Genomic DNA, 103,268 nt, shown 5'->3' with positions numbered 1-103,268 from the left:
ACTTCTTATATAACTAACTGAAAAGAAGTGCAGAAATTGATTTACACATCTATAAAGAGAACGGATGGTAATTCAATCCACCATGTTGTTCACTTAAAGTTTTTTGCTTTCCAATATACTATGAAAACGTTTATAGAGAAGTGTTATATTACTAAGTTAATGGAATTGTTCATTTCAAGTGAGGGAGGTGTTAACCCAATGGCTAAAACATCAGGACAAGCTAAGGGTATTGTGTTTTATGATATGCTTATGGTTTTATAATTTTTGTACGGAAAGGTGTGTCACAAATTTAGAGACCTTAATTTGTCGATTGCTAGTTAAAACTTATAGCCTCATCATTCATTGCGGTCCTAAACCTCTATCGCCCCTGGAAATATTCGTCTCATGAAGCTAAATTCTTTAGAATATTACATTGGACCGGTAATTTCATGGTTGTATAATGAGCATTTTTATGCATTTTTCCAGGAGTTTATTATATAGGGAGTTATGAAAATTTACCGATAGCCCAATTTTTTAGCACACACCTTCTTATGTCGAGGCGTGGTAATATTTGAGAGTGGAAATGTTTTGTCTTTCTGCACTACACCCCTAAATTTACGACACACCTTTCAGTTGTCGCATTTAAAATTTGTAATGCTTGCACAATTGTTTTTTTTTTAATTTCAGCGTCGAGGTTGGTAAACCTACGGTGAACAAATTTTTCCGTCGATCATTTTGTTTTAGCCACCCTTTATTGGACTTTGTTAAATTTAATGAACGACGTGAAATTGTAATATTTTACATCTCTTAATGAATTTGAGACGCGTTATTACATTCGTTTACATTCGTTTTTAAACGTATTACTAGACAATTTAATGCACTTTCTACTGATTTGTCATCTGTTCCTGATATGTTTTATATCTGTTTATTCTTTTAAAAGTGGCCTCGATAGATACATAAAAAACACAATATGAGGTCATGTTTGTATGTTTTTACGGCGCAATTTAAAAATTAAATTTGTAGAAGGAAATATCTAATGAGAAGTTAAGTGCAGTACATGAAAAACAGTGATTTCGGGAAATGTGTAGAAAATAAACGGAACGGAGAAATTTAACAAACATTTGGAACCTAAGGTGTTATAAAAGTTAAATTTTTAAAAATTTCACATTTGGTTACTCTGTTGGGTTCAAAAATAACTAAAATAGTCTGTGTAATTTTTTTTTATTTCGGTCGAGTGTAGAGCTCGGCATTATGCACGTCATTTTATCTTTATCCATACTAGAAAACTATCCATATAACTTTGATGTTAAATCGTACTTTGTTTATAAATAATCGGTTATCCACCAATTTTGGGATAATGGATAGAAAATGCCGAGCTCTAGTCGAATGGAATTTCCACCCTAAATGATTCTGTTCGATGGAACACGAGTATTTTTAACCTACGTTACGTTGCTCCATCTTTCTTTTCAATTTTTTCAGTTATAGGAATCTGGATTATTATCGTTTGTCTATTTATTTATTTACTTTCGTGCTATTGTCTCGGTAATTTTATGAGCCGTTTGTTGTGATCTTTACTGATTTCGTTGTTTCGAAATATAAGAAATTGAGATCAAAACCTTCATTAACTCAAACATCATATAGAGTCTTTTTATATTTCATTGTAATTTAACACATAAATAATCGAAAGAATAAGCCTCGACTATCTTTTTGCTCAACCTATACTGAATATTGTAAGGCCAGGGCGATTCGAGGTGACCTCCGTCTCCTATTCAAACTAATTTTCCATATTAGTTTGTCATTAACTCTGCCGTACGTGTGTTCCCGTACAAAAATTTTAAGCTGTAATTCAGCTGCATACGCCCTTTTTTATCGCTACCACGCTGTAATAGGTATACATTAAGGCTACATTTTCTGCAGCTTGAAAAACGCGAAAATTTCACAGAAATTCCAGAACTGCAAATTGTCTGCCGTTTCTACATTTTCTGTTTATTAACTGTTAATTGTCTGTACTGGCAGAAATATGCAGCGCGATTCTGCAAACGCGATGCAAAAGTAGAAATACCAGCTGCTAGTTTAAAACTGTAATTTAACCGTTTTTATAGACATGTTACAGGTCTGCAAAGATGATAGAAAAGTAGAAATCCAGCTGCTAATTTAAAACTGCAATTTGACCACATTTATAGACATATTACAGGTCTGCAAATGTGATGGAAAAGTAGAAATGCAACTGCTAATTTAGATCTGTAATTTGACCATTTTTATAGACATGTTACAGGTCTGCAAAAGGGATAGAAAAGTAGAAATCCAGCTGCTAGTTTAAAACTGTAATTTGACCACAGTTATGCACATGTTACAGATCTGCAAAAGTGATGGAAAAGTAGAAATCCAGCTGCAAATTTAAAACTGCAATTTGACTATATTTATTGAAATGTTACAGGTCTGCAAAAGTGATGAAAAAATAGAAATACCAGCTGCTAGTTTAAAACTGTAATTTGACCATACTTATGGACATGTTACAGGTCTGCAAAACTTATGGAAAAGTAGATATTCAGCTGCCATTTTAAAACTGCAATTTGACCACATTTATAGACATGTAACAGGTCTTCAAAAGTGATGGAAAAGCAGAAATCCAGCTGCCAATTTAAAACTGTAATTTAACCATTTTTATAGACATGTTACAGGTGTGCAAAAGTGATAGAAAAGTAGAAATACCACATGCTAGTTTAAAACTGTAATTTGACTACATGTATAGACATGTTATAAGTCTGAAAAGTGGTGGAAAAGTAGAAATCCAGCTGCCAATTTAAAACTGTAATTTGACCATATTTATAGACATGGTACAGGTCTGCAAAATTTATGGAAAAGTAGATATCCAGCTGCCAATTTAAAACTGTAATTTGACCATATTTATAGACATGTTACAAGTCTGAGAAAGTGATGGAATAGTAGAAATCCAGCTGCCAATTTAAAACTGTAATTTGACCATTTATATAGACATGTTACAGGTCTGCAAAAGTGATGGAACAATAAATAGACATCTGTCAATTTAAAACTGCAATTTGACCACATTTATACACAATTTACAGGTCTGCAAAAGTTATGGGAAAGTTGAAATCTAGCTTCCAATTTAAAACAGTAACTATTCCACATCTATAGACATATTGCAGGTATTCAAAAGTAGAATTTCCTACTTTTGAATACCTGCAATATCTCTCTAAATGCTGTCAAATTACTGTTTTAAATTGGCAGCTGAATTTCTACTGTTCCATCACATTTGCAGACCTGTAACATATCTATAAATGTAGTCAAATTGCTTTTAAATTAGCAGCTACATTTCTACTTTTTCATCACTTTTACAGACCTGTAACGTGTCTATAAATGTGGTCAAATTGCAGTTTTAAATTAGCAGCTGGATTTTTACTTTTCTATCACTTTTGCAAACCTGTAACATGTCTATAAATGTGGAAGAATTGCAGTTTTAAATTAGCAGCTGGATTTCTACTTTTCTATCACGTTTGCAGACCTGTAACATGTCTATTAAAATGGTCAAATTACAGTTCTAAATTAGCAGCTGGATTTCTACTTTTCCATCACTTTTGCAGACCTGTAACATTTCTATAAAACCGGTCAAATTACAGTTTTAAACTTGCTGCTGGGATTTCTACTTTTGCATAGCGTTTGCAGAATTGCGCTGCATATTTCTGCCAGGCTAGACAGATAACAGTTATAATGTAGAAACGGCAGTCAATTTGTAGTTCTAGAATTGCTGTGAAATTTTCCCGTTTTTTGAGCTGCAGAAATGTAGCCTTAATGTATAGCTAAAACAGCGTGGTAGCGATAAAAGCGCGTATGCAGATGATTTACAGCTTAAAATTTTTGTACGGGAAGTCAACTCCGAGCGCACCCTAAATTTTTATCTGCTTCTGTTAGGCATTAATATTACAGCTTTATTTATCTAAACTTTGAATAAAAAATTGGTTAGGCCTAAAAAGGCATCTTAAAAAATCTTTACTCATTCATCTCTATAAGATATTTTGATCTAATACTGTCACGGCTCGATCCTAAAAATATTTAAACCACCATAAAAGATAGAAAATTGAAACATTTTTTGGTCATAAAAGGGTCAGAATAGTATATACAGTTATCATAAGTTTATCAGATATGTTTCAATAATTATGACACTGCCTATACTTCGTAATGCTAGAGACTTACTCAGAGCTAGTTCGAGAATGACGCGAGAATTGAATACACTCGCTTTTGCAGTCCCACTACCTATTTAGCCTGTATTAAGCCTTGGCTCAACAGGCGTCGCTTTATGAGAATACACCACTTCATGGCGAGCTCTAAGTAGCCAGTGACAAACTTATGGAACACATCTTACGAACTTATGCAGTTATGTTTAAGGTGTATCCAATACTAACAACATAAGGATTCCAAGCTTTCAAAGGTGTTGGCAGTCAAGTTCTATAGATTCAAAACTAATAAAATAAGAGTTAATTCTATTTGAGGTAAAAAGTCGTAGAAAAACAATTTTTCATCCTCAAAAAGTAAATAAAATTAGTTTCAGTTTATTTTAGTGATTTTATTCCAGTTTTTGAGACCAGACTTAGCTTTCTGTGTATGCTGTGTGCATGGGTGTGTTTGTGGCCCCGGGTACACGAAAAACAAGCGTGGATAGAAACCGATTAAGACAAGATCCACTATCACCATGGAGCTCGAAATGTGGAAGAAATTGCGAAACAAAGTACTTTAGCGCTATCATATAAGTTTACAGCAGTTTTCCTGGTTGCGGATAGACGTAAAACAAGCCTTCAGTTGTAATCGGTTTATAGCTACAAGTTTTAAAGACTTTTTCGATTATGTTCTGTGAGTGTGTATGTTGTAGATGTTGTAGCAAACATTTTTATTTCATTTTATTTGGTTAAATAATAGTTCATACAAAACCAATTGTTTTTAGAACCCTTCCTTTTTAATACGAAATATAGTAGCCCCGAAGTTAATAGGTAGTATAGCTTGGGAAATACAAAAGGTCTAAGGTTATTCCACTCGTTCTCAAATCTCTTTGCTAAATAGCTTTCATAGAAAGGTCAAAGGATTAACCCCAATTCGTTATAGCCCATCGTTCACCTCTCATAGTGTAAAGGGTTGCCAGAGTTCAGCACACCCCTTGTCCATTTTACATTTTACCTTTTACTTTATTTATCAATACAAAAGGAGCCATACCTATAGCCTAGAATTCAATAGATCTCAATAGATCTCCATCTTTACTGGGGAAGTATTTGTAGGAGTGTATTTGCATGCTTTTATAAACCATCGTCGATGCCAGTGTCAGGCCGATGCCATTATTAGAATAGATATAGTAAACCGCGAAGATATAATTATATCGTCAACCGTGAAAGTGCGCGAGTGAATCAAGTTTTAACTGAGCATCATCCTCCGGTCAGTGACTGGGAAATATCGTTTGGTCCCATCACGTGACCCCAACCTAAAATCTCCGAGAGAGAAAGTTGTCCTCTATAATAGAAGAAGGACCCATAAACCAGAACAGATCGAGAAGTCTTCCAGGAGAGTTCGACAAGGTTCTCCAGTCTCACCATGAGACCCCACTCTCTAAAATAGCTAAGTCAAGTAGCGGAGAATAGATCCAGGAACTTAGAAACTTTAACATCATATCCAAAAAGTCAAGATGATGTCTAAGGAACCTCTTTAAGCCTCAGCGCTGGTCGCCGAATTACAAGTTCCCGAAGTCACCTTGAACCAACTGATGGAAGTCACTCGTCCTGCCGCCTCAACTTGAATCATCAGCGGCGTATCCCATGCCGTCTCGCTCGTCGCTCGTTAATAGTAGTAGCCACGCTATGCCCGTGTCCCCTCGACCTTCAAGTCTTCACCTATAGACTTTCGTCAATCGTCTTCGCTCCTTTCGTCTTCCATCGAGAGCCACGTGCACGTGCAGCAACGACAAAAGTGATGAGTACTCTACGCTATTGCGTTTTAATAGTAGTTTTAATAGATAACTGATATCAGTACGCGTAATATCAATAGCAAATATTACAATATAGTAGTAATAGACCTGGCATCGGTCGTAGAGATAGTTTGCATGATGCATGTATCATTTTGGGGGTATTGTTTAGCTTCATAAAAGTATAACCTGTTAGGACGGTTTTGTAGTATATTTTATGTCGCGATACCTTATTATGTATAGTAGTAGTTCAATCTTATAGATATAACCCATTAGTATTTAAATGTTATTTTTAATTTGTATATAGTTAAGTTCATTATATTAAACTAGACTTGTCGTATGGCCAAACCTTTTGTCTTTTTTAGTAAACCCTAGTTTAATCCTATTTAAAATCATAGTAGTAGTAGTAATGGCAACGTCTCGCAGCCCTAGACCTGTGTTGGTAGACATGGACGTTACATTTTGGGGGTCCGTCCGGGATCGCCTTCCTATGCTTGTTTAACTAGTACGGAGGTGATCATTGAACTCGATAGATGAGTTCCGTGGATATAGTAGCCACTTAGTAATTTAATTAGCGTTTTATGCAGTCACGGGTTGACCATTCACTTTGTAAGCCACAATTGGGCTTTTATTCTAGCTGTCCCGATTGTATGCAATCGTATAGGAGTTCCCAAGCTATAGGTAGAGAAAAAAGGGTTCAGGACAGAAATAGTAGAAATATGAATGTAAACAATTCGTCGCGAGGAGACGGCTCTAATAGTTCGTCGGTGAGTGCCATAGTAAACACTCCAAATAGAAATAGTTCTAATGGGTCACAGGGATCTGGTAATTTATTGAATGCGATAGGCAACATTCAAAATAGCCAAGTAGCTCCTCCCTCCGTTAGTAATAACCCTACCGCGTTGAGTCAATCACCTCTAATTGCCACCCAGACTAGCATAAACCCCGCTTCACCACCTTCCAGACCAATACCAGCAGGAATGAGTTTAGTACCCACCACTATTATAGCTTTAATGCAAAAACAAATATCAGATTTGCAAACGCAATTGCTCCAATTAGCTCAGGCCAACTCTAATCCTGCCCCAATCATTGGTAATCAACAACCCACGGGGATAATTAGTACCCCACCGGTGATTCCACCACCTAACCCAATAGTGTTATCCAGTAATATAGGTACTGGATCTAATTTCAATAGTAGTAGTAGTAGTTCCAGTAATTCTGGTAATTTAGGTATTGGGTCTAATGTCAATAGTAATAGTAGTTCTCTTAATCAGGGCACCGTACCTAATGTTCACTCTAATAGTAGTTCTAGTAGCATTATAAGTAACTTCAGTGCCCCTCCAGCCAATAATAGTGGCCCAACTCAAAGCTTTAGTAGCCCCACGCCACAGGCAACAGTTTCGGTCCCAGCCTATCAGGCCCATTTTATGATGCCGAAAATATCAGTGCCAACTTTTACGGGGAAACCAAGTGATTTGAATACAAAGGACTTCTTAGTTAAAGTTCGTCAAATAAGAGAGACGGTAGGAATGCCCGATGCCTTATTCATTCAAACGTGGATTCCACAAATGTTCATAGGGCCCGCTTTAGAGTGGTGGCAGTCAATAGTTAAACCTCTCACCTTTGACGAATTCCAAAATAGGGTAAAGAGGGAATTTGATTTTCAGGTCAACGATTCAGTATTGCATGAACAATTGCTTAATAGAAAGCAAAGAAATGGGGAAGGGGTGCGTGATTATATCAATAGCATGCGCGAAATTTTCCTTCAGTTAGAAATCCCATTATCGAATCATCAGCAAATAGAATACATTTCTAGGAATTTGAATAAAACGATGAAGCCCCTTTTGTCACTATTTTCGTACACCACAGTAGGGGAACTTCTAGCTCAAGCCACCCGCCTTGAAATGGCCCAAGGTACGGGAACAGGTGGGGAAAACGAGAGAATTGCCCAACCTGATTGTAGTAATTCTAGGCATAAAAGACACAATCCTGAAAGTAAATCAAAACATAGTAGTAGTCGGGAACGTGTCCTCTTGTGTTTTACATGCGGGAAAGAGGGACATAAAACACCCGCATGTCCCACTATAGTCTGTAGCATTTGTAATCAAAATGGGCACATTAAACGTTACTGTACATCAAAGTCCAATCAGGGAAACGGGAATCGGGGAGGACCGAAAGAGGGGGGTCCTGCCCCAAGGTCCAAGTAAAAACCCTACTGAATAGCCCTTTCACAACCGATTGTTTTCATGTCACAAACGATAGCTCTAAAAATAAATGTTTAATTGAGATTAGCATTGCGGGTATACCTACCCTCGCCTTAGTAGACTCAGGCAGTTCCGTTACGCTAATCAATCGACACCTTAGTAATAATTTAGAAAAACTTAGTTTTAAAATTTCTCCCATTAATATAAAATTAAATGTAGTTAATAAAAAAAGTGTTATGGCTGATCAAAGTATGACAGTTCCCCTGGAATTTCCAGGTAAAACGTTTGAACATGAAATCGTCGTGTTAGATGACTTAGCGTACCCTTACATCATAGGTTTAGATTGTTTAAAACGCTCGGGTATGACTATTAGTTATGGGAAATTAAGTTGGTCCTGGGCCACAAATCCGTCAGTTTGGTATGATTTCTTTAATAGCGGAACCAATTATAACTTAGAAGAATGTAACTTGTTTGAGGAGGAAAAGTTCGATGTAGAAGCAATAGAAAAGGCCATAAGAGAGGCTCCTATAGATGACAATAAGCGAGACCAATTACGAGAATTAGTTTTAAAATTTAAAAGTGTGTTTTCCAAGGTAGCCGGCCTAACCCAGTCGGCGGAGCATTATGTTGACACGGGCGATTCTCAGCCTATAGCGTGTCCCCCCTACCGATTCTCTCCCCATAAAAAGGAGATAATCGAGGGTATAGTAAAAGAAATGTTAGTATTAAACATAATAGAGCCATGTAATAGTCCATGGAGTGCTCCGACGTTAGTAGTGGGAAAGCCTGATGGAACGCACCGTTTGGTCATAGACTATAGAAAGCTTAATCACGTCACTAGGAAGGATTCGTATCCATTACCCCGAATAGAAGACATATTAGAGTCAGTTAAGGCCCCAGACTTCATTACAGTTCTCGACCTCAAATCAGGTTATTGGCAGGTACCTTTAAACAAAGGCAGTCGTGATACCTGCGCGTTCGTTACCCATAGCGGTATATATAGACCAAAAGTCATGATGTTCGGATTGACTAACGCCCCCGCGACCTTTCAAAGGCTCGTAAACAACTTATTTGGGCACTTAGCTAAAACAGGTGTTTTTGATTATTTCGATGACCTGTACATTGTCTCCGACACATTTGAGGAACATTTAGCGAGTTTAGAGACAGTTTTGACTATTCTCAAAAACGACGGATTAACGGTCAAATCCGCGAAAACGCAATTTTGCCGCCAGAAAGCCCACATATTAGGACATCTAGTTTCAAAACAGGGAATTGAAGTTGACCCTGAAAAAGTTAGCGCGATTAGAAATTACCCCATACCGCGCACGGTTCGACAACTGAGAAGATTTTTAGGGATGGCTAGTTTTTATAGGAGATTTATTCCTAAATTTGCCCACACAGCTACTCCCTTACATCATCTAACCCATGACAATGTTGATTGGCATTGGAGTAAAGATCAACAGGACGCGTTCGAGTCGCTCAAACACAGTTTGACCACCGCGCCCATATTAGCGTCCCCGCATTTTAAATTACCCTTTACTTTATACACTGACGCGTCTGGCTGTGGATTAGGTGCCGTACTCACTCAGACGATAGAGGGAAAGAGTAGAGTCGTGCAATACTCCAGTCGTACCCTTAATTCTTGCGAAAGGAAATTGTCAGTCACTGAAAGAGAGTGTTTGGCTATAGTTTGGGCCATCACGGAAAAATTTAGGGTATACTTAGAGGGAACCACTTTTCAGGTAATTACTGACCACAAATCCTTAGAATGGCTAAAAAACGCCAAGGATCCCACTGGGAAGCTGACTAGATGGAGTTGTAAGCTTCAACCATTTGATTTTAAGGTTGTTTACGTCCCCGGCAAAAACAACGTTGTAGCCGATGCTCTCTCGCGCATTCCCGAATCAGTTGAAACTGAGGAAACTATATTAGTAGAACCAAAATCAGTTGAAACCGAGGAACATTTAGTAGTAGAACCACAATCAGTCGAAACTGACGAAACTATATTAGTAGAACCCAAATCAGTGGAAACTAAGGAAAATTTAGTAGTTGGATTCATAGACCAGGAATCTGGTGAACCCCACGAGATTACCTTAGATAGAGAGATAATAATAGAAAAACAGGGTTTAGACTCAAAAATTAGTCGCCTTTTGTCCTTCATAGAAAAAGGCACAATTGGACACAAAGATGGTATTGGACAATGGGTAGAAAAGGTGGCGCCCTTTTGCAAACTAGTGGACGGTATTGTCTATAGAGACGTGCCCATAGACAAAGCAAAGGGTGGTAATAGTTGCCTACACGAGGACAATAGTAGCACCCCTCGTGATGATCATAGTAGTAGCACCCATTCTGGGTTAGATCACAAGTCCCTTATATTGATACCCAAAGCCCTAACCAACCCCGTAATGGCAGCGTGCCATGACATTCGATCTTCCGGCCACCAAGGAGTAGCAAAGACCTTAGAGCGTGTTCGCAAATATTACACTTGGGAGGGTATGACGAAAGACGTTAGTAGGTATGTCAAATCATGCATAGCTTGCCAGGAAAATAAGTCTCCACCAATCAAACCGGCTGGACATATGAAATCCGCTGAGCCATCTCAGCCATGGGAGGTCATAGGTGTTGATCTCAAGGGTGAATACCCCCGTAGTAAGAAGGGTAACACCCAAATCTTAGTTATAATAGACTATTCCACAAAATGGGTAGAGGCCCATGCTCTCAAAAAGGCCACGACCAAAACAATCGCTAGTGTTCTGGTTAATCAAGTATTCACGAGATTTGGTGTCCCTAAACGAATAGTTAGTGACTCAGGGCCCCAGTTCGTGTCAAATTTAATGAAAGAAGTATGTAGCTTATTTGAAATAAAACAGCGATTCACTTCTTTCTATTCCCCACAAAGCAACCAAACCGAAAGGGTTAATAGAAATCTTGGTATGATGATTAAGAGCTATATTGCGGAAAGTCATCAATATTGGGATGTTGGTCTGCAACAGTTTACTATGGCGCTTCGTTCTGCCAAAAACGAATCCACTGGATTCTCACCCTCGTTTCTGAATTTCGGCCGCGAAATTAGAGAAGCGCCAATTATGAATGTGGACACTCAAATATCCAAAGCCTGCGAGGCCATAGAACCCCTCGGCAGAGCTCAGCTTATTAGACAAGCCATTGTGAAGGCCCAAGGGAATTAGAAAAAGCCCAAACTAGAAACGCGGCTCTTTACAATGAACATAAACGGGAATTTGAATTTTCTGAGGGAGACTTGGTATTAAAAAAAGCTCACCACCAATCAAACGCCGGTAATAGATTTTCGGCTAAATTAGCAAATACGTGGGAAGGGCCATTTATAGTAGACACCAAGTTATCCCCCCACACTTATAAATTGCGATCAAGGGATAGTAATAGTAAACAGTTAAAGGGAACATTTCACCTTAGGGAACTTAAGCTCTTCCATGAGCGCGCCCACAAAGAGGGGAATGTAATAGTGGAAACAAAACCCAGACGGAAGCCTATTGTTGTCCGCCCACCAGTGGACAACAGCTTTCATATGGTCTTGCGCAAGCGCAAGCAGCCTTAGGTTGTCATATTTAAAAACTCGCGGGAAAAGAAATTAAATTTTCGTACGAAAGGATTCACGTAGGGTTAGGTACCCCCCTATTTGTTATCTAAATCGTCGCTCCGTGAAATACCAACAACCAACTTGTACATTTGTAAATTCAGTTTCTTAGTTTTTGTTTGTCCCTATATTAGGATTTTTATTTTTGTTTTTATTTTTTTTGTATATAATTTTTTTTTGTGTGCTACTGGTGTTGAACTATCATTGCCTTCGAGGTCGTGCGGCTCTAAGGCGCGGGGAGTGTAGCAAACATTTTTATTTCATTTTATTTGGTTAAATAATAGTTCATATAAAACCAATTGTTTTTAGAACCCTTCCTTTTTAATACGAAATATAGTAGCCCCGAAGTTAATAGGTAGTATAGCTTGGGAAATACAAAAGGTCTAAGGTTATTCCACTCGTTCTCAAATCTCTTTGCTAAATAGCTTTCATAGAAAGGTCAAAGGATTAACCCCAATTCGTTATAGCCCATCGTTCACCTCTCATAGTGTAAAGGGTTGCCAGAGTTCAGCACACCCCTTGTCCATTTTACATTTTACCTTTTACTTTATTTATCAATACAAAAGGAGCCATACCTATAGCCTAGAATTCAATAGATCTCAATAGATCTCCATCTTTACTGGGGAAGTATTTGTAGGAGTGTATTTGCATGCTTTTATAAACCATCGTCGATGCCAGTGTCAGGCCGATGCCATTATTAGAATAGATATAGTAAACCGCGAAGATATAATTATATCGTCAACCGTGAAAGTGCGCGAGTGAATCAAGTTTTAACCGAGCATCATCCTCCGGTCAGTGACTGGGAAATATCGTTTGGTCCCATCACGTGACCCCAACCTAAAATCTCCGAGAGAGAAAGTTGTCCTCTATAATAGAAGAAGGACCCATAAACCAGAACAGATCGAGAAGTCTTCCAGGAGAGTTCGACAAGGTTCTCCAGTCTCACCATGAGACCCCACTCTCTAAAATAGCTAAGTCAAGTAGCGGAGAATAGATCCAGGAACTTAGAAACTTTAACATCATATCCAAAAAGTCAAGATGATGTCTAAGGAACCTCTTTAAGCCTCAGCGCTGGTCGCCGAATTACAAGTTCCCGAAGTCACCTTGAACCAACTGATGGAAGTCACTCGTCCTGCCGCCTCAACTTGAATCATCAGCGGCGTATCCCATGCCGTCTCGCTCGTCGCTCGTTAATAGTAGTAGCCACGCTATGCCCGTGTCCCCTCGACCTTCAAGTCTTCACCTATAGACTTTCGTCAATCGTCTTCGCTCCTTTCGTCTTCCATCGAGAGCCACGTGCACGTGCAGCAACGACAAAAGTGATGAGTACTCTACGCTATTGCGTTTTAATAGTAGTTTTAATAGATAACTGATATCAGTACGCGTAATATCAATAGCAAATATTACAATATAGTAGTAATAGACCTGGCATCGGTCGTAGAGATAGTTTGCATGATGCATGTATCATTTTGGGGGTATTGTTTAGCTTCATAAAAGTATAACCTGTTAGGACGGTTTTGTAGTATATTTTATGTCGCGATACCTTATTATGTATAGTAGTAGTTCAATCTTATAGATATAACCCATTAGTATTTAAATGTTATTTTTAATTTGTATATAGTTAAGTTCATTATATTAAACTAGACTTGTGGTATGGCCAAACCTTTTGTCCTTTTTAGTAAACCCTAGTTTAATCCTATTTAAAATCATAGTAGTAGTAGTAATGGCAACGTCTCGCAGCCCTAGACCTGTGTTGGTAGACATGGACGTTACAATGTTAGATAGACGAAAAGACATTTTTAGCTAGATGTGGTAAGAACTTAATCTACCTAAACAGTTGGACCATCTCAGATATTACTTTAGCAAGTCAGAAAAGCGTGTATTCAGATGAATTACAGCTTAATATTTTTGTAAGGGATGAGTACAAGTTGGGAATCCAAAATAAACCTCTCCAAGTCGAGAGGCTATTTTTAAATATTTAAATAAATATAATTGGTATTTATTAATTTAATCGTCATTAATTTACCTTAATTCTAGTTAAATCGTTTTAAGAAAGTTTATTCCTAAAATCATTTTAAACATAGCTATTGTTGACGTTTGAACTCAAGCGTAAGCCTCTTTAACCATTTTTGGAAATTTAGGGTATATAAGGCGACTGATTCACAATAATTGATAAGAAAACCCGCAATGACCCTGCAAAGCATCAGAAACGCGCCTGCAATGATCCTACAAAGAATATGAAATGCACCTGCAATGATCCTACAAAGAATCTGAAACGCACCTGCGAAGTATGTGAAACGCATCTGCAATTATGCCACAAAGTATCTAAATCGCGCCTGCAGTTATCCTACAAAGTATCTGAAACGCACCTGCAATGATCCTACAAAGAATGTGAAATGCACCTGCAATGATGCTGCGAAGTATCTGAAATGCACCTGCAATGATCCTGCGAAGTATCTGAAACGCATCTGCAATTATCCTACAAAGTATCTGAAACGCACCTGCAATTATCCTACAAATTATATGAAAAGAGCCTGCAATGATCCTACAAAGTATCTAAAAGGCGGCTGCAATGACCCTGCGAAGTATCTGAAACGCACCTGCTATGATCCTGAAAAGTATCTGAAACGCGCCTGCAATGATCCAAAAAAGTATATGAAAAGCGCCTGCAATTTTTCTACAAAGTATATGAAAAGCGCCTGCAATTATCCTACAAAGTATCTGAAATGCTCCTGCAATTATCCTACAAAGAATCTGAAATGCGGCTGCAATGATCCTAAAAATTATCTGAAAAGCACTTGCAATGATCCTACAAAGCATCTGAAACGCGCCTTTAATGATTCTACAAAGTAGCTGAAAAGCGCCTGCAATTTTCCTACAAAGTATATGAAAAGCGCCTACAATTGTCCTATAAAGTATCTGAAATGCGGCTGCAATGATCCTAAAAATTTTCTGAAAAGCACCTGCAATGATCCTACAAAGCATCTGAAACGCGCCTATAATGATCCTGAAAAGTATCTGAAACACGACTGCAATTTTCCTACAAAGTATATGAAACACGCCCTCCCTATTGGCCAATCAGTCTTATACTTACTGGAAAGTTCGTCGTACAGTAAAACCATTTCCTAAGCCTTAGCAGGCGACTTTTTATAACCATTTAACTCTGAACTACCAAGTGTTGTAGGAAGAGACCCACAAATACCTTATTAATGTCGGCGAGTTTAGGTCATTGTGACTGGAATTCACATTTCCCGTATAGGTAAAAAATTATATTGTACCACTGAGAAAATTTTGCCAAAGTCCACGATAACTGAAACTAAATTATGTTGTGCTTGAATAATCATCCCGTATTGCCCAGTATATCCTATGATGCTATCTATGATATGGCAAAAGCCTCGCTTACTCTCTAGCTTCCTTGGTCGACCATCTTGTATTCTACGTTATCATTTTCCGCTTTCCTGCGAAAGTATTCTGTTATTGTTTAGAATTGTTTTCTATCTTGATTATCATAGATTTATTGGTGCATACTTGTAAATTAATTACGATTTGCCATTGTACTGGCGGTAGTATAGGTGGTTTTCACACACGGAGAATTCATACCATTTACACCAGGAGACCGGGCTACCTGGAGGACAAAAAGTAGACGGATTTCTGTCCTCCAGGTAGCCCGGCCTCCTGGTGTAAATGTTATGAATCCTCCATGTGTGAAAACTATCTATTTACACTCTAATTTTTACGAATATAAAGTATAGGGAAGTGCTGTAATTAGTTTCTTCATTGGCTCAGACTTCCTCTCCTTACTGTCTCATTTAATGATATTTAAATTTGCCTTTACCTGTTGCAAACAAAGACATTTTAGGAATTTGGAAAATGTCAAGTGGAAGATACAAGTGTTTTTTTTAATTGTTTCCCATATTCAAAATATGTCAGCTCTTGGGCACTAACTATAACTAAAACTTCTTATATAACTAACTGAAAAGAAGTGCAGAAATTGATTTACACATCTATAAAGAGAACGGATGGTAATTCAATCCACCATGTTGTTCACTTAAAGTTTTTTGCTTTCCAATATACTATGAAAACGTTTATAGAGAAGTGTTATATTACTAAGTTAATGGAATTGTTCATTTCAAGTGAGGGAGGTGTTAACCCAATGGCTAAAACATCAGGACAAGCTAAGGGTATTGTGTTTTATGATATGCTTATGGTTTTATAATTTTTGTACGGAAAGGTGTGTCACAAATTTAGAGACCTTAATTTGTCGATTGCTAGTTAAAACTTATAGCCTCATCATTCATTGCGGTCCTAAACCTCTATCGCCCCTGGAAATATTCGTCTCATGAAGCTAAATTCTTTAGAATATTACATTGGACCGGTAATTTCATGGTTGTATAATGAGCATTTTTATGCATTTTTCCAGGAGTTTATTATATAGGGAGTTATGAAAATTTACCGATAGCCCAATTTTTTAGCACACACCTTCTTATGTCGAGGCGTGGTAATATTTGAGAGTGGAAATGTTTTGTCTTTCTGCACTACACCCCTAAATTTACGACACACCTTTCAGTTGTCGCATTTAAAATTTGTAATGCTTGCACAATTGTTTTTTTTTTAATTTCAGCGTCGAGGTTGGTAAACCTACGGTGAACAAATTTTTCCGTCGATCATTTTGTTTTAGCCACCCTTTATTGGACTTTGTTAAATTTAATGAACGACGTGAAATTGTAATATTTTACATCTCTTAATGAATTTGAGACGCGTTATTACATTCGTTTACATTCGTTTTTAAACGTATTACTAGACAATTTAATGCACTTTCTACTGATTTGTCATCTGTTCCTGATATGTTTTATATCTGTTTATTCTTTTAAAAGTGGCCTCGATAGATACATAAAAAACACAATATGAGGTCATGTTTGTATGTTTTTACGGCGCAATTTAAAAATTAAATTTGTAGAAGGAAATATCTAATGAGAAGTTAAGTGCAGTACATGAAAAACAGTGATTTCGGGAAATGTGTAGAAAATAAACGGAACGGAGAAATTTAACAAACATTTGGAACCTAAGGTGTTATAAAAGTTAAATTTTTAAAAATTTCACATTTGGTTACTCTGTTGGGTTCAAAAATAACTAAAATAGTCTGTGTAATTTTTTTTTATTTCGGTCGAGTGTAGAGCTCGGCATTATGCACGTCATTTTATCTTTATCCATTTTATCTTTATCCATACTAGAAAACTATCCATATAACTTTGATGTTAAATCGTACTTTGTTTATAAATAATCGGTTATCCACCAATTTTGGGATAATGGATAGAAAATGCCGAGCTCTAGTCGAATGGAATTTCCACCCTAAATGATTCTGTTCGATGGAACACGAGTATTTTTAACCTACGTTACGTTGCTCCATCTTTCTTTTCAATTTTTTCAGTTATAGGAATCTGGATTATTATCGTTTGTCTATTTATTTATTTACTTTCGTGCTATTGTCTCGGTAATTTTATGAGCCGTTTGTTGTGATCTTTACTGATTTCGTTGTTTCGAAATATAAGAAATTGAGATCAAAACCTTCATTAACTCAAACATCATATAGAGTCTTTTTATATTTCATTGTAATTTAACACATAAATAATCGAAAGAATAAGCCTCGACTATCTTTTTGCTCAACCTATACTGAATATTGTAAGGCCAGGGCGATTCGAGGTGACCTCCGTCTCCTATTCAAACTAATTTTCCATATTAGTTTGTCATTAACTCTGCCGTACGTGTGTTCCCGTACAAAAATTTTAAGCTGTAATTCAGCTGCATACGCCCTTTTTTATCGCTACCACGCTGTAATAGGTATACATTAAGGCTACATTTTCTGCAGCTTGAAAAACGCGAAAATTTCACAGAAATTCCAGAACTGCAAATTGTCTGCCGTTTCTACATTTTCTGTTTATTAACTGTTAATTGTCTGTACTGGCAGAAATATGCAGCGCGATTCTGCAAACGCGATGCAAAAGTAGAAATACCAGCTGCTAGTTTAAAACTGTAATTTAACCGTTTTTATAGACATGTTACAGGTCTGCAAAGATGATAGAAAAGTAGAAATCCAGCTGCTAATTTAAAACTGCAATTTGACCACATTTATAGACATATTACAGGTCTGCAAATGTGATGGAAAAGTAGAAATGCAACTGCTAATTTAGATCTGTAATTTGACCATTTTTATAGACATGTTACAGGTCTGCAAAAGGGATAGAAAAGTAGAAATCCAGCTGCTAGTTTAAAACTGTAATTTGACCACAGTTATGGACATGTTACAGATCTGCAAAAGTGATGGAAAAGTAGAAATCCAGCTGCAAATTTAAAACTGCAATTTGACTATATTTATTGAAATGTTACAGGTCTGCAAAAGTGATGAAAAAATAGAAATACCAGCTGCTAGTTTAAAACTGTAATTTGACCATACTTATGGACATGTTACAGGTCTGCAAAACTTATGGAAAAGTAGATATTCAGCTGCCATTTTAAAACTGCAATTTGACCACATTTATAGACATGTAACAGGTCTTCAAAAGTGATGGAAAAGCAGAAATCCAGCTGCCAATTTAAAACTGTAATTTAACCATTTTTATAGACATGTTACAGGTGTGCAAAAGTGATAGAAAAGTAGAAATACCACATGCTAGTTTAAAACTGTAATTTGACTACATGTATAGACATGTTATAAGTCTGAAAAGTGGTGGAAAAGTAGAAATCCAGCTGCCAATTTAAAACTGTAATTTGACCATATTTATAGACATGGTACAGGTCTGCAAAATTTATGGAAAAGTAGATATCCAGCTGCCAATTTAAAACTGTAATTTGACCATATTTATAGACATGTTACAAGTCTGAGAAAGTGATGGAACAGTAGAAATCCAGCTGCCAATTTAAAACTGTAATTTGACCATTTATATAGACATGTTACAGGTCTGCAAAAGTGATGGAACAATAAATAGACATCTGTCAATTTAAAACTGCAATTTGACCACATTTATACACAATTTACAGGTCTGCAAAAGTTATGGGAAAGTTGAAATCTAGCTTCCAATTTAAAACAGTAACTATTCCACATCTATAGACATATTGCAGGTATTCAAAAGTAGAATTTCCTACTTTTGAATACCTGCAATATCTCTCTAAATGCTGTCAAATTACTGTTTTAAATTGGCAGCTGAATTTCTACTGTTCCATCACATTTGCAGACCTGTAACATATCTATAAATGTAGTCAAATTGCTTTTAAATTAGCAGCTACATTTCTACTTTTTCATCACTTTTACAGACCTGTAACGTGTCTATAAATGTGGTCAAATTGCAGTTTTAAATTAGCAGCTGGATTTTTACTTTTCTATCACTTTTGCAAACCTGTAACATGTCTATAAATGTGGAAGAATTGCAGTTTTAAATTAGCAGCTGGATTTCTACTTTTCTATCACTTTTGCAGACCTGTAACATGTCTATTAAAATGGTCAAATTACAGTTCTAAATTAGCAGCTGGATTTCTACTTTTCCATCACTTTTGCAGACCTGTAACATTTCTATAAAACCGGTCAAATTACAGTTTTAAACTTGCTGCTGGGATTTCTACTTTTGCATAGCGTTTGCAGAATTGCGCTGCATATTTCTGCCAGGCTAGACAGATAACAGTTATAATGTAGAAACGGCAGTCAATTTGTAGTTCTAGAATTGCTGTGAAATTTTCCCGTTTTTTGAGCTGCAGAAATGTAGCCTTAATGTATAGCTAAAACAGCGTGGTAGCGATAAAAGCGCGTATGCAGATGATTTACAGCTTAAAATTTTTGTACGGGAAGTCAACTCCGAGCGCACCCTAAATTTTTATCTGCTTCTGTTAGGCATTAATATTACAGCTTTATTTATCTAAACTTTGAATAAAAAATTGGTTAGGCCTAAAAAGGCATCTTAAAAAATCTTTACTCATTCATCTCTATAAGATATTTTGATCTAATACTGTCACGGCTCGATCCTAAAAATATTTAAACCACCATAAAAGATAGAAAATTGAAACATTTTTTGGTCATAAAAGGGTCAGAATAGTATATACAGTTATCATAAGTTTATCAGATATGTTTCAATAATTATGACACTGCCTATACTTCGTAATGCTAGAGACTTACTCAGAGCTAGTTCGAGAATGACGCGAGAATTGAATACACTCGCTTTTGCAGTCCCACTACCTATTTAGCCTGTATTAAGCCTTGGCTCAACAGGCGTCGCTTTATGAGAATACACCACTTCATGGCGAGCTCTAAGTAGCCAGTGACAAACTTATGGAACACATCTTACGAACTTATGCAGTTATGTTTAAGGTGTATCCAATACTAACAACATAAGGATTCCAAGCTTTCAAAGGTGTTGGCAGTCAAGTTCTATCAGGAATGTATAGAGGGGCTGGAATGGCTAAGGGGGCTCTCGTTGTACCCTTGATGGTGGAAACATAAGGCGAGTCCTTTTTTTTAAAAGTGTAGCTCCTCCCCCTACGTCTGTTTAGCTGTCTACCGAAGGCGAAAAATGTCATGACTCGTTAAAAAAGGTTTAGCAGAAGTGACCTTTTAGATTTTTTAAAGTTAAATGCGCTGATTCGCAGCCGTTCGTATTCATATTCGATTCTCTCAGCCTAGGCAGAGGACCTAGGGTAGAGGAGAGAGAATTACAGCAAACAAGTTTTTTTGGCAGCCAATGAATGAATGAAAATAATTTAAGTGGAAAATACGATTTTTACGTCAGGTAAATACGATTTTTACGTCAGGCTATGAAGTCACTAGCGTAAATTAAGCCACGCCAGTTGTTTCCAAGATCATTTCACGCCGATTAGGATTTGACCTTAGCCATTCCAACCCTTCCATACATTCCTGGTTCTATAGATTCAAAACTAATAAAATAAGAGTTAATTCTATTTGAGGTAAAAAGTCGTAGAAAAACAATTTTTCATCCTCAAAAAGTAAATAAAATTAGTTTCAGTTTATTTTAGTGATTTTATTCCAGTTTTTGAGACCAGACTTAGCTTTCTGTGTATGCTGTGTGCATGGGTGTGTTTGTGGCCCCGGGTACACGAAAAACAAGCGTGGATAGAAACCGATTAAGACAAGATCCACTATCACCATGGAGCTCGAAATGTGGAAGAAATTGCGAAACAAAGTACTTTAGCGCTATCATATAAGTTTACAGCAGTTTTCCTGGTTGCGGATAGACGTAAAACAAGCCTTCAGTTGTAATCGGTTTATAGCTACAAGTTTTAAAGACTTTTTCGATTATGTTCTGTGAGTGTGTATGTTGTAGATGTTGTAGCAAACATTTTTATTTCATTTTATTTGGTTAAATAATAGTTCATACAAAACCAATTGTTTTTAGAACCCTTCCTTTTTAATACGAAATATAGTAGCCCCGAAGTTAATAGGTAGTATAGCTTGGGAAATACAAAAGGTCTAAGGTTATTCCACTCGTTCTCAAATCTCTTTGCTAAATAGCTTTCATAGAAAGGTCAAAGGATTAACCCCAATTCGTTATAGCCCATCGTTCACCTCTCATAGTGTAAAGGGTTGCCAGAGTTCAGCACACCCCTTGTCCATTTTACATTTTACCTTTTACTTTATTTATCAATACAAAAGGAGCCATACCTATAGCCTAGAATTCAATAGATCTCAATAGATCTCCATCTTTACTGGGGAAGTATTTGTAGGAGTGTATTTGCATGCTTTTATAAACCATCGTCGATGCCAGTGTCAGGCCGATGCCATTATTAGAATAGATATAGTAAACCGCGAAGATATAATTATATCGTCAACCGTGAAAGTGCGCGAGTGAATCAAGTTTTAACCGAGCATCATCCTCCGGTCAGTGACTGGGAAATATCGTTTGGTCCCATCACGTGACCCCAACCTAAAATCTCCGAGAGAGAAAGTTGTCCTCTATAATAGAAGAAGGACCCATAAACCAGAACAGATCGAGAAGTCTTCCAGGAGAGTTCGACAAGGTTCTCCAGTCTCACCATGAGACCCCACTCTCTAAAATAGCTAAGTCAAGTAGCGGAGAATAGATCCAGGAACTTAGAAACTTTAACATCATATCCAAAAAGTCAAGATGATGTCTAAGGAACCTCTTTAAGCCTCAGCGCTGGTCGCCGAATTACAAGTTCCCGAAGTCACCTTGAACCAACTGATGGAAGTCACTCGTCCTGCCGCCTCAACTTGAATCATCAGCGGCGTATCCCATGCCGTCTCGCTCGTCGCTCGTTAATAGTAGTAGCCACGCTATGCCCGTGTCCCCTCGACCTTCAAGTCTTCACCTATAGACTTTCGTCAATCGTCTTCGCTCCTTTCGTCTTCCATCGAGAGCCACGTGCACGTGCAGCAACGACAAAAGTGATGAGTACTCTACGCTATTGCGTTTTAATAGTAGTTTTAATAGATAACTGATATCAGTACGCGTAATATCAATAGCAAATATTACAATATAGTAGTAATAGACCTGGCATCGGTCGTAGAGATAGTTTGCATGATGCATGTATCATTTTGGGGGTATTGTTTAGCTTCATAAAAGTATAACCTGTTAGGACGGTTTTGTAGTATATTTTATGTCGCGATACCTTATTATGTATAGTAGTAGTTCAATCTTATAGATATAACCCATTAGTATTTAAATGTTATTTTTAATTTGTATATAGTTAAGTTCATTATATTAAACTAGACTTGTGGTATGGCCAAACCTTTTGTCCTTTTTAGTAAACCCTAGTTTAATCCTATTTAAAATCATAGTAGTAGTAGTAATGGCAACGTCTCGCAGCCCTAGACCTGTGTTGGTAGACATGGACGTTACAATGTTAGATAGACGAAAAGACATTTTTAGCTAGATGTGGTAAGAACTTAATCTACCTAAACAGTTGGACCATCTCAGATATTACTTTAGCAAGTCAGAAAAGCGTGTATTCAGATGAATTACAGCTTAATATTTTTGTAAGGGATGAGTACAAGTTGGGAATCCAAAATAAACCTCTCCAAGTCGAGAGGCTATTTTTAAATATTTAAATAAATATAATTGGTATTTATTAATTTAATCGTCATTAATTTACCTTAATTCTAGTTAAATCGTTTTAAGAAAGTTTATTCCTAAAATCATTTTAAACATAGCTATTGTTGACGTTTGAACTCAAGCGTAAGCCTCTTTAACCATTTTTGGAAATTTAGGGTATATAAGGCGACTGATTCACAATAATTGATAAGAAAACCCGCAATGACCCTGCAAAGCATCTGAAACGCGCCTGCAATGATCCTACAAAGAATATGAAATGCACCTGCAATGATCCTACAAAGAATCTGAAACGCACCTGCGAAGTATGTGAAACGCATCTGCAATTATGCCACAAAGTATCTAAATCGCGCCTGCAGTTATCCTACAAAGTATCTGAAACGCACCTGCAATGATCCTACAAAGAATGTGAAATGCACCTGCAATGATGCTGCGAAGTATCTGAAATGCACCTGCAATGATCCTGCGAAGTATCTGAAACGCATCTGCAATTATCCTACAAAGTATCTGAAACGCACCTGCAATTATCCTACAAATTATATGAAAAGAGCCTGCAATGATCCTACAAAGTATCTAAAAGGCGGCTGCAATGACCCTGCGAAGTATCTGAAACGCACCTGCTATGATCCTGAAAAGTATCTGAAACGCGCCTGCAATGATCCAAAAAAGTATATGAAAAGCGCCTGCAATTTTTCTACAAAGTATATGAAAAGCGCCTGCAATTATCCTACAAAGTATCTGAAATGCTCCTGCAATTATCCTACAAAGAATCTGAAATGCGGCTGCAATGATCCTAAAAATTATCTGAAAAGCACTTGCAATGATCCTACAAAGCATCTGAAACGCGCCTTTAATGATTCTACAAAGTAGCTGAAAAGCGCCTGCAATTTTCCTACAAAGTATATGAAAAGCGCCTACAATTGTCCTATAAAGTATCTGAAATGCGGCTGCAATGATCCTAAAAATTTTCTGAAAAGCACCTGCAATGATCCTACAAAGCATCTGAAACGCGCCTATAATGATCCTGAAAAGTATCTGAAACACGACTGCAATTTTCCTACAAAGTATATGAAACACGCCTGCAATTTTCCTACAAAGTATCTGAAACGCGCCTGCAATTATTCTATAAATTATCTGAAAAGCACCTGCAATAATCGTACAAATTAAAGTATCTGAAACGCGCCTGTAATGGTCCTTAAAAGTATCTGAAACGCGCCTGCAATTTTCCTACAAAGTATATGAAAAGCGCCTGCATTTATCCTGCAAAGTATCTGACATGCGCCTGCAACTATCCTAAAAATGATCTGACATCCGCCTGCAACTATCCTAAAAATTATCTGAATCGCGGCTGCAATGACCCTGCAAAGTATCTGAAACGCGCCTGCAATGATCTTACAGAGTATCAGAAACGCGCCTGCAATTATCCTACAAAGTATCTGAAACGCATCTGGAATTATCCTACAAAGAATATGAAACGCACCTACAATGATCCTGCAAAGTATCTGAAACGCACCTACAATGATCCTGAAAAGTATATGAAACGCGCCTGTAATGGTCCTGAAAATTATATGAAACGCTCCTGCAATTATCCTACAAAGTATCTGATACGCGCCTGTAATGATCCTGAAAAGTATCTGAAACACGCCTACAATTATCCTAAAAAGTATCCGAATCACGCCTGCAATTATCCCACAAACTTAGCAATTTCTGACTGTAACATGCATACAAAATATCTGGAAGGTGTTAATTATTTTCTTAACTAAATTGATTTTGTTACTTAATTTCTTACTTATAAAATTTGTTACTTAATTTCTTACTTATTAAAATTGCTACTTAAATTGTTTCTAAAAAGTTGTTGTATAAAATAGAAATTGCAAAAAAACCCTAAAAAAATATCAGTACAAAAAAGAAAAAATATAAATTCTAAGAATGTTAAAACGGAAAACTTCGTAAAGAAAAGGGTAAAGCCCCAGGTGAGCAGTAGGATAACATGTTTTCAAATCAATCGATAATCCTTCTGTTCGAGCCCTGTCGTGGAAAATCCCCACCCTTTTCTAACCCCAAAATCGTCAACTGTACACACCTTGAAATTTTTGTAAAATATAAATCACTTCTTCACTTTCTTTTACTAAGGAAGGATCTCCAGTCTCTCTCCGATATACTAATGTAAGTTCATGGGCTATTTTTCAGTCGGTAGTCTATGCCTTAAATAAAGCTCTCCCAAACCAAACAAAATTTAAATTAAAATAAAATCGGCAACGAAACTTAGTAAGGATTTACTATATGGTGCGTGTCAACCCGGGATTAAACCACATCCCCTAAAATAAACGTAAATTAGTAATCGGAATAAAATAAACTCAATCAAAATGGCTGGAGATGGCGAAGAAGCGGGAGCAAGCGGTTCCTCGGCAAAGAAAAAGGAATTAGAAAACCTAAAAGCAACTAGGAAAGCTATAAGAACTTTAACTACTAAACTAATCACGGCTTTGGAAAAGCTGTTAAAAGAAGAATCACCCGATGAGGATGATTTGGAAGATGCACTGGCGTGCGTAGAACAAAAAGAACAAGATCTAATTCAACTGGAAGAAAAAATAATTAAATTAATGGATTCGACCTCGGAAGCGGAAAGTCAAGTGAAAGCTGCTCAACAATACCGCGAGGACTTGATACTTATTAAAAATCGGACTAATCGAAAATTAAAAAAAATACGTAACCAAGGAATACAAACCACTTCAAATGCACCGTCAATATCGGGATCTAATACCAACCTCAGCGTTCTTGGAAACCACGGGGGAGGATCTATTCAATCAAGAACGGCGGAAACAACTAAACTACCAATACTCATCATGGCGAAATACAACGGCGATCTCACCCAGTGGTCATCGTTTTGGAACCAATTCAAGGCAGCTGTACACAACAAAGAAGAACTTCAAAAGGTAGAAAAATTCAATTATTTGAAATCTTACTTAGAAGGAGAAGCCAAAATGGCTATAGAAGGACTTTTCGCGTCTGATGAGGCTTATGATGAAGCAGTAACAATTTTGATTAACCAATTTGGAAATCCGGATTTTGCAATTTTAAGTCATACAAATGCTTTGTTAGATTTAGGATTAAAACCACTTAATGATTCAAACAATTTAAAGGCACTAAGAAACCACTATAACACTTGTGAAATCAACATTCGCAGCTTAAAAGCATTAAACGTAGATACTTCAGCTAAGGGAAACGCCTTTTGTGCCTCTATCTTAAAAAGTCTCCCCGAGGATTTTAGGCTACAATATTCTAGGGAATTAAACGAAGAACGTAGATGGAATGTTAACTTTTTGTTAGAATTTATTAAGAAAGAATTGGAAAATAGAGAATCTGCGAGACTTCTAGGAGCTACGCCAGGAAACCCCAAACCCAAAATGGATGGGTCTCAATTTAAACCAAAAAACGAAAGCAATTCTTTTAGGCCTAGATCTTCAGCGCAGGTTTTGAATACGGGGATAAGGTTTAACAATAACCCAAGAACTTATCAAAATAACTACCCCAAAAATTATCATCAAAATAATTATCCCAAATTTAATTATCAAAGAAACCCCTCTGATAACATTTACTGCATCTTCTGCCAGGATAGTGTCCATAGATCCCCCAATTGCACAAAATTCAACTTAGAACAAAAACAAAAAATAGTAAGGGATCAAGGAAGATGTTTTACTTGCCTTAGGCAAAATCGTTCTGCAGAAATATGTCCATCACATATCAAAATTTGTAAAAAATGTGGAAAAGGACATAGTTTTGCTTTATGTGATAAAAATGAGGTTAACATAATTAAAACCCAATCGTCTCCAACGCCAGAAAGCATTGTTTCTGGGTGCCAAACCATGTCAGTAACTAGTGAGAGAACGGTGTTATTACAGACAGCTCGAGCCATAGCTTTAAATCCTAACACTAACGAAAATAAAAATATTAGAGGTCTCTTGGACCCCGGAGCTCAGGCTAGTTTTGTAACAAATAACATAGTTGAACAACTAAAATTACCTATAATTGGAGAGCAGGTAGTAGAAATTTATCATTTTGGTAGCGAAATCCCAGTCCAAGAAAAACGTAGACAAATAAAACTAGTCTTGCAAAACACACAAAATCCAAACAAAAGGGTGGAAATAACAGCGCTAGAAGTCCCATACATTTGCAAAACTATAACATCATACAACAGCGCGGAAGTAGAACATTTTATTAACTTAAAGGGATGGCAATTGGCAGATCAGATTAATGGGAATCTAGCTTGTAGCTCTAGCATAGAATTCCTGATTGGAGGAGATTTTTACTGGGAAGTTGCCACGGGAAAATCAGAAAGATTTGGACATAAATTAGTGGCTATTGAAACAATGCTAGGATGGGCTATCCAAGGGCCAAGAGAAGGAAGAAACTCAGAATTACTAGAATGTTCAATTATATCCATGGGAATAGGAGTAAGTAAATTAAAAACCATAGTAAAGGGCTTTTGGGATTTAGAAAGTCTTGGAATTTTAGACGGAAATTGTAAACAAAATCAAGATCAAAACGCAGAAAATTTAGATTTAAAAATAGAAAAAATAGAAGGGAGGTACCACGTGCAATTTCCTTGGAAAACTGAAAAAGGGGTCTTACCCAACAACAAGGAGGTAGCTACAAAAAGGGCTATAGCTTTAAATAAAAGATTCATGAATGATCCCATATTGTTTTCGGACTATAAAAAAGTTATAGACGAGCAATTGAAATTAGGTATAATAGAAAGGGTCCCATTACCAAGTATCGAAAAACCAGGCACTTTTTATTTACCCCATCAAGCCGTAATAAGACCAGAAGTCAAAACAACAAAACTAAGAGTGGTCAACGATGGCTCCTCCCACGCAAAGGGGGTTCCGTCGTTGAACGACTGCCTAGACCCAGGCAAAAACTTAACTCCAGAATTGCTTCTATTATTAATTAGGTTCAGAAAACATTTAGTAGCGTTTATCGCTGACATTGTAAAGGCATTTTTAATGATAGCCTTACACGAGGAAGAAAGGGACTCGGTTAGATTTTTGTGGGTCGTACAGGATAGCACTGGAAAAATCCAAATGAACCAATTTATAGAGTTAGGATTTGCACGATTACCCTTTGGCATAACTTCTTCCCCCCACATTTTAACAGCTACAATTAAACATCACATTAAAAACACCCCCGACGCTGATCCTAAGGTAGTAAAAATGTTAGACAATGACCTATACGTCGATGACCTGACTAGTGGGGATGATAGTGTAGAGAAGGCTTTCAAATTATCTACAGGGGCTATGGACCTCATGTCAAAGGCTAGTATGCGCCTTCGTAAATGGCAAACAAATTCTATAGAATTAAGGAAAAAATGGGCAGATAGCGATCACAGAATGCTAGAAAATAATGACAAAAACGAAATAGCCTTATTTGAAGGAGGAACGGAGCCTGAAACTCTAAAGGTTCTGGGATTAAGATGGAACACGGGTACCGATACCTTTTCCTTTGACTTAACAAAAATATTTGAGTTAATTAAAACCGGAAAAATCTGTAAACGAGAAGTTTTAAGTACCGTAGCGCAAATTTTCGACCCTGTCGGCCTACTCTCGGCTTACACAATTAGAGCAAAAATGCTTTTGCAAGAACTATGGAAATTAAAATTAGGTTGGGATGAAGCCTTACCCCCAAACTTGGCTGAAGACTTCAGCAAATGGACTCTTGAATTGCCAAAATTACGTAATATCTCAATCCCAAGACATTATTACGGAGTTAGCCAGGACGATATTGTATCTCAAGAATTACATGGATTCTGCGATGCTAGTCAAGGGGCTTATGCTACGGTTATTTATGTAAGATTTGAATTAAAATCAGGAAAAGTTGGTTCAGCATTAATCACTGCCAAGGCTAGGGTAGCCCCCCTAAAAGAATCAACACTAACACTACCTAGGCTGGAATTAATGGGATGCCTCTTAGGCGCTAGGTTAGTTAATTACGTCAAGGAGGAATTTAGCGATAAAAACACAACGATTTTCATGTGGACAGACTCCACAATAGCTTTACATTGGATAAAGTGAAAATCTGACACATGGAAACCTTTTGTGTCAAACCGTGTAAAAGAAATTCAAGAGTTATCCAACCCAAACAGTTGGTCACATTGCCCCGGAGTTCAAAACCCGGCAGACCTACCCACTAGGGGAGTGACAGTGGAAAAATTGGCTCAAAGTAAAGTCTGGTGGGAAGGGCCACAATGGTTAAAGGAACCTAAATCAAATTGGCCCCAAGATAAAAATATAGAATTCGAATTTAGCCCCGAGTCCGTAGAACCAGAAAAAAGAAAAATTATTAACTTGACTATTAGATCTCAGGAGAAAGGAAATCTAAACAACTTAATTAACATAAATAATTATGGAACCATTTGCAAGCTATTACGGGTCACTGCATACCTCTACAGGGTATTAGAGCGCGCTAAGAACAAAATAAAAATTACAGGACCTATAACGGCCCAAGAAATGGCTAGAGCGGAAATTAACTGGATAAAACATATTCAAAAAAATGAATTTGGAATAGAATGGGCTGCTATCCAAAACGGTAATCCTATCCCCGAATCATCAAAATTAGTGTCTCTCAACCCTATACTCAATGGGGACGGATTAATTTGTGTGGGAGGCAGGCTAACAGAATCAAAAGTTCTAACCTATAGGGAACAACACCCTATAATCTTAAACAAAAATAGATTTACATCACTGATTATGGATAGATGTCATAGGTTGGTAATGCATAGTGGGGTCCAAAGTACCGTAACTCAAGCAAGGGAACAATACTGGATAATAGCCGCGCGACAGGTAGCAAAAACAACCATCAAAAACTGCGTAACATGCAAAAAGGATCTAGCTAAGGCTGGGAAAGCCCCAACTGCCCCTCTTCCCTCGGATAGGATTGAACAAACTCAAAGCTTTTCAGTAATAGGCGTGGACTTTGCCGGTCCGCTTTACATAAGAAATAACACAAACAAAAACACTGAGAAAACCTACATATGCTTATTCACTTGCGCTGTAACTCGTGCTGTGCACCTTGAGCTAGTTCAAACATTAACAACTGAAGATTTCATAATGGCTTTTAAACGAATGATGGGAAGGAGGGGAATACCAGAAGTAATTTACTCTGACAACGCTCTTACCTTTAAAAAGGGTAGCCAAGACTTAAACCTTATTTAGGAAAAATTAAATGGAAAAGAGCTATTGGAATTATCTAGTGCAAAAGGAATCACATGGAAATTCATAGTGGAAAGGGCGGCCTGGCATGGAGGCTATTGGGAAAGACTAGTTCGGTCAACAAAAACAATACTAAAAAAGGTTTTGGGAAAAGCCATGCTTAAATTTTCGGAAATGGAAACTATTCTGGTAGAGGCGGAAGCCGCTATAAATTCACGACCCTTAACCTACGTTTTTAACAACATTGATGAACCCTCCCCACTCACACCGGCGCACTTTTTAACCGGCAAAAGAATTACTTGTTTACCCCCTCAAAATTTAAAACTGGTCAAGGCTCCGGAAACTCAAAGAGAAATGGTTAAAAGAATTAGATATAGGGAACAATTGATAGAGACCTTCTGGAGAAGATGGAGGCACGAATATTTAATGGAATTGCGATCAGCGCACCACAATTGCGCTAAAAATAAACAAAGCGAGGTTAAGTTAGGCGATGTAATGTTGATTCACCAAGATAAAGTGCCAAAACACGTATAGAAACTAGGTGTTGTAACGGAAATTAAATTAGGCAGAGATAATAAAATCAGATCTTGCGAACTTCGCACAAGTAATGGAAATACAATTAGACGTCCTATACAATTGTTGTATAACTTAGAGATAAATTAAAAAAAAAAGGAGAAAATAAAATGTTATTTAGTAATATTAGTCAATATTACGCGGGGAGTGTTAATTATTTTCTTAACTAAATTGATTTTGTTACTTAATTTCTTACTTATAAAATTTGTTACTTAATTTCTTACTTATTAAAATTGCTACTTAAATTGTTACTAAAAAGTTGTTGTATAAAATAGAAATTGCAAAAAAACCCTAAAAAAATATCAGTACAAAAAAGAAAAAATATAAATTCTAAGAATGTTAAAATGGAAAACTTCGTAAAGAAAAGGGTAAAGCCCCAGGTGAGCAGTAGGATAACATGTTTTCAAATCAATCGATAATCCTACTGTTCGAACCCTGTCGTGGAAAATCCCCACCCTTTTCTAACCCCAAAATCGTCAACTGTACACACCTTGAAATTTTTGTAAAAAATAAATCACTTCTTCACTTTCTTTTACTAAGGAAGGATCTCCAGTCTCTCTCCGATATACTAATGTAAGTTCATGGGCTATTTTTCAGTCGGTAGTCTATGCCTTAAATAAAGCTCTCCCAAACCAAACAAAATTTAAATTAAAATAAAATCGGCAACGAAACTTAGTAAGGATTTACTATAGAAGGTACCTGTAATAAGCCTACAAACATCTTATTTCTTACGGGAGTTACTATTTCCCCTCTGTTTTCTAGCTGTAAGGTAGCTATTTTATGACTCTAGAGTAGCTAAATTTTGTATACTGCTGTACTGAGTTTTCCAACGAAAGATATTTTTCTGCAAAACGTCTAAAATGTTCTGCATTGCTCTCTGGAATGCATCTTAATTGTGTCTGAAATTGAACATTTTGCAGGTTTATTCCAGTATTATTCCAGAATATTCCAGTTTATTTGCAATATATTGCAGATTCTAAAAAATCTAATTAACAGCAAAAATGCAGCCGTAAATTTTTGTACGGGTAGTTAAGAGAATGGGAAAATATTTTTTTGGTCATTTTGCTGAATTCTTTCCTGGTAACCAGTCATTTCATATTATAAGTTTTAATGGACTTCTGCTAGTTGAATCCGCCTTTTGGGATGGACAAAAGACCGGATGATGGTGGTGTTAGACAGACAATGGAGTTATAGCAATTGTAGGTGGAGTTAGAGTCCGACGCCGCCAAAAAGTTGTCGGCGGCGGCGTTTGCACAGTTTAGGCATATTGGCGACGGCGCGCCGCCGGCGCGCCGTTCTATAAGCCGGCGGCGGCGTTACATACAATTTTAATGGCGGCGGCGGCGTTAGAGGCGTGTATGTTCACAACGAGTGATTAATGTCGTATGTAGTTCTCAGTTGTGAAGTGGTGGTGTGCACAAGATCAGTCCATGTTCGAAAATACTGGTTGAAATCTGTTGAAATTTTAATGAGATTTGGAAAATAATGTTTGGTATTTTTGTGCGAAGTTTAAAATGTTTCTCTTTCCTAGCTTTTTGTAAGAACATTAAAACGAAAATTAACCATGGCCTTGTCTCAAACAGTTTAAATTTGTTTCCTTCAGTTTCACTGGTTCGAATCTCTTGAAATTTTAGTGAGAGGCATATTGAAAGATTTTAAATTATCGTACAAAATTTCAAAAATTTGAAACGAATAGTTCTTTTCCTAAAATTTTCCTAAGCGACTAAATAGGTTGTAGGATTATGCACAAACAAAAGTTTAATGAATTTTGTGAAGAAAATTGTTCGTTTGAAAACTTTGAAACATTGCATCATAATTTGAAACCGTGCAATATGCCTCTCACTAAAATTTCAAGAGATTTGATTTAATTAGGGCTAATTTTCGTTCTAATATTTATAAAAAAAACTATAAAAGGAAATGTTTGGAAAATTTCCAAAAACTAGCAAACGTTGTTTTACACATCTCTTTAAAATTTCAAGAGATTTGAACCAGTAGTTTCAAAATTCTGGCTAAATAACTGCGTTCCTCCCATGGCCGACTATGCTAAAAATGGCTCCTTCGATTTCGAGCGATAAAGCCCAAAATTACCAACACGCGCTTTTACACAGGAAAAACATTGGCGTGTAAAGCCTAAGAGTGATCGAGTGGGCTGTGGTTGTAGCAAGGAAGGCAAGGCTAGGAGTCTAGATCCGTGGAGTACAAATTTATAATGACTAGAATTTTTAAACTGGTCCCTCTTCAATTTTCTTAAAAGTTCTCAATTAATAAACTGATCCCAAGGACCAGTAACCCCCAGATTTAGAATAAAAAAACTGGTCCGAGCAATTAATAAACTGGTTTTGGACCTGTGCTATTTCCAAGACTGGTTGGCACGCCGGCGTACGCCGGTGATATTTCGGCGTCGCGGCGCGGCGGCGCGCTGTTTAAAAGTACATACGGCGGCGGCGGGGTTAAAAACTAGAAATGTGGCGGCGCGCCGGCGTACTATCGGCGGCGTCGGACTCTAGGTGGAGTACAATTTTCCTAATTTCCGGTCCGGACGTTGACAACACATTTGCCCCGCTTTACCAACTGCGAACGCGGTCCCCTGGGGTGTAACAATAGACAGATAGACACACACACACAGAGAGACATACTGGTACGTCGAAATTAGAACCTCTCCGTGACATACGCGAGGGGTGCGTCACTCGTTAAAAATCTGTACGAGATTTGAAATCTATGGAATTTTCTTTGATTTGTGATTTGTTACGGATGTAAAGATTTGTTAAGGATTCGAAGATTTGTTAAAGATTTCAAAATTTATTACGGATTTGTAGATTTATTAAGGACTAGCGTGTAATAAGAGCTTCCATCACCCTAGGAGCGAAGGCACTCAACGTTGCCCGTCAGCCCGTCGGGACATTTTTTATTACTTTGCATGCGGACATTATTTCATAAAGAAAGGTTTTAAAGTTTTTGGCCGCCATTTAAAAAGGTGGTGACAAATAGAATCCGAAAGACCATTCAATCCGTCTATAGGTTAAAGGAAACCAGTGTACTAAATATTTGTGAAATCGGTTGAAACGCGCAGACTTTGTTGCATAGAGAAAAGTTTTTACAATTCTAGGCGCCATTTATTAGGATCACGGAAAATTGGAAAAGTCCGAAAGATATGACAATTTATTTACCTGTGGCAGTAAATCCTCGTTTTATACATTTACATACATGTTTAATCAACCTCCAGGAATCTCATAAATTTTCTAATTCATGTTATATTGTCATTCTCAAAATTTTATATCGATATCGTAATCGGTACACTTTTAGTTGAAAACTTCACTTTAAAACGAAAATAATGACATTATTATACACCTCTACAAACATTCCATTACTTTCTTTAAATTGATATTTTAGTTTTATAAATTTCTGTTGTTGATTCAGCTAAAAATAATGTTCTAAATCATAACAATGTCTCTATTAAATATCATTACTAAGCTTCAATATTTGATTTTCATGTGATAAAAAATGTGTTGCACAATTCCAAAACTATTTATTATTTATAAATTTTATTTGTACTTCCACCGGAAATTTTATAACGAAAAGGCCAGTTCCTTGAAAAAAATTACAGTTGCTTAACGCCATTCAAAAAAATTTCATCCACACGATATTGTTAATTCAACTAGAACTAGTTTCCTTTTTTCTTCGCTTGAAGAGCTCTTATATTCCAGTTTAGCGAGATGCATACACCTACGAAGAAATTTTAAACCACTGAAATATTAGTTAATTTATCTCTTCAAAATGGATAAGTTACGCAAATCGAGCTATCTTCTTTGGATATTTTTAATATTGACGTTATTAGCGACGCACAACGAGGTTGCCGAAGGCTACGATTTGGCAGTTTCAACGGATTTGGTCTCATCACATTATGGTGAGTTAAAACTTAATGTAAGATAATCCTTTTTAACTGCCTAGCATTTTTCCTTATAGAAAACAATGCACATGTCATGGAGAAAAGAAATCTAGTTACAATAAAGGGGTCTGCCATAAGTAAATAACAAATTTTCATATATTTTGGATGACTTAAGGGTTACAGAAGTCGTTCCGCACTTCGTTGCATATCCTCCCCGCTGGCCAATCAGAGTTGAAAGGAACATAGAAATAACATAAATTGAGATACTGTTGTGGTTGAATAATCATCCCGTATTACCATAAGTTTATAATGCCTCTAAGTAGAGAAATGGCTGCTAATCCTATGGCACCTATGGCAATAGTGTTTGTCTGGCTCTCTTCAATGAAACCCTATACTCTCTCCGTATCATTTATCACCTCAACTTCAATACAAAATTGTACTGCCTAGCCTAGCGTTTCTTTTATCCCTTTTAGAATGTTCCAGTTTTGAAACCGCCTCTATCTCACGAGAGAGAGAGAGAGGGAATTGGGGTTGCTTAAGTAAAATTCGTTCCCCCCCCCCAATGCCTGCCTATACGAAACGAAAAATCTCCTTTATTCCATTGGATGATTTTTTTTCATGTGACCCATTTAGTAATCGTCTCGACCGCTTGGTGGCTGCACCGCGACAGAAATTTCAAAATTTTCTCTCTTCGGATCTTAGCGCTATACGAGTTCTGACGTCACAGTGGCCTGCGGAAGATGCCCAGTTGTAACCCGTATTTGTGTACTTAGAGGCATGATAAACTTATGGTATTACCCAGTATTCTCTCTGTGACAAAAGCCTCGCTTATTCTCCAGCATCATTAGTCGACCAACTTATCATTTTCCGCTTTCCTGGGAAAGTATTGTTTTATGTTTTAGGATATTTTTCTTTCTTGATTTTCATAGATTTATTGGTGCATAATTGTAAATTTTCTACGCGAAAGTACAGGCAGTGCTGTAATTAGTTTCTTCATTGGCTCAGACTTCCTCTCCTTGCTGTATCATTTAATGTTATTTCAATAGCCCCTAAGTTTGACTGCCTTGTGCATCTTGTTGTTTAAGTTCTTCGCGCATGCGCACTTGGAGCTAAAAAACGTCATATCTAGGTTGTGAACTAGGCTATGCGGGGAAACTACTTTCTGTTTGTAAGAAGAACTGAACTGACTCAGACTAAGAACATTTTTTTCAAAACTTTTTGGAAGGGGCTATTAGTCTTTACCACTTTCAAGCATAGACATTTTTAGAGTTTGGAAAATGTCAGGTGGAAGATTTTTTGAAGAGCTATTTATAGTTTTAAACAATAATTGAAGTTTTGTGTCCAAAACATGCACTTGAATTTTGGTAAAGCGATCTACCGGCCAATCAGCACCCGCGATTTATAAGAGGCAATCCCCAAAGGTTTTCTCAGTCGAGTCTCATTTACGTCGTCTGCATTAGGCTCAGAAATATCTATTCTACTTTTTAGAACTCAAAAGAATGGCGCGGGTTTGATCATTTAATGAGTAGCGGATAATTAACATGTTGTTGATGCTTTTACGTTTCACTTACACTCAAATTTTTGTCTTAAACTTACTATATTAAAATGCGGCGTGTAGTAATTTTGTTGTATATCTGATAATCTGAGTGTCTAGTTATTAGTCTTAGGAATGGGAAGATCAGTGTTCTTTGTGACGCTCGGGATTGGAAAAATTAAAAAAACCCATCTTTTAAGCCTCAGCAGAGTCAATCTACAACACACTTACTAGCGTCCTCAAACTTTAGCAGACGACGGGTCCTGGGGAGTCAATGGTGACGACTGACGAGGCCACTCTAAAAAATACTTATTTCCCGCCCTCGAAAACTCAGCTTTTCCTATTTGAAGCAGACAGCATACGACTAAATATTCTCTAAACTTCACGGGATTGGTTGATTTGTCTCTATCCCTAAAGAGGTTTTTATTGGCCGGTAGGTAAGTGTGCTAAAATCGAAACCCATTGCTAAGCCTAACAAACTTTAAAAAATTTTATTTTCATTGAAAAAATGTTTGAAAAATCACAAAAAATTAGAGACTTCATAGTTAATTAAAACAAACCAGGAAAAAATAAAACACGGCACTAAAATTTTCATCTGATAGTATCCCTTTAACAAAAAGCTGGTTTTTCAAATTTAAAATATCTCCGCACTGGGGCACTAACTATAACTAAAACGTGTTACATAACTAACTGAAAAGAAGTGCAGAAATTTATTTACGCATCTCTTTTGAGAACGGATGGTTATTCAATCCGCCTTAATGATCACTTGAAGTTTTTTTTCTTTCCCCTACTTTGAAAGAGCCGATAGAACAGTTTTATATTGTTAACTAAATGGAATTGTTAATTTCAAGCTAGGGAGGTGTTAAGACAATGGATAAAACAACAGGAGAAGCTAAGGGTATTATGTTTTATAATTTGTGCACGGAAAGGTGTGTCACAAACTTACAGACTAATTTGTCGATTGCTAGTGAAAACCTATAGCCTCATCATTCATCGTAATCAAGAAAGACGGTCGTAAACCTTGAAATATTTGTCTCATGAATCAAAATTATTTAGAAAGTTACATTGGACCGGTGTAAAAGCTATGATAAATCAATTTGAAATTGGTCAAAATCTCTTTTGGCATAAGTAATTTCATGGTTGTATGAGCATTATTATGCATATCCCCAGGAGTTTAAATATTATATGAGTTATTATGGCCATGAAAATTTACCGATAGCCCTATTTTTAAGCACACCCCTTCTTATGTCGAGGCGTGTAAAATTTGAAGGTGGAAATGTTTTAATTTTGTGCACTACACCCCTAAATTTACGATACACCTTTCTGTTGTAGCATTTGAAATTAGTAATTCATACACATTTTTTTCTTAATTTCAGCGTCGAGGTTGATAAACTTACGGTGAACAAAATTATCCGTCGATCATATTCTTTTTGCCAATCTTTATTGGACTTTGATATAGTTAATGAGCGGCGTGAAATTGCAACATTTTATACTTCTAAATGAATTTGTGACGCGTTATAACATTCGTTTTCAAATGTATTACTAGACTTTCTACTGACATCTATATGTTCTATGTTTGTTTATTCTTTTAAAAGTGGCCTCGGTAGATACATAAAATAGAAAAAAATTGAAGTGTAAGTCACGTTTGTATGTAATTACGGCGTAATTAAAGTTGTAGAATGAAATATCGAATGAGAAGTTAGGTGCAGTACATCAAATTTAACAGTTATTTCGAAAAATTAACTAACTTTCGGAAGCCAAGGTCTTGTAAAAGTTAAATTTAGAAAAATCTCATATTATGTTACATTGTTGCGTTTGCCAATAATCTTGGTATATATTGGAGTAACGTCGCCGCTACGGCGGTCGCTCAATTTTCGGTTGAAAAACCGAGCGCAATTATCGGAAGTGAAATGCAACCAGACCCTCGTGCCAACTAGTCACTTTTCCAAGTATTTTTTGATTTATTGTCGGCTGCAGTTTCAGACAAAGAACATTCGTAAACGATATATTTTCTAGCGAAATTTAATTGCATTAACTAAATTTTTTTAAACTAAAATTGGAACCTTAATTCCGAAACGTGCAAGCAAATAATAAAATCTAAAAGAATACGGCATAGACGCTGCCAATTTTAAAATTGTGTCTTCTGAATCAGACGATAAAACCACAGCCCACGCAAATGGCGGCCGATCACTTGATCACATTTTCCCCACAGAAAACGTCGCTGGATCCTCGAGACATAAGGGGCGAACAAATGGACTAGTACTATATGAGAATGTTTGCTTTAATTTTACATAGGATTTTTACGCATGGAAAAATGGTTTTGTTCCACCATGACACGATACTTATTACGGTAAACTGAAAATAGAACCTCATCGGCTTGTTCTATAATTTTTATCCTTTACCAAAAATTAGTAACTTTTTAAGACGAAATTTATTTATTTTAGTATATTTTAAGTTTTGGGATTCAAGAAGAATTTAATTGTTCCTTGCGAAGAGAGGCGGCCTAATGTTGTAACCCCAGTCGTCCAATACTGCAGACCCTAATTCTTTCGTTTCCTCCTCTCTACCTAAAAATGTTACTTCAGCCATTGTAAAAAAAGACAAGAACCGAAGACCACACCCTTCCTGTGATTGGTGTTTTCTCGCGAAGGCGCGAAATTCTTGGCCTATTCGCAAGAACATTGTATCTTCGGAAGATGAGGACGCAGTGTAGCGAAAACCCAATGTGGACAGAAGCACGATCTTGCAAACCAGCAAAGCGAAGACGCGAACGCGCAAAATGTGCCAGTCTGGAGTCTCTGGACAGGCCTTGATATGTCAAACGTGCATACTAGATGAGTAACGCTTCCACTATCAAATGTTCATTATGAACGTATTAAATACGAGCCGTGTCTTCGTTTTTATAAAAATATATTTAATCTTTATCTCGGAATCTCATTCTCATTTATACTTGATTTTAATTTTTCAACTTCATTTTTTATGATACTCAAAATTGAATGTAGATATCGTAATATTTGCGTCTTCCGTTCAAAACTTCATTTTAAAACAATATGGAAATAATGATATAGTTTTTCATCATACGTACACGAAACTATTTTGTTTAAATTAGTATTTTCGTTTCATAAATATTAGTTGTTAATAAAACTAAAAATGATCAATATAATAAATTTTTGATTTAAGTTTTACTATCTTACTTTCATATTATGAGAAATGTTTTGCGCAATTCCTAAACTATTTATTTATTACCGTTTTTCTTGTATTTCCGCCGGGACTTTTATAAAAAAAGGCTGAAGTTCCTTGAAAAACAAAATTGTAATTGTTTAACGACCTTCCAAAATATTTCATCCCCCGATGTTGTTGATTCAACTAAAACTAGTTCCCTTTCTTTTTCGCTAGATGAGCTCATAAACCAGTTTAGCGAGATGTTCAGGCATGAAATGAAAATATTAACCACGTATTTATAATATCATTTTGCTTTTCAAAATGGAGAAGTTACGCAAATCTAGTTACCTTTTCTGGTTGTTTTTACTATTGACGTTATTCGCGATGAACCACGATGTTGCTGAAGGGTACGCTTTGTCAGGTTCAACGGATTGGGTCTTATCACATTTTGGTGAGTTAATAATTTAATGTGAAACAACGCTTGTTACCTGCAAGCTATTCTTTTTATAGGAAGCAAAGCACACGTCCTGCAAAAACGAAGCATAATTACTGCCACAGGTAAATAAATTGTCATATCTTTCGGACGACTTAAAGGGTTACACAAGTCGCTTTCACACTTCGTTCACTATCCTCCCCACTGTCCAATTAGGCTTATAGTTCTGGGAAAATTTGTCGTAGAGTTATACAATTTCTTAATCTTTGGCAGGCGACTTGTGGCTAAAGAAGGAAAAGAATCTTAACTCTAAACTTTCAAGTATAGTAGAAATATACCCACAAATACGGTATTAATATAGTCGAATTTGGTTCGTTGGAATTGGAATAAACATTTCCTCTTTATCAAGGCAAGGAGACAAGCGATAAATTATCGACCAACTTAACCCTTTCGCATAGTTATCACTCTCGTAAAAATTATAAACAGTAAAATTTTAACTTGACCACCTTGTTCTTCATTAGCTCGAGGGGGAATTCGCGAGACATCCGCCGCTTTCCGTTCAAGGTTTGATGACACCTGAGACTAATCAGCTATTTAGATATCGCGCTCTCATAGAACGCTCGAGGCTGACACCAACCCTTTAGACGATAGTTATCAGTGTGTGAGTCGGTAATTTACCAAATACCGCGTAAATTACCGATTTGTATCTTACCGTAATTTTAGAATGGTAATTTACCGGTAAATTACAAAATTACCGCGGTAATAAGCCTGTTAAAACATAAAATATAATAAATTACGGTAATTTTTGTAGTTTCAAAATTTTAATCGGTAATTTACCCGGTAAATTACCATTTTTAAAAATTACGGTAATTCACATCTCTAGTTATCACTTGCGATAACTCGCCTAAGTTAGAGAATTGCCCCCGATGTATCCGTATTCGTACCAACTTTTAACGTGCAATATCAAATCAAAAACAAGGTCACGAACTTTGTTGCGACATGGATTCTGAATATTCAAATCCTGTCTAGAAATATCGCTCCACGTTATTTATCGACAAAAATTGTATTCTACCGTTTAGAAACTTTATGTTTCGATGTGAAAAATCTTGGTTGCCAAAATTTTTATAATTTTTTGTAACCCAAGTCCTCGATAACTGGAACTGAAAAGATTTTGACCTACGATAAAATGCAATTTCCTCGCCTCGATGAAAGAGAAAAAGTGATTTCCTTCTAATTGGACAGAGAAACAGAAGTTTTGATGCTGTAGTGGATAAATAGTAATCCGTAATGAACAGTATATTATTTACAACACAAAGCATCGGTTTCTCTCTAGCTTCTTTGGGCTACCAACTAGTAATATACGTTATGACGTTATAATGTTTTGCTTTGAAAGGTGGATGAAGAGAAAAATGAAGTGATTTTTTTTCTCTATTCTTCTACTAATTATTAGACCAATTTGCATAGTGAACCATTCAGGAAATACTTGCGAATGGTTTTAAAATTCAAATTGGGTTGAGATTTTATGGATTATTTTCAAAAACGCCCCTCCGACCAACGCGCTGCCTTTTTGTTAACAAAATTATCGTGGCACGCTCCATGTCTCGTGCCACGATTGTCACATCGCGGGCAATTTTTATCAAATCTCGCGATAAATTTCATTCGACACGGAGTGTTCCACAGGAATTTTGTTAATAAAAAGGCATGGCGTTACGCGATTGGTCCGAGGTACTTACTTAAAATTATCAATGAAATTTTAAACAAATTGTAATTTTAAAATAATTCGGTGGTTTTTCTTGGATGTTACAATATTCAGATTGGTCTTATAATCACTAGAAGAATCGATAAAAAATCACTTTATTTTCCACTTCACCCTCCCTTTAGGTAGTTCCACTTTTAAGGCCTTTCGCGTGTTGGGATATATTTTTTATCTTGATGATCAAAGATTTGGCACAGCAGATTATCTCGCCAAACTGCCTGACTTAGTGTTATTCTATTTCCCATTAATTTTTGCAAGAATAGTCATTTATGGAAATGGGGAAACGTCAAGTGAAAGATCTGAGACACTTAAAAAAAACCGGTTTTTAAAATTCAAAATAAGTCAGTTCTAGGGTATTAAAACAATCCCTCGTACTGAAGTAATTAAAATTGTAAACTTGACGATTTTTCATTTTTACCTTCTATGGAAAGGACGATAAAAATGTTTTATGAAATAAATGCAATTGTTCATTTCAAGCTAAGGAAGCGATAAGGAAACGTTTAAGAGAACTGGAGATGTTAAAGGTATTATTTTTATAATAAGTGTAACGAAAAGGTATGTGCCACAAATTCAGAAGCTTTTAGTTGTTGAGAACGAGTGAAAAACTTCACCCGAAGCCTCTACATGTATACATATCGTGTTGGAGGAAGTAGAGGGAGCCATAGAGGGAAGGGGTAAGGCAACTTGAACAGCACAGTCGTTTCTCAATTTCACGCGCATGCGCGCACTTACCCAGGTGCTCAGCTAAGGAGCGATTGGTCGTATAACCGAGGCATCATAGATAATAAAGATGGAGGCATAGTAATTTGTAATGCAAGCATGCACAACTAACCGCAGCTGAGCTAAGCCTCGGACATAAGTTGTCATCAAATTTCTCTCTGTTGCACTGATTGCGCTATTGAAGAACTGTAAGACCATGGACTGTGAATTAAAGAGTACCAGAATTCGCTAGCCTTGAACAGTACACAGAAAAAACAATGTTTAGATTCTAAACGTTTTCCTAAACGGGAAAATGCAACGCCTTTTTAAACACGAGCCCAGCCTACATGCGTTTAGTTCTGAAATTTCTATTTTTCAAACGCGTATAGTTTGAAAATGTTTACGTTTCAAACGCGCATAGATTGAAAAAGTATCTGTTTCAAACGCGTTTAGATTGAAAACGTTTACGTTTCAAACGTGTTTAGACTGAAAACGATTATGTTTCAAACGCGTTTAGATTGAAAAAGTATCTGTTTCAAACGCGTTTAGATTAAAAACGTTTATGTTTCAAACGTGTTTAGACTGAAAACGATCATGTTTGAAACGCGTTTAGATTGAAAACGATTATTTTTCAAACGTGTTTAGACTGAAAACGATTATGTTTGAAACGCGTTTAGATTGAAAACGTTTATGTTTCAAACGCGTTAAGATTGAAAACGTTTACGTTTCAAACGTGTTTAGACTGAAAACGATTATGTTTCAAACGCGTTTAGATTGAAAAAAGTATCTGTTTCAAACGCGTTTAGATTGAAAACGTTTATGTTTCAAACGTGTTTAGACTGAAAACGATTATATTTGAAACGCGTTTAGATTGAAAACGATTATGTTTCAAACGTGTATAGACTGAAAACGATTATGTTTGAAACGCGGTTTAGATTGAAAACGTTTTAAGATTGAAAACGTTTATGTTTCAAACGCGTTTAGATTGAAAACGTTTATGTTTCAAACGCGTTTAGAATGAAAACGTTTATGTTTCAAACGCGTTAAGATTGAAAACGTTTATGTTTCAAACGCGTTTAGATTGAAAACGTTTATGTTTCAAACGCGTTAAGATTGAAAACGTTTATGTTTCAAACGCGTTAAGATTGAAAACGTTTTTTTTCAAACGCGTTAAGATTGAAAACGTTTATTACCTCTCCGTGTGACGTAGTCCAGGAGAGGTTCTGTAACGGCCGTGTCTGTGTGTGTGTCTGTGTGTCTGTCTGTCTGTTGTTACACCCACGTGACCGCGTTCGCAGTTTGCGTATCGGAGCAAACGTGTTCGCCATTTCCGAACTGCTTTCACAGTCACGGAAATGGCTCCTCTACTCGAGTTCTCACACCACCATCTTCTGGTCTTTGTCCATCCCACACGGACACCAGTCTGTTCTTACTGGCTTCTAATCACCACCATCTTCTGTTCTTTGTCAATCCCAACATTGACACCAGTCTGCACTTACACTGGCTTCTAACACCACCATCCACTGGTCTTCCGTCTATTCCACATAGACACCAATCTGTATCATTGGCTTCTACTTTATTATCATCGTTTGGTTTTAGGATATACGCGGCGATCAGCTAGGGTTACGAGAAACGTCTAGCCTCCCTAAGGTGGGATCGCCACCAAAGGTTTTCGCAATTGCGCTTTTTCCTTACTATTATAATGGAAACGAATCGTATATATACCCCAAATTTGAAAAAAGCGGGCAAGAGGGGTACCCTTCACTTTAAACGTCAATATTAGCAAAGTTTGAGAAGATAATAGGTATAACTTTATTTTAAACGATTTAACTATTATTAATGTTAATTATTGATGATTAAAATAATTAAAAATAATTATATTTATTTAAATATTAAAGATAAACCTCTCGTGCAAAGAGTGAGATTATCATTGCCTCCTATATCTACCAAGGCCCGTGCATGCGATATATTTCCTTCATTGCCTCCTATATCTATCAAGGCCCGTGCATTGTGATATATTTCATTCATTGCCTCCTATATCTATCAAGGCCCGAGCATTGTGATATATTTCATTCATTGCCTCCTATATCTATCAAGGCCCGTGCATTGCGATATATTTTTCAAAACAACAACAAAAATGGGAAACCCCAACTCAGAAACATAATAACGTTTTTATTGGATACTTAAGTTTATATAATCTTCTTGACACGGAGAGGTAATATTTTGGTTTTCCCAACTTGTGTTTCAAACGCGTTTAGATTGAAAACGTTTACGTTTCAAACGCGTTCAGATTGAAAACGTTTATGTCTAACCCGCATGTAGTTTTCCAACGTTAATATACAGATGTGGTATAGCTTAAGTAATATATAAACAAATATTTCAAATTATAATATAAAAATTATTCTTGGAATATCAAAATAAAACGGATCTTTATAGCTACAAAACTACCAAAGGCATCGAAATTACGAAAAATAAATCTATATATTACTTTTAAATTATGAAAAAAGAAAATATTAAGGTTTTGTAGGATTTCTTTACACGAGGCGAACTGCTAACGCGTTGCACTAGTGTAACAAGTTGGAAAAACCAAAATATTACCTCTCCGAGTCAAGAGGAGGACTACTACTACAAACTTATTAACCTAGATATAGAATTATTTCTCTTTTTTGAAGTAAAAATTTACGAATTATTAAAGCAGTATTCCAAGCATAGCGAATATTCAGTAAAGCAGACGACATTTACATCCAATAAAGATATGTCTTGGACACATTTAAATCAGTAAATGGGGAAAAAAAAACAGGAAATGAAGTGTATAGATTTTGGAGAGATATAACCTTTATGTGTTTGAAAAGGCCCAATTGTCTACGCCTCAACTGTTAACCCTATATTGTTATAGCTACATTCACAACTTGTTAGCAGTATAAACACTACTGTTTCGTTTCAACTCAACGATTTTCTTAGTTTGGCAACATGAGTGTTAACGTTAAATATCACCAAAGCTGACTTGTGGTTAGACGCACTGAAAGTCAATACGCACCATGATAAGAATGAAAACTTCTAAGCTATAACCCGATAACGATTAGCCCTTTCACTGATCTAATTGCCACCATGATGCATTCTTCTATTATTAATTCTAAACCTGATTATTTAAACGAGTAATTAACTTTCGCCTCACTCTGAACCGTTAGTGTCCCTTCATTACAGACACGAAAATAAAAACCCACAGTTTAGTTCACCTCAGGTCTCAATTATTTACTCTTTGGTTCACTAAGCCTATTGCGGATAATACTTGATTTACCCGATGGAGTCCAGGCCTAAGCTTCCTTCTGACGCGACGCACTAGTGTAACAATGGACGGAAAACACAGACAACAAAGTGGGAAAACCAAAATATTACCTCTCCGAGCCGAAACGAATTTACTTTCTAATCTAAACACAGGTCCACCAGCCAGTGAGAAAAACCGGAAATACGTAGTTCAAATTGGCGGGATATTGCGAAGGTCATTTGTAAACTTTTAATCGTTTAGCATTTCCCTGTGTATCCTCATAATTCTAATGAGGACCTAATATCTATCACTTAAGTGTGTATTTAACTTTCGGCTCACTCTGAACCGATAAAACCTCTTGTAAGAGGACACGAAACAAGGTCAATTCTGGTTTATATCTAGGGTATCTTATTTCATACCCCCAATAGCTTCAACACTTATAGAGAGCCGAAGTATTTAAACCCATATTAAGTAGTGAAGTTAAAAGTTGTGTTTACACTGTATATAAATGTAGTAAAGCTGAATTAAAAAGTAAACACCAAATTTGAAATGTTAATATAAAAGATGTTCTTGGAATATTGAGATGAAACAGAGCTTTATAGCTACGCAACTACTAAAAGAATCGTAATGCCAAAAATTATTTAAAATATTTCCATTTAATATTCTGCAAAAAGGAAATGTTATCATTTTGTAAGAGATCTTATCATCCTACTCGCTTATTATTAACTTTGATAAGCGTGTAGTGTTTCGATTCAGATGCAATCTTCATTACTCGTTCTATATAAACTCTCACTTGTGTCATTACATAGAAAGAAGTTTATCTTAAATAATTAATTAAATATTAATTATTTTAATCGTCAGTATTTTACGTTAATTTTAGTTAAGTCGGTTTAAGAAACTTAATTCCTAAAATAATTTTAAACATAGCTATCTTTAACGTTATACCTCTAGGGAACACCTATATCAGAACTTTTGTAAATTTTAGGGTATATAAGGCGATTGATTCACGTTAAGTGGTAAGAAAATGCACAATTGCGTGAACCTTTGGTGGTGATCCCACCTTAGGGAGGCTAGACTTTTCTCGTAACCCTAGCCGCTCGCCGCGTACATCTTAAGCCTAACGACGATGATGGAGTAGAAGCCAATGTTACAGATTGGTGTCTATGTGGTATAGACGAAAGACCAGTAGATGGTGGTTGTTAGAAGCCAATAAGGATAGTTTGGCGTGTATGTGGGATACACGAAAGATTGGCGCATGGTGTTGTTGTTAGAAGCCAATAAATACTGAGGATGTTGAGTGAAAGAATTGGCGGTTAGTCAGCAGATGAAGGCGTAACGACTAGTCAATGATTGGCGTTAAATAAGATAGATAAAGCTTTTCGGAATTTCTGTGTACTGCGAACGCGGTCCGGAAATTGCGAACTCGTTTGCTCCGACTTGCCAACTGCGAACGCGGTGACAGACAGACACACAGACAGACACACAGACACGTCCAGTGTAAAACCTCTCCGTGACGTCATCGTCACTCGGAGAGGTAAAAACATAGACTGCTTTTTAACTCTTTCCGTATTAATTTTGAGTTGAGAAACAAGATTATCTTAAATATTAAAATAAATATAATTAATATTAAATATTTTCTTCGTTAGTTGTTCGCCTTATTGAGCGTTACATCGTTTTGATAAAGAACAATTAAACATTCTTGAGAGCCTTGACTAATATTGGCGTTTGAAATGAAGCATACGCCGGTTGCTTCGAATTAGTCAAATAGGTAGTATATAAGGGTGTCGAACTACAGATAGAAGCAAGAACAACCGCAATTGCGAAAACCTTTGGTGGACAACCCACCCTAAGGAGGCTAGACGTTTCTCGTAACCCTAGCTGATCGCCGCGAATGTCCTAAACCAAACGATGACGATGGAGTTAGAAGCCAATGAGACAGATTGTTGTCAATGTGGAATAGACGGAAGACCAGTAGATGGTGGTGTTTAGAAGCCAGTATGAACAAGACTGATGTCCAAGTGGAATGGACGAAGACCAGAAGATGGTGGTGATTAGAAGCCAGTGTGTACAGTCTGGTGTCCGTGTGGGATGAACAAAGACCAAAATATGGTGGTGTGAGAACTCAAGTAGAGGAGCCATTTCCGTGACTGTGAATGCATTTCGGAAATGGCGAACACGTTTGCTCCGATTTGGAAACTGCGAACGCGGTCACGTGGGTGTAACAACAGACACACAGACAGACAGACAGACACAAACGATCGTTACAGAACTTCTCCGTGACATACGTCACTCGGAGAGGTAAAAATAGCCTTGGAATATCAAAATGCAACAGAGCTTTAAAGCTAGGAAAGTACTAAATGCATAGTAGTTACGAAAACTATTTCCACATATTCACTTTATATTATGGAAAAAGTGAATATTAAGGTTCTGTAGGATTTCTTTACACATCAAAGCAAAGCGAACTGCTAACGCAGCGCGCTAGTGTAACAACGGACGGACACTGACAGACAAAAACATAGACTGCTCTTTAACTCTTTCCGTATTAATTTTGAGTTGAGAAACAAGATTATCTTAAATATTAAAATAAATATAATTAATATTTAATATTTTCTTCGTTAGTTGTTCGCCTTATTGAGCGTTACATCCAGGCTTGGAAATAAGGTTTATTTCTGAACTAGTCCTCCGGACCAGTGACCCCCTGATGTCTTAAATATGAAACTGGTCCCGGGACCAGTGACCCTTCCCCAATTTATTTTTCTACTGGTCACAGGACTTGTGGTCGTTCTCTCTTCTATAAAAATCTCTCTCGGCTTAGGGTTGTATACACAACTGGACTCATGGAGTCGAAATTTATGTTCAAATGAAAATAATTAAAGAGGTCCCCATATCAATTTTTAATAAAAGTAGGAATTAATAAACTAGTCATTGGGACCAGTGACCCTCACGTTTTGAATAAAAAAAGTGGTCCAAGCTATTAATAAACTGGTTTTTGACCTGTAAACCTGTCTTATTTCCTAGCCTGGTTACATCGTTTTGATAAAGAACAATTAAACATTCTTGAGAGACTTGACTAATATTGGCGTTTGAAATGAAGCATACGCCTGTTGCTTCGCCTTACTCAAATAGGTAGTATATAAAGGATTCGAATAGCAGTTGTAGATAAGAACATCGCAATTGCGTGAACCTTTGGAGGAAGACCCCGCCATTGGAAGGCTAGACGTTCCTGGTAACCCTAGCCGATCGCCGCGTACAAATATAAGTACTCTGGTAATGGTAAAACAGTCAACGTTGTCGTCTCCTAGCAAAAAGCCAAAAACGTTGAACTGACCGGTCCCAGGTGCCTAGAAAGGCTTAAAACAAGCTGCCCCAGCAGAAAGGACACTCGTGCGGGATATGTAAGATAATAAAAATTTAAACAATAGGGGCTAAAAAAGCTAGCATTAGATAAAAAACTCTTTGCTAGACGCCATACCTCCAGTTGTGAACTTGTGAGAGTCTAATAAATATTAACAGTAGAACTCGCAGCAGACAACTCCTTCTAAAGACTTAAGCTATCCACTAGCACCATCGCGCGCCACCATCCTTAACCCACCGCACCAACGCGTGCTTCGGAGGAGGCGGAGTCTATTTATCCTTTTTTGCGGCTTCAGCTAGATTGCGTTCTGGTGGAGTCACCAAATAAGTGTTTACTTTAAAAAATCGAAATCGCAATGATGGGGATGAAAAGCCCGAACACACGGTATTCCTGTCGCCATGCATTGCCAAAGCTACGCTAGAGAGACCTTGAAAACCGGGACCAATACCTCGTGCGAGGGGGGGATTCTCCCCCGCACGAGTAAAAAGTGTAAACATATTCTATACACTCATTTGCAAGTTTAGAATCATCTTGATTTTTAATAGAAAACCCCATTTTGATGTTTTTACGTTGGTACGCCAAGATAATAAATAATTTATTTTGATCGGTTATAATTACTAAACCTCAAATCTGAACTTACAGTTCACAACAAAAATGGCACTGAAACATTTTTGAAGGCAATTTTAGCCTGAGTCAAACCGTTTAATGAGCAACACTTTTCTAAAATTAGAATTCATAACTCAAAATTAAACCCAGTTATATTATAAACCAAACTAATATAAAAATAAAATTTTATTTATTTACTAAATATGGGCGAAGTTCTAATATGGCTTTTTGTGAGTAAATTCTGACTTTTGACGTGTCAAGCACCAGCGAATGAATGTACCCCATTCCCAAATTTCTGAACCTTGGCCTCTCGGCATGAGAAGAGATTAAAACCGATTCACCAAATAAAATTTTAATTATTCTTCCTCAGATGCTCGAGTTAACTACATGACGTCAATATGTTTATATCCTTTACACCTAGAGTAGGTTTTGAACACGTTTAAACCCTGGCGTTTCGGTTTATGCCCACTTTACGATAAGTTTAGATTTTAAACGTGTTTTTTAAGGCTTTCAATGCGCTGTTGTGTTTAGTTTTTATATGTTTAGCTATTACACCCATTGGTTCTAGTTGGTGTTTAGTTTTCGCACGTCAAATCTAGTGGTTTATATTTTCATCATGTTTAAATCAAATGGATGTGCTCAAAACCTATACGTTGTTTTTTCTGTGTATAATACTTTCTTCTACGAAAAACAATCAGCTCGATGGAGGGTAGGTATGGGGTTTATGTGAAATCGATCAACGACCTAGGTCGTTTCTACCACGTTATTTTTGACCTTTTTCACTATCTCTTCAACCCTTAGTATCTTATACACACCAACCATTATCATATTTGTTTGGTGACCTGGTATGAGGATGTCACCTCGTAGGGGTAAAACAAACATAATTTCCTGGTCCTCTATAATTCATCGTCCATGGTAGGACCGTGCCAGTGCTCGGTGCCGGTTTTGAAAGGGGGGTGGGCATGCAGGCTTAGCTGAATTTGGTTTCCGAGCCTCCCTCAACTTGTGCTCATTGATATCATAAAAAATTTAGCTCAAACTCTGAACTGACCTGGAGAGATTTGCCTCGTGAAACTAAATGGTTTAGCAAATTACGGTACAAAAGCTATAATAAACGCATTTTACAATTTGACCAAATCTCTTTTGGCGTGCTTATTTACATGATTATATAATGAGCATTTTTATCCATATCTCCAGGAGTTTATTATATAGGGAGTTACTATAGTTTATACTGTAAGTGGCGTTGCACACAAGGAGATGAATAGTTATTCCCCTTCGAATGCCGAGACCTGGTGAGAATAGAGGGTGGTAATGTTTTGATTTCCTGCTCTACAACCCTGAATTTAAGACACAGTACCTTTCTGTTGTAGCATTTGGAATTAGTAGTTTATAAATATTATTTTTTTAATAACAGCGTCGGCATTTACTGACGATGAAAACCATGATCAGTGGATAATCTTAATTTATCCACCAATTATTGGACCCTTTCAAACGGCATGAAATTTCAAACTATAATATTCTTAAAATTAGAAGTTACGCTTTCTTACGTTAAATTTTTAAGAGTACTATTAGACAATGGATTGCATTCCCTACAGATATAAGAGGTTTTACATCTGTTTATAAATTTAGATTTGTTTTTTTCTCTCACTGGCCATTGTTTATTGTTTTCTTAGGTAACTTTAATGCACTATAAAGAGCATTACGTAAATATTTAAAAATTTAATTGTTACCTAATAAAAATGATTGGAAGAGTCTGAATTAAAAATATTGGTTTGTTCGGTGACAGGGTTTAGTGATTGTTTGATTTAATCTATCGTTTATTTTACGAGCAATTTGAAGGAAAAAAATTATCTTTGCGGTTATCGTTGACTAGTGGCACCTGGTGAGAAACGAAAACTGGCCATTGTTTATTGTTTTCTTGGGTAACGTTAGAATATGCACTAAAATGAGCATTAAATTAACTGGTCCTTGTTTAATTTTTTCTTAGGTAACATTAGAATAAGGACTAAAAATATAATTGAAAATTTAATTGTTACCCAATAAAAATGATTAGAAGAGCCTAAATTAAAAATATTGGTTGGTTTGGTGACAGGAATTAGTGATAGTGTGATTGAATCTATCATTTATTTTACCAGCAATTTAAATAAAAAACTTATCTTCGTAACGGTTATCGTTGGCTGCTGGCACCTGCAGAGAAACCAGGGAACGAACCCTTGTGGTTAAATTTTGCATTAATCTACTTAATATTTAGTCCTTATTCTAATGTTACCTAAGAAAAAATTAAACAAGGACCAGTTAATTTAATGCTCATTTTAGTGCATATTCTAACGTTACCCAAGAAAACAATAAACAATGGCCAGTTTTCGTTTCTCACCAGGTGCCACTAGTCAACGATAACCGCAAAGATAATTTTTTTCCTTCAAATTGCTCGTAAAATAAACGATAGATTAAATCAAACAATCACTAAACCCTGTCACCGAACAAACCAATATTTTTAATTCAGACTCTTCCAATCATTTTTATTAGGTAACAATTAAATTTTTAAATATTTACGTAATGCTCTTTATAGTGCATTAAAGTTACCTAAGAAAACAATAAACAATGGCCAGTGAGAGAAAAAAACAAATCTAAATTTATAAACAGATGTAAAACCTCTTATATCTGTAGGGAATGCAATCCATTGTCTAATAGTACTCTTAAAAATTTAACGTAAGAAAGCGTAACTTCTAATTTTAAGAATATTATAGTTTGAAATTTCATGCCGTTTGAAAGGGTCCAATAATTGGTGGATAAATTAAGATTATCCACTGATCATGGTTTTCATCGTCAGTAAATGCCGACGCTGTTATTAAAAAAATAATATTTATAAACTACTAATTCCAAATGCTACAACAGAAAGGTACTGTGTCTTAAATTCAGGGTTGTAGAGCAGGAAATCAAAACATTACCACCCTCTATTCTCACCAGGTCTCGGCATTCGAAGGGGAATAACTATTCATCTCCTTGTGTGCAACGCCACTTACAGTATAAACTATAGTAACTCCCTATATAATAAACTCCTGGAGATATGGATAAAAATGCTCATTATATAATCATGTAAATAAGCACGCCAAAAGAGATTTGGTCAAATTGTAAAATGCGTTTATTATAGCTTTTGTACCGTAATTTGCTAAACCATTTAGTTTCACGAGGCAAATCTCTCCAGGTCAGTTCAGAGTTTGAGCTAAATTTTTTATGATATCAATGAGCACAAGTTGAGGGAGGCTCGGAAACCAAATTCAGCTAAGCCTGCATGCCCACCCCCCTTTCAAAACCGGCACCGAGCACTGGCACGGTCCTACCATGGACGATGAATTATAGAGGACCAGGAAATTATGTTTGTTTTACCCCTACGAGGTGACATCCTCATACCAGGTCACCAAACAAATATGATAATGGTTGGTGTGTATAAGATACTAAGGGTTGAAGAGATAGTGAAAAAGGTCAAAAATAACGTGGTAGAAACGACCTAGGTCGTTGATCGATTTCACATAAACCCCATACCTACCCTCCATCGAGCTGATTGTTTTTCGTAGAAGAAAGTATTATACACAGAAAAAACAACGTATAGGTTTTGAGCACATCCATTTGATTTAAACATGATGAAAATATAAACCACTAGATTTGACGTGCGAAAACTAAACACCAACTAGAACCAATGGGTGTAATAGCTAAACATATAAAAACTAAACACAACAGCGCATTGAAAGCCTTAAAAAACACGTTTAAAATCTAAACTTATCGTAAAGTGGGCATAAACCGAAACGCCAGGGTTTAAACGTGTTCAAAACCTACTCTAGGTGTAAAGGATATAAACATATTGACGTCATGTAGTTAACTCGAGCATCTGAGGAAGAATAATTAAAATTTTATTTGGTGAATCGGTTTTAATCTCTTCTCATGCCGAGAGGCCAAGGTTCAGAAATTTGGGAATGGGGTACATTCATTCGCTGGTGCTTGACACGTCAAAAGTCAGAATTTACTCACAAAAAGCCATATTAGAACTTCGCCCATATTTAGTAAATAAATAAAATTTTATTTTTATATTAGTTTGGTTTATAATATAACTGGGTTTAATTTTGAGTTATGAATTCTAATTTTAGAAAAGTGTTGCTCATTAAACGGTTTGACTCAGGCTAAAATTGCCTTCAAAAATGTTTCAGTGCCATTTTTGTTGTGAACTGTAAGTTCAGATTTGAGGTTTAGTAATTATAACCGATCAAAATAAATTATTTATTATCTTGGCGTACCAACGTAAAAACATCAAAATGGGGTTTTCTATTAAAAATCAAGATGATTCTAAACTTGCAAATGAGTGTATAGAATATGTTTACACTTTTTACTCGTGCGGGGGAGAATCCCCCCCTCGCACGAGGTATTGGTCCCGGTTTTCAAGGTCTCTCTAGCGTAGCTTTGGCAATGCATGGCGACAGGAATACCGTGTGTTCGGGCTTTTCATCCCCATCATTGCGATTTCGATTTTTTAAAGTAAACACTTATTTGGTGACTCCACCAGAACGCAATCTAGCTGAAGCCGCAAAAAAGGATAAATAGACTCCGCCTCCTCCGAAGCACGCGTTGGTGCGGTGGGTTAAGGATGGTGGCGCGCGATGGTGCTAGTGGATAGCTTAAGTCTTTAGAAGGAGTTGTCTGCTGCGAGTTCTACTGTTAATATTTATTAGACTCTCACAAGTTCACAACTGGAGGTATGGCGTCTAGCAAAGAGTTTTTTATCTAATGCTAGCTTTTTTAGCCCCTATTGTTTAAATTTTTATTATCTTACATATCCCGCACGAGTGTCCTTTCTGCTGGGGCAGCTTGTTTTAAGCCTTTCTAGGCACCTGGGACCGGTCAGTTCAACGTTTTTGGCTTTTTGCTAGGAGACGACAACGTTGACTGTTTTACCATTACCAGAGTACTTATATTTGTACGCGGCGATCGGCTAGGGTTACCAGGAACGTCTAGCCTTCCAATGGCGGGGTCTTCCTCCAAAGGTTCACGCAATTGCGATGTTCTTATCTACAACTGCTATTCGAATCCTTTATATACTACCTATTTGAGTAAGGCGAAGCAACAGGCGTATGCTTCATTTCAAACGCCAATATTAGTCAAGTCTCTCAAGAATGTTTAATTGTTCTTTATCAAAACGATGTAACCAGGCTAGGAAATAAGACAGGTTTACAGGTCAAAAACCAGTTTATTAATAGCTTGGACCACTTTTTTTATTCAAAACGTGAGGGTCACTGGTCCCAATGACTAGTTTATTAATTCCTACTTTTATTAAAAATTGATATGGGGACCTCTTTAATTATTTTCATTTGAACATAAATTTCGACTCCATGAGTCCAGTTGTGTATACAACCCTAAGCCGAGAGAGATTTTTATAGAAGAGAGAACGACCACAAGTCCTGTGACCAGTAGAAAAATAAATTGGGGAAGGGTCACTGGTCCCGGGACCAGTTTCATATTTAAGACATCAGGGGGTCACTGGTCCGGAGGACTAGTTCAGAAATAAACCTTATTTCCAAGCCTGGATGTAACGCTCAATAAGGCGAACAACTAACGAAGAAAATATTAAATATTAATTATATTTATTTTAATATTTAAGATAATCTTGTTTCTCAACTCAAAATTAATACGGAAAGAGTTAAAGAGCAGTCTATGTTTTTGTCTGTCAGTGTCCGTCCGTTGTTACACTAGCGCGCTGCGTTAGCAGTTCGCTTTGCTTTGATGTGTAAAGAAATCCTACAGAACCTTAATATTCACTTTTTCCATAATATAAAGTGAATATGTGGAAATAGTTTTCGTAACTACTATGCATTTAGTACTTTCCTAGCTTTAAAGCTCTGTTGCATTTTGATATTCCAAGGCTATTTTTACCTCTCCGAGTGACGTATGTCACGGAGAAGTTCTGTAACGATCGTTTGTGTCTGTCTGTCTGTCTGTGTGTCTGTTGTTACACCCACGTGACCGCGTTCGCAGTTTCCAAATCGGAGCAAACGTGTTCGCCATTTCCGAAATGCATTCACAGTCACGGAAATGGCTCCTCTACTTGAGTTCTCACACCACCATATTTTGGTCTTTGTTCATCCCACACGGACACCAGACTGTACACACTGGCTTCTAATCACCACCATCTTCTGGTCTTCGTCCATTCCACTTGGACATCAGTCTTGTTCATACTGGCTTCTAAACACCACCATCTACTGGTCTTCCGTCTATTCCACATTGACAACAATCTGTCTCATTGGCTTCTAACTCCATCGTCATCGTTTGGTTTAGGACATTCGCGGCGATCAGCTAGGGTTACGAGAAACGTCTAGCCTCCTTAGGGTGGGTTGTCCACCAAAGGTTTTCGCAATTGCGGTTGTTCTTGCTTCTATCTGTAGTTCGACACCCTTATATACTACCTATTTGACTAATTCGAAGCAACCGGCGTATGCTTCATTTCAAACGCCAATATTAGTCAAGGCTCTCAAGAATGTTTAATTGTTCTTTATCAAAACGATGTAACGCTCAATAAGGCGAACAACTAACGAAGAAAATATTTAATATTAATTATATTTATTTTAATATTTAAGATAATCTTGTTTCTCAACTCAAAATTAATACGGAAAGAGTTAAAAAGCAGTCTATGTTTTTACCTCTCCGAGTGACGATGACGTCACGGAGAGGTTTTACACTGGACGTGTCTGTGTGTCTGTCTGTGTGTCTGTCTGTCACCGCGTTCGCAGTTGGCAAGTCGGAGCAAACGAGTTCGCAATTTCCGGACCGCGTTCGCAGTACACAGAAATTCCGAAAAGCTTTATCTATCTTATTTAACGCCAATCATTGACTAGTCGTTACGCCTTCATCTGCTGACTAACCGCCAATTCTTTCACTCAACATCCTCAGTATTTATTGGCTTCTAACAACAACACCATGCGCCAATCTTTCGTGTATCCCACATACACGCCAAACTATCCTTATTGGCTTCTAACAACCACCATCTACTGGTCTTTCGTCTATACCACATAGACACCAATCTGTAACATTGGCTTCTACTCCATCATCGTCGTTAGGCTTAAGATGTACGCGGCGAGCGGCTAGGGTTACGAGAAAAGTCTAGCCTCCCTAAGGTGGGATCACCACCAAAGGTTCACGCAATTGTGCATTTTCTTACCACTTAACGTGAATCAATCGCCTTATATACCCTAAAATTTACAAAAGTTCTGATATAGGTGTTCCCTAGAGGTATAACGTTAAAGATAGCTATGTTTAAAATTATTTTAGGAATTAAGTTTCTTAAACCGACTTAACTAAAATTAACGTAAAATACTGACGATTAAAATAATTAATATTTAATTAATTATTTAAGATAAACTTCTTTCTATGTAATGACACAAGTGAGAGTTTATATAGAACGAGTAATGAAGATTGCATCTGAATCGAAACACTACACGCTTATCAAAGTTAATAATAAGCGAGTAGGATGATAAGATCTCTTACAAAATGATAACATTTCCTTTTTGCAGAATATTAAATGGAAATATTTTAAATAATTTTTGGCATTACGATTCTTTTAGTAGTTGCGTAGCTATAAAGCTCTGTTTCATCTCAATATTCCAAGAACATCTTTTATATTAACATTTCAAATTTGGTGTTTACTTTTTAATTCAGCTTTACTACATTTATATACAGTGTAAACACAACTTTTAACTTCACTACTTAATATGGGTTTAAATACTTCGGCTCTCTATAAGTGTTGAAGCTATTGGGGGTATGAAATAAGATACCCTAGATATAAACCAGAATTGACCTTGTTTCGTGTCCTCTTACAAGAGGTTTTATCGGTTCAGAGTGAGCCGAAAGTTAAATACACACTTAAGTGATAGATATTAGGTCCTCATTAGAATTATGAGGATACACAGGGAAATGCTAAACGATTAAAAGTTTACAAATGACCTTCGCAATATCCCGCCAATTTGAACTACGTATTTCCGGTTTTTCTCACTGGCTGGTGGACCTGTGTTTAGATTAGAAAGTAAATTCGTTTCGGCTCGGAGAGGTAATATTTTGGTTTTCCCACTTTGTTGTCTGTGTTTTCCGTCCATTGTTACACTAGTGCGTCGCGTCAGAAGGAAGCTTAGGCCTGGACTCCATCGGGTAAATCAAGTATTATCCGCAATAGGCTTAGTGAACCAAAGAGTAAATAATTGAGACCTGAGGTGAACTAAACTGTGGGTTTTTATTTTCGTGTCTGTAATGAAGGGACACTAACGGTTCAGAGTGAGGCGAAAGTTAATTACTCGTTTAAATAATCAGGTTTAGAATTAATAATAGAAGAATGCATCATGGTGGCAATTAGATCAGTGAAAGGGCTAATCGTTATCGGGTTATAGCTTAGAAGTTTTCATTCTTATCATGGTGCGTATTGACTTTCAGTGCGTCTAACCACAAGTCAGCTTTGGTGATATTTAACGTTAACACTCATGTTGCCAAACTAAGAAAATCGTTGAGTTGAAACGAAACAGTAGTGTTTATACTGCTAACAAGTTGTGAATGTAGCTATAACAATATAGGGTTAACAGTTGAGGCGTAGACAATTGGGCCTTTTCAAACACATAAAGGTTATATCTCTCCAAAATCTATACACTTCATTTCCTGTTTTTTTTTCCCCATTTACTGATTTAAATGTGTCCAAGACATATCTTTATTGGATGTAAATGTCGTCTGCTTTACTGAATATTCGCTATGCTTGGAATACTGCTTTAATAATTCGTAAATTTTTACTTCAAAAAAGAGAAATAATTCTATATCTAGGTTAATAAGTTTGAAGTAGTAGTCCTCCTCTTGACTCGGAGAGGTAATATTTTGGTTTTTCCAACTTGTTACACTAGTGCAACGCGTTAGCAGTTCGCCTCGTGTAAAGAAATCCTACAAAACCTTAATATTTTCTTTTTTCATAATTTAAAAGTAATATATAGATTTATTTTTCGTAATTTCGATGCCTTTGGTAGTTTTGTAGCTATAAAGATCCGTTTTATTTTGATATTCCAAGAATAATTTTTATATTATAATTTGAAATATTTGTTTATATATTACTTAAGCTATACCACATCTGTATATTAACGTTGGAAAACTACATGCGGGTTAGACATAAACGTTTTCAATCTGAACGCGTTTGAAACGTAAACGTTTTCAATCTAAACGCGTTTGAAACACAAGTTGGGAAAACCAAAATATTACCTCTCCGTGTCAAGAAGATTATATAAACTTAAGTATCCAATAAAAACGTTATTATGTTTCTGAGTTGGGGTTTCCCATTTTTGTTGTTGTTTTGAAAAATATATCGCAATGCACGGGCCTTGATAGATATAGGAGGCAATGAATGAAATATATCACAATGCTCGGGCCTTGATAGATATAGGAGGCAATGAATGAAATATATCACAATGCACGGGCCTTGATAGATATAGGAGGCAATGAAGGAAATATATCGCATGCACGGGCCTTGGTAGATATAGGAGGCAATGATAATCTCACTCTTTGCACGAGAGGTTTATCTTTAATATTTAAATAAATATAATTATTTTTAATTATTTTAATCATCAATAATTAACATTAATAATAGTTAAATCGTTTAAAATAAAGTTATACCTATTATCTTCTCAAACTTTGCTAATATTGACGTTTAAAGTGAAGGGTACCCCTCTTGCCCGCTTTTTTCAAATTTGGGGTATATATACGATTCGTTTCCATTATAATAGTAAGGAAAAAGCGCAATTGCGAAAACCTTTGGTGGCGATCCCACCTTAGGGAGGCTAGACGTTTCTCGTAACCCTAGCTGATCGCCGCGTATATCCTAAAACCAAACGATGATAATAAAGTAGAAGCCAATGATACAGATTGGTGTCTATGTGGAATAGACGGAAGACCAGTGGATGGTGGTGTTAGAAGCCAGTGTAAGTGCAGACTGGTGTCAATGTTGGGATTGACAAAGAACAGAAGATGGTGGTGATTAGAAGCCAGTAAGAACAGACTGGTGTCCGTGTGGGATGGACAAAGACCAGAAGATGGTGGTGTGAGAACTCGAGTAGAGGAGCCATTTCCGTGACTGTGAAAGCAGTTCGGAAATGGCGAACACGTTTGCTCCGATACGCAAACTGCGAACGCGGTCACGTGGGTGTAACAACAGACAGACAGACACACAGACACACACACAGACACGGCCGTTACAGAACCTCTCCTGGACTACGTCACACGGAGAGGTAATAAACGTTTTCAATCTTAACGCGTTTGAAAAAAAACGTTTTCAATCTTAACGCGTTTGAAACATAAACGTTTTCAATCTTAACGCGTTTGAAACATAAACGTTTTCAATCTAAACGCGTTTGAAACATAAACGTTTTCAATCTTAACGCGTTTGAAACATAAACGTTTTCATTCTAAACGCGTTTGAAACATAAACGTTTTCAATCTAAACGCGTTTGAAACATAAACGTTTTCAATCTTAAAACGTTTTCAATCTAAACCGCGTTTCAAACATAATCGTTTTCAGTCTATACACGTTTGAAACATAATCGTTTTCAATCTAAACGCGTTTCAAATATAATCGTTTTCAGTCTAAACACGTTTGAAACATAAACGTTTTCAATCTAAACGCGTTTGAAACAGATACTTTTTTCAATCTAAACGCGTTTGAAACATAATCGTTTTCAGTCTAAACACGTTTGAAACGTAAACGTTTTCAATCTTAACGCGTTTGAAACATAAACGTTTTCAATCTAAACGCGTTTCAAACATAATCGTTTTCAGTCTAAACACGTTTGAAAAATAATCGTTTTCAATCTAAACGCGTTTCAAACATGATCGTTTTCAGTCTAAACACGTTTGAAACATAAACGTTTTTAATCTAAACGCGTTTGAAACAGATACTTTTTCAATCTAAACGCGTTTGAAACATAATCGTTTTCAGTCTAAACACGTTTGAAACGTAAACGTTTTCAATCTAAACGCGTTTGAAACAGATACTTTTTCAATCTATGCGCGTTTGAAACGTAAACATTTTCAAACTATACGCGTTTGAAAAATAGAAATTTCAGAACTAAACGCATGTAGGCTGGGCTCGTGTTTAAAAAGGCGTTGCATTTTCCCGTTTAGGAAAACGTTTAGAATCTAAACATTGTTTTTTCTGTGTACTGTTCAAGGCTAGCGAATTCTGGTACTCTTTAATTCACAGTCCATGGTCTTACAGTTCTTCAATAGCGCAATCAGTGCAACAGAGAGAAATTTGATGACAACTTATGTCCGAGGCTTAGCTCAGCTGCGGTTAGTTGTGCATGCTTGCATTACAAATTACTATGCCTCCATCTTTATTATCTATGATGCCTCGGTTATACGACCAATCGCTCCTTAGCTGAGCACCTGGGTAAGTGCGCGCATGCGCGTGAAATTGAGAAACGACTGTGCTGTTCAAGTTGCCTTACCCCTTCCCTCTATGGCTCCCTCTACTTCCTCCAACACGATATGTATACATGTAGAGGCTTCGGGTGAAGTTTTTCACTCGTTCTCAACAACTAAAAGCTTCTGAATTTGTGGCACATACCTTTTCGTTACACTTATTATAAAAATAATACCTTTAACATCTCCAGTTCTCTTAAACGTTTCCTTATCGCTTCCTTAGCTTGAAATGAACAATTGCATTTATTTCATAAAACATTTTTATCGTCCTTTCCATAGAAGGTAAAAATGAAAAATCGTCAAGTTTACAATTTTAATTACTTCAGTACGAGGGATTGTTTTAATACCCTAGAACTGACTTATTTTGAATTTTAAAAACCGGTTTTTTTTAAGTGTCTCAGATCTTTCACTTGACGTTTCCCCATTTCCATAAATGACTATTCTTGCAAAAATTAATGGGAAATAGAATAACACTAAGTCAGGCAGTTTGGCGAGATAATCTGCTGTGCCAAATCTTTGATCATCAAGATAAAAAATATATCCCAACACGCGAAAGGCCTTAAAAGTGGAACTACCTAAAGGGAGGGTGAAGTGGAAAATAAAGTGATTTTTTATCGATTCTTCTAGTGATTATAAGACCAATCTGAATATTGTAACATCCAAGAAAAACCACCGAATTATTTTAAAATTACAATTTGTTTAAAATTTCATTGATAATTTTAAGTAAGTACCTCGGACCAATCGCGTAACGCCATGCCTTTTTATTAACAAAATTCCTGTGGAACACTCCGTGTCGAATGAAATTTATCGCGAGATTTGATAAAAATTGCCCGCGATGTGACAATCGTGGCACGAGACATGGAGCGTGCCACGATAATTTTGTTAACAAAAAGGCAGCGCGTTGGTCGGAGGGGCGTTTTTGAAAATAATCCATAAAATCTCAACCCAATTTGAATTTTAAAACCATTCGCAAGTATTTCCTGAATGGTTCACTATGCAAATTGGTCTAATAATTAGTAGAAGAATAGAGAAAAAAAATCACTTCATTTTTCTCTTCATCCACCTTTCAAAGCAAAACATTATAACGTCATAACGTATATTACTAGTTGGTAGCCCAAAGAAGCTAGAGAGAAACCGATGCTTTGTGTTGTAAATAATATACTGTTCATTACGGATTACTATTTATCCACTACAGCATCAAAACTTCTGTTTCTCTGTCCAATTAGAAGGAAATCACTTTTTCTCTTTCATCGAGGCGAGGAAATTGCATTTTATCGTAGGTCAAAATCTTTTCAGTTCCAGTTATCGAGGACTTGGGTTACAAAAAATTATAAAAATTTTGGCAACCAAGATTTTTCACATCGAAACATAAAGTTTCTAAACGGTAGAATACAATTTTTGTCGATAAATAACGTGGAGCGATATTTCTAGACAGGATTTGAATATTCAGAATCCATGTCGCAACAACACTCTAAGAAATCGAAGTGTTAAAAATGTGTTAAAAAGGTGTAAATTTAGAATACTCTTTTTTTTACACCGTAAAAACACCCAAAAAAGAGTTTTTTAAAACCTTGAGTTTTTGTGGCCAATTTAAGGTGTAAATTCAGTGTAAAGTTACGCTTTAAAAACACAATTTGAAATTAAACATGGAAATTTATAATAAGGCTGGTTTCTTAAATAAGGTCTTTCATTTCCATTAATGTTTGAATATTAGAGTAAAAAATAATTTGTTTAACATTTATTTAAAGATGATATTCATGAAAGAACATATTTTTCCTTTAAATAAAATAACTAAGAAATTGGTAATCAGGCGGTATTGTGCCATTATAAAACACTGCTAAAACGTGTTAGGCGACACTCTTACAGGTGTTAGGCGACAATCTTAACGGTGTTAGGCGACACTCTTACAGGTGTTAGGCGACACTCTTAAAGGTGTTAGGCGACACTCTTAACGGTGTTAGACGACACTCTTACAGGTGTTAGGCGACACTCTTAACGGTGTTAGGCGACACTCTTAACGGTGTTAGGCGACACTCTTAACGGTGTTAGGCGACACTCTTAACGGTGTTAGGAGACACTCTTAACGGTGTTAGGCGACACTCTTAACGGTGTTAGGCGACACTCTTAACGGTGTTAGGCGACACTCTTAACGGTGTTAGGCGACACTCTTAACGGTGTTAGGCGACACTCTTAACGGTGTTAGGCGACACTCTTAACGGTGTTAGGCGACACTCTTAACGGTGTTAGGCGACACTCTTAACGGTGTTAGGCGACACTCTTAACGGTGTTAGGCGACACTCTTAACGGTGTTAGGCGACACTCCTTATAGTGTTAGGCGACACTCCTTATAGTGTTAGGCGACACTCTTAATAGTGTTAAGCGACACTCTTAATAGTGTTAAGCGACACTCTTAATGAGATGAAATAAAACTTACTAGAAAAATTAAACGAATAGAAAGGTTTTTTTCATTCTTAAATTCCTTATTTTATATTTAGAAGTTACAACGATTCCCTAATATTCTAATAATTCTTGATGTTCTATTATCTAATCTCATCCCTCATCCCTTTAAAAAGGGAATGACCATCGTCTACTATATGGATATTCACGCCAAGTTTTACTGGGTTTCAAATTTCGTGGGAAATTTAGGTTCTAAAGCGCACCCCTTGCGTAGGCATTGGGCGAATTAAAAGGTACCCAAAAAAATTCTCGAAATAGGAGCGCGCTCAGGCCTGAATTAATAATGTTGGCGAAGATACAAGGTTAGGTTTCTGGTTAATTAACGTTAAAGAGTTACCAATAATGAAAATATTTCTTCAGATGGTCATGTTTTTTCCCTCTCATTGAACAGAATTAACAATGGAAACGAACCTTAGGATGTACCATTTGACCGACCTCCCGCACTAAGTTCGCCCTTCCCAAAGTAGGAAACAGCGTCAAAAGACGCCCTCCGATAATGACGGAGTAGCAAGGGAATACCTAGATAACGATTTTCTAGCTTATCTAAATATAAAAGAAAGGTGAAATAAGCCATAATCAGTAACATATCCTTTGATATTATTGCAAAATGATGCTTAAAAGGATAAACTTATATTTAAATCGGGGTAAACAAACAATTTACAGTAAATTCTTGAGATATTAATGGATTTTTAATGAAAGTTTTGTTTGTATTTCAAATTTATATCAACAGACGCAAGCAATTTAGATCAGAAAATATTTTGTTATTATTAGGGTTTTCTAAATTTTTTATTCAAAGGATGCCCAGCACTTTGGGCCTTTTAGTGCCGTGTACACTTAACATTAAATAAACCTTCTTTGTTGCGCCGTCTATATTTAGTTTAGCTTTTGATGACTTTTTTATATTCATTTCCTTGGTTTTGAATAAATATTGACTAAGTTCATTAATATTGGCATTAGGCAACACCAGACGAAGCCCCGGTCACTACACGTGGAAGGCTGGCCAACTACCACTGCCTCTAACGGTGCTTCTTGGTGTGAGGGAAACTACCTCCGATGGCAGCCCTGTCCTGCGGTGTTTGCTTCTCTTATGGCAATAATCAAATGGTCTCTGATGGTTCTAGGTTTTAAAACCACAACGCTAGTATTTTTATTCTTAAAAAAATTAGGATTGAAGTATTATCAATAGTAGCGCCATGAACGCTGAATCTCTAAAGGGACTGATAAACGGGATAGAGACGTTTGCTCTGTAAAAATATAAACCATAATACACCTAAACTTAAACTTTTACTGGTATGTTTAAGTTTAAACCATGTAGAGACCATTTTTAGACCTCTAGTCTAGTGTTGACAGGCCAACATGTGGGGCACTTGCTTTTATTTTTAGAAAAATTAGAGTACAAAAGGGTTTTGTTTTTGTAAATAATATTGTTGTTGAAATTAGGTTAAACACGTTTCTGGTGCTTGAAAAACTCTTAGTGAAAAGAGATTATTAAATTTAACATGAACGTCTAAATCTACTGCCTGAATATTATGGCCTCAAAAACCAATTTAATTTCCATTGCACTTGAAGAAATCGGAAACTTTCTGCCTTTTTTCAGAAGGTTTAATACGGGAATGTTTACCGATTTTTCATGCAGTTTAACACTGCATTTTAAGTTGATCAAATGGTCAACTTTATATGCAGACGTTAAACTTTTCATTCCAGAAATATCCTTACTTGAAGGGGTATAGTTCTGCACGTGAGAAATTTCCTCCTTATAGGAGAATAAGTTCTCTGAAGGTGAAACTTTGCTATGAATATAGCACTAAATGCTAATAATCCTGCGGAATAGCGGATGCTCAAACAGTAATTAAACAGCAAAACATACGAGTATTCGATATTTCAATTATGCCTCATGAGTGGTCAAAATGTAGCCATCCATAGTATTTTCTCCGTCAATATAGTATTATTACTACTACTACTATCCTACTAAAAAACTCCCACTCTTAAGGGTGTTATGCGACACTCTGAAAGGTGTTAAGCGACACTTTTAAATGTGTTATGCAACACTCGAAGAGGTGTTAAGCGACACTCTTGAAGGTGTTAAGTGAGACTATTAAAGGTGTTATGCGACACTCTGGAAGGTGTTAAGTGAGACTATTAAAGGTGTTATGCGACACTCTGGAAGGTGTTAAGTGAGACTAATAAAGGTGTTATGCGACACTCTGAGAGGTGTTAAGCGAAAGTCTTAAAGGTGTTATGCGACACTCTGAAAGGTGTTAAGCGACACTCTTAAAGGTGTTATGCGACACTCTTAAAGGTGTTATGCGACACTCTAAAAGGTGTTATGCGACAATCTAAAAGGTGTTATGCGACGCTGAGAAAGGTGTTATGCGACACTGAATGGTGTTATGCGACACTCTGAATGGTGTTATGCGACACTCTGAATGGTGTTATGCGACACTCTGAATGGTGTTATGCGACAGTCTTAAAGGTGTTATGCGACACTCTTAAAGTCGTTACGCGACACTCTTAAAGGTGTTACGCGACACTCTGAATGGTGTTATGCGACAGTCTTAAAGGTGTTACGCGACACTCTTAAAGTCGTTACGCGACACTCTTAAAGGTGTTACGCGACACTCTGAAAGGCGTTCTGCGACACTCTTTAAAGTGTTATGCATTTTCTTAGAGTGTGTGATTAACACCCTTTGGGTTGTAAACCAACACTGGAAATGGTGTTGAATTTAGCACCATCAAAAAGAGTTAAAAAGGTGTAGACTTACACCTCTATTTCTTAGAGTGAAAGTTCGTGACCTTGTTTTTGATTTGATATTGCACGTTAAAAGTTGGTACGAATACGGATACATCGGGGGCAATTCTCTAACTTAGGCGAGTTATCGCAAGTGATAACTAGAGATGTGAATTACCGTAATTTTTAAAAATGGTAATTTACCGGGTAAATTACCGATTAAAATTTTGAAACTACAAAAATTACCGTAATTTATTATATTTTATGTTTTAACAGGCTTATTACCGCGGTAATTTTGTAATTTACCGGTAAATTACCATTCTAAAATTACGGTAAGATACAAATCGGTAATTTACGCGGTATTTGGTAAATTACCGACTCACACACTGATAACTATCGTCTAAAGGGTTGGTGTCAGCCTCGAGCGTTCTATGAGAGCGCGATATCTAAATAGCTGATTAGTCTCAGGTGTCATCAAACCTTGAACGGAAAGCGGCGGATGTCTCGCGAATTCCCCCTCGAGCTAATGAAGAACAAGGTGGTCAAGTTAAAATTTTACTGTTTATAATTTTTACGAGAGTGATAACTATGCGAAAGGGTTAAGTTGGTCGATAATTTATCGCTTGTCTCCTTGCCTTGATAAAGAGGAAATGTTTATTCCAATTCCAACGAACCAAATTCGACTATATTAATACCGTATTTGTGGGTATATTTCTACTATACTTGAAAGTTTAGAGTTAAGATTCTTTTCCTTCTTTAGCCACAAGTCGCCTGCCAAAGATTAAGAAATTGTATAACTCTACGACAAATTTTCCCAGAACTATAAGCCTAATTGGACAGTGGGGAGGATAGTGAACGAAGTGTGAAAGCGACTTGTGTAACCCTTTAAGTCGTCCGAAAGATATGACAATTTATTTACCTGTGGCAGTAATTATGCTTCGTTTTTGCAGGACGTGTGCTTTGCTTCCTATAAAAAGAATAGCTTGCAGGTAACAAGCGTTGTTTCACATTAAATTATTAACTCACCAAAATGTGATAAGACCCAATCCGTTGAACCTGACAAAGCGTACCCTTCAGCAACATCGTGGTTCATCGCGAATAACGTCAATAGTAAAAACAACCAGAAAAGGTAACTAGATTTGCGTAACTTCTCCATTTTGAAAAGCAAAATGATATTATAAATACGTGGTTAATATTTTCATTTCATGCCTGAACATCTCGCTAAACTGGTTTATGAGCTCATCTAGCGAAAAAGAAAGGGAACTAGTTTTAGTTGAATCAACAACATCGGGGGATGAAATATTTTGGAAGGTCGTTAAACAATTACAATTTTGTTTTTCAAGGAACTTCAGCCTTTTTTTATAAAAGTCCCGGCGGAAATACAAGAAAAACGGTAATAAATAAATAGTTTAGGAATTGCGCAAAACATTTCTCATAATATGAAAGTAAGATAGTAAAACTTAAATCAAAAATTTATTATATTGATCATTTTTAGTTTTATTAACAACTAATATTTATGAAACGAAAATACTAATTTAAACAAAATAGTTTCGTGTACGTATGATGAAAAACTATATCATTATTTCCATATTGTTTTAAAATGAAGTTTTGAACGGAAGACGCAAATATTACGATATCTACATTCAATTTTGAGTATCATAAAAAATGAAGTTGAAAAATTAAAATCAAGTATAAATGAGAATGAGATTCCGAGATAAAGATTAAATATATTTTTATAAAAACGAAGACACGGCTCGTATTTAATACGTTCATAATGAACATTTGATAGTGGAAGCGTTACTCATCTAGTATGCACGTTTGACATATCAAGGCCTGTCCAGAGACTCCAGACTGGCACATTTTGCGCGTTCGCGTCTTCGCTTTGCTGGTTTGCAAGATCGTGCTTCTGTCCACATTGGGTTTTCGCTACACTGCGTCCTCATCTTCCGAAGATACAATGTTCTTGCGAATAGGCCAAGAATTTCGCGCCTTCGCGAGAAAACACCAATCACAGGAAGGGTGTGGTCTTCGGTTCTTGTCTTTTTTTACAATGGCTGAAGTAACATTTTTAGGTAGAGAGGAGGAAACGAAAGAATTAGGGTCTGCAGTATTGGACGACTGGGGTTACAACATTAGGCCGCCTCTCTTCGCAAGGAACAATTAAATTCTTCTTGAATCCCAAAACTTAAAATATACTAAAATAAATAAATTTCGTCTTAAAAAGTTACTAATTTTTGGTAAAGGATAAAAATTATAGAACAAGCCGATGAGGTTCTATTTTCAGTTTACCGTAATAAGTATCGTGTCATGGTGGAACAAAACCATTTTTCCATGCGTAAAAATCCTATGTAAAATTAAAGCAAACATTCTCATATAGTACTAGTCCATTTGTTCGCCCCTTATGTCTCGAGGATCCAGCGACGTTTTCTGTGGGGAAAATGTGATCAAGTGATCGGCCGCCATTTGCGTGGGCTGTGGTTTTATCGTCTGATTCAGAAGACACAATTTTAAAATTGGCAGCGTCTATGCCGTATTCTTTTAGATTTTATTATTTGCTTGCACGTTTCGGAATTAAGGTTCCAATTTTAGTTTAAAAAAATTTAGTTAATGCAATTAAATTTCGCTAGAAAATATATCGTTTACGAATGTTCTTTGTCTGAAACTGCAGCCGACAATAAATCAAAAAATACTTGGAAAAGTGACTAGTTGGCACGAGGGTCTGGTTGCATTTCACTTCCGATAATTGCGCTCGGTTTTTCAACCGAAAATTGAGCGACCGCCGTAGCGGCGACGTTACTCCAATATATACCAAGATTATTGGCAAACGCAACAATGTAACATAATATGAGATTTTTCTAAATTTAACTTTTACAAGACCTTGGCTTCCGAAAGTTAGTTAATTTTTCGAAATAACTGTTAAATTTGATGTACTGCACCTAACTTCTCATTCGATATTTCATTCTACAACTTTAATTACGCCGTAATTACATACAAACGTGACTTACACTTCAATTTTTTTCTATTTTATGTATCTACCGAGGCCACTTTTAAAAGAATAAACAAACATAGAACATATAGATGTCAGTAGAAAGTCTAGTAATACATTTGAAAACGAATGTTATAACGCGTCACAAATTCATTTAGAAGTATAAAATGTTGCAATTTCACGCCGCTCATTAACTATATCAAAGTCCAATAAAGATTGGCAAAAAGAATATGATCGACGGATAATTTTGTTCACCGTAAGTTTATCAACCTCGACGCTGAAATTAAGAAAAAAATGTGTATGAATTACTAATTTCAAATGCTACAACAGAAAGGTGTATCGTAAATTTAGGGGTGTAGTGCACAAAATTAAAACATTTCCACCTTCAAATTTTACACGCCTCGACATAAGAAGGGGTGTGCTTAAAAATAGGGCTATCGGTAAATTTTCATGGCCATAATAACTCATATAATATTTAAACTCCTGGGGATATGCATAATAATGCTCATACAACCATGAAATTACTTATGCCAAAAGAGATTTTGACCAATTTCAAATTGATTTATCATAGCTTTTACACCGGTCCAATGTAACTTTCTAAATAATTTTGATTCATGAGACAAATATTTCAAGGTTTACGACCGTCTTTCTTGATTACGATGAATGATGAGGCTATAGGTTTTCACTAGCAATCGACAAATTAGTCTGTAAGTTTGTGACACACCTTTCCGTGCACAAATTATAAAACATAATACCCTTAGCTTCTCCTGTTGTTTTATCCATTGTCTTAACACCTCCCTAGCTTGAAATTAACAATTCCATTTAGTTAACAATATAAAACTGTTCTATCGGCTCTTTCAAAGTAGGGGAAAGAAAAAAAACTTCAAGTGATCATTAAGGCGGATTGAATAACCATCCGTTCTCAAAAGAGATGCGTAAATAAATTTCTGCACTTCTTTTCAGTTAGTTATGTAACACGTTTTAGTTATAGTTAGTGCCCCAGTGCGGAGATATTTTAAATTTGAAAAACCAGCTTTTTGTTAAAGGGATACTATCAGATGAAAATTTTAGTGCCGTGTTTTATTTTTTCCTGGTTTGTTTTAATTAACTATGAAGTCTCTAATTTTTTGTGATTTTTCAAACATTTTTTCAATGAAAATAAAATTTTTTAAAGTTTGTTAGGCTTAGCAATGGGTTTCGATTTTAGCACACTTACCTACCGGCCAATAAAAACCTCTTTAGGGATAGAGACAAATCAACCAATCCCGTGAAGTTTAGAGAATATTTAGTCGTATGCTGTCTGCTTCAAATAGGAAAAGCTGAGTTTTCGAGGGCGGGAAATAAGTATTTTTTAGAGTGGCCTCGTCAGTCGTCACCATTGACTCCCCAGGACCCGTCGTCTGCTAAAGTTTGAGGACGCTAGTAAGTGTGTTGTAGATTGACTCTGCTGAGGCTTAAAAGATGGGTTTTTTTAATTTTTCCAATCCCGAGCGTCACAAAGAACACTGATCTTCCCATTCCTAAGACTAATAACTAGACACTCAGATTATCAGATATACAACAAAATTACTACACGCCGCATTTTAATATAGTAAGTTTAAGACAAAAATTTGAGTGTAAGTGAAACGTAAAAGCATCAACAACATGTTAATTATCCGCTACTCATTAAATGATCAAACCCGCGCCATTCTTTTGAGTTCTAAAAAGTAGAATAGATATTTCTGAGCCTAATGCAGACGACGTAAATGAGACTCGACTGAGAAAACCTTTGGGGATTGCCTCTTATAAATCGCGGGTGCTGATTGGCCGGTAGATCGCTTTACCAAAATTCAAGTGCATGTTTTGGACACAAAACTTCAATTATTGTTTAAAACTATAAATAGCTCTTCAAAAAATCTTCCACCTGACATTTTCCAAACTCTAAAAATGTCTATGCTTGAAAGTGGTAAAGACTAATAGCCCCTTCCAAAAAGTTTTGAAAAAAATGTTCTTAGTCTGAGTCAGTTCAGTTCTTCTTACAAACAGAAAGTAGTTTCCCCGCATAGCCTAGTTCACAACCTAGATATGACGTTTTTTAGCTCCAAGTGCGCATGCGCGAAGAACTTAAACAACAAGATGCACAAGGCAGTCAAACTTAGGGGCTATTGAAATAACATTAAATGATACAGCAAGGAGAGGAAGTCTGAGCCAATGAAGAAACTAATTACAGCACTGCCTGTACTTTCGCGTAGAAAATTTACAATTATGCACCAATAAATCTATGAAAATCAAGAAAGAAAAATATCCTAAAACATAAAACAATACTTTCCCAGGAAAGCGGAAAATGATAAGTTGGTCGACTAATGATGCTGGAGAATAAGCGAGGCTTTTGTCACAGAGAGAATACTGGGTAATACCATAAGTTTATCATGCCTCTAAGTACACAAATACGGGTTACAACTGGGCATCTTCCGCAGGCCACTGTGACGTCAGAACTCGTAAAGCGCTAAGATCCGAAGAGAGAAAATTTTGAAATTTCTGTCGCGGTGCAGCCACCAAGCGGTCGAGACGATTACTAAATGGGTCACATGAAAAAAAATCATCCAATGGAATAAAGGAGATTTTTCGTTTCGTATAGGCAGGCATTGGGGGGGGGGAACGAATTTTACTTAAGCAACCCCAATTCCCTCTCTCTCTCTCTCGTGAGATAGAGGCGGTTTCAAAACTGGAACATTCTAAAAGGGATAAAAGAAACGCTAGGCTAGGCAGTACAATTTTGAATTGAAGTTGAGGTGATAAATGATACGGAGAGAGTATAGGGTTTCATTGAAGAGAGCCAGACAAACACTATTGCCATAGGTGCCATAGGATTAGCAGCCATTTCTCTACTTAGAGGCATTATAAACTTATGGTAATACGGGATGATTATTCAACCACAACAGTATCTCAATTTATGTTATTTCTATGTTCCTTTCAACTCTGATTGGCCAGCGGGGAGGATATGCAACGAAGTGCGGAACGACTTCTGTAACCCTTAAGTCATCCAAAATATATGAAAATTTGTTATTTACTTATGGCAGACCCCTTTATTGTAACTAGATTTCTTTTCTCCATGACATGTGCATTGTTTTCTATAAGGAAAAATGCTAGGCAGTTAAAAAGGATTATCTTACATTAAGTTTTAACTCACCATAATGTGATGAGACCAAATCCGTTGAAACTGCCAAATCGTAGCCTTCGGCAACCTCGTTGTGCGTCGCTAATAACGTCAATATTAAAAATATCCAAAGAAGATAGCTCGATTTGCGTAACTTATCCATTTTGAAGAGATAAATTAACTAATATTTCAGTGGTTTAAAATTTCTTCGTAGGTGTATGCATCTCGCTAAACTGGAATATAAGAGCTCTTCAAGCGAAGAAAAAAGGAAACTAGTTCTAGTTGAATTAACAATATCGTGTGGATGAAATTTTTTTGAATGGCGTTAAGCAACTGTAATTTTTTTCAAGGAACTGGCCTTTTCGTTATAAAATTTCCGGTGGAAGTACAAATAAAATTTATAAATAATAAATAGTTTTGGAATTGTGCAACACATTTTTTATCACATGAAAATCAAATATTGAAGCTTAGTAATGATATTTAATAGAGACATTGTTATGATTTAGAACATTATTTTTAGCTGAATCAACAACAGAAATTTATAAAACTAAAATATCAATTTAAAGAAAGTAATGGAATGTTTGTAGAGGTGTATAATAATGTCATTATTTTCGTTTTAAAGTGAAGTTTTCAACTAAAAGTGTACCGATTACGATATCGATATAAAATTTTGAGAATGACAATATAACATGAATTAGAAAATTTATGAGATTCCTGGAGGTTGATTAAACATGTATGTAAATGTATAAAACGAGGATTTACTGCCACAGGTAAATAAATTGTCATATCTTTCGGACTTTTCCAATTTTCCGTGATCCTAATAAATGGCGCCTAGAATTGTAAAAACTTTTCTCTATGCAACAAAGTCTGCGCGTTTCAACCGATTTCACAAATATTTAGTACACTGGTTTCCTTTAACCTATAGACGGATTGAATGGTCTTTCGGATTCTATTTGTCACCACCTTTTTAAATGGCGGCCAAAAACTTTAAAACCTTTCTTTATGAAATAATGTCCGCATGCAAAGTAATAAAAAATGTCCCGACGGGCTGACGGGCAACGTTGAGTGCCTTCGCTCCTAGGGTGATGGAAGCTCTTATTACACGCTAGTCCTTAATAAATCTACAAATCCGTAATAAATTTTGAAATCTTTAACAAATCTTCGAATCCTTAACAAATCTTTACATCCGTAACAAATCACAAATCAAAGAAAATTCCATAGATTTCAAATCTCGTACAGATTTTTAACGAGTGACGCACCCCTCGCGTATGTCACGGAGAGGTTCTAATTTCGACGTACCAGTATGTCTCTCTGTGTGTGTGTGTCTATCTGTCTATTGTTACACCCCAGGGGACCGCGTTCGCAGTTGGTAAAGCGGGGCAAATGTGTTGTCAACGTCCGGACCGGAAATTAGGAAAATTGTACTCCACCTAGAGTCCGACGCCGCCGATAGTACGCCGGCGCGCCGCCACATTTCTAGTTTTTAACCCCGCCGCCGCCGTATGTACTTTTAAACAGCGCGCCGCCGCGCCGCGACGCCGAAATATCACCGGCGTACGCCGGCGTGCCAACCAGTCTTGGAAATAGCACAGGTCCAAAACCAGTTTATTAATTGCTCGGACCAGTTTTTTTATTCTAAATCTGGGGGTTACTGGTCCTTGGGATCAGTTTATTAATTGAGAACTTTTAAGAAAATTGAAGAGGGACCAGTTTAAAAATTCTAGTCATTATAAATTTGTACTCCACGGATCTAGACTCCTAGCCTTGCCTTCCTTGCTACAACCACAGCCCACTCGATCACTCTTAGGCTTTACACGCCAATGTTTTTCCTGTGTAAAAGCGCGTGTTGGTAATTTTGGGCTTTATCGCTCGAAATCGAAGGAGCCATTTTTAGCATAGTCGGCCATGGGAGGAACGCAGTTATTTAGCCAGAATTTTGAAACTACTGGTTCAAATCTCTTGAAATTTTAAAGAGATGTGTAAAACAACGTTTGCTAGTTTTTGGAAATTTTCCAAACATTTCCTTTTATAGTTTTTTTTATAAATATTAGAACGAAAATTAGCCCTAATTAAATCAAATCTCTTGAAATTTTAGTGAGAGGCATATTGCACGGTTTCAAATTATGATGCAATGTTTCAAAGTTTTCAAACGAACAATTTTCTTCACAAAATTCATTAAACTTTTGTTTGTGCATAATCCTACAACCTATTTAGTCGCTTAGGAAAATTTTAGGAAAAGAACTATTCGTTTCAAATTTTTGAAATTTTGTACGATAATTTAAAATCTTTCAATATGCCTCTCACTAAAATTTCAAGAGATTCGAACCAGTGAAACTGAAGGAAACAAATTTAAACTGTTTGAGACAAGGCCATGGTTAATTTTCGTTTTAATGTTCTTACAAAAAGCTAGGAAAGAGAAACATTTTAAACTTCGCACAAAAATACCAAACATTATTTTCCAAATCTCATTAAAATTTCAACAGATTTCAACCAGTATTTTCGAACATGGACTGATCTTGTGCACACCACCACTTCACAACTGAGAACTACATACGACATTAATCACTCGTTGTGAACATACACGCCTCTAACGCCGCCGCCGCCATTAAAATTGTATGTAACGCCGCCGCCGGCTTATAGAACGGCGCGCCGGCGGCGCGCCGTCGCCAATATGCCTAAACTGTGCAAACGCCGCCGCCGACAACTTTTTGGCGGCGTCGGACTCTAACTCCACCTACAATTGCTATAACTCCATTGTCTGTCTAACACCACCATCATCCGGTCTTTTGTCCATCCCAAAAGGCGGATTCAACTAGCAGAAGTCCATTAAAACTTATAATATGAAATGACTGGTTACCAGGAAAGAATTCAGCAAAATGACCAAAAAAATATTTTCCCATTCTCTTAACTACCCGTACAAAAATTTACGGCTGCATTTTTGCTGTTAATTAGATTTTTTAGAATCTGCAATATATTGCAAATAAACTGGAATATTCTGGAATAATACTGGAATAAACCTGCAAAATGTTCAATTTCAGACACAATTAAGATGCATTCCAGAGAGCAATGCAGAACATTTTAGACGTTTTGCAGAAAAATATCTTTCGTTGGAAAACTCAGTACAGCAGTATACAAAATTTAGCTACTCTAGAGTCATAAAATAGCTACCTTACAGCTAGAAAACAGAGGGGAAATAGTAACTCCCGTAAGAAATAAGATGTTTGTAGGCTTATTACAGGTACCTTCTATAGTAAATCCTTACTAAGTTTCGTTGCCGATTTTATTTTAATTTAAATTTTGTTTGGTTTGGGAGAGCTTTATTTAAGGCATAGACTACCGACTGAAAAATAGCCCATGAACTTACATTAGTATATCGGAGAGAGACTGGAGATCCTTCCTTAGTAAAAGAAAGTGAAGAAGTGATTTATTTTTTACAAAAATTTCAAGGTGTGTACAGTTGACGATTTTGGGGTTAGAAAAGGGTGGGGATTTTCCACGACAGGGTTCGAACAGTAGGATTATCGATTGATTTGAAAACATGTTATCCTACTGCTCACCTGGGGCTTTACCCTTTTCTTTACGAAGTTTTCCATTTTAACATTCTTAGAATTTATATTTTTTCTTTTTTGTACTGATATTTTTTTAGGGTTTTTTTGCAATTTCTATTTTATACAACAACTTTTTAGTAACAATTTAAGTAGCAATTTTAATAAGTAAGAAATTAAGTAACAAATTTTATAAGTAAGAAATTAAGTAACAAAATCAATTTAGTTAAGAAAATAATTAACACTCCCCGCGTAATATTGACTAATATTACTAAATAACATTTTATTTTCTCCTTTTTTTTTTAATTTATCTCTAAGTTATACAACAATTGTATAGGACGTCTAATTGTATTTCCATTACTTGTGCGAAGTTCGCAAGATCTGATTTTATTATCTCTGCCTAATTTAATTTCCGTTACAACACCTAGTTTCTATACGTGTTTTGGCACTTTATCTTGGTGAATCAACATTACATCGCCTAACTTAACCTCGCTTTGTTTATTTTTAGCGCAATTGTGGTGCGCTGATCGCAATTCCATTAAATATTCGTGCCTCCATCTTCTCCAGAAGGTCTCTATCAATTGTTCCCTATATCTAATTCTTTTAACCATTTCTCTTTGAGTTTCCGGAGCCTTGACCAGTTTTAAATTTTGAGGGGGTAAACAAGTAATTCTTTTGCCGGTTAAAAAGTGCGCCGGTGTGAGTGGGGAGGGTTCATCAATGTTGTTAAAAACGTAGGTTAAGGGTCGTGAATTTATAGCGGCTTCCGCCTCTACCAGAATAGTTTCCATTTCCGAAAATTTAAGCATGGCTTTTCCCAAAACCTTTTTTAGTATTGTTTTTGTTGACCGAACTAGTCTTTCCCAATAGCCTCCATGCCAGGCCGCCCTTTCCACTATGAATTTCCATGTGATTCCTTTTGCACTAGATAATTCCAATAGCTCTTTTCCATTTAATTTTTCCTAAATAAGGTTTAAGTCTTGGCTACCCTTTTTAAAGGTAAGAGCGTTGTCAGAGTAAATTACTTCTGGTATTCCCCTCCTTCCCATCATTCGTTTAAAAGCCATTATGAAATCTTCAGTTGTTAATGTTTGAACTAGCTCAAGGTGCACAGCACGAGTTACAGCGCAAGTGAATAAGCATATGTAGGTTTTCTCAGTGTTTTTGTTTGTGTTATTTCTTATGTAAAGCGGACCGGCAAAGTCCACGCCTATTACTGAAAAGCTTTGAGTTTGTTCAATCCTATCCGAGGGAAGAGGGGCAGTTGGGGCTTTCCCAGCCTTAGCTAGATCCTTTTTGCATGTTACGCAGTTTTTGATGGTTGTTTTTGCTACCTGTCGCGCGGCTATTATCCAGTATTGTTCCCTTGCTTGAGTTACGGTACTTTGGACCCCACTATGCATTACCAACCTATGACATCTATCCATAATCAGTGATGTAAATCTATTTTTGTTTAAGATTATAGGGTGTTGTTCCCTATAGGTTAGAACTTTTGATTCTGTTAGCCTGCCTCCCACACAAATTAATCCGTCCCCATTGAGTATAGGGTTGAGAGACACTAATTTTGATGATTCGGGGATAGGATTACCGTTTTGGATAGCAGCCCATTCTATTCCAAATTCATTTTTTTGAATATGTTTTATCCAGTTAATTTCCGCTCTAGCCATTTCTTGGGCCGTTATAGGTCCTGTAATTTTTATTTTGTTCTTAGCGCGCTCTAATACCCTGTAGAGGTATGCAGTGACCCGTAATAGCTTGCAAATGGTTCCATAATTATTTATGTTAATTAAGTTGTTTAGATTTCCTTTCTCCTGAGATCTAATAGTCAAGTTAATAATTTTTCTTTTTTCTGGTTCTACGGACTCGGGGCTAAATTCGAATTCTATATTTTTATCTTGGGGCCAATTTGATTTAGGTTCCTTTAACCATTGTGGCCCTTCCCACCAGACTTTACTTTGAGCCAATTTTTCCACTGTCACTCCCCTAGTGGGTAGGTCTGCCGGGTTTTGAACTCCGGGGCAATGTGACCAACTGTTTGGGTTGGATAACTCTTGAATTTCTTTTACACGGTTTGACACAAAAGGTTTCCATGTGTCAGATTTTCACTTTATCCAATGTAAAGCTATTGTGGAGTCTGTCCACATGAAAATCGTTGTGTTTTTATCGCTAAATTCCTCCTTGACGTAATTAACTAACCTAGCGCCTAAGAGGCATCCCATTAATTCCAGCCTAGGTAGTGTTAGTGTTGATTCTTTTAGGGGGGCTACCCTAGCCTTGGCAGTGATTAATGCTGAACCAACTTTTCCTGATTTTAATTCAAATCTTACATAAATAACCGTAGCATAAGCCCCTTGACTAGCATCGCAGAATCCATGTAATTCTTGAGATACAATATCGTCCTGGCTAACTCCGTAATAATGTCTTGGGATTGAGATATTACGTAATTTTGGCAATTCAAGAGTCCATTTGCTGAAGTCTTCAGCCAAGTTTGGGGGTAAGGCTTCATCCCAACCTAATTTTAATTTCCATAGTTCTTGCAAAAGCATTTTTGCTCTAATTGTGTAAGCCGAGAGTAGGCCGACAGGGTCGAAAATTTGCGCTACGGTACTTAAAACTTCTCGTTTACAGATTTTTCCGGTTTTAATTAACTCAAATATTTTTGTTAAGTCAAAGGAAAAGGTATCGGTACCCGTGTTCCATCTTAATCCCAGAACCTTTAGAGTTTCAGGCTCCGTTCCTCCTTCAAATAAGGCTATTTCGTTTTTGTCATTATTTTCTAGCATTCTGTGATCGCTATCTGCCCATTTTTTCCTTAATTCTATAGAATTTGTTTGCCATTTACGAAGGCGCATACTAGCCTTTGACATGAGGTCCATAGCCCCTGTAGATAATTTGAAAGCCTTCTCTACACTATCATCCCCACTAGTCAGGTCATCGACGTATAGGTCATTGTCTAACATTTTTACTACCTTAGGATCAGCGTCGGGGGTGTTTTTAATGTGATGTTTAATTGTAGCTGTTAAAATGTGGGGGGAAGAAGTTATGCCAAAGGGTAATCGTGCAAATCCTAACTCTATAAATTGGTTCATTTGGATTTTTCCAGTGCTATCCTGTACGACCCACAAAAATCTAACCGAGTCCCTTTCTTCCTCGTGTAAGGCTATCATTAAAAATGCCTTTACAATGTCAGCGATAAACGCTACTAAATGTTTTCTGAACCTAATTAATAATAGAAGCAATTCTGGAGTTAAGTTTTTGCCTGGGTCTAGGCAGTCGTTCAACGACGGAACCCCCTTTGCGTGGGAGGAGCCATCGTTGACCACTCTTAGTTTTGTTGTTTTGACTTCTGGTCTTATTACGGCTTGATGGGGTAAATAAAAAGTGCCTGGTTTTTCGATACTTGGTAATGGGACCCTTTCTATTATACCTAATTTCAATTGCTCGTCTATAACTTTTTTATAGTCCGAAAACAATATGGGATCATTCATGAATCTTTTATTTAAAGCTATAGCCCTTTTTGTAGCTACCTCCTTGTTGTTGGGTAAGACCCCTTTTTCAGTTTTCCAAGGAAATTGCACGTGGTACCTCCCTTCTATTTTTTCTATTTTTAAATCTAAATTTTCTGCGTTTTGATCTTGATTTTGTTTACAATTTCCGTCTAAAATTCCAAGACTTTCTAAATCCCAAAAGCCCTTTACTATGGTTTTTAATTTACTTACTCCTATTCCCATGGATATAATTGAACATTCTAGTAATTCTGAGTTTCTTCCTTCTCTTGGCCCTTGGATAGCCCATCCTAGCATTGTTTCAATAGCCACTAATTTATGTCCAAATCTTTCTGATTTTCCCGTGGCAACTTCCCAGTAAAAATCTCCTCCAATCAGGAATTCTATGCTAGAGCTACAAGCTAGATTCCCATTAATCTGATCTGCCAATTGCCATCCCTTTAAGTTAATAAAATGTTCTACTTCCGCGCTGTTGTATGATGTTATAGTTTTGCAAATGTATGGGACTTCTAGCGCTGTTATTTCCACCCTTTTGTTTGGATTTTGTGTGTTTTGCAAGACTAGTTTTATTTGTCTACGTTTTTCTTGGACTGGGATTTCGCTACCAAAATGATAAATTTCTACTACCTGCTCTCCAATTATAGGTAATTTTAGTTGTTCAACTATGTTATTTGTTACAAAACTAGCCTGAGCTCCGGGGTCCAAGAGACCTCTAATATTTTTATTTTCGTTAGTGTTAGGATTTAAAGCTATGGCTCGAGCTGTCTGTAATAACACCGTTCTCTCACTAGTTACTGACATGGTTTGGCACCCAGAAACAATGCTTTCTGGCGTTGGAGACGATTGGGTTTTAATTATGTTAACCTCATTTTTATCACATAAAGCAAAACTATGTCCTTTTCCACATTTTTTACAAATTTTGATATGTGATGGACATATTTCTGCAGAACGATTTTGCCTAAGGCAAGTAAAACATCTTCCTTGATCCCTTACTATTTTTTGTTTTTGTTCTAAGTTGAATTTTGTGCAATTGGGGGATCTATGGACACTATCCTGGCAGAAGATGCAGTAAATGTTATCAGAGGGGTTTCTTTGATAATTAAATTTGGGATAATTATTTTGATGATAATTTTTGGGGTAGTTATTTTGATAAGTTCTTGGGTTATTGTTAAACCTTATCCCCGTATTCAAAACCTGCGCTGAAGATCTAGGCCTAAAAGAATTGCTTTCGTTTTTTGGTTTAAATTGAGACCCATCCATTTTGGGTTTGGGGTTTCCTGGCGTAGCTCCTAGAAGTCTCGCAGATTCTCTATTTTCCAATTCTTTCTTAATAAATTCTAACAAAAAGTTAACATTCCATCTACGTTCTTCGTTTAATTCCCTAGAATATTGTAGCCTAAAATCCTCGGGGAGACTTTTTAAGATAGAGGCACAAAAGGCGTTTCCCTTAGCTGAAGTATCTACGTTTAATGCTTTTAAGCTGCGAATGTTGATTTCACAAGTGTTATAGTGGTTTCTTAGTGCCTTTAAATTGTTTGAATCATTAAGTGGTTTTAATCCTAAATCTAACAAAGCATTTGTATGACTTAAAATTGCAAAATCCGGATTTCCAAATTGGTTAATCAAAATTGTTACTGCTTCATCATAAGCCTCATCAGACGCGAAAAGTCCTTCTATAGCCATTTTGGCTTCTCCTTCTAAGTAAGATTTCAAATAATTGAATTTTTCTACCTTTTGAAGTTCTTCTTTGTTGTGTACAGCTGCCTTGAATTGGTTCCAAAACGATGACCACTGGGTGAGATCGCCGTTGTATTTCGCCATGATGAGTATTGGTAGTTTAGTTGTTTCCGCCGTTCTTGATTGAATAGATCCTCCCCCGTGGTTTCCAAGAACGCTGAGGTTGGTATTAGATCCCGATATTGACGGTGCATTTGAAGTGGTTTGTATTCCTTGGTTACGTATTTTTTTTAATTTTCGATTAGTCCGATTTTTAATAAGTATCAAGTCCTCGCGGTATTGTTGAGCAGCTTTCACTTGACTTTCCGCTTCCGAGGTCGAATCCATTAATTTAATTATTTTTTCTTCCAGTTGAATTAGATCTTGTTCTTTTTGTTCTACGCACGCCAGTGCATCTTCCAAATCATCCTCATCGGGTGATTCTTCTTTTAACAGCTTTTCCAAAGCCGTGATTAGTTTAGTAGTTAAAGTTCTTATAGCTTTCCTAGTTGCTTTTAGGTTTTCTAATTCCTTTTTCTTTGCCGAGGAACCGCTTGCTCCCGCTTCTTCGCCATCTCCAGCCATTTTGATTGAGTTTATTTTATTCCGATTACTAATTTACGTTTATTTTAGGGGATGTGGTTTAATCCCGGGTTGACACGCACCATATAGTAAATCCTTACTAAGTTTCGTTGCCGATTTTATTTTAATTTAAATTTTGTTTGGTTTGGGAGAGCTTTATTTAAGGCATAGACTACCGACTGAAAAATAGCCCATGAACTTACATTAGTATATCGGAGAGAGACTGGAGATCCTTCCTTAGTAAAAGAAAGTGAAGAAGTGATTTATATTTTACAAAAATTTCAAGGTGTGTACAGTTGACGATTTTGGGGTTAGAAAAGGGTGGGGATTTTCCACGACAGGGCTCGAACAGAAGGATTATCGATTGATTTGAAAACATGTTATCCTACTGCTCACCTGGGGCTTTACCCTTTTCTTTACGAAGTTTTCCGTTTTAACATTCTTAGAATTTATATTTTTTCTTTTTTGTACTGATATTTTTTTAGGGTTTTTTTGCAATTTCTATTTTATACAACAACTTTTTAGAAACAATTTAAGTAGCAATTTTAATAAGTAAGAAATTAAGTAACAAATTTTATAAGTAAGAAATTAAGTAACAAAATCAATTTAGTTAAGAAAATAATTAACACCTTCCAGATATTTTGTATGCATGTTACAGTCAGAAATTGCTAAGTTTGTGGGATAATTGCAGGCGTGATTCGGATACTTTTTAGGATAATTGTAGGCGTGTTTCAGATACTTTTCAGGATCATTACAGGCGCGTATCAGATACTTTGTAGGATAATTGCAGGAGCGTTTCATATAATTTTCAGGACCATTACAGGCGCGTTTCATATACTTTTCAGGATCATTGTAGGTGCGTTTCAGATACTTTGCAGGATCATTGTAGGTGCGTTTCATATTCTTTGTAGGATAATTCCAGATGCGTTTCAGATACTTTGTAGGATAATTGCAGGCGCGTTTCTGATACTCTGTAAGATCATTGCAGGCGCGTTTCAGATACTTTGCAGGGTCATTGCAGCCGCGATTCAGATAATTTTTAGGATAGTTGCAGGCGGATGTCAGATCATTTTTAGGATAGTTGCAGGCGCATGTCAGATACTTTGCAGGATAAATGCAGGCGCTTTTCATATACTTTGTAGGAAAATTGCAGGCGCGTTTCAGATACTTTTAAGGACCATTACAGGCGCGTTTCAGATACTTTAATTTGTACGATTATTGCAGGTGCTTTTCAGATAATTTATAGAATAATTGCAGGCGCGTTTCAGATACTTTGTAGGAAAATTGCAGGCGTGTTTCATATACTTTGTAGGAAAATTGCAGTCGTGTTTCAGATACTTTTCAGGATCATTATAGGCGCGTTTCAGATGCTTTGTAGGATCATTGCAGGTGCTTTTCAGAAAATTTTTAGGATCATTGCAGCCGCATTTCAGATACTTTATAGGACAATTGTAGGCGCTTTTCATATACTTTGTAGGAAAATTGCAGGCGCTTTTCAGCTACTTTGTAGAATCATTAAAGGCGCGTTTCAGATGCTTTGTAGGATCATTGCAAGTGCTTTTCAGATAATTTTTAGGATCATTGCAGCCGCATTTCAGATTCTTTGTAGGATAATTGCAGGAGCATTTCAGATACTTTGTAGGATAATTGCAGGCGCTTTTCATATACTTTGTAGAAAAATTGCAGGCGCTTTTCATATACTTTTTTGGATCATTGCAGGCGCGTTTCAGATACTTTTCAGGATCATAGCAGGTGCGTTTCAGATACTTCGCAGGGTCATTGCAGCCGCCTTTTAGATACTTTGTAGGATCATTGCAGGCTCTTTTCATATAATTTGTAGGATAATTGCAGGTGCGTTTCAGATACTTTGTAGGATAATTGCAGATGCGTTTCAGATACTTCGCAGGATCATTGCAGGTGCATTTCAGATACTTCGCAGCATCATTGCAGGTGCATTTCACATTCTTTGTAGGATCATTGCAGGTGCGTTTCAGATACTTTGTAGGATAACTGCAGGCGCGATTTAGATACTTTGTGGCATAATTGCAGATGCGTTTCACATACTTCGCAGGTGCGTTTCAGATTCTTTGTAGGATCATTGCAGGTGCATTTCATATTCTTTGTAGGATCATTGCAGGCGCGTTTCAGATGCTTTGCAGGGTCATTGCGGGTTTTCTTATCAATTATTGTGAATCAGTCGCCTTATATACCCTAAATTTCCAAAAATGGTTAAAGAGGCTTACGCTTGAGTTCAAACGTCAACAATAGCTATGTTTAAAATGATTTTAGGAATAAACTTTCTTAAAACGATTTAACTAGAATTAAGGTAAATTAATGACGATTAAATTAATAAATACCAATTATATTTATTTAAATATTTAAAAATAGCCTCTCGACTTGGAGAGGTTTATTTTGGATTCCCAACTTGTACTCATCCCTTACAAAAATATTAAGCTGTAATTCATCTGAATACACGCTTTTCTGACTTGCTAAAGTAATATCTGAGATGGTCCAACTGTTTAGGTAGATTAAGTTCTTACCACATCTAGCTAAAAATGTCTTTTCGTCTATCTAACATTGTAACGTCCATGTCTACCAACACAGGTCTAGGGCTGCGAGACGTTGCCATTACTACTACTACTATGATTTTAAATAGGATTAAACTAGGGTTTACTAAAAAGGACAAAAGGTTTGGCCATACCACAAGTCTAGTTTAATATAATGAACTTAACTATATACAAATTAAAAATAACATTTAAATACTAATGGGTTATATCTATAAGATTGAACTACTACTATACATAATAAGGTATCGCGACATAAAATATACTACAAAACCGTCCTAACAGGTTATACTTTTATGAAGCTAAACAATACCCCCAAAATGATACATGCATCATGCAAACTATCTCTACGACCGATGCCAGGTCTATTACTACTATATTGTAATATTTGCTATTGATATTACGCGTACTGATATCAGTTATCTATTAAAACTACTATTAAAACGCAATAGCGTAGAGTACTCATCACTTTTGTCGTTGCTGCACGTGCACGTGGCTCTCGATGGAAGACGAAAGGAGCGAAGACGATTGACGAAAGTCTATAGGTGAAGACTTGAAGGTCGAGGGGACACGGGCATAGCGTGGCTACTACTATTAACGAGCGACGAGCGAGACGGCATGGGATACGCCGCTGATGATTCAAGTTGAGGCGGCAGGACGAGTGACTTCCATCAGTTGGTTCAAGGTGACTTCGGGAACTTGTAATTCGGCGACCAGCGCTGAGGCTTAAAGAGGTTCCTTAGACATCATCTTGACTTTTTGGATATGATGTTAAAGTTTCTAAGTTCCTGGATCTATTCTCCGCTACTTGACTTAGCTATTTTAGAGAGTGGGGTCTCATGGTGAGACTGGAGAACCTTGTCGAACTCTCCTGGAAGACTTCTCGATCTGTTCTGGTTTATGGGTCCTTCTTCTATTATAGAGGACAACTTTCTCTCTCGGAGATTTTAGGTTGGGGTCACGTGATGGGACCAAACGATATTTCCCAGTCACTGACCGGAGGATGATGCTCAGTTAAAACTTGATTCACTCGCGCACTTTCACGGTTGACGATATAATTATATCTTCGCGGTTTACTATATCTATTCTAATAATGGCATCGGCCTGACACTGGCATCGACGATGGTTTATAAAAGCATGCAAATACACTCCTACAAATACTTCCCCAGTAAAGATGGAGATCTATTGAGATCTATTGAATTCTAGGCTATAGGTATGGCTCCTTTTGTATTGATAAATAAAGTAAAAGGTAAAATGTAAAATGGACAAGGGGTGTGCTGAACTCTGGCAACCCTTTACACTATGAGAGGTGAACGATGGGCTATAACGAATTGGGGTTAATCCTTTGACCTTTCTATGAAAGCTATTTAGCAAAGAGATTTGAGAACGAGTGGAATAACCTTAGACCTTTTGTATTTCCCAAGCTATACTACCTATTAACTTCGGGGCTACTATATTTCGTATTAAAAAGGAAGGGTTCTAAAAACAATTGGTTTTGTATGAACTATTATTTAACCAAATAAAATGAAATAAAAATGTTTGCTACAACATCTACAACATACACACTCACAGAACATAATCGAAAAAGTCTTTAAAACTTGTAGCTATAAACCGATTACAACTGAAGGCTTGTTTTACGTCTATCCGCAACCAGGAAAACTGCTGTAAACTTATATGATAGCGCTAAAGTACTTTGTTTCGCAATTTCTTCCACATTTCGAGCTCCATGGTGATAGTGGATCTTGTCTTAATCGGTTTCTATCCACGCTTGTTTTTCGTGTACCCGGGGCCACAAACACACCCATGCACACAGCATACACAGAAAGCTAAGTCTGGTCTCAAAAACTGGAATAAAATCACTAAAATAAACTGAAACTAATTTTATTTACTTTTTGAGGATGAAAAATTGTTTTTCTACGACTTTTTACCTCAAATAGAATTAACTCTTATTTTATTAGTTTTGAATCTATAGAACTTGACTGCCAACACCTTTGAAAGCTTGGAATCCTTATGTTGTTAGTATTGGATACACCTTAAACATAACTGCATAAGTTCGTAAGATGTGTTCCATAAGTTTGTCACTGGCTACTTAGAGCTCGCCATGAAGTGGTGTATTCTCATAAAGCGACGCCTGTTGAGCCAAGGCTTAATACAGGCTAAATAGGTAGTGGGACTGCAAAAGCGAGTGTATTCAATTCTCGCGTCATTCTCGAACTAGCTCTGAGTAAGTCTCTAGCATTACGAAGTATAGGCAGTGTCATAATTATTGAAACATATCTGATAAACTTATGATAACTGTATATACTATTCTGACCCTTTTATGACCAAAAAATGTTTCAATTTTCTATCTTTTATGGTGGTTTAAATATTTTTAGGATCGAGCCGTGACAGTATTAGATCAAAATATCTTATAGAGATGAATGAGTAAAGATTTTTTAAGATGCCTTTTTAGGCCTAACCAATTTTTTATTCAAAGTTTAGATAAATAAAGCTGTAATATTAATGCCTAACAGAAGCAGATAAAAATTTAGGGTGCGCTCGGAGTTGACTTCCCGTACAAAAATTTTAAGCTGTAAATCATCTGCATACGCGCTTTTATCGCTACCACGCTGTTTTAGCTATACATTAAGGCTACATTTCTGCAGCTCAAAAAACGGGAAAATTTCACAGCAATTCTAGAACTACAAATTGACTGCCGTTTCTACATTATAACTGTTATCTGTCTAGCCTGGCAGAAATATGCAGCGCAATTCTGCAAACGCTATGCAAAAGTAGAAATCCCAGCAGCAAGTTTAAAACTGTAATTTGACCGGTTTTATAGAAATGTTACAGGTCTGCAAAAGTGATGGAAAAGTAGAAATCCAGCTGCTAATTTAGAACTGTAATTTGACCATTTTAATAGACATGTTACAGGTCTGCAAAAGTGATAGAAAAGTAGAAATCCAGCTGCTAATTTAAAACTGCAATTCTTCCACATTTATAGACATGTTACAGGTTTGCAAAAGTGATAGAAAAGTAAAAATCCAGCTGCTAATTTAAAACTGCAATTTGACCACATTTATAGACACGTTACAGGTCTGTAAAAGTGATGAAAAAGTAGAAATGTAGCTGCTAATTTAAAAGCAATTTGACTACATTTATAGATATGTTACAGGTCTGCAAATGTGATGGAACAGTAGAAATTCAGCTGCCAATTTAAAACAGTAATTTGACAGCATTTAGAGAGATATTGCAGGTATTCAAAAGTAGGAAATTCTACTTTTGAATACCTGCAATATGTCTATAGATGTGGAATAGTTACTGTTTTAAATTGGAAGCTAGATTTCAACTTTCCCATAACTTTTGCAGACCTGTAAATTGTGTATAAATGTGGTCAAATTGCAGTTTTAAATTGACAGATGTCTATTTATTGTTCCATCACTTTTGCAGACCTGTAACATGTCTATATAAATGGTCAAATTACAGTTTTAAATTGGCAGCTGGATTTCTACTATTCCATCACTTTCTCAGACTTGTAACATGTCTATAAATATGGTCAAATTACAGTTTTAAATTGGCAGCTGGATATCTACTTTTCCATAAATTTTGCAGACCTGTACCATGTCTATAAATATGGTCAAATTACAGTTTTAAATTGGCAGCTGGATTTCTACTTTTCCACCACTTTTCAGACTTATAACATGTCTATACATGTAGTCAAATTACAGTTTTAAACTAGCATGTGGTATTTCTACTTTTCTATCACTTTTGCACACCTGTAACATGTCTATAAAAATGGTTAAATTACAGTTTTAAATTGGCAGCTGGATTTCTGCTTTTCCATCACTTTTGAAGACCTGTTACATGTCTATAAATGTGGTCAAATTGCAGTTTTAAAATGGCAGCTGAATATCTACTTTTCCATAAGTTTTGCAGACCTGTAACATGTCCATAAGTATGGTCAAATTACAGTTTTAAACTAGCAGCTGGTATTTCTATTTTTTCATCACTTTTGCAGACCTGTAACATTTCAATAAATATAGTCAAATTGCAGTTTTAAATTTGCAGCTGGATTTCTACTTTTCCATCACTTTTGCAGATCTGTAACATGTGCATAACTGTGGTCAAATTACAGTTTTAAACTAGCAGCTGGATTTCTACTTTTCTATCCCTTTTGCAGACCTGTAACATGTCTATAAAAATGGTCAAATTACAGATCTAAATTAGCAGTTGCATTTCTACTTTTCCATCACATTTGCAGACCTGTAATATGTCTATAAATGTGGTCAAATTGCAGTTTTAAATTAGCAGCTGGATTTCTACTTTTCTATCATCTTTGCAGACCTGTAACATGTCTATAAAAACGGTTAAATTACAGTTTTAAACTAGCAGCTGGTATTTCTACTTTTGCATCGCGTTTGCAGAATCGCGCTGCATATTTCTGCCAGTACAGACAATTAACAGTTAATAAACAGAAAATGTAGAAACGGCAGACAATTTGCAGTTCTGGAATTTCTGTGAAATTTTCGCGTTTTTCAAGCTGCAGAAAATGTAGCCTTAATGTATACCTATTACAGCGTGGTAGCGATAAAAAAGGGCGTATGCAGCTGAATTACAGCTTAAAATTTTTGTACGGGAACACACGTACGGCAGAGTTAATGACAAACTAATATGGAAAATTAGTTTGAATAGGAGACGGAGGTCACCTCGAATCGCCCTGGCCTTACAATATTCAGTATAGGTTGAGCAAAAAGATAGTCGAGGCTTATTCTTTCGATTATTTATGTGTTAAATTACAATGAAATATAAAAAGACTCTATATGATGTTTGAGTTAATGAAGGTTTTGATCTCAATTTCTTATATTTCGAAACAACGAAATCAGTAAAGATCACAACAAACGGCTCATAAAATTACCGAGACAATAGCACGAAAGTAAATAAATAAATAGACAAACGATAATAATCCAGATTCCTATAACTGAAAAAATTGAAAAGAAAGATGGAGCAACGTAACGTAGGTTAAAAATACTCGTGTTCCATCGAACAGAATCATTTAGGGTGGAAATTCCATTCGACTAGAGCTCGGCATTTTCTATCCATTATCCCAAAATTGGTGGATAACCGATTATTTATAAACAAAGTACGATTTAACATCAAAGTTATATGGATAGTTTTCTAGTATGGATAAAGATAAAATGGATAAAGATAAAATGACGTGCATAATGCCGAGCTCTACACTCGACCGAAATAAAAAAAAATTACACAGACTATTTTAGTTATTTTTGAACCCAACAGAGTAACCAAATGTGAAATTTTTAAAAATTTAACTTTTATAACACCTTAGGTTCCAAATGTTTGTTAAATTTCTCCGTTCCGTTTATTTTCTACACATTTCCCGAAATCACTGTTTTTCATGTACTGCACTTAACTTCTCATTAGATATTTCCTTCTACAAATTTAATTTTTAAATTGCGCCGTAAAAACATACAAACATGACCTCATATTGTGTTTTTTATGTATCTATCGAGGCCACTTTTAAAAGAATAAACAGATATAAAACATATCAGGAACAGATGACAAATCAGTAGAAAGTGCATTAAATTGTCTAGTAATACGTTTAAAAACGAATGTAAACGAATGTAATAACGCGTCTCAAATTCATTAAGAGATGTAAAATATTACAATTTCACGTCGTTCATTAAATTTAACAAAGTCCAATAAAGGGTGGCTAAAACAAAATGATCGACGGAAAAATTTGTTCACCGTAGGTTTACCAACCTCGACGCTGAAATTAAAAAAAAAACAATTGTGCAAGCATTACAAATTTTAAATGCGACAACTGAAAGGTGTGTCGTAAATTTAGGGGTGTAGTGCAGAAAGACAAAACATTTCCACTCTCAAATATTACCACGCCTCGACATAAGAAGGTGTGTGCTAAAAAATTGGGCTATCGGTAAATTTTCATAACACAAAAAAGGAATCTCTTCTTCCTATAACCCACGTTTCCTTTTATACCCTTTCGCTTGGTCTAAGATGAGGGGGACCTCGGCGGTGTTTTACTGTTTTAAAAACCCGGGGAAAAGGAAACGTGAATCTTACAAACATCGGAAGAATTTACAAAATACGAAAACCCAAGAGTTTTCTAAGCTCAGTGGTGAGTCATGGAGGAAACCAAGGGAGAAACCAAAGTGGTATCAGAAGTAAATAATAAGTGGCAAAAGTGCCTTGTTACAATTTCCCCCCACAAGGGATGAGAACGGGTTCGAAACCATGTTTACCAAGGGCTTTGGTTTCTCCAGGATAAAAATACACAGTTAACAATAAATGAGAAAAAAAATATACATTTACAATGCTAAGACAAAAATATTTGTTTTTAAAATTGATATCTTTACAGTTTAAAGTCATAACAAATATGAATAAAGCTTAACAATTTTTTTTTTCGTATTTAAGACAAATGTAAACATGCATTGTAAAGCGACGTTAATTTAATGGTCGTATGATATCTCATTTAGAGTATTTCTTAGGTCGTTTGGTTGACCGCTGAGAGCGAGGGTTAGATCGCTGGGTCTCAAAATTGTTTTTATTGTTCACAGTTTTAGGAACTGAATTAATAGTTAGGCTTAGCGAAGCGTCTTTTTGTACAGAAGTTTTTAAATTAAAGACGTTCATGACGCCATGGGGCTTATTGGTGTTTGGTTCAACCAAAGTATTGTTAGATAATTCTACATTTAAATTAATTTCTGACATTGTGTCGGTCAAAGGTTGTACATGTTCAGAAATATCAAGTATGGGGTCCGCTGAGGGGTTAGTTTCGAGGAAACGGTTCAAGGGCGGTTCGAGCGCGCGACCAGAATGCGGCGAATATCTATCAACAATTTTTTTGCGAGCTGGGGATAAAGGGTAAGCTCGAGACTTAACTGGTTCGAGTGAACTAATAACAATCTTATGCTGCAATAAGGGGCAGCGAGCAGGTTCTCTCGTAAAAACCTCGGGAGAGCCCGAGGCTAGCTCTGCTAGTTCTGATTTACGTGACGTAGTCACTGGCTTCGCCAACGCGGTAGATTTTGGGGAAATTGGCTTGTCCAAATTGGCCTCGCAAGGTACACCTGTATTAGCGGTGGAGGGATCTTCTTTGTGTCGCGACAAAAGCGGTTCGGGTTAACATGACAAGCCTTTCGCGTTAGCCGTCGGGTATGCAGTAGGATCATTTCCAAAATAAAACATTTTAGAATGGGGATTCACGTATATGAGCGTGAATTCTGAAAAATCCCATCCCAAAACAACATCACTGTCAACGGTATTAGATACTGCGAAAACGTAGTTCCAAGACCGTCCTGCTATTGTGATGGTTAGATCGGCTTCACCGATAATGTGAAAACGGGTTAGATCCGCATTATGTAATTTGGGTCCCGACCAAGGGCGCAACTTGTCTTGTTTTCCACGTGCTTTTTCCCATAATTCAGTAGATATGGCCGATATTTCAGCTCCACTATCTAAGAGGGCTAATCCCTTAAAATTACCTAAAATTATTTCTACCTGTGCGCGGAGTGCTGCTACTCTTACTGTATTTTTAAGAGAAGTTTGGTCATCAGGACCACTGGGATATTCTAAAGGGAGGCTATGCCAAGAAATGTCGTCAGGGGGTGACGAACCTATAAGGGCAAACGAGTGACTTCGCGACATTTCGGCGCTATCGAGAGCAGATTGAATCAATCCCGAAATCTGTGACGTAGGTTCCGAATATAAAGGCGTCGTAGTTATGGTAGCTACTGCTCCTGAGGATCTAGGGTTATTTTCGCTTGGCCTAGAGCCATTTCTACGTTTATTGCGACACTGAAACGATTTGTGCCCAAATTCATGGCATTTATTGCATTGTACTATCCTATTGGCATCCCTAATTGGGTTTAAATCCTGATTTTCATTTCCCGGAGTCGAATGACTATCCTCCGTAGGAAATGTACCTTGGGAAGAACTATTTACAACCTGAGGAGGTTGTGGATTATGCCTAGTTTGGTTTTGATATTGTGTCCTAATATTTCGCGAAGAGCGACTATCAAAAGCCTGGCAACGTTTCCAAAGAATTTCCGCTTTCAGTGCGCTTTCTTGGAGATCAATTAATCTAGGATTATCTCCTAATCTCATAAATGGAATCAAATGTGGATTTAAACTATCAATAATGCGATTCACTACGTCCTTAGGGGTCATTATAGGGTCATATTGTAAACTATAACCATCTTGACATGAAAATCAAATTAAATTTCCGATTAAACCTTTAAATTAATAACGAAATGCCTTAAATTACCCCTATAAAGATAATATTAGCCCTTTAAACTTTGTAAAATAACTTAAACTTAATTCAATGTAATCCCCCCCCAGGAAATTTTATATTATAAAACCAAAAATTTACACCTAAAATCTAAAGTTAAAACCTAAAAAAAATCCAAAAGCTAACGCTAAGAAAAAATATTTATTTGCTATCTAAAAATCTAAAAAAGGGGTAGTTTTCCACTATAATCCCTGTCGAAGCTGAATAGCGGGCTGGTTCGAGAGGCCATGCACCTCTAAGCAGAATTTGTAGAAAGAGTAACCAGCCCGTAATTCCCCTCCGAGTGTGGAAAACTTTCCATTTCTATTTTTGCCAATCTTGTACACCCAAAAAGGGGAGGCCCCGCTTTTTGGGTACCAACTGTACCAATACCTTGTATTTTTTATTCAATTGATCTGTAGAGACCTAACTAAAAGGGTCGCAAAAAATAGCGCTCAAGTAAAGGAGCTTTTAAAAAATAAAATAAAAACTAAACAAAAAAAATGTCGTTTGCAATTTCTTCAGTCGGTTGCAGACTAAAAACAGCTCTCCCAAAATAAAATTAAGATAGGAAATTAGTAAAAATTAGCGACAAATAAATAAAATAAAAAAATTAACTTAGGAAATTCTACATGGTGCACTGCACCCGGGAAAAACCAACCAGTATCGCGAAAATAGGTACTTAAAAGTGAAAAATAATTAGTGAAAATTAGAAGTGAACACGCGTTAAAAAATTAATTAAAAAAGAAATTTAAAACTTTCCAAAAATGGCGGAACGAAACGAAACAGATAACGTGACAACCAAAGGAACGGTAACGAGTAAAACATCAACAACGAACGAAGTAGCGAAACAAAAGGCTCTTCGAATCCCATTAAGAAGTAGTTTAACAAAGACGGTAAACAATTTAGCGAGTTTAGTTAACGATATTAACTCGGACGTTGAAGATATAGAAGATGTGTTAGCTCTCGTGGAAAAAAGAGAGGAATCTATAAACAATTGTGACCAAACTATCCTGGCAACAATTCAGGAGGTGGATAAATTAGACGCGGAAGCGACAGAAATGATAGCGTACCAAGAAAAGATCAACATCACCATATTGAAAAGTAAAGCCCAGCGCCGAATTCGAAAAGCAGCGGAACTATCAGCGGGAGCATCAACGAGTGGATCAAACGGTGGAGGTTCAAACAACAGCGGAACCAACGTCGTCACCACCATTACGAGGGAAGAAGGAACACGACTCCCAACCTTAGCGATTCCGAAGTTCACCGGAGATTTCACCGAATTCGACGGATTTTGGAGCAGATTTGAGTCATCAGTACACGAAAAAACCACCATAACAAAGGTAGAAAAATTTAACTACTTAGCATCCTACTTAGACGGAGACGCGAAACAAACATTAGCGGGAATGAAGGCTACAGATGTAAATTATGACGAAGCTATTAGATTATTAAAAGAACGTTTCGGACGTACCGGCTTTGTTGTACATAAACATGGGAAAGCGTTAATGAATTTAGAACCTGTTACGGACTCGAACGACACTAAAGCCTTGCGTAACCTATATGATAAAATTCAATTAAATTTGAGGTGTTTGTCGGCTCTGGGGATAGATGCCACCTTGAGTGGAACCTTTATATGTCCAGCGTTGCTATCTTGCTTACCAAAAGCTATAAGGCTAGATTATAGTAAAAAACATATCTTAGACGCGGAATGGAATATACCGGCATTAGTAGAATTTTTAAAAGGCGAAGTTGAAGGCCGCGAAACCTGCGCCTTACTAGGCGAATCCTCAAGACGAGAAAAACAACATCCTCAAAATCAAGCGCAAACATATGAAAACCCACAGTACTTCTCAAAACCACAACGCTACGCGAATAATTCGAATAGACCACGAAATTACATCCCAACTGCAAACGCTCTCCAAACCAACGTCATGACAAGATCAGTATTTTGCATCTTTTGCAAAAATTCCAATCACGCATCATCAAATTGCGAAAACTATACATTAGAGGAGAAAAGGAATCAAATTAGGGACGCGAGAAGGTGCTACCTATGTCTAAAGCTTAGCCACGATGCGAGACGGTGCGATTCGTATTATCGCACCTGCAAGCAATGTAAAGGCGGACATAATTTTGTCGTTTGCCACCAAAATGAATCTCATAAAAAGGTCAGTCAGGGAAGTCAAGCAGAAGGTACCACAGAAATAGCAGCCAACACCATTGTTGACCCTAGCAGGCAAAATGTTCTGTTGCAAACCGCGCAAATAATAGTCAAGAACGTAGATTACCCAGACAATAGCAATTTGGAACCCGTACGATGCGTGCTAGACAACGGAAGTCAAGGAACCTTTGTATTAGCAGAAATATCAAAAAGGCTTAGTCTCCCCGTAATCGGAGAAAAGTTAGTTTTAGTAACGGAATTTGGAAATGAACACCCCGTAGAAAGAAAAAGAAAAATAGTAAAAATTAGCCTCCATAACGCGCAAGACCATTCGAAGAAAATAGAAGTAGAGGCCGTGGAAGTACCATATATCTGCCGCGCCCAAGTATCAAGCTGCGACGAAATCCAAAGCTTTGTCAGAAAAACTGGCGTTCAGTTAGCTGACGATCCAAACCAAACAAACCCTAGCAATTCGCAAATAAGCCTTTTAATTGGCGGAGATTATTATTGGGACATTGTGAAGGGAAACCACGAGCGACTGCAAAATAAATTAGTAGCTCTGGAAACGATGTTTGGCTGGACAATCGAAGGTCCAATGACTACCCCAATTAAAAACGTGGGTTGTATCGAAATCAAGAGCAATTTGATAACAATGATAACAAAATTGGAAGATGAAAACAATGTTTCCAACATTCTAAAATCGTTCTGGGAATTCGATACGCTAGGAATAGAAGCTAAACAAGAGAAAATCCCAGAAGATGAGGAAGTTCTAGAAAAATTCGAAAATGACGTAAGATTTGACAAAGAAAAGGGGCGGTACTTAGTCAAGTTTCCTTGGAAAACCGAGAAAGAGACGCTATCAGATAACCTACCGGTAGCAACGAAAAGAATGAACGGTTTAATTAGGCGATTTAACAACGATCCAGACTTCTATCAGTCATACAAAAGGGTTATCGACGAACAATTAGAGTTAGGAATAGCAGAAGAAGTTCCCGAGAACGAGAAAATAGGACCACCTGGAACGTATTATATTCCGCATCAAGGCGTGAAGAGAGAAGCTAGTTCAACGACAAAATTTCGCGTAGTTTTCGATGCGTCGTCCCATATCAGCGGGGCGCCGTCCCTGAACGACTGTCTAGCAAGCGGGCCAAACCTGAACCCGGACTTATTGCAGCTGTTATTGCGGTTCAGAATTCATCCCATAGCCGTCTGCGCCGATATTGAAAAAGCATTCCTGCAGGTAGGATTGGCGCAAAATGACAAAGACAGTGTAAGATTTCTATGGCCGAAAGAAGAAAATAAAAGATTAGAAGAAAATAAATTCACGACCCTAAGAATGGCACGTGTGCCCTTTGGCGTTACTTCAAGTCCCTACTTATTAGCAGCAACTATCAAACATCATTTAAAGAAATACCGCGAAACGGATCAAAAAACCGTCCAAGTATTAAATAGCGATCTATATGTAGACGACCTTCTAAGCGGAAAAGGAACCCCAATTGAGGCATACGAATTGTCAATAAGAGCATCGGAACTGCTAGGCGAAGCCAACATGCGTCTAAGAAAATGGCAGACAAATTCTCCAGAACTAAGAAAAATGTGGGGGATGGAAGCTGAAGATCCAAACATCAAAATTAAATTTGAAATTGAAGAGCCGAAAGATCATAAAGTATTAGGGCTACTCTGGGACCCCCAATTAGATCGCTTCTCATTCGATCTTTCGACATTAACCGACATACTAAAAGAAGTTAAACCTACAAAACGAAATATTCTTAGCGCCGTCTCTCAAATATTTGATCCTGTCGGATTTCTAGCGCCGTATACAATTAGGGCTAAATTTCTGTTCCAAAAACTTTGGGAACGTGGACTTAAATGGGACGAAGAACTGCCGCAGGAAATTGGAAATGAATTTAAATAATGGTGTCAAGAACTACCAAAATTAAAGAACATAAATATAGCCAGGTGCTATTTTCAAAATAGCTCGACGAAAATTACCAAAATGCAAATCCACGGATTCTGTGACGCTTCTACTAAAGCATACGCAGCTACCGTGTATATACGCTACGAAACCGAAAACAAAGTAATTGGAGTAACTTTAGTATCGTCTAAAGCCCGAGTAGCGCCTTTAAAGAAGCTAACATTGCCACGCTTGGAGCTCATGGGCTGTTTGCTAGCAGCTAGGTTAGTTAAGAACGTAGAAAGACTCTTTGAGCCGGAGAAAATGGAAAACTATATGTGGTCAGATTCCACGATAGCCCTACACTGGGTGAAAGGATCGACGAAAGCATGGAAGCCTTTCGTGCAAAATCGAGCGATGGAAATACAAACACTCTCGGATCCCAAGAACTGGTATCATTGCCCGGGAACACAAAACCCAGCAGACATGCCCACGAGAGGCACGAAGGCGGACGATCTAACAAAAGACCAGTTATGGTGGGAGGGGCCCTCTTGGCTCAAGAAAGATAAATCTGAATGGCCCATTAAAAACCCATCGGTGGCAGATTTATCGCAAATAGATGAAGAAAAGAGAAAAACAATACTCACAGTCGTTAAATCCCATAAAACGGGAGTTAACCAAATCATAGAATTAAATAGATACAGCAAATTAGACAAAGCACTTCGAATAACTGCTTATATTTATCGCGTTTTTGACATAGCTAAAAAGAATAAGAAGATTGGACCAATAACAGCGGAGGAGATTAATAGGTCAGAAAAACTATGGATAAAATGCAGTCAAAGAGAAAATTATCCGGAAGAATTGAAATCACTTGAAAACAAAAGGGAAATAAATAGATCTTCAAAAATAGCCAGCCTCAAGCCCATGTTAAATAGCGAAAATCTAATGTGTGTTGGTGGGCGATTAGGTGATTCAGAACTACCATACCACCAAAAGCGTCCTATCATCTTAAACAAGGAAACCTATCTCGCAAAACTAATAATGGACCGTAGCCACGAGGAAATCAGCCACGGAGGAGTACAGAGCACACTAACACAATCACGGGAACATTTTTGGATTACGGCAGGCGGCCAATTAGCAAGAAAATCAGTACACAGTTGTTTAAAATGTAGAAGAGCAACAGCAGGTTTGGGACCAGGTAAAGCAGATACCGCCCCCCTACCAAGGGATAGAATAGAAAAGGCAGAACCCTTTGAGATAGTTGGAATAGACTATGCAGGACCATTATACGTGAAAATTGGGGAAACAATAGAAAAAGCATACATATGCTTATTTACATGCGCCGTAATTAGAGCAGTACATCTGGAACTGGTCACCTCCCTAACTAGCCACGAATTCTTATTGGCTCTGAACCGAATGATATCCAGAAGAGGTATACCGCGTAAAATATACACCGACAATGCGAAAACATTTATTCGAGCGAACAAAGACCTTGAGAAAATATGGAAAAGTTTAAATAGCGAAGAAGTGTTGAATTATTATGGAAGGAAAGGTATCACTTGGCAGTTTATTGTCGAACGCGCTCCATGGAGAGGAGGATGGTGGGAAATACAAGTAAAAAGCACTAAATTAGTCCTGAAGAAAATCTTAGGACGGGCATCACTGACTTACGTAGAAATGGAAACGGCATTGTTACAAGCAGAAGCAGCCGTAAACTCAAGACCACTAACCTATGTTAGTAGTGACTCTAACGACCCCGAGCCTTTAACATCATCTCACTTCCTCGTAGGTAAACGCTTAACTAGTCTGCCGTCATTCTCGGAAAAAATTGTAAACTTACCCAAATCAAGGGTCGAATTGACCAAAAGACAAAAATACAGAAATAGTCTAATGAATACGTTTTGGACTAAATGGAAAAAGGAGTATTTGCTAGCGCTCAGATCTGCGCATAATGTTAAATTAAGAAAAACAAACACAAAAATTAAGGCGGGTGACGTGATGATGATTCACGAGGAGAAAACACCAAAACATACTTGGAACCTAGGGGTAATCACTGAAACTTTTGAGGGAAGGGATGGAAAAATAAGGTCGTGTATGATCCGAACGTCAAACGGTACTATTCTTAGGCGACCCATTCAACTCTTGTACCCCCTAGAAATGGACGCTTCGTCAGTAGATGAAAAATTTGAATTGAAAAATAATGTAGCCAAAGTATGAAAAGAAATGAAATGTAAAAAAAAAAAAAACTCTTTCAAATTCGTAACCTTGTTAAATTTTGTTTTGTATCATTTGTGTAATTTTATTGTCTAAAATATCAACTTTGTATTCTAATTACTTATTCTCTTTGAAATACTTAAACGTATTTCGGGGGCCAGTGTAAAATAACTTAAACTTAATTCAATGTAATCCCCCCCCCCAGGAAATTTTATATTATAAAACCAAAAATTTACACCTAAAATCTAAAGTTAAAACCTAAAAAAAATCCAAAAGCTAACGCTAAGAAAAAATATTTATTTGCTATCTAAAAATCTAAAAAAGGGGTAGTTTTCCACTATAATCCCTGTCGAAGCTGAATAGCGGGCTGGTTCGAGAGGCCATGCACCTCTAAGCAGAATTTGTAGAAAGAGTAACCAGCCCGTAATTCCCCTCCGAGTGTGGAAAACTTTCCATTTCTATTTTTGCCAATCTTGTACACCCAAAAAGGGGAGGCCCCGCTTTTTGGGTACCAACTGTACCAATACCTAGTATGTTTTATTCAATTGATCTGTAGAGACCTAACTAAAAGGGTCGCAAAAAATAGCGCTCAAGTAAAGGAGCTTTTAAAAAATAAAATAAAAACTAAACAAAAAAAATGTCGTTTGCAATTTCTTCAGTCGGTTGCAGACTAAAAACAGCTCTCCCAAAATAAAATTAAGATAGGAAATTAGTAAAAATTAGCGACAAATAAATAAAATAAAAAAATTAACTTAGGAAATTCTACAAACTTAAACCTATCCCTTTAAAACAAACTGAAAAGAAATTCACGGTTTCTAAAAATAACTACAATGAAAGAGGAAATAGCCCATCAAAATTGACAGCGAACTTTCTAGAACTATCCTATACCACAGTATCCACAGTGCAAAATGAAACACCTAGCAACGAAAACTTTTTCCAAGAAACCAGAGAAATGCTAGCTTATTTAGACCCCCAAGCAACAAGACCTTGAGTCACTATCCTGGTACCTGGCCCGAGAAACTTCTAGAACATTTTTTTTTAACCCTTTAACTGACCAATCCGTATTTGGTCCCAAAACAAAAAGTTTTGCCCATTCGCTGTTAACATGAATACGCCCGGCTACGTCATAAATATGGTCCACTATTCGCCAAACCGAAGTCAATCAACAAACGTCATTATCCCAGAAATCCTTGCGAGAAACTAGAAGTTATATATACGAAGTCCCTCCTGTCCCATCGTGAGTCGATACCTGAAATGTCTAAACGAGACCCTGTCGGCTCACCCCCAAGAAATCTCTAAACGGACGGAGATTATTTTTTAAATCGAAACCTTTATTTTTATTCGATGTTTTTATTTTTATTCATTTGATACCTTTATTTTTCATCAAGTTGAATCGTAGAATATTTTAACCCCTAGAAGAAGAGAGCGCGCGAACCCTTAAATCGAGAAAGAAGAAAAAAAACATAATTAACCCTTAAATCGCGTACTCAGAGAAAAAAAGATCCTGAAGAAAAACCCTGAAATCGAGAAGAAAAAAAAAGATCCTGAACCCCTATGAAGAATATGGAAGAGGAGCTACTTGGCGTAAGAAATTAAAAAAAACTTGAAACTATTGATTAACTGGCTTGAAACTATTGTTAAAGAACCTGGATTCTGGTTGACGGATTGATTCATTTTAAAAAATCTTAACTTTCTATTTTTGAACATCATTTTTTAGTGCATAATTGCACGCTTTTAACCTAACAAACCCCTAAATTTAATTTTTAAAATCTTAAAGGCTGTAGGAGGTAATCCTATTGAGGAGCCATTTCAAAGAGGTTATAAATTGCAAACCTCCCTTAGATGTAAGTTTAATTGTCTTGTTTAATTTCTTTATTTTGACCCCTATAAAAGTGTGTGAACATTTATGAACAAGATTGAATATTATGTTGAATATTAAAAATTGGATTAGAATCTATTTTGACTCTCACTTGACATATACCAACAAACGCGGTCACTTTTGATTCAGAAATTTTATAAGCCCCTCGCTTCCGCTAAAAAGGCCTTAACTCCCCACAACTGACTGCATTCTAACATCTAGTCTAGCGTTTGCGAGGATGAATCATAAGTGAAAATAGGTAGGTGTTTATCTTATACTTTAACCCCTCTAATAAGACGTCGAACACTCCACCTTAACCCCATAAAATCTTAAAGAGCATAAAGAAAAGGCTTATAAATTGGCGCAGTCGGCAGGATACGATACTTCGGAATCTTATCGATATGATGGATTCTGACATGTCTTAAAGAGAGTCAAAGTTGGTTCAATTGTTAAAAATTCCCTATTATTAAAAACCCCTATATTTTGAGAAAATATTGAAAATAATCGAGCAATCATCATGAGTCAAATTGACACATCGGATCTTATTATATACGTTTTGATTATCTTGATTATCATATTGTCGTATGACAAAGTAATTCTACCCTTGATAAAATTATTTTATATCGTGGTTAGTTGGATCCAAAGAAAAAATTTAGTTACCCCTAATCTTAAAGATGAAATGATATTAAAACTATTACAGCAAAATGCTGAATCAAAACAAATGTTTAAAGAAACGCTAGAGACACTCAATAAGAGTTATAGAGATTCATTAGAAACCCATAGAGGTTCCCCTCCCCAATCTTTGAGATCTAACTCAAGTTCGAGTTCGGAATCTGATACCCATCAAATTAATACAAAACGTACCCATATAAATGATATACCAAAATCACCCGAAGAAAATGTTATTGATAGAGAAGAAATCCTTAGAAGAGTCGAAAGAACTAGAAGAGAGGAAGAGAGGTTAGACCCCATATTTACATCTACCCCTTATAACCAAAAAGAAACAGGAAAGAAAGTATCCCTCCCCTCCAATATTTACGAAGAAAAACGTTCGGAAGACCCCTATACGACACGAGTAAAAGAATTTTTCAACCCCCCTACAAACGTTACCTTGAGACCCGAGAGAGAGGAACTTTTTCCAAGAAACGAACCTATTCTAAGTCAGAATACCTTCCAAGACAAGTTGAAAAGTCCTATATTTCCTGTATACGAGAAAGAACAAGAGATATCAAATATTCCTGATATTACCTTAATTCCTAGAGGAGAAAAATTACAATATTCAACCCAGAGAAATAGAACTTTACCAATTCCTCAATTTACGGCAAGATTTAATGGAGAATCAAACCCTATAGAATTCCTATATAGCGCTTACGAGTATGGGATGATAACAGGCGTAACCCTTCAAGAATTATTGACCCATATACCCCTAGCATTCGAAGGACAAGCAAAGAAATGGTATTGGAAAAATATTAATCATTTTCATACCTGGGATGATTTTGAGAAAAAGTTTAAAGAAAAATATTTGGGAGATAGTTATTCCAAAATAATCAAAAGAAAAATCCAAACAAGAAGGCAAAGACCCAATGAGAGCCCTGAAGATTATGTTCAGGATATGATTAACATATATGATCAATTACCCTCTATTCCCTCTGAGCAAGATCGACTAGATCATATAATTTTTGGATTAATGCCCGAATATGAAGCCCTATTAAATCTGAAAACATGTACCACTGTTGATGAACTTCTAGAGGTAGTGAAGCACCTTAACCAGTGATGGGAGTTTTACACCTTAGAAATCAAGGAACAAACGAACCCCGAATCCCCTTAACAAACAAATTTTGCAACTATTGCAAGGAATATGGACATTTTGTTTATAACTGCCCAAATAAAAGGAGTAGACCACAAGAAGTAACCTTACCCCTTGAATCGTATCTTCCATCAGCTAGGCCTAAATGCTTTGTATGTAATTCTACGGATCATATGGCTAGAGATTGTCCCCAAAAACAAAACTATCAATCAAGAGAAAGAATAAATGAAGAACAAAATACCACTCCTAAAAGAACGGTTGAGATAACTGTCCCACAACCAGAAAACTTAATTAACGTGATACGTAATTTCGTCCCAAGAACTGGAAGTATACCCCTAAAATTACCCAATGGCAATTATGCTGCAATCCTAGACACGGGAGCATGTACATCGTTTATGGTCAAAAATGTCGCTGAACAAGTCTACCCAGAAATGGATTTTAACCGTCTGAAAACAAGAGAATTCTATTCAGCTTCCCCTAACAGTCCTCTTAAAGCTGAAGGCCCAATTAAACTTCCTGTACAATTAAATGATGAAATGGGTCCCCCTATGGAAATTGAATTTTACATAATTGAGAAAGCAAACTTTTCGATTATATTGGGATCTAATTGGATGACAGATGTAGGAGCAAAACTGAACTACGAGGATCATAGTATCACTTGCACAATAAATGGACAATACTGGGTGTTTCCATTTATTCAAAACCCAAGAGCAACCCCTACTACTATGACCCTGACCAATAACATAAGCATGCCAGAAGATATAGATCTGGATACAGAGAAAAAACAAGAATTGCATAACTTCTTTATCGAAGAGAAGAGAATGAATGAAAATTCCCTTACGGAGGATGAACAAGACAAAGAAGAATTGAAACATAACACCCCTACTTTTTATCCCACTGAGCGGTTTTTGAATGGAAACAAGTTGATGAAGTCTTCAAGTACTAAAACCCCTATGCATCGAAAAAAAAAAAAAATTAACGTGATGGTAGGATGAACAGAGTAAGTTCGGGGACGAACTTTTCAGAAGAGGTGGGGATATATAACCAT

General features: G+C 36.7%; 4 protein-coding genes across 4 annotated transcripts; 3 read left to right on the top strand and 1 right to left on the bottom strand.

Moving 5' to 3' along the window:
• Positions 1-25,193: 25,193 nt before the first annotated feature.
• On the top strand, positions 25,194-64,339 carry LOC149620854 (uncharacterized). The gene is made up of 11 exons (XM_089854629.1): positions 25,194-28,894; positions 28,970-29,276; positions 29,667-29,975; positions 30,039-30,563; positions 30,884-30,988; positions 31,871-31,964; positions 34,444-34,512; positions 34,557-34,631; positions 38,181-38,287; positions 63,281-63,452; positions 64,200-64,339. The coding sequence occupies exons 1-11, from the start codon at positions 25,194-25,196 to the stop codon at positions 64,337-64,339; spliced, it is 5,604 nt and encodes a 1,867-aa protein (XP_089710755.1).
• A 7,558-nt stretch (positions 64,340-71,897) lies between these two features.
• On the bottom strand, positions 71,898-81,444 carry LOC149620853 (uncharacterized). The gene is made up of 8 exons (XM_089854628.1): positions 77,744-81,444; positions 77,362-77,668; positions 76,663-76,971; positions 76,075-76,599; positions 75,650-75,754; positions 74,674-74,767; positions 72,126-72,194; positions 71,898-71,968 (listed from the first exon to the last, which is right to left on the bottom strand). Exons 1-8 carry the CDS (start codon positions 81,442-81,444, stop codon positions 71,898-71,900), a joined length of 5,181 nt encoding a protein of 1,726 aa, XP_089710754.1.
• An 11,612-nt stretch (positions 81,445-93,056) lies between these two features.
• LOC149620852 (uncharacterized) lies at positions 93,057-96,362 on the top strand. The gene has a single exon (XM_089854627.1). The coding sequence runs from the start codon at positions 93,057-93,059 to the stop codon at positions 96,360-96,362; it is 3,306 nt and encodes a 1,101-aa protein (XP_089710753.1).
• An 81-nt stretch (positions 96,363-96,443) lies between these two features.
• Positions 96,444-98,558, top strand: LOC149620851 (uncharacterized). The gene has a single exon (XM_089854626.1). The coding sequence runs from the start codon at positions 96,444-96,446 to the stop codon at positions 98,556-98,558; it is 2,115 nt and encodes a 704-aa protein (XP_089710752.1).
• The last annotated feature ends 4,710 nt before the right edge of the window (positions 98,559-103,268 follow it).

Source organism: Phalangium opilio, unplaced genomic scaffold (genome assembly GCF_054372755.1).
Source record: "Phalangium opilio isolate 3A_F unplaced genomic scaffold, DU_Popi_V2 ptg000209l_1, whole genome shotgun sequence".
NCBI classification, from domain to species: domain Eukaryota; kingdom Metazoa; phylum Arthropoda; class Arachnida; order Opiliones; family Phalangiidae; genus Phalangium; species Phalangium opilio.
Note: the sequence above shows the minus strand (reverse complement) of the source record. Positions and strands in the feature narration are given on the sequence as shown.

What these genes read in the sequence shown, in the direction of transcription:
- LOC149620851 (XM_089854626.1), top strand. Translation starts at nt 96,444, where the DNA reads ATGCAAATCCACGGATTCTGTGACGCTTCTACTAAAGCATACGCAGCT.
- LOC149620854 (XM_089854629.1), top strand. Translation starts at nt 25,194, where the DNA reads ATGGCTGGAGATGGCGAAGAAGCGGGAGCAAGCGGTTCCTCGGCAAAG. An exon ending in TCACTGCATACCTCTACAGG is followed by an intron (nt 29,277 to 29,666) that starts GTATTAGAGCGC and finishes GCCGCGCGACAG; the next exon opens with GTAGCAAAAACAACCATCAA. An exon ending in GAAGGAGGGGAATACCAGAA is followed by an intron (nt 29,976 to 30,038) that starts GTAATTTACTCT and finishes AACCTTATTTAG; the next exon opens with GAAAAATTAAATGGAAAAGA.
- LOC149620853 (XM_089854628.1), bottom strand. Translation starts at nt 81,444, where the DNA reads ATGGCTGGAGATGGCGAAGAAGCGGGAGCAAGCGGTTCCTCGGCAAAG. An exon ending in ATAGCTTTACATTGGATAAA is followed by an intron (nt 77,669 to 77,743) that starts GTGAAAATCTGA and finishes CAACCCAAACAG; the next exon opens with TTGGTCACATTGCCCCGGAG. An exon ending in TCACTGCATACCTCTACAGG is followed by an intron (nt 76,972 to 77,361) that starts GTATTAGAGCGC and finishes GCCGCGCGACAG; the next exon opens with GTAGCAAAAACAACCATCAA.
- LOC149620852 (XM_089854627.1), top strand. Translation starts at nt 93,057, where the DNA reads ATGGCGGAACGAAACGAAACAGATAACGTGACAACCAAAGGAACGGTA.